Source organism: Lissotriton vulgaris, chromosome 1_1 (assembly GCF_964263255.1).
Source record: "Lissotriton vulgaris chromosome 1_1, aLisVul1.2, whole genome shotgun sequence".
Classification (NCBI taxonomy): domain Eukaryota; kingdom Metazoa; phylum Chordata; class Amphibia; order Caudata; family Salamandridae; genus Lissotriton; species Lissotriton vulgaris.
In genome coordinates this window covers 1,835,911,079-1,836,055,257 of record NC_141685.1, presented here as the reverse complement: position 1 = coordinate 1,836,055,257, position 144,179 = coordinate 1,835,911,079, and positions in this window count along the sequence as shown.

Sequence of the window (144,179 nt, the reverse complement as noted above, 5' to 3'; positions counted from 1 at the left end):
TATATTTTCAGCTCCTCGCCATGTGTCCGGTAGAGCAGTGCCTCTAGCTATAGCGTTAGCCAGCAGTCCTATATACGGGACCCAGACTTCTTTATTGTGCAAGAAAAGATCTGCTGGAATTTTGTCTAGGCCCGGAGCTCTGCCTTTAGGTATTAGATTAAGGGCATGTTCCACATCCTTTCTTGTGAAAACAAGTGGGTTTATGGATTTGAAACAGCTAGTTAAGTCCAGAGCTGTTTTAGGTACATTATTTACTTTAGCAAACTGTGATTTAAAATACATGATCCAGCGCTCTGGGGGGACGTGGTTTTCCGGCTGAGGTTTTTGATTCCCATTGCCCCACCTCACCAGGTGCCAAAAGCTCGTCATGTCTCTGAGCTTGCTCGCTTCATACAGCTCATCCCAATATTTATGGTCCCAGGCTTGTTTTGCAACATGTTGTGTCCTTTTATAGTGCTTCCTAGCACCCTGTATGGCTTCCCTGTCAGTAGATCGCACAGCTAGCGCTAGAGATTTGTATGCTGACCGACAGGTTTTATCATACCATGACTCGGGTTTCCGTCTTCCTTTACCAGGAGGGTTCTTCTTTGGAATGCTAAAAAATTTACCAAGTTTAAAAAAAAGGGTCGAGTGGATATGGACTACCCTGATGTCGCGATCTTCGTATGATAACTGAACCTGCATTTCCACAATTGCTTCTTTAACCAGAGCTTCCATTTCGTTGATAGAGTGAGGATTGCCCAAACACTCTGCCCATCTTACCCGCCTTGTGTCATTTGTCATGACAATGTCGTCTACCATGTCATCTTTCGGTGGTACATGTCCCTCAAAGAGCAATATCTCAATACTAAGCGGATTGTGATCACTCTCTAAGCGTTGAATTACGGACATATCGCAAACAGAGGACCAAAATTCAAGGTTCACTAGTATATAGTCGATTCTGCTTGTACTCAAGCCGTTATTAAATGTTGGATTACCCTGCTTGTCTCCTCGCGTTCTCCCGTTTACTGCTATTAGCCCGCATTCGAGACTAAGGGTTTTTAACTGAAGGGCTACTTGAGTCCACCTTTTTATTGGGGGTATATTTAATGGGGGTATTTGCCAGCAAGTGTCTTCTTCTACAGTAACTCTAGGTCACTATGGTCCAGGGGCTCAAAGGAGCAGTTAAAATCACCGCAAATTATTAAATTTGCACCTCCCCTCCATGTTCTGACATAGTGTCCCAGTGCCTCGACCACCTCTGACGATTTACCCCCTGGTTTCCCTCTAGCGTATACATTAAAAATAATTAATTCACCAAAGAAAGGGGATTTAAGCTTGACCACCAGTATGTGCTCGGAATTTGTTATAAGTTGTGAAGTGGTGTATCTATCATCTTGCTTGATCCAAGTGGTCAGGCCCCCCATGGGTCTTCCCTTACTGAGATGGGTTGCCACTATCGCGTAATGAAGATACCCTGGTCTATATTGTGGTTCTACTGCCCAGGTTTCCTGCATGGTGACTATCAGGTAGTTATCAATAAAAGAGTCCCAATCCGTTGAAGCCATCTTATTCTTAAGGCCTGCCACGTTCCAGGATGCCAGAAACTGACCCCCCGTATATATCTGTGATGCATTATTGACCTTACTGCCCCTTAAGCGAGCTTCCCCGTGAAGGGCATTGTGCCCCGTCTGGTTCTGACCAATATCCGTCGTACCCTCTGTCACTATTTCTCTTTCCTTAAACAGGGTACTAGTGGGGTTAGCATTACCTAAGCAGAGATTGGATATAGCAGTCACTGTTTCCTTGCCACTATTAGTGCTGTTGGTTGGATCATACGTTATTTTTTTAACTAAAGTGCTAAAAAGAGTATCATTGACAATAGAATCATTAGGTGTGCTTTTCACTAACTCTCCAACTCCATTGAACACATTATATGAGTCGGGAATTCCAGATTCATGCCAAATATAATGAGATGAATTTTCTGCTGAACTGGATGCAGTAGTTGTTATTCCTACCCTTGGGGCTCTCTTCCCTTCATCCTCCTCCACTCCGTCTAAACTAGAGATACTTACACCACCACTATCTTCCTCTCTGTTCATTAATCTTCAATCGCATTCATTCAGACCACTGAATATGTCAAACCTGTTTGTTAACTCCAGTGGCGTGAATGGCATGAGGTGGTCCATTCTTCTATGTTCAAATGAGTTGAGTCTGGGGGGTATGGTGTTCCACCCAGATGTAACAGGAGCTGGTACTGATTGGTACATTTGGGCATTCTCCATATTTGGAAAATAGTTATTGGAGAAAGCATAACTATGTAGTGATTGTGATGGAAATACTACAGATCTAGGATAGAAATATGTTAATGGGCGCGGCGTGATACAGTTATTAGCATTGCCCTGTGGCCAGTTTAGTATGTATTGTACTGCGTTTTTATCCCTAAAATTAACTACGACCACATCTCCCCCAATATCCTTTGGTCTTCCACCTAACCACTGGAGGCGGCGGACATGGACTATTTCGCCATTGATATTACTGGCTATTGGTCGATATGAGGTCAACCAATGCATTATCTTGTTCTTTAATTGAAAAAAACCTTCCCGCTTATTTTCAGACAACTCTGGTACCCCAGTGAGAACCACCACATATGGTACAGCTTCCGGCGGGAGTTCTGTGGGTGGGCTCCTGCCTTGAACCCCCCTTGTATAACTGGCTTCTTCCTCCTCCGATCTTGGTAGCCCTTTTGAGAGATTTCCCGTTTCCCTTGCGAAAATGTTAGCAGGAATATCGGGAATACAATTGGATTTTGTAATGGGCTTTGTTATTGGTATTTTTGGCTGGTTTGTATTTGGGATATGGGGGTGTTTGGGTACAGGTGTTGACCTTATAGATAAGTGATTCGTTGCTGTTGGTACAGCCGGTTTCTTGTTGCTATGTGAAATGGTGGAAGAAGGTACTGCTGCAGTAACTGCTGGTAGGGGGTTATGAGCAGATGTTGAAGGTTGAGAAGGGATTGATATGGTTGTTAACCCTGCATTTTCTGATATCCTAGTGGGATTTCCATGTCTAGCCAGGTCCGCCTCTATTTTCCCAAGTCTAACCTCCATACCTTTAAGTCTTTCAACTATAGCCAGTGTATAGCTTCTCACGATGAGTTCTATACTATCCAATAGGTTACTAGTGTGGGCTGGTTGAGACCCATCAGCCATTAGGTCATGTTCAGTATTAGACTCATTGACTGGATGTAGTGATGCTGGTTGTAATATTAAGGGATCTGACGCTGTTCCTACATCTTCCATAACAGCTGAAGTTCCCGTAACATTGGTACTAGTAGGCTTAAACTTCTTCCCAAAATCAGAATGACTCAGCTTTGGCTTGGTTATATCCACCCTCTTGCGTCTCTTTTTGGTTGGCGGTGGACCATAGATTTTGTGTGACATGGACCTCATGATCTTACCTCTTACTATCTTGCCTGGCCTGGGTGTTGATAAAATCATCACCTTTGATGTACTAGGTGTACTAGTGGAATCATGAGGTGAGATTCCAGCACCAGCTTGAAAAAGGCCGGTAGGGGGTGCTAAGCATTCCCTGAGCAGAAGGGGCACACTGTCCGCAAGTGAAATGTCATCAATAATGTCAGGACAGAGCTCATTGTCTAAGTTAACAACAGGAATTGGCTCCGACAAGGTCCTGTTCTTAATACGTTGGATGGAACGGCGGCGATCAGCCCGCCGTTCTGCTAGAGATATTTCCTTAGAACCTTCTGAAACAGTTTTGGTAAAATAGTTGTCCAGGGTTCCATTCATCAACCCCCAGCTTTATCAGATGCAATAGTGACAGGACTTAGCACAGTGGTAGACATTGGGGTACAGTAAAAAAATGTGCCCGAACTAATGGATATGTAGAGCAACTTACTCAGACAAGGTCGCTCGGTCAGGGGGACCAGCCCAGTCCAGTCTCTTCAGGCCTCTGAGGGCCTAAGAGGGCCCACCCTTCGCCCGGCGTCCCGCGAGGCGGTGGTGACGACGTGTTTATGCGCCTCCTGGCGCTTGGAGGTAACGCGGACCCCAGTAGGGCTTGTGGGTAATGTGGTCCTGCCCCTCGCCGGTCTCCACTCGGCGGCTCCCGCTTCAGTTGAACAAAAAGCGGCGGAGCGGCGGGAGACTGGCGGGCGGGTCCGCGAGAAACAACGAGGCTCTGTGGTGGGTTATGAGGGTAACGGCAGCAACACGGGCAGTCAAAGGTTCCCGTTTACAATGATGGTGACGACGTATTTATGCGCCTCCTGGCGCTTGGAGGTAACGGGGACCCCAGTAGGGCTTGTGGGTAATGTGGTCCTGCCCCTCGCTGGTCTCCACTCGGCGGCTCCCGCTTCAGTTGAACAAAAAGCGGCAGAGCGGCGGGAGACTGGCGGGCGGGTCCGCGAGAAACAACGAGGCTCTGTTGTGGGTTATGATGGAAACGGCAGCAACACGGGCAGTCAAAGGTTCCCGCTTACAATGATGGTGACGACGTATTTATGCGCCCCCTGGCGCTTGGAGGTAACGCGGACCCCAGTAGGGCTTGTGGGTAATGTGGTCCAGCCCCTCGCCGGTCTCCACTCGGCGGCTCCCGCTTCAGTTTAACAAAAAGCGGCAGAGCGGCGGGAGACTGGCGGGTGGGCCCGCGAGAAACAACGAGGCTCTGTGGTGGGTTATGAGGGTAACGGCAGCAACACGGGCAGTCAAAGGTTCCCTGTCTGTATCTCTCACATCAGTCACCTCTCGCTTACGTCTTTTTACTCTCCCTTTCTCTCTCTCTGACACAAGCACCTTGCTTTTGTCTCTCGATCTCTGACAAGTCTCTTCTTCATGTCCTTATCCTCCTCTTCCAGTCATTTTTGTCCCCTTCATTTCCCTTCAAAGTCTTTCCCCTTTACCCTCTCTCTTTACCCAACTTTCTCCTGTCTTTCTAGCTACCTTCAAATGCTTAGGACCAGCAGGGGACACAGAGACACCTTTTAACTGATGACCTGAAGTAAATAACTTACAACTGACAAACATTACTTCCAGTATCAAGTAAAGGGAATCTACACCCTTGGCCTTGCCCTTCATCCTGTTTGTTGAGACATTGGACAGCCATATACCTGCTCCAGCCGTCATGATGCAGACTATCCCACTGAAAAAAAGAGCCACTTCACTGAGAAGGAACCTAAAATGATGGTAAACTAGTTAGTAGTGATAGTCCTAGTAGTTTGCCTCCATACACCCTCGTTGCAGTAGAGATGGCAGGAGGTCACTAATAGGGTGAATGCTTTGAAAGTGACTGTGAGATTCATCAAGAAGAATTGGCTGACTGAGAGCAGGAGGAGTGACTAAGTTTCTGCCAGGCAACTGACCCAGATCCAGCCTCTGTATCATGTTCCTATTTGAGCATCTGCTCTCCACCATGCATCTTGAGTGCAATATGGGCCGTCTGTTCCTGGGAATCCATTTGTCAGGCCAGGTAAAAGCAACACTCCTCGAAGTTTAAAGCAGCTTCGTACTTCCAACTCATGTCACCCTGTCTGCAAATAACAGACATCTTTCACTTGACACATATCCACATATTCCACATATGCCACAAATGCCAGTGATGCAATCTGACCCTGATACGGGTAGACATAAAACTGAAAATATTGATCTTGATGACTTGCACCTTTCCATTCTGCAGTATTCATGTCTGCTCAAGAGCAGCACCACCTCGCCCTCCTTTTCGAGGGCCATCAACATAAATCATTCTTGTCAACCATCCAGTTGACTGCTATGAATGTCACAACAACACACCCAAAAATGTGCAAATCACATCTCCCTAGCTAATAACTGCCCTAAATGTTTTTGGTCTGACTGTGCTAGGACAATATTTAAACACATAGGGAAAGTGTTAGTGTATTGGGCTTATATGTACATTGACATGTTGACTTGTCTCTGATATCAGATGGATGATAAAGCCAGGTAAGTCAACAACTGTTTAAATCTGTAAGGCCCTGAGCATCTCATCCTCTGCCCAAGTGTAATGACAGTGGAACTGTGAATAGTTGAGCCCATATTCAGCATGTGTTACCCACAACTGTAATGGGTAAAGTATCAGGATTTCTTCTATTTCCTTGTTGAACAGCATACACGCTTGCATTTTGCAACATGATTGGTAAATTTAGGTATGTCCCTAGTCACACACTCCTTACACCAATATAACCCATGCAGAATATCATAGAGTTATATGTCTTTTGCAACCTTAGATACCGCTGTCTCACATCATGTGAATCTGTGCCCATATGCCTAATTTCTGTGTAAAATGGAAATGTGCCTAAATCCACATACTGCTTGTGCTGTGATAGTTAAATACTTCCCTCAGCCGCAGGTTGGTGGGTAAGTAGTAGTTAAACGAGCAGAGATTAGGGAGGGGGAGGAGGGGGTGTGGAGTTAAATACTTCCCTCAGCCGCAGGTTGGTGGGTAAGTAGTAGTTAAACGAGCAGAGATTAGGGAGGGGGAGGAGGGGGTGTGATTGTAAATAGTAGTAGGAAGAGTGGGTGATCCAAAGCTTGTAGTAACCATAGAACAGCCCATGAAGCACCCCATAACAGGTAACTTCCTTCTAGGAGCTATTTGGTTCTCTGTCATCTGTCTAAGGACTCTCATATAGCCCTTTCTGCTCAATAAATTAATCAATCAATTAATCAGGGGTTTTAGAGCACACTAATCACCCGTGAGGGTTTCAAGGCATTAGGAGGGTGGGGTGTGTGCAGCTCTGTTGGTTATTCGAGGAGCAAGGTCTTGAGGTCTACTGCAGTGTCAGGCTTTGTTGGATACGAATGGGAAGTTCATTCCAGGTCTTGGCTGTGAGATAGGAGAAGGATCTGCCACCTGCTCCTGTAATGTGGATGCAAGGGATTGTGGCTAGGGCGAGGTTGGAAGACTGGAGGTTTCTCTTGGGGCCGTGTAACGAGATTAGTTTGTTGAGGTATTGGGGTCTAGTCTTATGGAGGGATTTGTAGGCGTGTGTGAGAAGTTTGAAGGTTATTCTTCTTTTGACGGGGAGTCAGTGGAGGGCCCAGTCTATTCCAACCTTCTGTAAGGTGTCACAATTTAATTTATGCCACCCGCTGCATGACTCCCACATTTGCTTATGTGACCCTTCCAGTTAGCCACCATTATGACCTTCTGAATCTCCTCCATCCCCTCCATCCTCTCAAAACATATCCCCAAATCTGAGGTCACTTCCTTTAAAATCAATTATCCTCCGCTTTTATCGAAATATTCCATGAAAAATATCAAACAGATGATTCTAAGGGACTTTACAGAAAACTCAGGTTTCTGACCAGTATCACTGTGCTTGGAAGGTATTCATTAAACCCATTTTCTATGTTTTACTCAAAACATGGACCGATGGCACAACGTTTTACAGAGAACTCTAAATATCTCACAAAAATGCCATCCCCTATAGGCAAAAGCTGAAGGTTTCTTCCTCTTCATATTTCGATGGCTATCTTTCTCTTTCCACCCTCAATAGCTGAAAGAATATGCTCTAATCTAATGATGCAGTTTTAGTTTCAGTAGATTGCCTTTTCCAATCTTTCAACCCTAACTCCAACTCCCTTCTACTGCCGTCTTCTGATCTCCCCACTCCTAGCCAACCCAAACACAATATGAGCTAACTGGCCACTTCCTCCCCATTGATCTCTCCTCTCTGCTCCCAATCCATCACAACATTCACTTCACCTTCTTTGGCTCTCCACTACATCAAAGATGTCCTCCTCCTTCTAACTACCCAAACAACTCCACTATTTTGCCCTACTCTCCCTCTAATACTCCCCTAAACTGCCATTCTATTATTCTACCTGCTACCTTCTTCCCTTGTAGTACTCCACCGAACCCATCCCACTTTTTCCAGTCCTATTCCCTTCTTGCCTCATCCTGGTATGCATACAGGCCTTGCTTCAATTAATCTCTCTATTCCACCCATAGCTCTATTCAAGTGACTTGTGGCATACGTTATACCCCTTCAATCTCCTATCCCCACCGACACTTCCTACTATCATCACACCCAACTCCACTCGCTTCCTCCTACATCCCTAATCCGTGCTCATTTAGTTACTGTTGCAAAGTTATTCTTTGCCCTGGGCATCCCCATTTTTTTGCTGACTGGTACTGGTGGAAACTTACTGTCCCTGGGCTCTGCTAATACTGGCCCAGGACCAGTGCTATGCTGAAAACACACTTATAATACAGTGAAAACACCTATATATACTAGGGTACACTATGGGATAGGGTACCCGATGATTGGCATTCCCTCCACTATAAGGCCCTAGTATATATTAGGGCAGAGGGGTCAAAACTAACTTTAAGTCCCTAGTATATAATTGAGCATGGCAGTTTAGAGGCCAGCCGCCCTTTCTGTACTTGCATGTGCACACTGCTGAGGCCTGAGGTCAGTTTAAAATCAGCCCTGGGTTGCAGGACAGTTTTAAAATGCAATTTGTGCTCAAAATCGACTTTGGTGTTTGAGACAGTTGCACATTATTAAACTGCTATATTTTGGCATATCCAGTACCCCCAGGATCTTCACTAGGGAGATTGGGTATCTATAAGGAGGACCCTCATTAAAAAGGTTTTATATATCCTGGATTTAGTGAAATTGCACATTTCACTTTACCCATTGTAGTAAAGTATCTCCAAAAATTGATATTTGTGCTAAGAGCTCTGTGGAGTGAGGATTTGCAGTATTTCGACATATTCAGAACCCTTAAAGTCTCCCGTAGTTGTTCCAGGGGTAGGGGTCCTGTAGCTATAACCTTATGAACGATGCTTTATAAAATCTGGTGTTGAAGAAATTGCCCAGATAATTTTCCCCTTTGCAGATCCACAGCCACATAGGTTAACATAGCAAGAAGTTATTAACTAAATATTCCCATCGGCGAATCATGAAAATATAATTCAAGACACACTAGAATGGTATTGAATAATTCAACTATATGCTATTGGTATAAGACTTTGTGGTCTATATGCCAGAATTCATCCTTCCAGTGTCCTGTCCCAATTGGTCAAAGTTACGTGGATTAGCCAGGTTCATTTGAAGAGCTGATAAGTAGCCCTGGCGTGAAGGAGCCATTCTGGGAGGAGAAGGTTTTGGAACATAGGAATGCCAGAGTCACGGGGTGAGGTCGTAAACAATAATCTTTAATAGAAGAAGGAGACAGACAGGAGAAACTAGTTTCATTTACAACCCTTCTCTTTGAACCCAGCCAGATAGCATGCTTAAGGAAGGAATGTGAAGATGCCAGGGGGAGGGAGAATATGGAGATGAGCTACCTTGGAAGTTGGTTTAGTCAGCTCTTACCTCTCTGCTGAGAATTCAGCCATATTGAATTTTGGTGACATAGGGCCCGATGTAGGTAAACGGGATTTTCCGATTTCAAAATACCGAGGCGGGCCGATTCGGTATTCTGAAATCGGAAAACGAGATGTAGGAAAAAAATACCGACTGAAGACCGATTCGGTCGGCATCGGTAATGAGATTCGGTACGTTCCGATTCAGCTCGGTCCGAATCGGAAATTACCGAATCGGCCAACAACGAATCGGATAATACCGAATCGGCTACCACCGATTCGGATATTTCCGATTCGGCGAATACCGAATCGGTAAAAGCCGATTCGGTAAAAACCGATTCGGCAATCATAGACCCATGGCGAAAAAGCCCATAGGAATGCATTGCATGACCCGATTCGGCTTTTACCGATTCGGATTTTACCGAATCGGATTTTACCGAATCGGATTTTACCGAATCGGATTTTACCGATTCGGATTTTACCGAATCGGTAAAACCAGACTCGGCAATAGGCGATTCAGCCAATGAGGTGGCTCCCCCTCCCCCACCCAAACAGGGAGTGGCAACCCTGGCAGGTGCAGCCAATTAAGAAGTTTCTAGAAGTTTCTGGAAAGCCTGCCTGAGCCCAACACACAGTTAGCAGCAGTGGGAGAAGGAGGTTGCAGACTGAGCAGGAGCAAGAGATTATGGCAGATCAGGCAGGAAGCCAGAAGTCCTCCCAAAAGAGGAAGCCCAAATTCACCACCACAGAACTACAGGTGCTGGTTGAGGAGGTGGTGAGGGTGCACCGCCAGCTCTTTGGCAAGCTGTCCCTCAACGTGCCAGACAGCACCAAGAGGCGATTGTGGGCAGACATCGCCCAGAAGGTAAATGCTGCTGGAGTCACCCCCAGGTCCATTGAGGAACTTAAGAAAAGGTTCTATGACCTCCGCAGCCTCACCAAGAGGAAGCTGGCCGACCTCCAAAGGCAGGCAGGACTCACCGGAGGAGGCAAGAACCCGGCGCCACCCCTCACCGAGCTGGAGGAAATTGTCTCCAGCACCATCGAGAGGGAGAGCATTGTAGGGATCGGGACCCTGGACAGCACTGCGATGGCCACAGCTACAGGTAAGAAGCATGCGCATCATGACACACCCTACCAGACACCTCCCCATTATACACAATGCATAGGCAAACACCAGCACTGTACTGTCACCAACATACAAGAGACGAGCATCATGGTACATGTAGTCAGCAGGAGTTAGCCAAATATGTCAGTGCAGAATCACAAGACAGGAAACAGTGTGACACGGTGTAAGGAGATGCAAGGACATGTGGAATGCCATAATTGTACTGACTGTAATACATCGGCACTCAGTTTACAAATGCTTCTTTGTACCTAGGGGCACCATCAGGCGGCACCACTGTGGCAGCAGAGGGAGCTTCGACTTCACATACTGCAGTGGCAGGGCCGAGCACCAGCCAGCCTGGCCAGGAGGAGGAGGAAGAGGATGAGGAAGGAGACACCCCAGGGCTTGGAATGGAGGGAGTCCTGGTGATTGATTTCCAGGCAGTGCACTCCCCAGTACTGCCCAGCTCACCCCCCTTGCAATTTTCCCCATACAACTCCCCAACAAGGCAGACCATTCCGCCGACAACATCTCCTGCCACAACCGTGGCCTTGCCACCCGTCCTACCTGTCCTGGGAGCAGGGGCTCCGGGACCGGCCAGCACCACACCACCACCAGTGGCACCCCAGCCCACTCAGCAGGCCGGAGGCAGCAGTGCCAGACGCCGTGCCACCACCACCACCACCACCACCACTGCTGCACCAGCACGGGAGGGCAGTGTGTTCCTGGGCCTGGAGGGCCAGATGGTCAAGATCCAGCGCCAACAGGCCAGATCCACCATGGCCTGCCAACGCCAGCTCCTGCAGCACAACCTGCAGATGGGGGAGTTGGTGAAGGGGTTCCAGGCTGTTGTGGACAGCAACAAGGAGGTGGCAGCAGGGTTGGGCAGGCTGACCACTGCCATCACCCACTCCTCTGCCAGGCAGGAGGAGCATGAGGTTGCGCGCAGGAGGGATGCCCGGGTGCTCAACCGGGCCATGGCCCGCCTTGCAGCGGCGACTGCACAGCTGTGCCAGCGTAGCGCAAATCAGGAGTCGGTGCAGAGTCAGCATACTGCTGAGCTGACCAGGGGGATGGCCAGGATCACCACGGCCATGGAGGCCATGTTAATTTCAAACGCCGCCTCCAATCCTGCCCTGGACCTGGGTGATGCTGGTGACAGCAGCAGCCGCAGCAGCCCGGCCAGCGCTGCATCAGAGCCAAGGAGGAGCACCAGGCGCTCCGCTGATGCTGCTGGCCATTCGGAGGGGGCCGAGGGACACCCCAGTGGGTCTGGAAAGCGGGCCAAAAAATAGGCTGGCAAGGGGGGATGATCATACCAGAACCCTGGACTTTATTTGTTTTGACAGACTCCATTTTTCTATGCACTTCAGTGATGTAACTGTGGTGCATCACTATTAAAAAGTTTATTTTCCAAGCAACATTTAGCTGTCTTTGCATCTGTACTCAGTCAGAAATAGTTCTCAGTGATCTCCTCACGTCTGTATCTGCCATCACATGGCGTACACACCCCAGCTGGCTGTGTCAGTGGCACAGCTTCGTCGTCGTCATAGTCCTCGTAGTCAGACAACTCCACCTCAGTGCCCTTCTTGACCGCAAGGTTGTGTAACATTGCACATACAGCTATGATCTTGCAGCAGGTGATGGGGGTATACTGCCTTGCACCTCCACTCTTGTGCAGGCATCTGAATCTACTTTTCCAGATGCCAAAGGTCCGTTCAACAACATTCCTTGTGCGTATGTGGGCCCGGTTATACCTCCTTTGGCTGGGTGTGGAGGGGTTGAGGTAGGGGGTGAGTATGAATGAGCGGAGGGCATATGCACTGTCGCCTGGAAGAGAAAGGGGTCACATTAGACACATGCATACATGTATTACACCTACCTACTATGTGTTATGGGGGTCTGATGATGTGGCTCACCTAGGAGGTATCCTTCTCCAAAATCGCCAGCCATCAGCCGTGCATATATGCCGCTCTGTTGGAATATATAGGAGTCATGGGTACTCCCTGGAAATTTTGCTACCAGGTCTGTGATGGTGCACTTGGCATTGCAGATCACCTGCACGTTGATGGTGTGTGTCGATTTCCGATTGCGGTATATGTATTCGGTGTCCGCTGGTGGGCAAATCGGAATATGCGTGCCATCTATGCAACCGATGACTTGGGGAAAGTGTGCCATCTGGTAGAAGTCCGCTTTGGTTTGTAGCAGTTCTGCGTGGGTTGCAGGGAATGAGATGTATTGGTCCATCCTGTCTATCATGGCGTCAAGGAATATGTGGAAGAACCTTGACAGGCTGCTCTGGCTCACCCCTCCTGCTGCTGCTACTCCACTTTGATAGCTGCCAGACGCTACCAGGTGTAGGCTGCATAGCACCTGGACGTGCGCAGGGATGGCGTGTGCCCTTGGGGTGTGGTGGTCCAAGTATGGCTTAAGGTCCCTGATGAGCTCAAGTATGGTGTCAGAGTCCAGCCTGTATCTCTGTAGGATCTCAGCCTCAGTGAGCATGAACAGGGTTATCCTCTGTCTGTAGACCTGTTCATTTCTTAGCCATTCCCTCAGTCCTTCCTGCTGTAGCCGTAGCCGCCTCGCAATGACATAGAAAGCTGCCATCCTGCAAGTTGCAATGCATTTTGGGACTGTTTATATGGGTTGGAGTTGGTTACCACCTGATTGCAATCCATGGTAAATACCGAGTGAATTCTACCGATTTTGAGCCGATTTCGGTGTTTCTGTGCCTCCCTACATCTCCCCAACTGTCGGAATCGGGGAATTTCCCGATCGGAGATTTATACGAATCGGCATGTTTTCCGAATCGGATCATGTCCGAATCGGTATTTTTTCCGAATCGGTACATGGACCGAATCGGTGATTTTCCGATTCGGTGTCGCTAACGAATCGGTAGTGGGACCGAATCGGTGATTTTCCGATTCGGTGTCACTAACGAATCGGTAGTGGGACCGAATCGGTGATTTTCCGATTCGGTGTCACTAACGATTCGGTAGTGGGACCGAATCGGTGATTTTCCGAATCGGTGTCACTAACGATTCGGTACATGGACCGATTCGGTCTTTGTAACCGAATCGGTGTTTTTCCGAATCGTTACATATCCGATTTTCGGTATGTACGTATCGGATTCTTTCCCATTCGGTACACATTCCGAATCGGTTTTCTATCCGATTCGTTCTGTTTTTGCTTCCCTACATCTCGATGGCTGTTTACCGATCGGTAAGGGCCAAAAATCGGTATTTTCGGCCGATACCGATCGGTAAAGCCCTACCTACATCGGGCCCATAGTGCTGTCTGGGAGACCATTGTGCAAAACTTTGGAGGAAATGGTCATGCTTTGGGCTGTCATCCTACACTTCATTGGACAGGAGTGCCCTCATCTGTGACCCCAGAGAACACTAAATAAGTATCTGAGAGGGGCAGTGCCTCTCGATCTGCAGCTTGTAACAAGAGGAAGTGGAAGGATCCATGCTGAGAAGTTTGATGTGCAACAACCAGGCCCTGCACTCTGACTGCACCTGCTGCACAATCTGAAACTACAGCCCTGGGGACCTAACTTGCTTCAAAATGACTGAAGAGTAAACTCCCTGCAAGCTACAGGATAACAGAGCTCACCTTGACCATCACCACCAAGAATCCCCAGCCTGGAGTACCACCAGTGGATTTGTAAGTGTTATGTGCAAGTGGATTGTGAGAATTGAAGTCAAAAACTTGTAAGGACCATCCCTGAACTTCCAGACCCTTGTAGTAAGTTTTGGGCAATTTGGGGCCCTCAAAAGAACTTCAGGAAGAGGTTCCAGGAGTTTGAAGATGTTTGGAGCAACTTTGGAAAAAATCTACATAAGTGGACTGACTTAATCTGGCCAGCCAAGCAGGAGACCCTCAACTGTGAGCCAGCCTGTCCCGGTAAAATTCTCCAGAGTTCCGACTATCAGAGTTTGAGCAGGACCTGGCCGAAACCCAATCTGGTGAGCCCTCACCAAATCTGGACTGGTTGGGAGCTTTGAGGGACCCCAAGAAGAAAAGCTCCAGAAAAGTTTCTAAGTCAGAATGTAAAAGCTTAGATTGAGATCTACTGTGAGGGTTAGCCGCCAGGGCTCCATCGTGGTCAGCCTTAAACTTTGACTTTGTCCTGGTCTAGTGCGACCCAGTGTCCCAACAGGTGCTATAGAGTACTATGTGATATTTAGTGCTAAATCTTAAAAAATGAATATTTCCGGCTCCCTACATTGGATTTCTTTTGCTTTGATGTCATTTTAAAGATACAAATATTTCCTATTTTAACAAATTGATTTTGGAGTTTTGTTGGAGTTTTATTTTGAGTGGTTTCTTAATTATTTACTGGAATGAGGTTTTTAAATTCTTTACATACTTTTGAAGTTAAGCCTGCCGGCTTGCAGCCAAGCTACCGTGTGTGGAGCATGGGAATATTTTCTAAGACCTATTTTGAGCCCTATATTGTGTTAATGGTATTATTGCCTGTGATAGATGCATATTTACCACCAATAATAATAAGCCACTTACCAACAGTTACTATTCTCCCACTAACTTCATTCCTCCCCTCCCTCTAGTAAAAATGCAGCAACTACCTCAGTTATAGTGCCACAACAACCCCTTTCCCTCCAGCTCAAATCCTAATGTCTACCCTCCTTCTTCCACCGTGGGATCTCTAACATGTTCTCCACCATTTCCAACCATTTTTACTCTCAGATCTCAACCTCATCATTAACAACTCAGATAAACATAGCTCCTGAATACCTCCCATGCTGATGACTCCCTCTAAATCATCTCCAACTATATTTCCCCTGCCCTCCTCTTGCCTCTTTGATGTTTCTATCTGGGGAAATGTACTTCTTGTCCCAAGCAGTTTCTTAATTTTTCTCCTCTCATACTGGATGATGATAATCTTACCCAACTTATCAAAACCTGTGAGAACATTAATGTAGCAAGAAAGCCACCCACGCATAAGTGGGCTCAAGATACTTCGTCCATCCCAACAGTCCAGAGACACAGACCTCCCAAATCATAACTTACTTATAGGAATATGGGTCTTACTGTCCTCCTGCATGTTCCCACCACCCCCTCAAACTGTCTTGTCTCACTCACTGTATTCTGCCATGCATGCTAAATTGCCTATCTGCAGGTAAACACTGCCTGAAGCCTTAAGACACAATGTGCACCACAACCTTGACAGCCGGGTCATCACAGAGTCTGGGCTGGATGATGCCTCAAGCATTGAACTGGACCTTTTCCTTCATACTATTTCACTCACTGCTTTGACCATTATATCAGAAAAGGTGATGGTGTGGCAGTAATTCATAGGTGCATGTTTACCTGCACATTACTTACACTGAAAATGTCCCTTCCTTCCAATAGCAATCCCTCCAAGTTGAAGCACGTAAGACCACCAATCTCAAAATGAACATCATATACCACCCTCCTAGTGAAAACATGTTCATCAAGGATTGCATTGAATGTATATCATCACAGCTGATACACTTGGAGCCCCATATCTTCCTTGGAGACTTCAATCTTCATTGGGGTAAAGATAATGAACCTATTATCTTCTTTTTCATAAGCCAACATCCACCTCCATTACTGTCTGAAACCAACACACTATAAATGCTCTATTGTTTATCTCACCACCTCTAAGGGCACACTTCTGACCACTGATGACCCCATTCCTTGGGATTGCCCTGACCACCTCCAAATTCATTTCAAGGAATCTATCACCCACCTAAAAACCTTTGGCCAGTCCAAGAGATATAAATCATAGTCCAGTGACACTAGAAACAAACCCACCAATAACTTAGTTAACAAGGCTTCCTATTCCTGATCCTGGGCAACACAGTAACTACACAACAAGAAAAATACAACAAATGTAAAAGTAATCTTATTAATGAATGTGCTACATCAAAATGCAAGGATTAACAACCTATGCCTACTTACCTTTGGTTTTCAAAGGCTCTGTTTACTGAAAGAAGTCATCTGAGGCATCTTGTGAAAATCTGGAGACAAGTGCCCATACCCTCAATTCTTACTATTGTTAGGGCCACTGGATGAATATGCTGCCTGTAAAATTGGGTGCAGGTAAATCCTGATCCGGGATCAATGGTCAGCAGTGTAAAGCATAATTCCACTTTGAATAAAAAACACCTATTAATCATTGCCTATGTACCTACACTTCCATGCTTGAGAAGTCATGTGCCAGTAAACCACACAAGCTATTTATCAATTTTGATATTTCAACCTGCCCCAAGTGGTCCCACACAATGCTTTATAGAATACCTTTGTTCAGCTTGGCCCTTTTTACAGGATAAATCCAAAACATGTTGCCTTCAACCCTCCTGTTTTCTGGATTTCTTCTGTGCTTGCATTCAGACTGTGCCACTTCTAACTAATGCTAAAGTGCTTATGCTCTCTCCTTTAAAACATGGTATATATATATTTAGCTTACACCCAAGAGGCATACTTCATTTACTTGAAAGTCCCTTGTATAGTTATACTACATGTACCCAGGGCCTGTAAACTAAATGCCACTTGTGGACCTCCAACACTTATTTTGCGAATCCACTGAAGTAGATCTTTAAAACTTGTCTGAGGCCTGCCAGTGCGGCCTGTGTGTGGTTTTAAACTGCAGATCCAACCTGGCAAAATAACCCTTCTGCCAGTACTAAACTTTCCTTTTGAATACAAATAAGTCACCCCTAATATAGCCCCTAAGCAGCCTACAGGGCAGGGTGTATTTTATTTAAAAGGTAAGATGTGTGTTTTAGGCTTTACATGTGATAGTAGTGATAACTCCCCTCACTACTGTGAGACCTATGTCTCCCATAGGATAATATTGGTTTACCTCATTGCATTTAATAATGGTAACATTGGATTGGAATCAGGGAGAGCATGTTTAATCTCAAACAAATATACATTTAAAATCCTCTTTAATGGTTCTGTGGGATTTCAAGCCACAATTCTGACACTGGTACTTTTGGAAAGTTAGTGTTTTCTTGTCCTAACCATTTGGTGCCTGCAGAATGTGTCCGGGGTCACATAACTGTGATCATTTGTCAGTTGGCATTTGTGTATTCCAGTGAAACACTGAGGGACTATGTATTAGCATAATGACCTATCCTGGCAGGGTAGGTGGGGTGGAGTTGTTCAATACCACACTTACACTTCAAAGTGCTGCCTCCTGTACAACAACAAAGAAACTTGACGCTGACCTTTTGCCATGCTAAGGATGGGACTGGTTGAAATATCAGACCCAGAGACCAACTTTTCAGTACACTCATGGGCCTTTGGAAGACTCCAGAAGGACTGTTTTGCTCACTGGAGAACTGACCTGCTGCCAGCAGCTTGCTTTCACCTCCAGAGGGCTATCCTGTCGCTATCAGAGGGTTGCCCTGCTACTAGAGGCCTGCATGGACCCTTAGAGGACTGCCCTACTGCTTAAGGCCTACCTTCCTGAAGAAAACCTAGACCATATTCTTGTTTTCCAGGAAGACCTGAGTGATTCCATATTTCAGCTGGCTGACCTCCTGTTCTGAGCTCCAGGGAGGCAACAAGCTCCATGGACCTCCATGCATCTACCCAGCTGACCTTCTGCAACTGGATCTGCAAATAGATATACACGAGCCCTGCTGGCTCATTCTATAGTGAGTCCCTGATCCCCAAGAGGTGCCTCCCCATGTCCTAGACCATTGTCTGGCATCAGAGAGTACTACTCTGCAATAAAAGTAGAAATCCTGATGTTTTGAGCTATTCAAAACTGACATTTGCTCTTGCGCTGAGATTCTGCCACCTGCAATTACTGCCATAGTGAAGTTCTAGTGAGCCCGACTCCTCTCACTACTGACACTGACAGCTGGCAACTCAAGATCTGCACTTCACTCTACACAAACAACAGCCTGCCGTGAGCACCAACATGAAGCTCTACCAATGACCATCTGTGACAGTTACCAGATGTTCGCGCTACAATGATGACTGTCCGCAACATCAGGCCTGCTCTGTACTACAGCACCGATGAACTGCAATGCTCTCCATGCTCCCCCCGACGTACTCCACAGGGAACAGGACTCTTCAAAGCTAGATTTTGAGGAGGTAAGTTTTTTTGCAGAACTAACCTAGTTCTTGTTCATGGCCTGCGCTCCATCTCAATTGTTCCCAACATGTGACTTTCCCCCGTCTATCACAACCATATACTTTAGTTATCTAAAACTTTATTATTGAATATCTCCAGATTTTTATCATTATTGTATTATTTATTTATTAAAATGCAATCCATTTTTCATATTTTAAATATGTTGTATTTTCTCGTGTTGTGTTTTCACTTTGTTACTGTTTGTATGTTGCATAAATACTTTACACATAGCGTTGCATAAATACTTTACACATAGCCTTTAATTGAAGCCTAACTGGTTTTGTTCCAAGATACCTGAGGTTTAAGCAGATGTTAATTTAGTGTTTATTGTGGTTTTACCCTGACAAGGATTATGATTGTTGCTTGATAAGGGTTGACACCCCCAAAAAATAATGTCATTTCTTACAAACTCCCTTAAATTTAGTGTGCAAGAAACACAGGCTCAGCCATTCTTGCCTCTATTCCCATTACTACTTACTAAGTGAGTGGGGCTAATAATATAAATGTTTGCTAACTTTCGATACGCATTTTTTTCTCCAAACTGCTATTGAGTTCCATTTCATTGATCTTATGGTCACTGACCACAAAGATGCATCCTCTACCAATACCAATCAACATGCATGTTTACATGACTCCGAAGGCTTAGGAGCTTGACACAGCTACCACCTCATGGCAATGTTGTTTTTTGCCAAGTGCATATCATGGCTGCAAAGTGGTACTCCGGATTAGCAAAATGAGGCTGACCAAACAGGTTTCAGGTGAGTTCATCAATAAGCAGTCATTCCCTGTAGTAGGTCTGGTCATTAGTTAATCTCAGAATGTGCTCAATGGTAAGTGCCACCAAGCCATATATATATAAGATTGGCATACCTTGCTTGACAATGGTAGATCATCCCAAATGTGAGCCAAACATTTTACGCACGTGACCCAAAGTCACATATATTAGGTGCTTCCCAGGATGAGCAAACTGCTTGAGATGCACGTCAATAACATCTTAGTAGACTATTTAGAATGTAATAATCTGCTACGTGTCTCTCAGACGGGGTTCCGCCCTCAGCACGGAACTGAAACTGCCCTTTTAGCAGTGACGGAAGAAGCTAGAGCTGTGCTGGACCAGGGAGGAAAAGCAGCCATCATACTACTCGACCTCAGTGCCGCGTTCGACACGGTTAACCATGCCACATTATTACATCGTTTGAAGGGCATGGGCGTGTCGGGCGCGGCCCTGGAATGGCTGGCCTCCTTCCTGGTCTTTGTGGGGGAGGTAGTCTCCCCCAAGCATCCACTCAGCTGTGGGGTTCCCCAGGGCTCCTCCCTAAACCCCACTCTTTTTAATGCCTACATGCGACCTCTAGAAAAGATAGTCCATCCCTTCGGTGTGCATATTGTCACCTACGCCGACGATACCCAACTGGTGGTCTCTCTGGACCACACTAAGGGGTCGTCCAACACCTTGGGCCCCAGTCTAGAGGCTGTTGCTAAGTGGATGCAATCTTCCTGTCCCACACTCAACGGGGAGAAGACGGAGATTATGCTACTGGGCAACCCCCCACTGACCACCCTGGCCTCCATCTGGCCCACATGTCTTGGTCTTCCTCCCCCCCCCCCAAACCTCAGATAAAGAGCCTTGGAATCTGGCTCGACAAAGCGCTAGACTTTTCGGTCCAAGCCACCAAAACAGCCTCTAGGTGTTTTGGGCTAATGAAAATGCCCCGCAAAGTGCTCCCTCTGCTTCCATTCCAGGCGAGGAGAGTCATGGTTCAGGCCCTGATACTCTCCTGCCTGGATTATGGAAATGCTTTATACATAGGAGCCTCGGTGGCAGTGACCAATAGGCTTCAAGTCACGCAAAACTGTGCCGCTCGATTACTGTTGAATATTTCCCGCTGGCAGTCTGCCAAGAAAGCCCTAAAAGAACATCACTGGCTCCCAGTGGCTGTCAGAGCACAGTTTAAGGCCATGTGCATTCTGCACAAATCTTTCCACCGAACAGGCCCTGCCATCCTCTTCCCCTTAGTTGTGCCCTACGTCCCGTCTAGAGCCCTTCGCTCTAGCACACTGCATCTAGCGACCACAACTAAAATTAACAAAGCCCGATGGGGCGGCCGCTCCTTTTCCCACACCGCTGCGAGGCTTTGGAATTCTCTCCCCCTAGCCCTCAGAGAGAATAATAACCGGATGTCATTCAGGAAAGCTCTGAAAACCCATCTGTTTGCAAAAGCGTGTTGACCCACCCTGTAGCTCGCCACAGTAATCAGTCAAAAGCGCTGCAAGGCCTCCGGGTAGTTACGCGCTATGCAAGTGTAATTTTTCATTTCATTTCAAATAATTAAATTGAATCAATTTACTGTGCATTTTAGGAAACCATATCAGAATGAGTTGCTACTCTGACACATTCTTCATTGTGTAGATCTCTTTATAAGTTTACCAACAATTTGCCTCTCAAATATGTCAGGAGTTGTCTCCATAAAGAATTAAGACCGCTCTCCTGCCCACTCCTAGGAGTAGCACCTTTTTTAGATTTCCATTTCTTCTGTACAGATTTTCAGGCCAGTCTAGTTTTGAAGTTTGGGTTAAAAAAAAACTATATTAGGACCTGACTTCAGATGTGCATTATAACCCTGACCAAATTGAAAGCGCTATCATTTCATATCTAGGCCAGAGTGGAGTTCTTGGAGTTGTGCTACATGAAGCGACCCACAAAAAACTATGCAACGCTCAACGGAGCTCTGCAAGCGGCGGAATATGATAAGTCATACTGCTTGCACAAGTTTTTTACTTCATGAGTGTGTTCCCCACTGTAAAATTGAGTAGCTGTTCTACTTTGTGCAACTGCTTCCTCAACGCAAGTGGCAGGTTAGTCAATGTGTGTAGTAGCGATCTGCCACGGCCACTCATATTGAGAAATCTCACTGGGAGGTGGTTTAGCATACGATTATCCTCGCTCGTCAACTTAACATTGGCAAGACACGTGAGAGGAAAAAAATCTGCTTCGTGCTGCTTTGCTGAGGTTTTCAGAACTCTGCGCTCCAAACGGAGTGGGCAGAACTCCACGGAGTCGCCGGTGGGGCAGAGTTTACCACCTACCCCAACTCATATCACTGGGTCAACCTTTTTAGCTACTTCAGTAAACTTAAGCAAATTCTAAGGAGTAACCCTGATCCATGTATCATTGCAGCCTCTGTCTCCACCCTTTGAAATACCTGGACACTGGTAGCAAATTAGGCATAGGCGATGAAAGTAGGGGTGTAGAGGTGCTGCAGCACCACTAAAAATAACCATGCTTGAGTTCAGAAAGTGAATAAGCAATAAATATGCCTTTCAATGTTTATCTTGTCACATTTACTCCGGGAATTCAAAGACAGAGGTCTAATGTCAGGCTATATCTTCTGGCAAATTGCAGATTAGTCTTTTAACATTCAGACTGATGTTTACTTTTCTTTCTCTGACTTCAAAGTTAGAGGATATTTTGTAAAATTACCTATCTGACAATCTTGCTGGGGTTTAGAAAGTCTGAAGGGAAAGGTTGTGGGATGTCATTTTCTCTAACACACAAAAAAATCTTCAAAATTTGTAAATGAAATGTACAAATATTTAATAATGTACCAGCAGTTAGGTAAGCACAAATTAAGCGCAATTTTGAAGTGGGATGGAAATAAATATTTAAATAGGATAAAACCAAATAAAGACACTTTACTTGGTGATGTGCAAATGATAAAAACTTGCAGAAACACATTATGATTTGTGTGCTGTATTGTGTTATCAGTAAAATGATATGTCTGTGCAAATGTTGTGGCCATTTCAAAATGTGCCATCTGTCAAAAAAAAAAAAAAAACTGAATCCCCAAAACTGGTCCTAGGATGCAAAAAAAAAAGAAAAAAGTGAAACCCTGTAACAAGTCCTAGGATGCTAAAAGAAACAAATGAAAATCCATAACCGGTGCTAGGACGCAAAAAACTTTAAAATGTGAAACCCTGAAACCGGTCCAAGGATGCAAAAAAGTGAAACCCCGGAAAAAGAAGAATAACCCCGAAACCGGTCTTAGGATGCAAAATTATCAAACTGTGTGTCGTTTGCTTCCTCACCCTGAGTGCTCCGGGTATGCCCAGACATTGGTCCCGGGCTTACTGTGCCACTGGATTCAAGCTATCCTGGCTGTTGAGGGGTGAAACCCCAAAGCCGGTTCTTGGATGCTTGCTTCCATTCCAGTGAGGACTTGGCTTGGCAGTTCAGGCTGGACTGTTCCCATGAGGCACAGGGGTCAAGACTGATTTGCATATGGCCAAGTCTAAACTGGGGTGACATAGTAAGCAAAAGAATTATGGATTTAACCCAGATCTCTTGACTGGTGGTAAATGTTTGTATTTTTTCTGCATTCCATCCATAAACTGTGTGTCTTTTGTCTGTAAATGACAGCACACTTCCACACCATGTTTTAAAAATACTTTTGCAATAGTGTACTCCAAAATTAATCACTGGCTACATAAAACATCCAGTGCATAATTTCCAAAAAATAAGTGCCAGGATCCTCGTCAGTTGGTCGCTTCCGCTTGCAACGTATAACTGCTGTCAGCGCTGCCAATTATAGAAACACAACTACTAACATTCCTACTCCTACAAGTGTGACAATTCTGACTACTCCAGGCCACCAACACTATAAGAATGGCTGTGTCTGAAGGTATTAGTAATCCTTATTGTATATCGAGTTAATAAATAACGGTTGTTTTACTTGTCTCTAAGTTAGACACATAGTGACACCATGTGGCAGACTGACTTAAGTGCCTGGGTTGACAATGTCTTTCCTGTTGAGCACCGGGAGCCACCAGCTGACCGAAAGTCTTAAAGTTAGGACTTTTCTCAGTTTTGGAGTAGAAAAGTTTGGACTCCTTACTTTACTACTCACAAACTGAGTATAATCCTAACTTTAAGACCTTCAGTATGCACAGAAGGCATTTAGGAGTCCTAAAGTTAGGAGTCTTAACCTTACTACTCCTAAACTGAGAAGAATCCTAACTTTAAGACTTTTGGTGTTCACAAAAGGCATTTTGGAGTCCTAAAATTAGGACTCCTAACTTCTGTGAATACCGAAATCAGTAAGTGCCTTCTGTGAATACCAAAATGGTAGTAAGTTTAGGATTTTGTCTTAAATTAGGGCATGTGTGTGTGCCACATGTGCACCCATGTACCCAGACACTATACAGGTGTACAGCAGGGTGTCCATGTGACACCCTGCCACACTTGTAGGTCTACCCCCTATTACCAATTTGGTATTTACCGAATCAGTAATTCTCATTCATTCCTATGGGCCTCCAGGCCCATAGAAATGAATGGGGAATACCGATTCGGTAAATACCGAATCGGTATTTACCGAATTTTACCGATTCAGTCAAATTTACCGAATCATTAGCTACATATCATTTACCGATTCTAAAATAACGAATCAGTAAAATTTGGTATTTTAGAATCGGTAAATGATATTTACCTACATCTGGCCCATAGTCTTTTCATTATTTATTTCTCATCATAAAGCACAGATTGTGCACATTTGTGATTTTCTTTTAAAGGTGTCAAAATCGGTTTTATGTGTCAACTAAGGGATTCAGTAGTTTATCTGCTTCATCAGCATATTTGCTAACATTTTGTCCTAACAAAATATTGTTTAAGCCTCTTTATTTACGTTTGGCAACAAATGTGCCCATTGTCTTGTCTCATATTTATTACATTTGATATACCATTAATATTGAATGATGCTAATGGGCCACCCTCCTACACTGTCTTTAAATTAGAGACCAATTTAGCAATTTCCTCCAGTCACGCCATCTGATCATCTTTTTTTATCACTACTTTCCAAGATCAGTGTTGTAAATAATGAGGATCTCATGGACGCAATCAGTTGCAGTAAAGAGTAAATATTGCTTCAGGAGAATGAGAGTTTGGCAGTAAGCCTGTCGTTATTTGAACTGCTAAATTCTATATCTTGCAATTTGGGTCCTTTTGCCAGTTTCCAGGGACTATCCCTCTGAACAGTAAAACAATGAGAGCATATTGGATAATCTATATTGCTCAACACTATTCAAGTTTGGTATCTGTTAAGAGAACACAGTTAAACTTAACTTTAACAGCATGTTCAGAGTTTATACCCCTTTCATACAAACTCTTTTTGGGGTTATTCTGCCTCCCCTCCACACTTGATGTACCTCTTGCCAGGCGTGACATGCTCCAAGCCTTGCCATTCTCCAGCACCATCACATTCTTCCTGACCTCAACAATTAGGTAAGGTCCCATCAACTTGGATTCACCCTTGGTAAACTACTTTAATGTTTCACATACACATATATCCTTACCTTCCAAACTCTCCGAATAGCAACATGTTTAGCATCATACCACTCTTTGTATTCTCTTTAATGATCTGCATTCTATCCATACTGCCATTTCCAACCTGGGGTTGAGTTTGGAACCAGCTATCAGCCTGTTCTAACAATCAAATAGGGACATTCTAGTGACTGTTTTGGGAGTGGTATGGTGCGCCTATAACTTTTCTCTCAAGATTTCCCAAAGCGATCCTCTGCCTGCCACAGTAGCTTTTTCTAAACACAATGGTCCCTAGACAGTCTTCTGATAATGTACAAATCAATATAGACTCAATCAGTGCTATATTCTCTGTTCAGCCGGACAGGTTTTAGTATATAATAAATGTATAACATAAAGTAAGGGAAGAAATCCAAGAAGGAGACAACCTGCGTCCTACTGACATAAACAAACAAACAACATTAAGCAAAGGGTTCAGGCAAAGAAAATGTATCTGTATACAAGTTTGATATAAATGAAACAGAATACCGTGGAGACACCATTACATATTTAACATAGCAGTTTAGTTGATGTACATGGTGTATATTTTGTCTATGGCGTTTCGATCCCTTAAATAAATAGTGGGATCATCTTAGGGACATTAAAATGACATGCCTGTATACATAAAGCTGTAATTACGTAAACCATAGAAAAAAGAGGGAGATAGCAAAAGAGACATGAGATTAAAAAGGGCAGCTGAAGGTCCATACAATCGTGCTCAAAGTTCTATCTCTTTATCGATATCGGTTGTGGTGTGCGCAATATATAAAAAAGTCAGGGTGAAGAAAAAATGGCTGTGTTGAAAGGTTTGGGACAAAAATACATTAGAGATAAATTAACAGGGACAGAGTAGAGCCAGAAGTCATGTGTCATGCTCTGGCGAAGATAGAGCAAAATGAGTAAAATTCTGGCCGTGCGACAGAAACGGAGAACCAAAGATGGGGTGTGCGAGCGGGATGCGCAGAGCATAGAAACGTTGGCATGGGAGGGGTCGTAATCCCAATTATATTCATGTAATGCTTAATGCTTACCCAGGTGTGGGGCTAGCAGCTGTCAAGGGGCTGGTAGGGCTCCTACCGAATTTTGGTAGCCAGTGGTAAGCTGCAAACAGGTAAATGCGCGATTAGCCATCCAAAGGGTTTAGGGGAATGGGAATCAGTAGCAATAGTAAGCGCCTGTAAATGGAAGGGTCACTAAATGAACCTATCACTAATAGCCAAAAACACCTGGGAGTGCGTAACAGATGGTCTTGCGCTTACCTAAGAGAGCCACTGCTAAGTGGGACACAATGACTGCCGGAACCGCTTTGGGATAAGTAGAAGCCTGCAGGGAATAGGCTCATATTAGAGGAAGGCAGGCTGTGTGTGATTCTGCCTAGCGTGCAATGTAGAGAGCGCAGCCTTACCTTGATAGAGAAATTATCAAGGATCAAGAAGTCGCGATCTCCGTAATTAGGAAGCCCTGGGGGGTCCAACCAAATGGGTGCTACATTAGTTCAAATTAACCATGCAGTGAAAAGCTGCCTCTGCGCTTGGGGGTGCTGGGGTTGGCATACTTACTGAGCTGACTTCGAATCGCTGTCCTGGTGGGGAACAACCCCGGTGAGTCCTGGGTGCTGTCTGTGGTTGTGCATGACTGTGTGGTAGGCGGCAGTTTTCTATTATGCTTAGACCGGTCATATGACCTAGGTGAAGCAGCGCTGGAAGCTGGGATAATGGGTCCAATATGGCGGCCATCTTGGAAAGTGAAATATATACAGTGAATAGAGTACTATTACCCGTGATGGAAAGGAAGACTGCAAGTATAAGGGTAAAAATATGGAGAAACGTTTTAGAAGGTAATGAAAACCAGAGGACTTGCATTACATGTAATTTTTTAATTCTCTTTCTATTTAAAAAAAAAAGCATTTCTTATTTCTCTGAGATTGCTGTTGCAGTGGAGAACAGGGGCCTGTTAGAGTAAAGACGTCCAATCTTCAAGACGATTCAGGCCAGCATGTATACTGCCTGTTTTCAGAATCCATTTAAGTTCCTCTTTGTTGAGCAGTTGATGGATGTTGGTGCCCCTAGGAGGTGGTTTCATCACATTGATGATTGTCCATTTCATATACTTTTCAGTGTATCCTGTTGCATTAAAGTGATTAACCGATGGTGCATTTGGGGTATCGCATCGTATTCTGCTGCCGTGCTGGCCGATTCTCATGCATACTTTCTGAGTTGCTTGGCCAATATATATATTGTTACATGGACAAAAAATAGCGTATATGATACTACAGGTGTTACAATTTGAGAAGAAGTTGCATTTGAAATTAATATTGTCATATACAAAATCTTTGCCCTCTATTGCAGTTTGGCGAACAATGCAGTCCCTACATTCTGCATGGCCAGTAAGTGGTGGTAGGCCCCAAAGGTCATTCAAGGTACCCTTAACATCTGTGGGTGGTAGGGCTGCATGCACTAAATGGTCTTTAATATTTTTTGCCTTTCGAAAAGCAAAACAAGAGGCATTCCAGATTAAGCACTCCTGCATTAAGTACTTTCCAATGTTTGATGACACTTTTAGGAATGGCATGAGATGCCGGTGAGAAAGTAGTTACGCGTACCATGAGGTTCTTCGTATTGTTGGTTTTGGTCTCTAGTAGCATGCCTCTCGGGCAGTACCATGCTCTCTTGAGTGAATTCCGATCTAGTCTACGAGGAAAACCTCGAGTGGTGAGCTTATTACTTAGGATCTGTGCTTCCTTAAAGTAATCCTATTTCAGGAAACATACCTCCTAATACGGAGGAACTTAGAGTGAATCCCTGAGGGCACGGGCGGTGGCTGTCGTATCTGAGCAGTGTGTTAAGCTCTGTAGGTTTCCTTAATAAACTTGTTATCAATTGTCTCTCATTATGCTAGATGTTAAAATTGGGGAAGTTAATGTTGGATTTGTTGTGTGATAGAGTAACGGTCAGGCCCCCACAGTTATTGTCCAGCCAAGGGAGGAATTGTTTTATGGCATCATTGTAATCTGGCCAAATCATGTCTACATCATCTATATACCACTTCCACAGGGCAATGCCGCTGTGGAAGGAGTTGGTGGGTGATAAAATGCGACCTGTCTCAAGATCATCCATGTACAGAATGGCAAGGTTTGGGGCGAATACTGCCCCCATAGATGTACCCCTGACTTGCCCATAGTAGTGGTCGTTAAAGAAAAAAAGTTTTTGGTGAGCCATATTTCTAAGAGTTGCAGTATAAAGGTGGTCAGGCCTGCATGAGGGCGTGGAAGTCTATTCAGTACTCATTCAATAACAAGCATGGATTCAATTTGGGTAATATTGGTGTAAAGTGAGTCCACATCCAATGTACAAAGTGTGTTGGATGCAGGGTCAAAAGGATATTCCTCAATTAAGTTTATCATGGCCATACTGTCAAGCATGTAACATTCAGGTTCTGGTACAAAGTCTTTAATAAAGTGATCAACATACTGGCTCAGCGGTTCCACAATTGAACCAAACCCTGAAACTATTGGGCGGCCTGGTGGTTTGTCTTAGTTTTTATGAATTTTGGATAGGGTATGTATCACAGGTGTTCATGCTGACTTGCTATTCAAGAATTGATGTTCTTTCTTGCTGAGGAACCCAGTTTCCAAGCCATCATTGGTAACCTAGAGAATGAGTTTCTGTATCTCTTCAGTCGGATTCGTAGGAACTCTACAATAATGGTCGGTGTTGCCCAGCTGTCTTAAGATTTCGTTTTTATACTCTTCGTTTTCTTGGAAGACAATTCCTCCTCCCTTGACTGCTGGTTTTATGACAAGAGAGGAGTTCATTTTAAGTACAGAAAGTGCCTTTTTTTCATCCAGTGATATGTTGTACGATAAAAAACACGAATTGCTTTCCGACTGTGTGACATCAATGAGGACCTATTTCTCAAAAGGTAAAATATTGCCAGAAACTATATTGGAAGAGGGCGAGAAGGTGAATGGAGGCCTAAACGGAGTGTTAGAGTTATTACTGGGTTTGGGATTGAGAAGGAAGTGACTGTGCAACCTTATTTTCCTTAAGAACCTAAGTAGTTCCATTTGTAAATCAAGAAAATTGGGCCGAGTAGTCGGCACAAAAGAAAGGCCTTTACTTAGTAAGGACTGTTCGGGTTCAGATAGTCGATGAGTGGTGAGGTTGAAAATCGGTAATATTGAATTAGAAGAAGATTCATCATTGTTAGCTGCCATTGATAATGTTGGCGGCATGTGCACCGTTCTCCCGGGGGATTGGGCCATTGCTGTTGCTGCTTTACTTTTCCTCTCTTTGGTGGTTCTGTTTGACCCCGCCTTAAAAAAGGATTCCTATTTGAGGTGATGGGGCTTTCTCCTTGGTCTGAACTGTCAGAGTAGCTTGAGCACAGTCTTTCACTAATCCATTCATCTCTTCTACCAGGCCATTTGCCTGCGTGAAAATACAGCACCTCGTGACAAAGCTCAATTGACAATTCGTCAAGGAAGTCCTTCATCCCGTCTGAAACAAACTGGACCCCATCATCCGTGATGATTATTTGCAGGATCCCTCAACTTTTTTAAAAACTCTATCACACTCATGATTGTTATCGAACTAGTACAGCAGGCAGTCACTCATGTGGATGTATATTTGGCCAATACAAACATATATCTTTCATTGGGGGCAGCAAATTTAAAAGCCCAACAATGTCCAACCCCATTTTGCTCCATGGCTCTTCTGGTACCTCCGCAGGAGACAGGGGTGCTGCTCTTACCACTCTGGATTTGTCACTCATGCACAAGTCCAAATATCTCTCACCAGACCTCTTTCTGTCTATCGAGACATCAGACTCCGCCACCAATAATTTTATCTCCACTTTGCCTAGTTAATTTCCGGCCCAGGTATCACCAAAAGGTCCCCTATGAGCAGTTAACCATCAATGATACTTACTTTATTCCTCACTCCCCAAAACATTTTTATCTCTTCCAACAATAGTTGGCATTCTGGCCATCCCTCAACCACATGTTTCTTCACCTCCACCCAAGGCACATCTTTCTCTCATTACACAGCTCAAGCCACTTCACTCCTGGCTGATTCCATCACCCACATCACAGGGATGTCTGTTTCAGATAAACTTGTTCCTCCAGTGGCAACCTGGAGAGACATACTGCCAAATCATTGTGAAGTTCTGGTGGACATTCCACCTTAAAACTGAAATGAAGTAGACTTTCCTTTCACCTATTGATTCTAGAGGTCACCCTTTTGGAACCTTTGCATGTAAATACTTTTACCAAAGGCTTGTGGTCAGATCTCTAGGTAAAAGATAAACCCCAGAGAAATACATTCAAATGATGGCCTGCCGACACATATGCAAGTGCCTCATGCACAATGACAGAGTATCTGACTTTTTCGTCGCCCTCTAAAATTTGGGCTAAGACTGCTCCCAATCCACTTAACCTGGCATCATTGATCAAAATATCAATATTTTTATCACATCAAAATGCCCCAACCTGGGTATGCTTCCAATCACCCTTTTTACCTTAGGAATGGCCTCCACGCATACAGCTGACCACTCAAACGTAACTCCTTTCTTCAACATTACCCTCAAGGGCATCACTATTATGGCAAACCCCTGAACATGTATAGAATAATACTTAGTCAAGTCAAGAAATGACTGAACACCATCTTAATAGTTGGAGCAGGAGCCTTCATAATTTACCCATTAAAATTAACCTTGGGTCTCATGCCTTCCCCTGAGATGGTATGTCCAAGATAAAATACAGTGGTCACTCTAAATTTGCATTTCTCACATTTCAACGTAAGAACACTGGCCCTCAAGCTCTCCAGAACTTGCCTCAAAATGACATTACGAGTTGTCCCACCGCTTCCATAAACAAGGATGTCATCCTGGAAGAACAGTATATACCTGACCCATTCAAGTTTCCCTTCATTAGTGTCTGAAAGCACACGGCTGCTGAAGCCAGTCCAAAAGTGTTGGGAATCTTTGTGCACGGTCAACTGGTGCTATGTCACAGGAAGATGTATCACATTAAACACATGGGCCACATTTAACATTGGCAATGTCTCCAATGTATTTTGGAGAAGCTGGCAGTCAACCCATATACATTGGTTAATGTCCCTGCGGTCCACACACAATCTCAATTTGGGCCCATTGTCTTTGGGTGGAAGAACCACCGGGGATAACCACTCGGATCATTTGATCTCTTTGATCATACCCAAACAACTTAAACTTGTCCAACTCCTCTTTCAAAAGACCCATCATAAGGTTTGGAACTGTTTATACCTTTTGAACTACTGGTTTGATATTACCTTTGAGGACAATATGGTGCTCATATCCTTACAGTAAAACAAGTTCTTTCCTGAATACATTGAGAACGTCCTTCACCACATCTTCATCCTCACTCATGTTCTTGATGAGCAGGACCTGGACTTGGGATTTAGGGTAATTCATAAATTCATAAATTCTTCTGATGGTGCCAACCTAGAAGGTTATCCCCACATTTGGCCACATAGACCTTCCCCACAGTTTCGCACCCTGTACCCCTTTTCCCTCTAGGAGAGATGTTAGGGGCAGACAGCTCTATTTTATTTTTGCCAACTAAGCTCTCCCAATTCTTCTCCCCTGTGAGAGTCAATGGGGAACAAGAATCTGCTAGAACCTTGACCTCTATTTCATCCACTATTATCTGACACTCGGGTACGCCTCCAATGTCCACCTCTTTATTCATTTGGTTTACTCCATTAATCTGGTTCTATGATACACACAGTATGGCATGTTGGTGCAACTACGGCTGATCATGTATAATCTGCACTTTGGTATTCTTGGATACCCTTGCTAGAAGTCCCTTTTTACCAGCAATCTCTACAGGTCATATTCCTGGCATAATAACTTGGGCTGGTGGATAAGTGATTGAGGTTACCACATTGATTACATTTCACTTTAGGAACATCTTCAATGTCTGTAGATAGATTCCCTTTACTCTTGGCATTAACCACGCTGCTCTTAGTGTTAGTAGTTCGTACTTTGTGTACTGATGGGTACATGCAGGTTTATCTCACATCTCTGTGAACCACCATGCTGTGTGTGCCACTCCCTCAATTATATCCATAGCATTCTTTAGGGTGGGAATTGTTGTTGCAGCTCATCCATTAATCCCTTATTATTGATTCAGTTAAGTCTCCAAGCTCACAGGTGTGCATTAAACCTTTGAGTGAACGTAGCTAACTCCTACCTTCTCTGATTAGTTAAGGACCCAAGAGAAAAATTCTGTCTTTCCATAACCATGTTTATTCTAAGTCCAAAATACTTTTCTAGCATCAACATAGACATGTCAAAAATGTCTCTGGGGCATTCCTAATTGGGATCTCATCCAAGTTCTCCTAGATCTTACGGCCCTCAATCCCAAGATTGTGTAGCAAAACGCCTTGGGAGGATTTTTCCCCTTCAATGACAACCAAGTAAGAGTAAAAAAGTTATTTCCATTTTTTGCACAGTAGAACTGTGTCACCAGCTTCTGAAATTAGCTACAGAAGCCTAAATCTCACTGCCATATTTCTAAAAAAATAGATACACAACAAACTATGCTCAAAATAATTAAATAATATAACAATCTAAAACAATTAGTTAAAATAATGAACTACCCTACCAAAATAGACTAACATAAGGAATTAAAATAATAATCTCCAAATCTTATGTATTTGTTGCAATAAATTGTGGCTGACTGTGCTTAAATTAGTTAGGCATGGTTTGCTTATCCTCAGTCCTGGCATACATCGGCTTGGAAAATCTATTCACACGTGTAGGGAAAAATGCAGTGGAAATCCCTGCTGAAAAATATGGGGCAGATTTATGAGGCCCTTGCGCCACGTTTACGCCGCTGTTGCGTCACGCAAGGTGGCGTAAACGTGGCGTATCCCTACGAACGATTTACAACGTGACGCATTTAGGCAGATGCGTCACGTTGTAAAGCCCTGCGCCGCTTGTGGGCGTTCCGGCGCAGGGTGGGCGTTCCGGGGCAGGTGCTCCTCGCAAAAGTGGCTGAGTGAAATCTATGAGATTTCACTCAGTCACTTTTAAGCCAATGCTGCGTCAAAAGCCTGCGCCTGCTTGAAGCAGGCGTAGGTCTTGACGCAGCATTGTTAAAATGGGGCACCCCCGAGCCTTGCTGGAGCTGCGTCGCTCTTGCGACGCAACTCCAGCAATGCGCCACATTTCCGGCACAGATGCGTCACGCATCTGTGCCGTTTTTGCACCATGGTGCGCCGCATTATAAATGCGGCGCACCATGGCTGGCGGAGCTGTGGCTCACTGTGGCGCACGTTAACTGGCGCATCCCTGGGGAAGCGCCAGTTAACATAAATCTGCCCCTATGTGTTCAAGAATGCCAAAACAGTGAAAACTAGAGCACATTTATTTCCTTGTAGGCACTTACTGGTGTGCCTTCACACATTAATAGTCCAGCCGCAACACTGGTTGACATTCTGATTTTTTCACATTTACTTGAAGAGTGTGTGTGTCACGGTGGCACGTGGATTTCACAGCCAATGCAGCTCGCACATGTGCAGCAGAATTCACACTCCCTTCAGAAACCGAGTGAAGAATCATACACTGAGCACCATGCCTGCCATCTCCCATCCACCACAAAGTAGTGCGCGCTGCAGAACAATGGGCTTCGGCACCGGGGGCTACTGCAATGGCATGATTTAATCCAAGGAAACGGGGTGGCATGGAGGTTCGCACTCTCGCTCACGCTTAAGGGCACAAAAATAGTCTCTCTCAATAAAATATGCAGCACTATGTTGGGGATTGTTGCCACATACAGTTCAATTAGCAGGGGATCCGTTTATGGGGCGGTTAAGGCAGCTCACTCATGGCCTAAAATGATTTGTAATTATTTTCCCAGTCAGTGCAGAAGTCAGGTCTGTCAAAATTCACATGCAAGGTGCATCGGTGGATCCTTCAACTCATCTTTAATGCATCCACCATGTAACTGCATAGCCAGATTTACATAATCTCTTCAGCAACTGATCTCCTCGCTGCCTAGGACACCTTAAATTCTACATGATGCACACAGGAATCTAATGAGTTATATCACAGTTAAAGAGACATGTACACTGCATATAAGTTATAGGCTACAACAGCATCATATATAAGTCATCTACATGGAAGTTCACTTCCACTGGATTGTTGGATGTGAGAAGGGCAGGGGCATCAAATAACATTTACCAATTGCGTCGCACTTCTATTCTAAGGTTGCTCTTCCACAAACTGTGGCACTCACTCTAACTCCCAAGCCCACCGGGTTTGATTATAAATTAAGGGGCAGATTTACAAGCCCCATGCTTCTCTTTTACGCCACTGTTGCATCACTTTTGTGACGCAGTGGTGGCGCAAAAGATGCGCCATGGTGCGAGATTTTTACAACGTGACGCATCTGGGAGATGCGTCACGTTGTAAAGCCCTGAGCCAAAAGGAGGGGTTCTGGTGCGGGGGGGGGGGGCGTTCCGGCGCAGAAATTCCTCCTAAAAGTGGCTTAGTGAAATCTACAAGATTTCACTCAGTCACTTTGGGGCCCATGCTGCGTCAAAACCCTGCGCCTGCTTGAAACAGGCGTAAGAATTGACGCAGCATTGTGGGAATAGGCCCCCCTAGAGCATTGCTCGAGCTTTGTCGCGCGTGCGACGCAACTCCAGCAATGCGCCACTTTTACGGCACAGATGCGTGACGCATCTGTGCCGTTTTTGCCCCATGGTGCGTCGCATTGTAAATGCGGCGCATCCATGGTGGTGGAGGCATGGAGCACAATAAGTGGCGCATCCCTGCTGATATGCAGGGATGCACCACTTATTGTAAATCTGCCCCTAAAAGTGCAAAAATCGACGTAAACAATTATGACACTGCAAGTCGGAAATGAGTAAGAAAGTAAAAGTAGTAACATCTTTAGCACATTACAAGTTATGCAGTGGGCACAAGTATCCAGTATTTCAATTTCAGAATAAATTTTGAAGGTGGTATTATGCCAAAGTTATTGGTTGACGGGATCTTAAATCACTCTTTTAGTAAATGCAGACGGACCTTTAGCCTAATGCAGTCATAGGACTTTTTCCAACAAAATCACTCACTTGTCACCCTCATTTACCTGGTACTAACTGTGCACTAAGGTACCACCCGGACAATAAACAACTAACCTCATGAGGTGAAACAAATCCCCATGCATGTATGCATTATGCAACAGAGTGGTAGGACTTCCTTTGATGAGCACGGCACACAGCAGTCACTAAAGTCATTCCAGTCCATGATTATGCACATATAAAGAACTGTCACTAGAAATGACAGTTGTGGACATCATTAAGAGTGACAGTAGCTGATGGTAGCATGTTTATGAATGTGATGTAATCCCTTCCTATTTGTTCTATTGAACGTTGCACCGGCTGCGACCTGCTTTCAGAAGACTGCGTTTTAGTGAGATATTTTCTCTAGTTTTGAATGCTGCTGGACACACTGAAAATGTGCAGGATTTACTTTGTAGTGTATGACTGTATTTGTGATAATACTGGACTTGAGTCTCGGAATAGTCACATGCAGTAATTTCTGGTTGTAATTTAGAGTCTGATGAATATCAATCTAGTCAATTAAATGTGCAGTTTACAAAGCAAAGGATGTCAGCCGGCTTATTTATAAAAGCCCTCAGTCACTTTTGCACCATGTAAAGTGGTGTATGTGTGACGCAGGTCTCTCATAAAGATTTATGAAGCCACACAATGCCACCCTGTATGGTTTTGAGTAGCCTCATAAATCATTAGTAAGGTGACGCAGCACACATCGATGCCAGGCGGTCCAATGGTGTTGCTGTGGTGTTTCCTATGCAACACTCACGGGGCCTCATTTATGACTTTTTGCCGTAGGGAAGCGCAGCAGGCCTTCCTGCTGCGCTTCCCTACGGCAAAAGAAAAGGGCAGAAATGCGCCGTATCTATAAGATACGGCGCACTCCTGTCCTTTTCCCCTGCGCCGGCACACAATGGGCTGCCTACGCCAGCGCAGGCACCCTTGCACAATGGTGCAAGGGTGCCTGCGTTGCGGGGAAATTATTTTTGTACAGGAAGGGAAACCTTTCTGTACAAAAATAATCACAAGAGGCTTTTCCTCTTTCTATGTGTGCTGTAGAATGCAGCACACATAGAAAAAGGAAATACGAGGAGAAAAAAAGACATTTCTCCCTGTTGCGCCTCCCCTACGTCTCCCCTGGGGAGGCGTAAGCTTTTGGCACTGCTTCAGAGTTACGATTTCTCGTAAATCTGGGGCAGTGTCAAAAGGCGATGGATGTTGCTGGGAACGCCCCCAGCAACACCCATTGCACGCCCCTTTAACGCAGAACACTGCGTTAAAGGGACTGATATTTATCAGGCAGCAGTACGCCACAAAAACTGGCGTACTGCTGCCTGATAAATACCACGCAGGCTTCTGCGCCACGGAACTTCATGAAAAATGAAGTTCCGATGGCGCAAGGGGCCTCATAAATGAGGCCCATGGAATCTGACACTGCCCCATATTTGCAAACCTGGGGGCATACGCCTCCTGAGGTGAGGTGCAACGTGGAGAAATATGTTAATTTTGCCTCATTTTTTCCGCTGTCTGTGAGTACTTAGCAAAGTGCTTCATAGGATAGTTTTTGTGCAAGAATGTTCCCCCTCCTGTGCAAAAACAACCATGCCTCAATAGAAGCACCCGTGCACCATGATGTAAGAGTGCCTATGTTGGTGCTAGGCTGATAAAACGCCAGTATGCCAGCGGCGGCAGAAAGGGCAGAAATGCACTGTATTGCTTAGATACGGTGTGTTCCTGCCTTTTCATTTTGGGCATAGGGCAAGAGTCCTTGCTGCGCTGGCCTACGCCAAAATCCCATAAATGATGCCATAAAGATATTACACAGAGCAACTTAAAAATATGCCCTGATTTAAATGCAAGTCTTGAGAATTCATACCGAATCTTGAAAAACAAAGGACTTCCTCAAACTGTGGCGTCCCACTAAGGCGTAAGCTTTTCATGGCAAATGAAACTCTGTAAATGCCATGCTCTCAGTGGAATGGCATTTGTGAAACTGACATAAATTAAGAGCACGCAATTATGTCTATGTATTCGCATTAATGAAATGACATGCCACATGAGCTCTGCAGTCATTTGCATATTAATTTCGGAGCATTTTTATGGCTGCAACAGATTTGGACTAGTCAAATTCTGAGAAATACAACAGATTGCTAAATTACTGAACAGTGAGCAGGGCGGTTTGATTTGTTTCCCTGTGCCTGTTTTGCCAAAGAAAATGATTGATGGGTGCTCTATTATTTACTGACAATTATTTTTCATCAACGAAGGCAGATGTGTCTATTTATTTTGTTCAACTTCTTCTTTCCATGCAAATTGTATTTACTACCCTCGCATAATGTTCCTAATAAATAACAGTGAAACAAAAGAGCTTGGTTATCAGGAGAGCAGGTGGTCGTATTTCCGGTTGCTGGAAATGTTTTATTTAGCGAAGTAAAGGATACTCAAAATGTACGTCGTAAAAAGTATTGTACATCACCGTAAATTTATGATTCGAAGAAACTTAACTTTTACATTTCTGTCACTTGTTTCAGAAACTATCTGAATTTTTGTCTTCTAAAAAGAAAATAAGTATATATATCTGATTAAATGGCACAGCTAGATTTCAATTAATGCTTATAAAATCTGCACTGATCTGTGCATTTACCAAGTTCAATAATATATTAGATATTTTAGTGTTTTTTTTAAAAACATCTGGAAAAACATTTGTATACTTTGCGTTGCTTTCCTTCCAACTACTGAGAAGGTCCTAGAAATAGAAATAGAAATAACAACTAAATGTCAGACGCATTAAACTTCTCTTGTGTTTGCTTACAAAAAGAAACCCATTACCGTGCCGGAGCCAGCAGGGTGGTAAAAGAATGTTCTCAACAATTGGCTCCCTCGAATGTCATAGAGGAGTTTTGTGTTTCGTACCGATCAAAACAGATCCCTGTGGATTTCCGGACTTTACATGTCGGATAAGCAATGGGGTAAAAATGGAGGCATGTCTGTCACACATCATAACAAGCATTTACAATGCAATGGTCTCGGCATCATTAAAGGAAGAGCTATTGGCATTGCTCATGACATTTCTTTTTTTTTCTTTAAATCATAAACAAATGACATTGTCATTTACATTGCCAATACACAGTGCTCTGCACTCAACAGCACACAGCGCTCTGCACTCAACAGCACACAGCGCTCTGCACTCAACAGCACACAGCGCTCTGCACTCAACAGCACACACCGCTCTGCACCTGCACTTACTGCTCTGCACACTCACTCTGCATTCTGCGCTCACTCCTCTGCACACTCACTCTGCATTCTGCGCTCACTCCTCTGCGCTCGCAACTCTGCATTTTGCGCTCACTCCTCTGCGCTCGCAACTCTGCATTCTGCGCTCACTCCTCTGCGCTCGCAACTCTGCATTCTGCGCTCACAACTCTGCGCTCGCAACTCTGCATTCTGCGCTCACAACTCTGCGCTCGCAACTCTGCATTCTGCGCTCACAACTCTGCGCTCGCAACTCTGCATTCTGCGCTCACAACTCTGCGCTCACAACTCTGCGCTCACAACTCTGCGCTCACAACTCTGCGCTCACAACTCTGCGCTCACAACTCTGCGCTCACTCCTCTGCGCTCACTCCTCTGCGCTCGCAACTCTGCATTCTGCGCTCACTCCTCTGCGCTCGCAACTCTGCATTCTGCGCTCACAACTCTGCGCTCGCAACTCTGCATTCTGCGCTCACAACTCTGCGCTCGCAACTCTGCATTCTGAGCTCACAACTCTGCGCTCGCAACTCTGCATTCTGAGCTCACAACTCTGCGCTCGCAACTCTGCATTCTGCGCTCACAACTCTGCGCTCACAACTCTGCGCTCACAACTCTGCGCTCACAACTCTGCGCTCACAACTCTGCATTCTGCACTCACTACTCTGCACTCTGCACTCACAACTTTGCACTCACTACTCTGCACTCTGCACTCACTACTCTGCACTCACTACTCTGCACTCTGCACTCACTACTCTGCACTCACTACTCTGCACTCACTACTCTGCACTCACTACTCTGCACTCACTACTCTGCACTCACTACTCTGCACTCTGCACTCACTACTCTGCACTCTGCACTCACTACTCTGCACTCTGCACTCACTACTCTGCACTCACTACTCTGCACTCACTACTCTGCACTCACTACTCTGCACTCACTACTCTGCACTCACTACTCTGCACTCACTACTTTGCACTCTGCACTCACTACTTTGCACTCTGCACTCACTACTTTGCACTCTGCACTCACTACTTTGCACTCTGCACTCACTACTTTGCACTCTGCACTCACTACTTTGCACTCTGCACTCACTACTCTGCACTCACTACTCTGCACTCACTACTCTGCACTCACTACTCTGCACTCACTACTCTGCACTCTGCATTCACTACTCTGCACTCTGCACTCACTACTCTGCACTCTGCACTCACTACTCTGCACTCTGCACTCACTACTCTGCACTCTGCACTCACTACTCTGCACTCACTTCTCTGCACTCTGCACTCACTACTCTGCACTCTGCACTCACTACTCTGCACTCTGCACTCACTACTCTGCACTCTGCACTCCCTACTCTGCACTCTGCACTCACTACTCTGCACTCACTACTCTGCACTCACTACTCTGCACTCACTACTCTGCACTCTGCATTAACTACTCTGCACTCACTACTCTGCACTCTGCACTCACTACTCTGCACTCACTACTCTGCACTCTGCATTAACTACTCTGCACTCTGCTCTCACTACTCTGCACTCTGCACTCACTACTCTGCACTCTGCACTCACTACTCTGCACTCTGCACTCACTACTCTGCACTTTGCATTAACTACTCTGCACTCACTACTCTGCACTCTGCACTCACTACTCTGCACTCTGCACTCACTACTCTGCACTCACTACTCTGCACTCTGCATTAACTACTCTGCACTCGCTACTCTGCACTCTGCACTCACTACTCTGCACTCACTACTCTGCACTCACTACTCTGCACTCGCTACTCTGCACTCGCTACTCTGCACTCGCTATTCTGCACTCGCTACTCTGCACTCACTACTCTGCACTCACTACTCTGCACTCACTACTCTGCACTCACTACTCTGCACTCACTACTCTGCACTCGCTACTCTGCACTCTGCACTCGCTACTCTGCACTCTGCACTCTAGCAGTTTTAGGCGGGTATCATATTTTGTCTTTTTAATAATTTACCTAGCCATCAATATTATGGTAGAAGATCTTCTTTAGAGGTTAACCTAACCAAGTATGCATGCAAAAAGAACAAAACTGCAATTGACTCTCTAATATCATCAAATTTTACCAATAATATTCAAAATAGTCTCACAGCCTGCCCTACCAAAGTTCCTCACACCTGTCTTGGATGCCATCATCACCTTGATACCTCAGCACCTTCACTTCCCCCACACTGTGCAGAAACAGCTGGAGACCAAGCAAGGCTTCTACACCATAGCTGGCTTCCCACATGTGTTCGGAGCAATTGAATACACACATGTCCTACTTGTGCCCCCTGTTGACCCTGCACACAATTACTGCAACAGAAAGTACATGCATTCCATCAATGTGCAGGTAATAGTGGAGCACCGGGGACTATTCACCAATGTCATTTCCAACTTCCCAGGCTGTGTGCATGGTTCCTACATCTTCCGACAGTCCATCATCAACCAGCGCTTTCAGGATGGCACCTATGGAAATGCACTGCTCGTTGGTAAGTACCAATGGAACACATCAACTCCACAATCATACAACTCACAACTGTGGGAATGCACATGTAACAAAATAATATACAACATGCTAACCAACTTGCCCACCTACCAGACAACACAAGTAACTGTGGTAACAGGGGCCAGACATGTAGACAAGCCATCCACCAAGGCATAGCCCCTCAGCCACATAATTGCAGAATGTAAGGAGAGGTGGGAACCAAGAATGTGCGCAGGAGGCAATGGACCCATGAATAAGAATCTACACAATGCCAAGTCTGGTGGTGATGTGCTGGACAGTCTTGAGTATACAGAGCAAAGACATGTCCATGTAGACATATACTGCTGTTATTTATAGTGTTGCGGACAGTGGACGCAACCATGTTGCCTCAGGCAGTGTGGAAGACCTTGGACATGTAGCTATGTCGCCCCCATAAGGGTAAGCATAGTGGGCTGGGCTGGCACACGCCAGTCCAGCGTAGGATTGTGAATAAATAGCCCAATGCTCTGGGCGTGGCTCACTTCCGGGATGGCCATTAAAGTAACTACTGCAAGTGTGTTTGTGTCTGCTGTATCCTGACCATAGGCCTACACACACATGGCTGACCACCATCAATGTATTTATTTATTTAAAAAGTGCAACATTTATCGCCTACGGATATCACAGCGCTAATGTAGCGGAAGATTGGTGGTTAGGGCTGGGTTGTTAAAGTGAGTGACATCAGTCCTTGGGGAATAAGTGGGGTTTAAGTTTCTTCCTGAATGACATATAGTCGTCAATCAGCTGTAGTTCTAATGGAAGCTTGTTCCAGTGCAAAACTGTGAGGTATGATAAGGTGTATCCACCTGCCCTGATCTTTCTGATCCTTTTAGTCTCAACTAGTGCCTGAAGACGTGACCTCAGCCATCTTGGTGGAGTGTAGAATTTGATTTTATTCCAAAGGATCCTAGGGCCAGTGTGAAGGAGTGCCTTGTGTGCATGTCCTAAAAGCTTAAATCTTGCTCTTTGATGCATGGGTAGGCAGTGAAATGTCCTCAAGCAGTTGGTTGCAGAGCTGTATCTGCCTTTATTGCACACCAGTTTAGCTGCTTCATTTAGAATCACTTGCAGATGTTTGAACAGCTAGTCTGGCACTCAGTGCTTTCCCATAATCCAGCCGACTGACCAGACAGGCCTGTGTGACTGTTCTCATACTCACTAGTGGGATCTAGGTAAAAAGCGTTTTTAAAAGCATCAGTGTCGCGAAGCTTTTTTCACACAGGGTCTGCACATAATCCTGCAATGGCAAAATTAACACTGACGACGAGGTGCCTACGTAAAACGCCACCCGGCACACATCTCGTCATCGCCTGCAGGGGCATGTCTGCCAGGATGGCGCCCCTCACTCTGTAACACAGCCACTGCCGTCACCGGTGGGGCCTGTGAGATCCTGTGTGCCTGCTGTACCCCAGCCCGCTGGAACCCAGACCTGTCCGGCGCCAACCAATGGTTATCTGGCCCTGCGCACCCAGACCTCACTGCTCACCGTCCACCAACGGCATGTTTCCAAGAGGGCCCACCACATGCCGGTGCAATCTTCAAGCCCGAGGACCACAAGCTTGGCAGCCTCCTCGGCCGATTGTTGGCTTCCACACAACACGCCCAGAGCGCACCCAGCGGTACCGCACCACAGATTTCTGTGTGTACTGGCTGCCCCCCTCAGCCTACACTGCAGTCCAGCAGGTTTCACAAATCAAATCCAGTCTGGACCTCCAGGCCTACTGCATCATCGCAGGCAGCATACCCACTCAGCTCTTCGTGTGGGCCTACCTCAGTGCACCTCAAGTCACCGTCCAGCCTCCAGGCCACTGCATCATCGCAGGTTTCACACCTGCTCAGCTCTTCCAGTAGGCCTACTTCAGTTCACCGCACTTCATCGCCGCATGGTGGTAGGCCAATGCCGGATGCAGTGCCTCTACCTTTGTGCACAGCAAGTCATTTTCCCATGGGGTTACCTCACAAGTCGCCTCCAGCAGCCAACAGCATGTCCTCATTAAGGCCACTGGAGCCCTCACAGTCATGGGGCCACCCCGTCCCAGTCAGGCTGCTGGAAAGCCTAGGTGGAAGGTCTGGAGACGTACTCCAAAGCACAAAACATCTCAGCGCCGTGGAAGCAGCCCATGCATAGCCGTGTGAAGAAATGGCCCGGGTTCTGGGCGTAGTTCAGGGCATGGTTTAGTTCTGGGTTCAGGGCATGGTTCAGTTCCGGGCTGGCCACAAATGTAACTATGGCGTGTGTCTCTATTGTAGTGTTGGTGCCACCGTCCCTTAATCAACAATATTGCAATATAGCATGCACCCTAAGGGCGGGCTTCCCCTCAGGGTCTTGGCTCATACATGCCAACTGTTGTGTGTGTATCTTCATTGCCACAGCATAAGCCAAAGGCGTAGCCTCAATCGCAGCGTGAGTTCAACCAGCCCTGAACTCGACATCTGTGTCCTCCTTATCCTACCATAGGCCTACACATACGTGGCCACCCACATTCAAAGGACAATATTACAGTGCAGTTTTCAGGCTTGCGGACTTGCGCAGACAGGCATGACAATGATGTGCTGTAGGAGTTCAAGTAATGCAACCGCGCAGCGCACACAAGTAAATAGGCTCGGGGGAGAGAGGAGCAGCAGTGAGTCTATGTAATTTACATTTATCCCACACATTTACCAGAAGCAAATTATGGCAAACATGAATCTCAAAGTCGCACAAATCATATGCCACAAAATTGATAAGCCTTCCAACACAGCATACAGAACCACCAATTTACAATAATCTCACTTACCTCTCACAAGTGATCAAGGATATGCACTCTGCACATGGATGATGACACCCCTCCGAACCCTGAACACCCCAGCCCAGAGGCAGTACAATGTGGACCACAAACGCACCCGGTGGCATTGTTGAGCTCACATTTGGTGTGTTACAGTCGCGGTTCATGTGCCTGGACATCAAAGGTGGAAGACTCCTGTACAGCCCATAAATAGTGAACATTGCATGTTGTGTATTGCACACCAATGCCCCATGGATCCAAGTGCCAGATGCATCAGACGATGATGAGGAAGATGAGGCTGGTGTACCACACCTCTGCAGCTGCAGCAGGAATAACCCAAAGGAACACAATCATTAACAATTTCTTCGCATGAGCATGTCACATTGTGAGTGTCCCTAGCAATCATTGAACAGTACAAACTGACCAGATGAACAGCATGTGCAAATAAATTCATTGCAACACACATTCCCGGTGCGCATGTCAGTCCTCTGCATTATCACATCACTCTGACAAGTGTAAGTGCAACATTAAATGTTAACAGTCTCACGAATAGCAAAAATAAGGTAGGTATGTCACCTCTGAACAGAGAGACTGTGTAGGATGTCACAAATGCAAAATCCCATTTCAGGGTGTGAAATGTAGTACATAATCCCACTCATTAGCGTATCATATTTGTACAAAAACATGACATGAAGGCTGTCCTTGAAGTCCAAAAAAAAGACTACAGTGTGTCATTTGGGGTCAAATATCAATCAATCAATCAACCATCTGTATAGCATGCTACTCACCTGTGAGGGTCTCAAGGCGCTGGGGGGGTGGGGGATGTTGCAGCTACTGATCAAACAGCCAGGTCTTGAGGAGTCTCTTGAAGGACAGCAGCTCCTGAGTCTGATGCAGGTGGATGGGGAGGGTGGTCCATGTCTTGGGGGCGAGGTGGAAGAATGATCTGCCACCAGTGTTCGAACGGCGTTCGAATGTGGCAAGGGCGAGGTCAACGGATCGCAGCTGATGGTTCGAGGTGCAGAAGGTGAGCCATTTGTTGAGGTATGCTGGTCCGGCATCATGTTGTGCTTTGTGAGCATGGGTGAGGAGCTTGAAGGTGATCCTCTTGTGTACCAGGAGCCAGTGCAGGTTTCATAGGTGGGTGGTGATGTGGCGTGACAAGGGTTTTCGAGAATAAGGAATGCAGAAGCGTTTTGTATACATTGGAGTCTTTTCTGGAGTTTGCCCGTGGTTCCAGCATAGAGGGTGTTGTCATAGTGCAGCCTGCTGCTGATGAGGGCTTGGGTGACTATTCTTCTGGTTTCGGTGGGGATCCATCTGAAGATCTTGTGGAGCATGTGGAGGGTGTTGAAGCTGGAGGAGGTGACAGCATTGACTTGTTGGATCTTGGAAACGTTGAGTACAGGATGAAACCCAGGTTGCGTGCGTGGTTGGTAGGTGTCTAGGGCAGCTCCATATGTGGTCGGCCACCAGGAGTTGTCCCATGCGGAGGGGGTGGGGCCGAGGATGAGTGCCTCTCTCTTTTCAGAATTCAGTTTCAGAGGGCTGGACTTCATCCAGTCCGCGACGGCCTTCATTCTCTCTTGTAGGTTGGATTGGGCAATGGCTGGGTCCTTGGTGAGGGAGAGGATCAGCTGGGTGTCACCGGTATGCAAGATGATATTGAGGTGGTGTGCACGGACGATGTTGGCGAGAGGTGCCATGTAGATGTTGAAAAGGGTCGGGCTGAGGGATGATCCTTGGGGTATGCCGCAGGTGATTGCGGTGGCTTCAGATCGGACTGGGGAGAGTCGGACTCTCTTGGTTCTGCCGGTGGGGAAGGAGGAGATCCAGTTCAGGGTTTTGTCATGGATCCCTGCATTGTGTAGATGTGTGCTCAGGGTTTGATGGCAGACGGTGTTGAAGACGGCCAGATGGTCCAGGAGGATGAGGGCCGTCGTTTTGCAGTTGTCCAGCAGGGTCCTGATGTTGTCTGTGGCAGCGATGAGGGCGTTTTTGGTGCTGTGATTGCTGCAAAATCTGGATTGGGAGGAGTCCAGAATGTTTTTCTCCTCCAGGAAGTCAGTCAGTTGTCTTCTCAAAGACTTTTGCTGGGAACGGGAGAGGGGAGATGGGTCGAATGTACTTGAGGTCCTTTGGGTCTGCCTTAGGCTTCTTAAGTAGGGCGTTGATCTTGGTGTGTTTCCAGCTCTCCGGGAAGGCGGCGGTCTTGACGGATCTGTTGATGATCTTTCGGAGTTGGAGTGCGATGATGGAACTTGCTTTGTTGAAGATGTGGTGGGGGCAGGGGTCGGAAGATGAGCCGGAGTGGATGGAGTTCATGATTTTGATGGTGACTTTGTCGTTGACGTTGTTCCCGGAGAGCAGGAGGTTAGTGTGTTTGGTAGGCGGGGAGTCGGTGGTGTCGGTGTCTGTCATTGGTGTTGAGGGTGTCATGGATGTCTGCGATCTTGCGGTCGAAGAAGGTGGCCAGGGAGTTGCAGAGTTGTTCTGATGGCGGGATGTCATTGGAGCTGGATCTGGGGGTGGCGAGTAGAAGAGTGCAATGTTGTTGATGCGTTCTTTGAAGGAGGTTCTTTTGGCGGATCGGATGAGTTGGTGGTGCTTGCGTCTGGCGTTCACAAGGGCGGTGTTGTTGTCTGGTGTCAGGCTATGGCACCACTGCTTTTTGAGTTTTCGTCAGGTCTGCTTGGAGATCTGGAGGTCGGCGTTGAACCTAATGGCTCTCGTGTCAGTGCGCCTGTTCGAGGGTTTCTTTATCGGAGCGAGGGTGTTGGCGCAGTCATCAATCCACTTTCTGAAGTTGTGAACTGCTGCGTTGATGTCTGGGTGCTCGGGTGGAGGTTCACGGGTGAGGGTGGGGAGGAGCTGGTCTTTGTTCCAGCTTCGGTATGGGAATCGTTGCGGTTGGTTTTGCACGGTGTGTTTCTCGAAGGAGAAATAGATACAGTGGTGGTCGGTCCAGTAGAGTTCGGTGGTGTGGCTGAAGGTGACGTGGTTGCTGGCGGAGAAGATAGGGTAGAGCGGGTGTCCTGCGGAGTGGGTTGGTGTTGAGATGAGCTGTTTGAGTCCAAGGTTGGCGAGGTTGTCGATCAGGGTTGTGGAGTTGCTGTTGTTGGCGTTCTCAAGGTGAAAATTCAAATCACACAGGAGGAGGTAGTCTGTGAAGGCGAGGGCGTGCGTGCTGATGAGATCGGCAATGGAGTCGCTGAACTGTGGTCTGAGTCCCGGGGGTCTGTAGACAAGGGTTCATCTGAGAGCGGTGTTGTGATCGGCGTGGATCTGGAAGTGTAGGTGTTAGGCCATGCTGAGGGAGTGTCCGGTGTTGGTTGAAATGTTGATGGTGTTCCTGTGGACGATGGCGATTCCTCCTCCTGGTTTGTTTGTACAGTCCCTGTGGGTGATATTGTAGCCATCCGGGATGGCTATGGCTATGTCGGGCACTGATGCGGCATTCATCCAGGTGTCTGTGAGGAAGGCGACGTCCTGGGAGGATGAATTGAGAAGGTCCTAAAGTTCGACTGCGTGCTTGTAGACTGAGCAGGTGTTGAGAAGTATGCAACTAAGGTGGGTGTGGCCTGATTTGGTGGGAAGGGCAGGTCTTGCAGGTGTGTGCTGGCTTTTGTAGATGCAGTTGGGGCAGGTGAAGGGTCCGTAGGTGAGTTTCGGGGTGGCCTGGAAGCAGATGGAGGATCTGCCGGCGTGGAGCGCATGGAGGGTGTTGGCTTTGTAGCATCATCTGGTGCTGTGGTGCTAGCGGGGGCCAAGGGGTCTGGCACTGGGTGCATTCCAGGCATGGACGGCAGAGACGGGCTTCCCTTAGGTGCATCTTCGGTGCCTCAGGTGTCAGTTGGGGGTTGGGGTCAGATATGAACCACCCTGATGCAGAGATGCACCCTGTGACTCAAGTCCCACAACATGAGCAACATGGACATAAAGGGGATGATGTCAGTGGCTGTTTGTGCATGTGGATGTGTCAGAGTGTGGCCTGCTCTTTTACGGATGTGGTCCACACTCTTGCACTTGGTGTTGTGGCAAGCACCATGTTATGATAATTGAACTGCAGCTATGCTAATCATAATGCAGTGTCACTTGCATTGTCAGTGTGGCTCATGAACCCTCAGCTTTGCTGGGTTTAGCACATGTGCATGGGTTTGTTGTGAGACAGAGGGCCCCCTCTGGGCACACTAGCTGTTTTTATGTGTGCTGCAGCATACCAAGGAGATCAGGGACATGATTCAGAGTTATTGTGGGTGTGCACTGTGCTATACTTAATTGTGCATGTGTGCCCATCTCCCCTGGTGACCCCGGTCCGTGGTCGTTACTCATCCTATTGCTGTTGGGTCAGGTCATGTTGAGCAGTGTCCGGTCCCCCAACTCCTGCCCCCGCCTCCCCACTGAGGACTGTGGACACCATTTCCTCCATCTCATCCAGCTCCTGCTGTGGCACTGGACTCACCCTTCCAGTCTGCATTGCTGCTGTCTGGTTGTTAGTGAGTTCCAACTTGATTTTGCGCTTCATATTATTCCAGCACTTCTTGGCACTTCACTCCAACTGCATTCAACTTGGCCAAGACGGACTACCATTTTGCTTTTTAGTTGCCAATGATACAATGTAGGTGATGAATGGTTGGTGGTGTCCTATCACCTCCACAATCAGGATCTTGTTTCCCTGCGGACTGAATTACGGGTTCCTCTTCTTCTTATCCTTGGCCTTCTCCTTCCCCGAGGTCCTTGGCTGGTCCTCCAAGGAGTTTGTGTGGTTCTGGTTGGCCTCTGTAGTTGCTTCCTCCATGGTGCCTCTCACTAGTTTGGTTTAAAAATAAAAAATAAATTCTTTGCAGCTTTTATGGTAATTTTTCACGTTTGGGTTTCCTTTTTTTATCGGCGTCCTGGTCATTTTAACACAGACTTTTGATGCGTTATCTGAAGACTATCGCCTGTTGCTGGAGTGTTGAGAATATGCCGTTAACACGGAGCTAGTTTTCCGCAATAGATGGTGTTATGTCAAATTCCGTTACCCTAGGTTGACAATGATTATTGCCCGTTCTTGAGAATATCCCCCACTGTTTGTCAAACACATTTCAATCATCTGCAATAGTATTTTTGAGTGTGTTGTAATTCTTTAAAGTTTCTCTGTCTTAAAAATAGGCACAAGCATGTAGTCCTATTTCATGTTCAACGGACATATAAAGTGACACCAAATCTATGGATGCCATTAGGTACTTGTTGTTCCAATTGGTTTCTGCTAACATGCATAAGAAATCTCCAGTGTCTCTAATGTTGGAACTCAGACTTTGTATCAAGTTGTTTAAAGCTTTCCGTTCGCTAAGGGATACATTTTCATGTTTGGAAGGTCTAGATTTAGTCATTTTTCCTAACTCCAGAACAACAGCATCTGTGAAAAGATCGATCTTGTCTCTAGGTGACAATGATGGACAGTATTTTGATTTGCTTTTGAACTTGCTGAATGAATGTTGGTCCGTCTGTATTGCTAATTCTTGCAGTACCTCACTCTCTGTGATTTCTTCCCCATTGTGTATGTCAATCCTAGGGGCCCATTAGGATAGCGGGCAATGGAGGTGGGGCGGAAAAAAAGCTTTTTCCACCTGCTAGCAGCGGTACTCACGTCCGCCCCATTAGGATAGCAAAACATAGGTAATTTCTAGTCCGCCGCGGAGCACCGCGCACCGCCATCAAAGTGCGCCCGCAACTGCGGCGGTGTGAGCCAATCGAGACTCACCGCCGTGCGGAATAACGTCCGCCCGCTAAACAAATTTGGGTGGCCCAAACAAGCAGACGCACCGCAGTGGAGACACCGCCCAACCTGGGCAGGCGGAAACTCGCAGCTGAGCAAGATAGCCGAGAGCCGGTCCTGAAGGCCATGGACCCACCCCCAATATGCATCCGGTGATGTACTCCCTACAACACTACCGTCAGATGGGCCGCCGCGGACGCCGCCGCAGGTATGCAACTACACAAATACAACACACAACATGCAGGCTAGAACAGGGTACAATTACCACACAGATACCCTGCTGGGGTTCACAACGCATCCACAAGGGCACCCACACATGACCCACCTAACAACAAGGCACCCCTCAGTATCCGGGACTCACATCGACCACCAACCAGCAGCACCGTCCCGGTCCCGGTCACGTCACCGCCGCGGTCAACACATGCGCACAATGCAGAAGGCAGGGCCACTCCAAGGCATGGGCAGGGCACAAAGACCACACCACCCCAAACCAGTGTGAAGGAGTGCCTTGTGTGCATGTCCTAAAAGCTTAAATCTTGCTCTTTGATGCATGGGTAGGCAGTGAAATGTCCTCAAGCAGTTGGTTGCAGAGCTGTATCTGCCTTTATTGCACACCAGTTTAGCTGCTTCATTTAGAATCACTGGCAGATGTTTGAACAGCTAGTCTGGCACTCAGTGCTTTCCCATAATCCAGCCGACTGACCAGACAGGCCTGTGTGACTGTTCTCATACTCACTAGTGGGATCTAGGTAAAAAGCGTTTTTAAAAGCATCAGTGTCGCGAAGCTTTTTTCACACAGGGTCTGCACATAATCCTGCAATGGCAAAATTAACACTGACGACGAGGTGCCTACGTAAAACGCCACCCGGCACACATCTCGTCATCGCCTGCAGGGGCATGTCTGCCAGGATGGCGCCCCTCACTCTGTAACACAGCCACTGCCGTCACCGGTGGGGCCTGTGAGATCCTGTGTGCCTGCTGTACCCCAGCCCGCTGGAACCCAGACCTGTCCGGCGCCAACCAATGGTTATCTGGCCCTGCGCACCCAGACCTCACTGCTCACCGTCCACCAACGGCATGTTTCCAAGAGGGCCCACCACATGCCGGTGCAATCTTCAAGCCCGAGGACCACAAGCTTGGCAGCCTCCTCGGCCGATTGTTGGCTTCCACACAACACGCCCAGAGCGCACCCAGCGGTACCGCACCACAGATTTCTGTGTGTACTGGCTGCCCCCCTCAGCCTACACTGCAGTCCAGCAGGTTTCACAAATCAAATCCAGTCTGGACCTCCAGGCCTACTGCATCATCGCAGGCAGCATACCCACTCAGCTCTTCGTGTGGGCCTACCTCAGTGCACCTCAAGTCACCGTCCAGCCTCCAGGCCACTGCATCATCGCAGGTTTCACACCTGCTCAGCTCTTCCAGTAGGCCTACTTCAGTTCACCGCACTTCATCGCCGCATGGTGGTAGGCCAATGCCGGATGCAGTGCCTCTACCTTTGTGCACAGCAAGTCATTTTCCCATGGGGTTACCTCACAAGTCGCCTCCAGCAGCCAACAGCATGTCCTCATTAAGGCCACTGGAGCCCTCACAGTCATGGGGCCACCCCGTCCCAGTCAGGCTGCTGGAAAGCCTAGGTGGAAGGTCTGGAGACGTACTCCAAAGCACAAAACATCTCAGCGCCGTGGAAGCAGCCCATGCATAGCCGTGTGAAGAAATGGCCCGGGTTCTGGGCGTAGTTCAGGGCATGGTTTAGTTCTGGGTTCAGGGCATGGTTCAGTTCCGGGCTGGCCACAAATGTAACTATGGCGTGTGTCTCTATTGTAGTGTTGGTGCCACCGTCCCTTAATCAACAATATTGCAATATAGCATGCACCCTAAGGGCGGGCTTCCCCTCAGGGTCTTGGCTCATACATGCCAACTGTTGTGTGTGTATCTTCATTGCCACAGCATAAGCCAAAGGCGTAGCCTCAATCGCAGCGTGAGTTCAACCAGCCCTGAACTCGACATCTGTGTCCTCCTTATCCTACCATAGGCCTACACATACGTGGCCACCCACATTCAAAGGACAATATTACAGTGCAGTTTTCAGGCTTGCGGACTTGCGCAGACAGGCATGACAATGATGTGCTGTAGGAGTTCAAGTAATGCAACCGCGCAGCGCACACAAGTAAATAGGCTCGGGGGAGAGAGGAGCAGCAGTGAGTCTATGTAATTTACATTTATCCCACACATTTACCAGAAGCAAATTATGGCAAACATGAATCTCAAAGTCGCACAAATCATATGCCACAAAATTGATAAGCCTTCCAACACAGCATACAGAACCACCAATTTACAATAATCTCACTTACCTCTCACAAGTGATCAAGGATATGCACTCTGCACATGGATGATGACACCCCTCCGAACCCTGAACACCCCAGCCCAGAGGCAGTACAATGTGGACCACAAACGCACCCGGTGGCATTGTTGAGCTCACATTTGGTGTGTTACAGTCGCGGTTCATGTGCCTGGACATCAAAGGTGGAAGACTCCTGTACAGCCCATAAATAGTGAACATTGCATGTTGTGTATTGCACACCAATGCCCCATGGATCCAAGTGCCAGATGCATCAGACGATGATGAGGAAGATGAGGCTGGTGTACCACACCTCTGCAGCTGCAGCAGGAATAACCCAAAGGAACACAATCATTAACAATTTCTTCGCATGAGCATGTCACATTGTGAGTGTCCCTAGCAATCATTGAACAGTACAAACTGACCAGATGAACAGCATGTGCAAATAAATTCATTGCAACACACATTCCCGGTGCGCATGTCAGTCCTCTGCATTATCACATCACTCTGACAAGTGTAAGTGCAACATTAAATGTTAACAGTCTCACGAATAGCAAAAATAAGGTAGGTATGTCACCTCTGAACAGAGAGACTGTGTAGGATGTCACAAATGCAAAATCCCATTTCAGGGTGTGAAATGTAGTACATAATCCCACTCATTAGCGTATCATATTTGTACAAAAACATGACATGAAGGCTGTCCTTGAAGTCCAAAAAAAAGACTACAGTGTGTCATTTGGGGTCAAATATCAATCAATCAATCAACCATCTGTATAGCATGCTACTCACCTGTGAGGGTCTCAAGGCGCTGGGGGGGTGGGGGATGTTGCAGCTACTGATCAAACAGCCAGGTCTTGAGGAGTCTCTTGAAGGACAGCAGCTCCTGAGTCTGATGCAGGTGGATGGGGAGGGTGGTCCATGTCTTGGGGGCGAGGTGGAAGAATGATCTGCCACCAGTGTTCGAACGGCGTTCGAATGTGGCAAGGGCGAGGTCAACGGATCGCAGCTGATGGTTCGAGGTGCAGAAGGTGAGCCATTTGTTGAGGTATGCTGGTCCGGCATCATGTTGTGCTTTGTGAGCATGGGTGAGGAGCTTGAAGGTGATCCTCTTGTGTACCAGGAGCCAGTGCAGGTTTCATAGGTGGGTGGTGATGTGGCGTGACAAGGGTTTTCGAGAATAAGGAATGCAGAAGCGTTTTGTATACATTGGAGTCTTTTCTGGAGTTTGCCCGTGGTTCCAGCATAGAGGGTGTTGTCATAGTGCAGCCTGCTGCTGATGAGGGCTTGGGTGACTATTCTTCTGGTTTCGGTGGGGATCCATCTGAAGATCTTGTGGAGCATGTGGAGGGTGTTGAAGCTGGAGGAGGTGACAGCATTGACTTGTTGGATCTTGGAAACGTTGAGTACAGGATGAAACCCAGGTTGCGTGCGTGGTTGGTAGGTGTCTAGGGCAGCTCCATATGTGGTCGGCCACCAGGAGTTGTCCCATGCGGAGGGGGTGGGGCCGAGGATGAGTGCCTCTCTCTTTTCAGAATTCAGTTTCAGAGGGCTGGACTTCATCCAGTCCGCGACGGCCTTCATTCTCTCTTGTAGGTTGGATTGGGCAATGGCTGGGTCCTTGGTGAGGGAGAGGATCAGCTGGGTGTCACCGGTATGCAAGATGATATTGAGGTGGTGTGCACGGACGATGTTGGCGAGAGGTGCCATGTAGATGTTGAAAAGGGTCGGGCTGAGGGATGATCCTTGGGGTATGCCGCAGGTGATTGCGGTGGCTTCAGATCGGACTGGGGAGAGTCGGACTCTCTTGGTTCTGCCGGTGGGGAAGGAGGAGATCCAGTTCAGGGTTTTGTCATGGATCCCTGCATTGTGTAGATGTGTGCTCAGGGTTTGATGGCAGACGGTGTTGAAGACGGCCAGATGGTCCAGGAGGATGAGGGCCGTCGTTTTGCAGTTGTCCAGCAGGGTCCTGATGTTGTCTGTGGCAGCGATGAGGGCGTTTTTGGTGCTGTGATTGCTGCAAAATCTGGATTGGGAGGAGTCCAGAATGTTTTTCTCCTCCAGGAAGTCAGTCAGTTGTCTTCTCAAAGACTTTTGCTGGGAACGGGAGAGGGGAGATGGGTCGAATGTACTTGAGGTCCTTTGGGTCTGCCTTAGGCTTCTTAAGTAGGGCGTTGATCTTGGTGTGTTTCCAGCTCTCCGGGAAGGCGGCGGTCTTGACGGATCTGTTGATGATCTTTCGGAGTTGGAGTGCGATGATGGAACTTGCTTTGTTGAAGATGTGGTGGGGGCAGGGGTCGGAAGATGAGCCGGAGTGGATGGAGTTCATGATTTTCATGGTGACTTTGTCGTTGACGTTGTTCCCGGAGAGCAGGAGGTTAGTGTGTTTGGTAGGCGGGGAGTCGGTGGTGTCGGTGTCTGTCATTGGTGTTGAGGGTGTCATGGATGTCTGCGATCTTGCGGTCGAAGAAGGTGGCCAGGGAGTTGCAGAGTTGTTCTGATGGCGGGATGTCATTGGAGCTGGATCTGGGGGTGGCGAGTAGAAGAGTGCAATGTTGTTGATGCGTTCTTTGAAGGAGGTTCTTTTGGCGGATCGGATGAGTTGGTGGTGCTTGCGTCTGGCGTTCACAAGGGCGGTGTTGTTGTCTGGTGTCAGGCTATGGCACCACTGCTTTTTGAGTTTTCGTCAGGTCTGCTTGGAGATCTGGAGGTCGGCGTTGAACCTAATGGCTCTCGTGTCAGTGCGCCTGTTCGAGGGTTTCTTTATCGGAGCGAGGGTGTTGGCGCAGTCATCAATCCACTTTCTGAAGTTGTGAACTGCTGCGTTGATGTCTGGGTGCTCGGGTGGAGGTTCACGGGTGAGGGTGGGGAGGAGCTGGTCTTTGTTCCAGCTTCGGTATGGGAATCGTTGCGGTTGGTTTTGCACGGTGTGTTTCTCGAAGGAGAAATAGATACAGTGGTGGTCGGTCCAGTAGAGTTCGGTGGTGTGGCTGAAGGTGACGTGGTTGCTGGCGGAGAAGATAGGGTAGAGCGGGTGTCCTGCGGAGTGGGTTGGTGTTGAGATGAGCTGTTTGAGTCCAAGGTTGGCGAGGTTGTCGATCAGGGTTGTGGAGTTGCTGTTGTTGGCGTTCTCAAGGTGAAAATTCAAATCACACAGGAGGAGGTAGTCTGTGAAGGCGAGGGCGTGCGTGCTGATGAGATCGGCAATGGAGTCGCTGAACTGTGGTCTGAGTCCCGGGGGTCTGTAGACAAGGGTTCATCTGAGAGCGGTGTTGTGATCGGCGTGGATCTGGAAGTGTAGGTGTTAGGCCATGCTGAGGGAGTGTCCGGTGTTGGTTGAAATGTTGATGGTGTTCCTGTGGACGATGGCGATTCCTCCTCCTGGTTTGTTTGTACAGTCCCTGTGGGTGATATTGTAGCCATCCGGGATGGCTATGGCTATGTCGGGCACTGATGCGGCATTCATCCAGGTGTCTGTGAGGAAGGCGACGTCCTGGGAGGATGAATTGAGAAGGTCCTAAAGTTCGACTGCGTGCTTGTAGACTGAGCAGGTGTTGAGAAGTATGCAACTAAGGTGGGTGTGGCCTGATTTGGTGGGAAGGGCAGGTCTTGCAGGTGTGTGCTGGCTTTTGTAGATGCAGTTGGGGCAGGTGAAGGGTCCGTAGGTGAGTTTCGGGGTGGCCTGGAAGCAGATGGAGGATCTGCCGGCGTGGAGCGCATGGAGGGTGTTGGCTTTGTAGCATCATCTGGTGCTGTGGTGCTAGCGGGGGCCAAGGGGTCTGGCACTGGGTGCATTCCAGGCATGGACGGCAGAGACGGGCTTCCCTTAGGTGCATCTTCGGTGCCTCAGGTGTCAGTTGGGGGTTGGGGTCAGATATGAACCACCCTGATGCAGAGATGCACCCTGTGACTCAAGTCCCACAACATGAGCAACATGGACATAAAGGGGATGATGTCAGTGGCTGTTTGTGCATGTGGATGTGTCAGAGTGTGGCCTGCTCTTTTACGGATGTGGTCCACACTCTTGCACTTGGTGTTGTGGCAAGCACCATGTTATGATAATTGAACTGCAGCTATGCTAATCATAATGCAGTGTCACTTGCATTGTCAGTGTGGCTCATGAACCCTCAGCTTTGCTGGGTTTAGCACATGTGCATGGGTTTGTTGTGAGACAGAGGGCCCCCTCTGGGCACACTAGCTGTTTTTATGTGTGCTGCAGCATACCAAGGAGATCAGGGACATGATTCAGAGTTATTGTGGGTGTGCACTGTGCTATACTTAATTGTGCATGTGTGCCCATCTCCCCTGGTGACCCCGGTCCGTGGTCGTTACTCATCCTATTGCTGTTGGGTCAGGTCATGTTGAGCAGTGTCCGGTCCCCCAACTCCTGCCCCCGCCTCCCCACTGAGGACTGTGGACACCATTTCCTCCATCTCATCCAGCTCCTGCTGTGGCACTGGACTCACCCTTCCAGTCTGCATTGCTGCTGTCTGGTTGTTAGTGAGTTCCAACTTGATTTTGCGCTTCATATTATTCCAGCACTTCTTGGCACTTCACTCCAACTGCATTCAACTTGGCCAAGACGGACTACCATTTTGCTTTTTAGTTGCCAATGATACAATGTAGGTGATGAATGGTTGGTGGTGTCCTATCACCTCCACAATCAGGATCTTGTTTCCCTGCGGACTGAATTACGGGTTCCTCTTCTTCTTATCCTTGGCCTTCTCCTTCCCCGAGGTCCTTGGCTGGTCCTCCAAGGAGTTTGTGTGGTTCTGGTTGGCCTCTGTAGTTGCTTCCTCCATGGTGCCTCTCACTAGTTTGGTTTAAAAATAAAAAATAAATTCTTTGCAGCTTTTATGGTAATTTTTCACGTTTGGGTTTCCTTTTTTTATCGGCGTCCTGGTCATTTTAACACAGACTTTTGATGCGTTATCTGAAGACTATCGCCTGTTGCTGGAGTGTTGAGAATATGCCGTTAACACGGAGCTAGTTTTCCGCAATAGATGGTGTTATGTCAAATTCCGTTACCCTAGGTTGACAATGATTATTGCCCGTTCTTGAGAATATCCCCCACTGTTTGTCAAACACATTTCAATCATCTGCAATAGTATTTTTGAGTGTGTTGTAATTCTTTAAAGTTTCTCTGTCTTAAAAATAGGCACAAGCATGTAGTCCTATTTCATGTTCAACGGACATATAAAGTGACACCAAATCTATGGATGCCATTAGGTACTTGTTGTTCCAATTGGTTTCTGCTAACATGCATAAGAAATCTCCAGTGTCTCTAATGTTGGAACTCAGACTTTGTATCAAGTTGTTTAAAGCTTTCCGTTCGCTAAGGGATACATTTTCATGTTTGGAAGGTCTAGATTTAGTCATTTTTCCTAACTCCAGAACAACAGCATCTGTGAAAAGATCGATCTTGTCTCTAGGTGACAATGATGGACAGTATTTTGATTTGCTTTTGAACTTGCTGAATGAATGTTGGTCCGTCTGTATTGCTAATTCTTGCAGTACCTCACTCTCTGTGATTTCTTCCCCATTGTGTATGTCAATCCTAGGGGCCCATTAGGATAGCGGGCAATGGAGGTGGGGCGGAAAAAAAGCTTTTTCCACCTGCTAGCAGCGGTACTCACGTCCGCCCCATTAGGATAGCAAAACATAGGTAATTTCTAGTCCGCCGCGGAGCACCGCGCACCGCCATCAAAGTGCGCCCGCAACTGCGGCGGTGTGAGCCAATCGAGACTCACCGCCGTGCGGAATAACGTCCGCCCGCTAAACAAATTTGGGTGGCCCAAACAAGCAGACGCACCGCAGTGGAGACACCGCCCAACCTGGGCAGGCGGAAACTCGCAGCTGAGCAAGATAGCCGAGAGCCGGTCCTGAAGGCCATGGACCCACCCCCAATATGCATCCGGTGATGTACTCCCTACAACACTACCGTCAGATGGGCCGCCGCGGACGCCGCCGCAGGTATGCAACTACACAAATACAACACACAACATGCAGGCTAGAACAGGGTACAATTACCACACAGATACCCTGCTGGGGTTCACAACGCATCCACAAGGGCACCCACACATGACCCACCTAACAACAAGGCACCCCTCAGTATCCGGGACTCACATCGACCACCAACCAGCAGCACCGTCCCGGTCCCGGTCACGTCACCGCCGCGGTCAACACATGCGCACAATGCAGAAGGCAGGGCCACTCCAAGGCATGGGCAGGGCACAAAGACCACACCACCCCAAACCATACATCAACACACCCCATCAAGTCACAGGCCAGGTGCCCATCCTGTTCCCCCCATGTAAACCAACAATCAACAAGCAACAAGCACTGCAGCAAGCAAACACAATACACACCCTGCACCACACAACACACAACGAGGGATACAGTCACTGCAGGAGTGGCTGACAAGGAACACACAACACCAGTGCCATGTCACACACACTGAAGGCTCACAATCCTTGACAGCACATACACACAATTACAAACACACTCCCTGGGTGTAGCCACAAACACAACACACACACAGGGATGCCTCCACAGATGCCTGCACAAGAACAACACACAAACACTACAGGAACACATACTGAACCCCAACAGAAACTGACATACCCTGTCAGGCAAACTGTGGAAAGGCAATGGGAGCACAGACACAACAGGAGTTCACAACATCATCATTTTGGTACAAAACACACACACCATAACACATATCTTACAAGAAGTGCATCAGGACAAACCCACACTGCCACATCAGACCAACCACAGATGCACATGAAACACTAATCAACAAACACCACAGGACATCAGGGTATGCAAATCAGGCAATGCCAAGGCCACATACAAACAGCACTGCATGCACAACAAGCAGTGTGTACATAACAAGCACAACAGCCCCACACAGACATGTTTGACACAACCTCATCACACACACCACAAACCTGCACAGCACAAATACAACAGCACACCCAGGAAGTGAAGCAATACCACAGCCAACACACACACATCCAACACAACAACTACACATGCACCACTCTGGAATACAAGAGCCAAGCCATTTCCACCAGAGCACTGGGCAGCACACACAGCTGACGTGCACATGGCCACTACAGAATTACTAATAGCACAAGGACAGCACACATACACCATTGTGGCAATGCCCAGAGTGGAACAACACTCATGGGCCAAAAACTGCACCACAAAGCACAAGCTCACAAATAAAGTGATGGGGAGGCACACACACATGGAGACCAAGGGCACAGCTGACATCAAAGTGAAATACCCTGCATGTCAGTAGCAGACATGTAAGGGGTGTAAGACCCACAATGGCCAGGCACAAGTGACACACATAGGGGATGGCTTTACACCACACATACCATGCCATACAGGAGGAGAAAAGCAACCATGTGCCTGCAATGCATGACAAACACAAACACAATGCCAGTGTGAAGCAGCAGGGCCACACAGTCTACACAAACACACCCAAGACACATTGAGGATCAAACAAACACAACACTGATGTGCAACACACACCCTTTGCACACTTCTAACTTACCAACACAACAAGGAGGAGTCGCACACACCAGTATGGAGACACCAACACACAGCACAGTGCACAACAAACAGCTCACTCAAGTGCATACAATCTTATACACAGGGCAAGACAAAACAAACAATAGGCACACAACTCCTGGGTGACACATGTGTGTCTCTTACAATCCAGGGGCACACACTCATCCACTACAAACTTACTCCCTTCACACTACACACCTCTGCTACACCCAAGACCACGCATCTCATGTAGGCCATGGTACCAGGACTAAGGGCCAACACAAGATAACCATACACATATACGGCTGGGCACACATAAAGGAATTCACACACATACATCATTACATATCCCAGCCTGCTTCCAGACCTTTGCACAGCATTACACCCTGTACTGGCAGTGTCCCCCAACCTGACATGTGAACAGTGTAGCCAACAATAGCAAATCACCAAGAAGAAAACTTCATGGCAGGTAAAATAGCCATCACAGATTACACTATTATCAGGTTAAGAATGGACAGAAGACCCTGTCACCCCTGTCTAAAAATCTGATGTGTGCAAAGAGCTTTGCAATGTTGAAGTGATATATAGAGCACAGGACACAGCGAATCAAATGCAAACACCAAAAGAACTTTAATCAGCAAGGACACTGGCAAAACACACAACAGAAGTAACTATATTTATTCACATATTGCACAGATGTAGCAGTAGAACAATAGTAGCCAACAGCAAGGCGCAAAATCATGATCACATGCAAGATACTATGCACAGGTTAAATACTAACAGGAAGGCCAGTGTCCATAGCACAGGGGAGTGCCCAACACAGCAGAGCAACAGGGTCAGTGTCCATGGCACAGTTGAGACAGCAAGTACATGATAGGCTGCACAGGGGAGAGTACAGCACAGCAGAGCAACAGGGCCAGTGTCCACAATACAGGGGAGAGCCCAACTGAGGTTCTTCGGTTTCTGACTTCGTCTGTATTTAGCCGCCATTTTGTGTCTCGTCGCCATTTTGTGTTGCCCTCACTCAGGCAGCACGGCGAATGGAGTGTTTTTGCTTTTCTCAGCTGCTACGTGTCTCTTCGGTTAAATAGTAACCCCCTGCCCTTGTTTACGAAACCGATGTCAGGGTCTGGCCGAGTTCGCTAATCCATTTCTGGGTTGATTGATCCCTGTTTCGACTGACTATTTGGCTTCTCCTATTCTTTCCTTACATTATCTTATCCGACTGTCCTTCGCTATTCTCTCCTTGTATTCTCTTGTTACACAACTATCTTTTGAGGCACACAAATACATCCTGCCACCTGCAAATTGGATTGTCTGTACTAGCACTGATTAATTTGTGGGGAGGGGTGACAACAACGTCTGAAAGAGGGGCATATTTGAGACACCTGATAGCTTGTTTTCCAACTTTTCCTATTGGTTTTCTTTTTATGTACAGGGAGTAAATGTTGTAAATATGTGTGCTATAAAAGATTGTGCGCCACGGACTAAAGTGGCAGTCTCCTCAGAATATACACTGTACGTACTTCTGGGACAACTGTGCTTGGCTGCAGCTAATAAACCTGGTTTTCTACGCCCAACAGAGTGTCTAGTGTCTCTGTTCAACAAGGCAGGTGAACTCGGGGATTTAAGGCTGTGCCCTGCGCCGCCAGGCCCATAAGGCCTGGTTCTTCACAACACAGCAGAGCAACAGGGCCAGTGTCCATAGCACAGGGGAGAGCCCAACACAGCAGAGCAACAGGGCCAGTGTCCATGGCACAAGGGAGAGCCCAACAGCAGAGCAACAGGGCCAGTGTCTATGGCACAGGGGAGAGCCCAACACAACAGAGCAACAGGGCCAGTGCCCATGGCACATGGGAGATCCCAACACAGCAGAGCAACAGGGCCAGTGTCCATAGTACAGGGGAGAGCCCAACACAGCAGAGCAACAGGGACAGTGGCCTTAGCACAGGGGAGACAGCAAGTACATGATAGGCTGCACAGGGGAGAGAACATCACAGCAGAGAAACAGGGCCAATGTCCATAGCACAGGGGAGAGCCCAAAACACCAGAGCAACAGGGCCAGTGTCCATGGCACAGGGGAGAGCCCAACACAGCAAAGCAACAGGGCCAGTGTCCATGGCACAGGTGAGACAGCAAGTACATGATAGGCTGCACAGGGGAGAATACAGCACAGCAGAGCAACAGGGTCGGTGTCCATAGCACAGGGAAGGGCCCAACACAGCAGAGCAACAGGGACAGTGTTCATGGCACAGGTGAGACAGCAAGTACATGTTAGGCTGCACAGGGGAGAGTAAAGCACAGCAGAGCAATAGGGCCAGCGTCCATAGCACAGGGGAGAGACCAACACAGCAGAGCAACAGGGCCAGTGTCCATAGCACAGGGGAGAGCCCAACACAGCAGAGCAACAGGGCCAGCAACACACCCAGGTTGTAAACAATGGTCAGGACTAGCACACCTGTATGAGGCACAGGCATATGAGGGGGATGCCAACTCACTCCTGGCTGTCATGCGGACTTGAACCTGGCTGTGTGTCGGGGACAGCAGGTCCAATTGACTGGGGTGACAGAGCCCCAAGTGATATGGGGCTAACAGTGGCTTGGCAAGCTGGAGGGCTGTGTGGACCAGGTTGCATAGTGGCACGTGGAGGTGGAGTCATGCAGACCTCTCACACAGTATGGTTGGGAGAGGTTTGAGGGGTGCCCTTCCACTTTTGGGAATATGAAATGGCTTCCCTGTCTTAGGGTTGATGGGAAGTGGTGATGGCACAACAGGCACACACAACAACTGTCCCACATCAGGTGCAGACACTAGCACTACCTCTGGTGATGTGCTGGATCCTGCAGAACGCTTGGTCTGGCTACGCCTTTGGACCACCTTCCCCTCTTTGCCAGGTGTACCCCTTAAAGTGTCCTCCTTTGCCCTTTTCCCAGGTGTACCCCATACAGTGCCCTCCTTTACCTTTTTGCCAGGGGGGTCTCTACAGTGCCCTCATTTCCATTTTTTCCAGGGGTGGTCTCTACAGTGCCCTCCTTTCCTATTTTTTCAGGGGTGGTCTCTACAGTGCCCTCCTTTGCCTTTTTGCCAGGGGGTGTCTCTACATTGCCCTCCTCCACCTGTTTCAATGGTCTTGGAATTTGGGTTGATGTGGTGGGTGGATGTATCCCTGTGCTCTTCCTAGGTGTACCCCTGATATGCCACACCTCCTCACTGGGTTCAGACAGTGCATGGGCAGGTCTGTGTGTTTTTTCAGTGACAGGAGTGTCTTTTGCTGGTGATGCCTCTGCGGCATCTGAGCCTAATGTCTGCCTCATTGCTCTTCTGGTCTTGCTCTTCCCTGACTGGCTCTTGTCTGGGCATTCTACGGTGGCCCTACTCTTCAGTGGGGATGGTGTCTGTGGGCGGGAGTGCTTGGGTTGTGTCTGTTGTGTGCTCCTTGTGCTGTATCGTTTTGGTGACGCATGCGAACCATGGTCACTGTCATCTGATGTGGCCACTGACTGGCGCGTGGACAAAGGCATCTGAGCGCGAATGGGAGCATTTGCATGTTGAAGGGCATACGTCACTGTGGATGACAATGCCTCGACTGTACTGTGTAGCCCACCCACGTCAGAGTGTAGGCCCTTCATCTATGCAACCACCTGGCATAATTTCTTGTCATGGTCACTGAAGGCATTGAGCAGGGCGCTCTGACCCACACAAAGCTGGTGCAGGAGCTCTACACACTCTGCACTGAGGGCAGCAGGGGGGACAGATGCAGGGGCAGCGGTGCCAGGTGTGAATGTGACTCATCCCCTCTTGGTGACACGGATATGGGCAGCACCAGAGGAAGTGGATGGGAGGCTGTGCACTGGCCTCTGAGTGGTAGATGATGATGCAGTCTCCCCATCCCCTGTGCCTGCCAACATGGGTGCATCCCCACTGGCATCAGATGATGTGGTACTATGTGTCTCAGCCACGGATTCCTCCTGCATACTTCAGTCCCCCTCAGATGTGCTGGTGGGCTCTGTGTCACTGGCCTCCACTGCAGCTGTTGTGCTACTCTTGCCAGTACTGGTTTCTGGCTCATGTTCCTCCGTGGTCTCTTGCGAATCTGCATGAGAGAGAGTTACATGGTTGTGTAAGTGTCATCATCTGGTCACACAAATTCAAATCACTGCAGTACTATGAGAGGCCCAAATCTACATGGTAACCACCACACCCTGCAATCACTGTGCAGCAACACACAACATAGACCACAACAGTGCCTGTAACGCAGAATATCTGCCGTGAGTGAGTCATGTTGATGCCACACAGCACTACGCCATGCCCGTAGATGGAGTGCACCACAGACACAACTTGCCTGCCCACACCTAGGGACTTGATGTGGGTACAACACTTATTGCCACTGACAAACCTTCAGGGAGCAGGAGGGGACAACACACACACCTATTATGACATTACAGTCCACAATGCCAAGTAGGCCATAGCAAGCACCATGTGGTAATCTGGGGAACATTGTTTTCAGATGTGTGGGCCTCAATAATGATGGTGCATGCAAAGTAGGCATTAATGAAGTCACACTCAGAAAGTGGACACTGCCGTTCACCCCATAATAGATTCCCCACACTATCCCAATGATGAATGACCATGTGGAGGCTAACAGATCTGGCAATGTGAAAGTACAGCGGGGAGGATCAGCTTAGTAAGGCCAGGGTGTCCCAATGCCTCATACAAGCACACATCACAGCAGCCACTCACATTACACAGCACAGCACAGCAGCACACGCACATCACATGGTTCACCGCTGCCACAGGCCCGGTGCACATGCATCCATCCCTTTTCCACCTAGGTTCCGACCCAAGGCATTTAATACCAATCCGGTAAACTCGTTCGAGACAGAAAGGGGTGTCCTTCTGAATGCCCGCTCACTTATCAAAAATAATGTTATATTTAGAGAATTTGTTTCTCTTAGAAAGCCCTCTATGGTCTTCATTACCGAAACTTGGGCCAAGGAATCCTCTGGTCCGGATCTCATCGAAGCAATACCTGAAGGTTACTGCCTGTCTCGCCACGATAGATCTGGTCGGGTGGGTGGAGGACTCGCTATTCTATACAGGGACCATCTTCACTGTCACACGGTCGCCATTACGGACCCTAAAGACAGCTTTCAGGCCCTCTGCTTTGCCATAAAAAGTGGCCACAGAAACCTCCTAAACGGTATCCTGGTATACCGCCCCCCAGGCCCTCGTACCAATTTCGGACAACAGCTGTTCCAAGTCCTTGAACCCTTGTTCGGCCGAAAGGTTTCACAATATTAGGAGACTTTAATTTTCATTTAGAAAGGTCTGACAATAAAGATACCATTTCTCTGCTGGATACTATGTCAGCCTGCGGCTTTAACCAGTTGGTCAAAGGGACCACTCACCGAGCTGGCCATACGCTCAACGGCATTTTTACCAACGACGAGAGGATATCGATTGAGGAATCCATCCACCTGTCATGGTCTGATCATATGGCCGTCCCATTCCTACTTAGGTATCCCAGTACACCTTTGCCCCCAAACACACCTAGCAAACAGGAACTCCGTAGGAACTACAAAGCCATTTCAAATAGCTCCCTCTCCAGGTGGGCATCTAAATGGTGCCCCTCTCAGGAAGAAAGTGCCCCCATAGCCGCAACGCAGTTTGACAGAACCATGACGGAAGCTCTAGATGAAATAGCCCCCCGAAAACTCTGCCGACGTACTAGAAAAAGGCCCTCAGCTCCTTGGTTCTCGGAACACCTGAGACTCCTGAGACAGGAGGTCAGGAGACAGGAGCGCCTCTGGCATACAGGATGGAACCTAAAAGATAAGGAAGCTCATAAGATCTTGCTTAGAAAATACAAGGCCAAAATTATTAAAGCCAAACAAGAACACTTCACGACTCTGACCACCTCATTGTCCTCCCCTAAAGAGCTCTTTAGGGTTGTAGATTCCCTCATAACCCTTCAATCCCCTGATCCTGTAGTGGCGTCCCAAGAGCTCTGCAATAACATCGCCTCTTTCTTTCAGACTAAAATATCTGATATATACTCAGCCCTGGAGCTACAAAAATCGGTCATGAGTGGGCCCCCCACTTTAGGGCCTACGGACCCCGCCCCGACAGTATCAACCCTCCCGAGAACCTTAGACTCCTTTCCCCCTCTCTCCGTGGACACGCTTGATTGTCTACTCAACAAGACCAAATCTGGCTCTCCTCTGGATGTATGTCCCCTAAGGATCCTTAAACAGTGCAGGGAAACCCTCCTGCCTCCTCTGGTAGACATCATGAACAGAGTCATGAGAGAAGGGGTTTTTCCCATTCAGTGGAAAAGAGCGGTTGTAAAACCTCTCCTAAAAAAGCCCTCCCTGGATCCGTCAGTCTTAAAAAGTTTCCGGCCAATTTCCCTACTCCCTGCCCCAGGAAAGATGCTAGAGGCGCACCTCAACTCGCACCTTGCCGCTTTCATTGAAAGCTCGGAATGCCTCGACTTCTCCCAACACGGCTTCAGGAGGGATCACAACACTGAGTCAGCCCTCACCATTGTGTTGGATAACATACGCACACGGGTTGATGAGGGCCAGACCACCCTCCTGATCCTCCTAGATCTGACTGCGACTTTCGATACCCTCTCTCCCTCAGTACTAACAACTCGGCTGAGGGAGATTGGGTTGCGTGGAGCAGCCCTGGATCTTCTCACGTCTTTTCTCACCCATCGAGTACAAAGAGTGAAGCTGGGGGAGTACCTATCTCCATCCCTCCCTGTGCAATGTGGGGTCCCTCAGGGGTCTGCTCTAAGTCCAACCTTATTTACCATCTATGTGACCCCACTTGCCAGGCTTATTAGATCTTATGGGATGGAGATAGTTTCCTATGCAGACGACACCCAGATCCTTGTCTCTCTCTCCCACGCTAGCGTCCCGACTGCCTCCAATTTTAGATCCTGCATGGAGGCTGTCGGTAAATGGATGATCACAAACTCGCTTAAACTAAATGGAGAGAAGACAGAGGTGATGGTGTTCGGAGGGAAAGAGGAAATAGGGTCTTCCAGCTGGTGGCCAGACTCACTAGGAGCCTGCCCCACCCCTACCTCCTCCGCTAAAAATCTGGGGGTCATGATAGACCCTGCCCTTGACATGAGCAAGCAGGTCAGTCGAACCATCTCTACCTGCTGGGGCATTATCCATATCCTGAGAAGGATTAGGAACTACCTCTCCCCTCAGGCTAGGAAACAGCTAGCCGTTGCCCTCATCGGCTCAAGAATAGACTACTGCAATGCACTGTATGCAGGCTTGAAAAAGAGCCTACTGCAGCACTTGCAGGTAGTCCAAACTGCCGCTGCCAGGTTCGTCCTGGACCTTCCCAAGCGCTCCTCAGCCACAGCGGCTAGAAAGCTGCTACACTGGCTCCCTGTCGAGACACGGATCCACTTTAAGATCGTATGCCTGACATACAAGGCTTTGGCCAGAAATAGCCCCTCTGGTCTAGGATCTATCCTGTCCCGCTATTCTCCCACTAGGAATCTACGGTCCTCCGGCAGACTCCTGCTATCGACCCCCTGTTTCAGGAGAGCGAAATGGGGTGGCAGGGCCTTCTCCACCCTGGCCCCTAAGTGGTGGAATGCTCTTCCCCTGGAAATAAGATCACTGCCCACCTTTCAGGCTTTCAAAAGGGCTATGAAAACTCACCTTTTTGCGCAAGCGTACCTGTAGCGATGTAGCGAATTCCTTTTTGAGTTGTTTTGTTAGGCGCCTTGATGCCTTTGGGTTATTGTTTGCGCGTTATAAATTTTATTCATTCATTCCACTCCCAGCAAAAGGCACCCTCCAGATACTCACCACCCCAGCCTTGCTGGCAATGCTCCTTCAGATGTGGTCCAAGTCTGGATGAGTAACTGCCTGGATGCGGCCCATCAGTGGAGTCATGCTGCGCCGTGCCAAACGCGCTGTGCGTGGTAGCATCCCCAAGGTCATCTCTGCCACATGCTTTGCCAGCCGGCTGATGTCGTCCCACCTCTTGTGACAGTGGGTGCGTGGTCTGTTCGATACCCCCAGGCTCGCACCTTTGCTGCAATGGCCCTCCACATGGCCTTACGCTGGTGTATCCTGAGCTGCAGGTATGAGAGAAAAGAAGGGTAAATGACCAGTTACACAGTGTCAGTTACCAACATCTAACAGTACAGTAGCAAGACACAGTCTCAGGGCCAATTGTAACCTCCCTTCCTTTAAAACTGGGGCACCCCTCACAAGGGCACTCAGCATGGCCCAAACAGATGTGCTTGCATGCACACATTGGGGCGTTGAGGGTCCATGACAATCTCACAAATGCAGGATGCATCAACACAATATGCATCAACAGAAGTGTGTAAGTGTGCAATTATACAAGACACAGATGGGCCATATCTACTATTCACTGTGAAGGAACTGGAGCAAGGAGCATGTAAGTCTGCTGATGCTGATGTAACGATTTACGCTGGTATCCACTTCTTAACTAACCCATCAACTAAGTGACTCCATCACTCTTTTTCCTTCAGCTTGTCAGCTTCAAGCGGCGTTCCGCGTTTCGTAAGTACATGGCTCCTGCCATATACCATACCCCTTCACTCACACTGTTTAGTATCCTAAACACAATCAACCCACTATTAACGCACTTTCCTTCACATCATGTTTGTTTTAGTCACGTTTTTTCAGCTTATGCTTTTCTAATCACGGGCACGTTACACATTTTCCTAATCCCATCACTCCATTTGTTTATCCTCATATATCTCACAGTTTGTCATAGCTTCTTCGTTTTCAGAACTCCTTGATAAAGGGCTGGATTAGCCCGAAATGCATTGGAGTCTTAATTGTATGGAATCTAACATGATTTAAACTTGAAATCATCTACTCTGACAATCTCATTGACCATGACTGTCAACTCACCCTCTTTGAATTTGGACATCTTCTGTGAGGTCATGGTGTGTGGTGGTTGAAGTGTTTCTGGGTGCAGGTGTTTGGGTGGGGGGTGTGGTGTTGGTGTGTGAGGTGTGTTTTGTGCTGGGGATTGTTGGTGCTGGTGTGATGGTGGTAGTGATGGTGGTGGTGGTTGTGTGTGTCTGCTGTGCTCCTTTGCCTCTCCTGTCAGTTGTGGTGTATGGCCTTCTCTTCTGCAGTATTGCAAAGGATTGTGGTCAGTGAAGGGGCTGGTTTTATACTCTGCTATGTGGGTGTGTTCAAGTGGAATTTGGATGTCAGGTGTGTTGTGGGAGATGTCCTGTGCTTTTATTTTTAGTTTTGCATTTATTTATTTCATGTGTATGTTTTTTATGTATTTGGGGGGCATGGCTAGATTGATTTGTGCAATGTTTGGCATCACTGCAGTGTTTTTGCATCGTCCGCCATTTTTTCATGTACCTTCCGCTGCGGTGGCTATGCTGCAGCTCTTCCGCTATCTCTTCCATTCACTCCTGTGTGCGACCGCGGCGGTCAGACTCAGCGGTTCCGACCGCAGGACCCTCGGGGATATCCTAATTTTCTGTGCGGTGTCTCTGTTTTCCTTGCAGCGGGTTGTTGCTTTTCCGCTGCTTTTTCGACCACCGCAGTCGTTTTTTTGCTGTCACCGCCCGCGGCGGGCAATTTTGGTAGTCCCGCTACCGCTGCGGTCAGTCTTTTGTGGCGGTTGATCCTAATTTGTCCTCCGGTTTATCCGCGGTCCTGGATGGCAGTTGTTTCCCGCCTCCATGGCGGTCGGGGTGTTTTTCTGCCCGATATCCCAATGACCCCCCTAGTGTCTACATAGTTGAAATGACTCTCAGGACAAAAAGAAAGGCCTTTGTTAAGTAGCGATCTCTCATCTTCCTTTAATACCTGATTAGAGAGGTTTATTATTATTAATATATTTAATTTCCAATGTTGTCGCATTTGATCTTTTTACTTTTTACTGATTAGAAAGTGCACGTTGCACAAACATTGTCATGAGCTAAAGGTGTCTGTGCTGTGGCCTACCTACAAGGAATTAATAAATAATTTATATGTTACACTTAATTTTATTTTAAAATAGATAAAGGACAAAGTTAGTGCAAAATGATAGGATGATATGGAATTGTGAACATTGACGTTTATAAGAAATGTTAGCTCAAAAACCTATGCTGTGGGAGGTTGCAAATATGACTTAGGTAGCCATTTGATATGAGTGCTTAATATGAAACATGTGGTCTGACAAGATGAGTGGCTACCTTGCATTTATTAGCATTGATATTAAATAGTGTGCATATTAACAAAAATCTTACCTTCTATGTTGTGGGGTATTGTCTTGTACTACATCTAGCAGTGCCAGGTAGAGACCCATGTCATGCAGTAGCAGGAGCATGTTATTTAGGATGGTTTAGTAGTTGTTTAGGCTAGGTATTAAATGTAAATGTAAATGTAATTTATATTTATATAGCGCATTATCACCAACGGTCTCTAAGCGCTTGCTTTGGGAACCCGTCCTGTTTTTTCCCTGTGAGATAACCCGTACTTGGCACCCCCAAGGTGAAAGCCAGGCATCCCGCCGCGGGGGGCCATAGTGGAGATTAAGCAAGCTATTGCCCAGAGTTGCAGAGTGTGAACCCGTGATTCAAGCAGGCACCGAAGCGAGAATTATCAAGTCCGTGGACATTTTTGGGCTCAAGACCCTGCCGCGTCAGGATTTGAAACCTGGTCCCGGGTCTGACCTCTGCTTCATGGTCTGCCTCCTCTAACCATTGAGGGACACTTCTCCACTTCTCCTAACTATTTACACATCATTTCTGCCCATACATGTGTGAAGTTTCAACTATCTTGATTACATCAATGTAAAACTAACTCTAAATATGTAGGGTGGAGTTATGGCTTTTATTCATCCGTCCATTCTGTTTGGAATAGCACTCCGGCGACGGAGGAAGAAAATAGCAAAGGAGACAGCGGAAATTTGACAGAGTTTCGTCTGTCAACTCGCCATACTCTAAAACGGGCGGGCGCTGCTCCATGGTGGTGGGGCATATATTCACAGAACGTTTTAGGCAGGCCACTCACATCTGCCAAAATCTAAATCAGGCCAACATCTACATTCTGTGCACTAATTGGGAATGGCTTGTTACTCGTGATTTCAAAATTGAAATAGAACATTTAAATCTTCATTATGTATTACATTTAAATTTTTTGCACGTATATACGTCCAAAGGTTAACATCACTTTTAAAATGATATTCACTTTTATCCTTGTGCATGTTTGGCTTAAAATATAAGCATGTTAAAATCATGCACTTTTTCCATGTTAGGACTGGAGATTAAAAAGTAATAAATTATTTAGCCCAGCACTGACATTTAAGTCTTCATAAAAATTTCATATGTTCTTCGACTCATCTGTAAAGGGCATATTACCAAGAAAAGGGGTTAAAATTATCGCCGCTTTAGTGGCAGGAAAGAATGGGTTTGATAATATGTCCTTATGAATTCCCTTGGAAGCCCATGTTCCCATGTTCTGGTCTGAACATGGGCTTCTATAGGTATTCTCCAGGGCATATTAGCAAGTCCATTATCGCCACTTTAGCAGCAGTTTCCTGATGCTAAAGAGGCGATAATGTTTACTCCGTCCTTGATAATATACCCCTACGTTACTACATTTAGATATATTTTGAAGCGTAGAAACTGGAGGCCCCATTTATGAGGTTTTGATGTAGGGCAATTCAGCAAGGAATGTGTTTATTTTTCCTAGTTGCGCCTCCCTACACCTCCCCTGGGGAGGTGTAGATTTCTGAGGCATTTACAGGTTTACAATTTCTACTGAATGTGGAAATTTGGCAGAAGCCATGGGTATTCCCACAGCAGCACCCATGGCACGCCCCTTTGAAGCAAAGTGTGGCGTGTAAAGGGGCCATATTTACAAGGACACTTAGAGCCACGCAGTGTGATTTTTCATGTCCAGGTAAATATGGGGCAGCAGGATGCGCAACCAGGACATCACAAAAAGTTACACACCTGTAGTTTTGCATTTACTAATAAAACAATTAGTTAACAATTTTAGCATGCATAATACTGCAGACTAAAACAACTAGCCATGTTGAAGATGCTACACGTGACATGGGCAAGCAGTACATCTCCTTTAAAAATAAAAACAGAAAGTATATTTACATAAAAAACCCTGCTTGTTTCGATTATGCTACACTAATGTAGAAACATCAAATGAAGAAACCTAAACTTACCTACATAAATCGAGTTCAATAACTTCTATGAGAATTGTTTCAGTATATCATTAATAATATGGTCTTTTAATATGCGTGACGCTACTAATCAATTTAATGCAAGAAATAGCATACAGTAGAATGCCTCTGCTTTGGCCTGCATGTATGCCATTTCTAGTTAGAATTATACAAGCCAGAAGGCTAATTATCTCAGAAGGTTTTCTACACATGTTCATTGTTGCCACTACCAAACAGCCTGCAGAACATGTTGAGCAATCAATTATACACTGACACAATTAATTAGTATTTCTTTTAAACAAAGTAGGACTAAAATTAACCGACAAGAATTCTTTATAGTTAAAACACTACAGTTCATGAGCATATTAAGCAGAAATTTGCAGCCTTTTGGCTTTATTATTAACTGGATTGAGCTCACAAAAATTGTCCAACCAGCAGGGTAAAACATTTATGCATAATTGTGAAAAAATGAATTTCCCTCTAACCAGTGCACGTATTTCAAGACAATTGAATTTACATGAAGTGCTGTCCCCTGACAGTCACACCAGTTTGACCATAAATCACTTTGCAAAGTACCTCTGCTATAATTTTGAGAGCCATGCAAGCTGAACTGCAGCTGTTTTCATAGAGCATTTTGTTACACCTGTGGGATGCAAATGACATCTGCCTTTTCCCCTCCTTTACAGATTCAATCAACCAGGAATCAACGTGGTCATTAGGAAATCTGTTGGGGCATATTAAAATATTATTCACCAATGAACTGAACAAAGATGATAGTGTTTTTATTTTTTTATAATGCACGTCTATCCACATGATGCACATTTGGCCGTGGCCTTAAGCAAATGTATTAAATGTTTTTGGAATTAGGTATTTGTTTCATATACATGTAAACATTGCGAAATGTAGTATTATAGTCGAAGTTGTTGCTAAAAAGACCCGCCAGAAATGGCATTTGTTTAGCAATCCTGAAGCAACGCACAGATTAATGGTTACAAATGCCAAGCGGAAATTGCTTTTAGATTTCTACCACTGTGTAAAGCTGTCACTATAATAGGTTGGAAAATATTGGTAAGTACTTTAATGGAGATTGTGTTGCATTCCTGCTTCAAAGAGGGGAAATGCAGAAAAATCCACTGGGTGAAATATGGAATGGAGTGGTGTGGTGTGGCTCACTGGTTAGAGGCGGCAGACCCGGAAGCAGAGGTCGGCCCGGGACCAGGGTTTGATTCCCGACGCGGCAGGGTCTTGGGCCATGGTCAGCGGACTCGATAATTCTCGCCTCGGTGCCTACTCCAACCATGGGTCCAACTCAGCAACTCTGGGCAATAGCTTGCTTAATCTCTACTAACGGCCCCATCAGCGCCAGGGATGCTTGTCTTCACCTTGGAGATGCCCAGGAGGGACCATCTCACAGGGAAAGCCAGGATGGGTTCCCCAGCGGTATACAGCGCCGGGAAGCCCCTTTGCTGGGGCAGCTGTGCGCTTTACAAGTATACGACATTCACAAGTATACGACATTCAATGAGAGGGACATGATTGATCTTGTCTTTAAATGTACACCACATTACATGGAGACATTGAAAGTTGGCAAAGCCTACACCTTCCTGCTTGGATATCCCTACACTTTTCTTCCTACTGTAGCCAGAATTCCCATGGATTGACAATGGATTCCAATTACAGATTCAGTTACAGAGCAGAACAGACTAGAGCAATGGAAGATTCTTGACTAAGTTAATGGTGTGAAAAGCTAGGATTTCCTCAAAGGCATTGCAGAAGCCAGGAAGATTAGAATTTCTATAGGAGAAAAAGCAGATCAAGGCGACCTGAGGAGTAACAATAGATTGGTTGATTGTGATGAGAGACGTGCACACAACAGGATGAGAGAAGAACTATGAGCCAGATATACAACAGGAGTTTGCGATTACATACCCTGCGATTCACAAAATCACTAAGTTTGTATCCACAAAATCCTATTTCTTTTGTAGCAAACCCACTTCATGTGTCAAAAACTTTTTCCAACTTGTAAATTGGGCTTGGTAAACCTTACCTAATCACCGGTTGTAAGGGGAGGAACTATGTATCAATTGTTTGCAACCACAATTCCAGTTGTAAACCATTGAATACTGACCAATGCCTCAAAGGAGGTGATAACTCATTCACAAGGAGGAAGAGGTCCCAAAGGACATGCGATTCATATTAGAAGCCTTTGGAGAAGTAGTCAGTAGTACAGGGGGCCACCAATTACTCCTGCTAGTGTGTTTCCAAAAAGGAAAACTTTTTTTAGAAAACACCACCTGAAGAAGAAGTTCCTGCCTGAAAAAGACTGCTGATTTCTGGCGGAAGATGTGGACTCGTCAGATACCAAGGACTCAGAACTCCTTATAATATTCATGGACAGAAAATGCTCTACAAGTCTTTGGCCATGGACACCCTGCTTGCCTGTTTAAGGCAAACCACAAAGCAGAAGTAGTCCTGTCAATAGGTTTCCAGCACACCACAGAAAGGTGGTTCAAGCAGTTGGACAAAAGTAGGAATTCATAGTTTTTTCCATCTCTAGAAGAGAGGGACAACATGCAAGACCTGTCCAGAAATGTTGCAACCCATGTGTTGGGCTTGGACCTTCCTGCAAGGTCCTCCCCAAACTTTTTGCCTTTATACTGCTGAGTCTGAATCCGTTTTTATTGCCTTAAGGAGTCTGCACACCTTTCCACAGCTAACCAGTGCTAAAATTCGTGTCTTCCTCATGAATATGGTAAAATTGGCTTACACCGTATTGGCACATTTAATTTAATTGTAAGTCCCTAGTAAAATTGCACAACATGTATCCGGGGCCTGTAAATTAACTGCTTATAGTAGCCCTTCAAACATGTCTCGGGCCTGCCAATGCAGCCTGTGTGTGCAGTTTATACTGCCACTTTGACCGGGCAATATAAGCCTTTTGCCAAGCCTAAACCTTCATTTTTAATATGAATGCAACTCCTAGGGTAAGCCCTAGACACCTCATAGGGCATTGTATTATATATGAGAGGCATGTGTTCTTCTGTTTTACTTTCTATGTTGTATTTTTCAGTTGGGCTTCAGAGAGACTACATTGCCCCAACGCCTGTTCTGCTTCATTCTCTTACGTCAACAGGGCCAGTCGAAACCATGGAGAACTAGCAAATCCTGAGATAGCACAAGTCCGAGTGAGCAAGGACCAGTCAGTCTCTTCAAGGCATCTCAGAACAAGAACAGCACCTGTTCGGGAAGATGAGCATCAGAAGTGGGACAGAACTTCATTGCAGATCCAAGATTCCACCAAGAATGTCACTTCAGTCAGTGATGCAAGAGTCTTCACCCTGTTTAGCCTGTGCATTTGGTGGCAGTTCAAACAGCAGCAACACGTGCAACAAACAGTCCGTTTGAAACTTTGATGGGCTAAAAACGTGCTTAGGTGTTTTTTGTTCAAATAACAAATAATTAGTGTGGAGTGAGGAAACTTCACTTTGATCAGGGATGGAACAATTCTCTAGACTGTCCAAACAACAGTATTATGGAGTGAGAAATTTCCACTATTAGCATACAGGAATAAAGAATAATACTTGTTGTTAGATTACCTGTCTTTTGTCGCTAAACAAGTAGGAAAAGGGAGAGCAAAAGACATTTCCTGTGACCTTTCAGTGACTAACCGTCAAGGGGAGAATCTATGCCATCAAAGGCTCATAGAACAAGTTCAGCTAAACTCATTTCCTTTTCAGATAAGGTAGTATTGATCACAAGTATTGATACTAGTGAAGAACTTATATGGTAATTGCAGTGAATTATACAGTGACTCTTGTGCTGTCCCTTTCCTTTCCTTCCCTCGCTTGATCCTTCCAACTGCCTGTGCTTTAAACGGCAAGCAGCAGTTGGGGAGATTGGTAGGTGTGCCCTCTCGAGCAGCTCCTTCATCCTCAGGCATTTGTTTGGCTGCCAAAATAACAAGTCCACAAATGATTTCTCCACTCAATCAAGGTGTGTTAGTATGGTCACTGTAGAAGATATCCTTAAGGCTCTGTCCATGGTACAGCAGGACGTGGCAAATTCTAGAGCTGCTTTAAAAGATATTGTGTATCATTTACAAAAAAAAGTTTGGCCCATTTTGTGGGCAGTCAAACTTGGTCTCAAAGAGGTGCCATCACTCCTGTAATGTTTTTACCAGTGTTGGTAGAGATACCAACCCCTATTCTGCTAACAGCTTCAGAAAGGTACATGTGTTAATAAGGTTCAGGTGTTCCTTACTCAAATCATTCTTCATTTCACGTGTCGGCCTAGAGCCTTTCCTTCAGCTTCAGCTTCTGGATCTCATTTATGGGGAGATGGGACCCAGTGGGTTGTACCTTTAGTTAGGTGCGATGACCCCATTCCATACAATCGGGATGATTTTAGAACAGAATTCTAAAAGATTTTTGATTGACAAGCTATGTCATCATCTGTCAATCGAGCACAGATCTCATTCATTTGACTCTAAGGTTGGATCATTGCCTAAACAAAAGAAGGGGTGACAGAAGGTAAGGAGAGATACCAAGTCTTAGGTATGACAAAGGTTGAACAGTAGTGGCTTCATAAAACCCTATCGAGCGAATAGAAATGGGTACAGTTTATGCGTCCCTGTCCAAGGAAGAAAGAAAACAGAGAAGAAAAAATGGTCTTTGTCTATATTGTGGGCAGAAAGGCCATTTTGGTAAAGACCGCTTAATGGCCCAGGGTTGCTATTGTTGAAAAAGAAAAGAGAAATCTGGTTCAGGAAAATAAGGGGGCTCAAAGACTATTGAAGGGATACTTTTGAGTAATTTTTCAGTCCTTTCATTAAGCGCTTATGATGTAAAATTGATAGAACATGCTAAGTTGCCACTTTACATATGCATAAAAAGTGAAGGGATTTCACCTGAGGCCCTAATTAATTCAGGAGCTATGACGAATTTTGTTGGTAACATCTTAGTACCTCACTTACAACTTCCCTAAGTGCAAGAATCCACTCCTGGATCTGTATTTGCTGTAGATGGCAGTCAAGTGTCTACTGGACCTGTAACACACTGCACAGTTGTAAACAAGATGAACATTCAGGAGGATCATCATGAAACCTTACAATTTAATGTAATCAATGCTCCACAATATTGTATCATCTTGGCATTCCATGGCTAAATAAACATAATCCCACAAATGATTGTTCAACTAGGATCATCAGCTTTGAGTCTGATTTTTGCACAAATGTTTTGCACCCACAGAATCAGCAGCCATAGCCATAACAAGGTGCCAGAAAAAAATTGCAACTGTGGCAGAAAAAGAAACAGTCAGCACACAGAATTTAAAGAAGTTTTCTCAAAATATCAAACAGAGAAATTACCACCTCATCGGCAATCTGAATGCCAGCCAGACTTGATTCCTGAGGCTGTATTACCTTCCGGAAGGATCAACGTCTTAAATGAAAGAGAGAATGTACATTTATGACAATATTTGGGTAATTACTTGGTTAATGAGTTCATTCAACCATCTAAATCTTGAGGGGGCATCAACTCTCATTTTAATTTCTGAGGCCAATGGGGAACTAATATCTTTCATTGATTACTGCACATTAAATAATGTGACTAAAATATGGTTATCCTTTGCCATTAATACTGGTGCTTCTGGATCAAGTAAAAAGCTGTCATTTATTCTAGGTTGGATTGAAAAGGGGCTTACCAGCTGGTTCATTTTCCAAAAGGCAACTAGTGATAAACCGACTTTTGCACATACTATGGATTATGAATATTCAAATATAGAGTTATTGCTTTTGGATTACGTAATGCTCTAGTTGTGTTTCAATTCTTCCTAAATAACATCTTACATGTATTCTTAGATTTGTTCATCATAGTTTACATAGACAACAATTTAATCTCTTCCCCTTCTGTGAAGGAACATTACAAACAAGTATTTACTATGTTACAAACAGTTCAAAAACATCATTTGTCCTGTAAGATCACAAAATGTCAGTTTCATTTGCCCAAGCTAGATTTTCTGGGAGTAATAATGTCCCCTACGGGCCATGAAAAGGCTGAATGTAAAATACAGGATGTTAAGAGTGTGCCAATTCCTTTGAATGTTCGAAATGTTCAATGCTTCTTGATATTCACAACTTTCTACCATATGTTCATAGATAATTTTTCAATGGTAGGGACTCCAATGACCAAATTGCTGTGAAAAACACATTCATGAATGAAGCCTTCATTCCCCTAAAACTGCATTCACAACAGCACTCATTTTAGCACATACTGAACCCAGCCAAGGTGTTGATTATTGAGGCAGAGGCCTCTAATCGTGCCATTGGGGCAGTCTTGTCCCAAAGAAATTCTTAAACAGGGCAATTACATTCTAATGCTTACATGTCAAGAACATTGAATGAGGCGAAGAGCCACTACCCTATCGCGGAAAAGGAATTGCTTGCCATTTGAGATGCTTTTCTTGAATGGAGGCATTTTTACTAGCAGCAAAACATCCCATCACTGTGTACTCTGATTCCAAAAATTTACAATTCATGAGGTCTGCAAGGTCACTGATTCCAAGACGATTGCAATGGATGATATTTTTCACCAAATTCAATTTCATATTAACTTACAGGCCTGGTTAAGAAAACAGAAAAGCAGATGCTTTAAATTGACAAGGCAGTGAACAACGTTTGCCTGCTGAACAACCAAAAGCAATCATAGATCTAATTAAAATCATATCTTTGACTCAAGTTCACAATTTCCTTCAATACCTATGAGCAGTTATGCAAATACCTGTTTGTAAAAAGTGACTTTTGGAACATATGTGTTGTAGGGTAAAAAATAGAATACCAACTAAGGAGTCTTAAATTGTAATTCTCACAAAAGATTTAAGAGACAGAATCTTGGATTTGTGTCATTCAGCCCCTTGTGATGAATAGAACTGTTTCAAGAAAATTTTGGAATGTGTTTCTAGGCAATTTTGACCGGCAACTGTATAACCAGATGTTGAACACTTTGCTCAATCATACAACAGTTGTCCTGAGGCTAAAACAGACCATAGTAAACATCAGGGTCTTCTTAACCCTTTTGCCAACACCCAATTTACATTGGAAGACAATTTCTTTGGATTCAATTATTGGGCTTCCAAAAAACAAGGGTTATTTCATCATTTTAATAGTGGTTGACGGTTTAACCAAGATGGGACTTTTCATTGCTTTTCAACTGGTACCAATTGCAGGACAATTAGCATATTTACGGTTGACTCATGTGGTTCTTTCACATGGGTTGCAAAAAGTAATCATGCCTGATTGTGGGCCACAGTTCATTGCACATTTTTAGAACGAATGGTGTTCCTCCTTACAAATGTCAACTGCACCGCCTACTAGCTTCCTCCCGCAAATTGACGGCCAGACTGAACGTCTAAATCAAACCCTTAAACAATATCTACAATGCTATGCTGACTACACCACTGAAGTTTTGGTAGATTGTTTAAGGTTGGTGCAACTAGCGAGTAACAGTGCTCAACATGCTTCTACTCAATTCACCTCTTTTATACAACTATGGGACAGACAAAGCTGAATGTGCATGTCTGTATCTTGAGAGGAGTGAGGAGTGTTTCAGAAACAGTTTGCTGACTTAGGAAGAGTCCGGCAGCCACTGCTCACCGCACCCGCTTCACAGGTGCCGCTTCGCCGTTTTTTGACTGGGGAGAGAGCACCTACTTGGACGCTGATTGCTGTCCAAGACCTGGGGCGTTTTTATAGGGAAGGAGACCACCCATTGGACGCCAGCAGGGACTAGATGTACCAGGAGTCCCGGCTTGACTAAGAACACCTGGTCACGCATTCTGCAGCCAGCCCCGCCCACTGGATATTACATACTCTTTAAAAACTCACCTGTTACAATCACTCCCTGTGTCCTGTATCTTGAGAGGAGTGAGAAGTGTTTCAGCAACAGTTTGCCGACTTTGGAAGAGTCCAGCTGCCACTGCTCGCCGCACCCGCTTCGTGGGTGCCGCTTCACCGTTTTTTGACTGGGGAGAGAGCACCTGCTTGGACGCTGATTGCTGGCCAAGACCTGGGGCGGTTTTACAGGGAAGGAGACCACCCACTGGACGCCAGCAGGGACTCGAAGTACCAGGAGTCCCTGCTTGACTAAGAACACCTGGTCATGCGTTCTGCAGCCAGCCCCACCCACAGGATACTACACATACTATATAACCAGTGTAGTTACCCGCTGCGCGGGAGCACGCAGGAGCGTCACAGGAGAAGCCCCGGACAAGGGCAGGCTGTCTACAGCAGTCCAAGGCAGGAAGAGGCTGGGCTGGGCCACCTCCCGAACATTTCCATCCTTGTAAGATCTTATAATATTGTCATCTTCCTTCTGTCTTGCCGTTGTTTGTTGCTGTCATATCTATAACTATAGCGTAGAGTTTACACAAATAGTTGTAATGGCGGAATGTGGAGGTAAAGGAAGGAGGTCTACTATGGGAGGATCTGTAAGTGGAATGCTCAACAATTTTATTATTAGGGCTGCTTCCCTACTCGAACACGAAATAGCACTCACTGAGCAGCGTCTATCCCTTGAGCCATTATACTTAAGACGATCCGCTTTAAGACCATTAATGTCTGCTATCTCCCCCAATCAGTCAGATCAGTTAGATGACCAAATAAACAGAAATACATCTATGAATGAGGATGATGATATCAACTATGGGGATGATAAATTGCAGATAGTGCTTTGTTAAGCAAGCTGGTTGCACCCGCCCTATTAAATCCATTAATTATAGAGGAAGAACCGAATATGGTTAAATTACGTTCCTCTACAAGGTCTAGCGCTAAAAGTAGCTTACGACCGCAAATACAAAAACTTAATACAGGTCAAGCTACCTCAGCTAGAAGGAAGCAGGGGGTGGAGTCTGAAAAAGCCGAAAAGGGGAGATGTCCTAAAATTATGAAAACCTCTAAAATTCCAAATATAATTGAAGAGGATGCTACTTCTCGAGGTAATGACCCTTCAGTGGAACCATTGCCATCAACTCCCTTATCATCCAGTTCAACTCCTAGGGTGGTTGTTTTGTCTCCATCAACGCAAGACCCTTATGATTGCCTTATGGCCCGAATTGAATTGAGTAAGTCGTTAATTCTACCACTTGTGGAGAGGTCTAGGATGATAAGTAAAAGAGTTGAGAAAATTGAGCAGTCTGTCCTAGAGAATTCAGGCATGTTAAAAACTGTGGTCAACTCTATTGAAGCTAATAAAGGGGGGAAGTGATCGTAGGGACAACCCGACGTTAGGAGTTATTCCATCAACTACACAGGTTCATTCTAACGAATTATCAAGGGCAATTGGGAGCAGTGTGAAAACAGTTATAGCACCTGCAAGTAAGGGTGAGGTTCCAGAGAGAATTTCTGGAGGGGTGGTTGAGGAGAGGGTGATTAGCGATCAAGATTTAACAAGGAAGAAGGTCGCTTTACCTGAAAAAAACAAAGAAGGTCCATTTACAGTTATGAATAGACCAGCCCTGACTCGTATTGATTTGCCACCGGAATCCTTTCCATATGTTGTGGCACTTATTGGTGTACCTGAGCTAAGGGATGATAAAAGAGAAACATACCCTGAACTAAAAAAAAAGGTTAGCTTTTGGCTAAATAAGAACAGACCCTTTCCTAGTAATATTGATGGGGTAATCCTGCATCTACGCAGGGTAAGTTGGGTGATCCATAGAGCCAAGGATATAGCAGGGGATACAATTATTGTCAATTTCAGAGATAGTCGGGTCGTGAGTTGCATTTGTGACTAATTTCATCAAAATGATAGCAGTATTCATACTCGCGACTTGAGATATTTTTATCCTCCTGCCCGCAGGACACCATTAAATATCAATTATAATACTGTGTGCAGACAACGAGAAATGACCAGGAGTTTAACTACAAACTATTATTCCTTCCCCATTAGCAATCGCTTTGAGGACCTGAATGATCTGGAAGGAGTTGATTGACTTGGAGATATGAGACTAAGTGGGTTACATATTCTTGATCTAGGGACAGGAAATATAGTGGCCGCCCATAAGAATATGGATTTGGAGAAGTCACCTGGGAGATGTATGGGGCTGCCATTGAGAAGCCAGCATGCTATACCCCTCTTAAATAGGGCAGGAGAGGTTGCAGGGTTGGGCAGTGAAAGTGATTATGAGGTTATTACCAGTAAAGAAATTGGGAAAAATAACTCTATGGGTGGATATCCTTGTGGAGTAATACAAGTGAGCGTAGACCATTTCACTTTGGAATTTGAAAAATCCAGCGAGATAATAGAGGGAGTTGAGTTAATTATTAACAAGCAGTATTTTAGTGAGGAAAATAGGCAAGCTGACGATGATATTGGTAAAAGCTCTACCACTGGTTTAGTGACTATGGCTATAGAACAGAGTATTATAATAAGGTCTTTGAATATAGCAGGTATAAAAAAAAACTTATGTGATCCAGCTTGGCAGGCTTATATAGATAATTGTGAAATTATACTATTCCAAGAGACCTGGGCTATGGAAGATCTTCACAAGATCGGTTATAGATCATATAATATACCCGCAATTGCTGTAAATAAAGGGAGTTGCAAACAAAACAGGTGATGGACCGAATGTGGATCAATGTCACACATTCAACCCAGTCAAATGATCTGGGCCCAGACTGATGAGAGGTGTTACCTCGAAACCGGTCCGGTCCTCGGATGCTTGATTCCGTTCTGGGAAGGACATGGCTTTTGTAGTTCGGACTGGACTGTTCCCATGGGGCACAGGGTCAGAGCTAATTTGCATATCGCCATTGTCTAACCCAGGTTGGTGTGGAGTGCAAAAAAACGATGGATTTGGGCCCAGATCTTTGGACTGGGGTGAATGTGTGACATTGATCCACATTCTGTCCATCACTTGTTTTGTTTGCAATTGCCGCCATAAGTGCGTTGGGGATGCTCAGACGTGGGTCCCAGGCACTCCACACCACTGGAGTCAAGCTAGCCGGGCTGATGAGAGGTGTTACCTCGAAACCGGTCCGGTCCTCGGATGCTTGATTCCGTTCTGGGAAGGACATGGCTTTTGTAGTTCCGACTGGACTGTTCCCATGGGGCACAGGGTCAGAGCTGATTTGCATATCGCCATTGTCTAACCCAGGGTGGTGTGGAGTGCAAAAAAACGATGGATTTGGGCCCAGATCTTTGGACTGGGGTGAATGTGTGACATTGATCCACATTCTGTCCATCACTTGTTTTGTTTGCAATTGCCGCCATAAGTGCGCTGGGGATGCTCAGACGTGGGTCCCAGGCACTCCACACCACTGGAGTCAAGCGAGCCGGGCTGATGAGAGGTGTTACCTCGAAACCGGTCCGGTCCTCGGATGCTTGATTCCGTTCTGGGAAGGACATGGCTTTTGTAGTTCGGACTGGACTATTCCCATGGGGCACAGGGTCAGAGCTGGTTTGCATATCGCCATTGTCTAACCCAGGGTGGTGTGGAGTGCAAAAAAACGATGGATTTGGGCCCAGATCTTTGGACTGGGGTGAATGTGTGACATTGATCCACATTCTGTCCATCACTTGTTTTGTTTGCAATTGCCGCCATAAGTGCGCTGGGTATGCTCAGACGTGGGTCCCAGGCACTCCACACCACTGGAGTCAAGCTAGCCGGGCTGATGAGAGGTGTTACCTCGAAACCGGTCCGGTCCTCGGATGCTTGATTCCGTTCTGGTAAGGACATGGCTTTTGTAGTTCCGTCTGGACTGTTCCCATGGGGCACAGGGTCAGAGCTGATTTGCATATCGCCATTGTCTAACCCAGGGTGGTGTGGAGTGCAAAAAAGCGATGGATTTGGGCCCAGATCTTTGGACTGGGGTGAATGTGTGACATTGATCCACATTCTGTCCATCACTTGTTTTGTTTGTAAATAAAGGGAGACCATCGCGGGGCCTGATAATATGGAGCAAAATTACGCTGGGAATCAATTTTGAGCAGATTGACTCCTGTAGCCCAGATATTTTAGGACTAAAGTTCACAGGCCCAGATAAAAGGAAAATCTTTAATGTTTACAGTAGACCTCAGGCAGCCAATAAATAGTCAACAGATGTTGAACGATTAGATAAGATCATTTCCACGCTTGATCCAAAAACCTGGATAATTATTGGGGGAGATTTCAATCGTAAATTCGAGCCGATAATCGGCTTGGAAAATTTGTTTGAATCAGAGGATAATGCCTACAATATACCAGGAATTGAGACTAGTTACTCTGTTCCATGCACAACGGCGGCGGCGCAGTTGTTGTGTTTGACTGCAGGATATGGCTTACGTGCCTGTAATGGACGTTTGCCATCTGACAGCCCAAGGAAGCCAACTTTTAAACGTGGCACCTGCAATAGTCACTTAGACTATTTAATAGTCTCTATATCATTATCGTCAATGGTAAGTGACCTTGTTGTTGATAATTGTGTCGAAAGTGACCACCTTTCTCTTAGCTTGACCCTTAGTGCATCGTTATTCAACTTGGAGTGTAGAACTAGAGATGTTCCAGTCAGTTCCACCATTGACGCTCTGATATCTAATAACCGCAGAACTCTTAAATGGCCAATATTCCTGGGGAAAGATATCATAGTCAAAAAAATCTATGATCTCTATGTGGATCTGATGTCTCCGTATGTTGATACTGAAGCACAAGAGATCCCTATAATGCAGTTCCATGTAGATATGGACCTGGGTCTTGGTGATATACTGACTGAAACTCTTAAGCCTCTTACAAATCGTCAGAAAATTGTAGCTAAGGGTAATAGATGGTATAATAAGGAATGCCGCAATGCAAAAAAGGAACTCATAATAGCGATTAAAAGGAATAATGCAGTAGCCTTAAGGGAAAAAAGGAAGCAGCGTAAGGCTACAAATAGTGCGGCAAAGAGAAATTGGGACGAGAAATATGGTCTGATCTTCTGGATGCATGCAATAGGAAAGATCAGGCTATGTTTTGGGGGCTGATTGCTAGAGGTTCTAGTTGTGGCACCACAAGTAGGGATAGCTTTTGGAAGCTAGCACGTGGGTCTCACATTTCTCTGATTTATATTCACTTAGTATTAACGAACCAACTCCTTCCAATGATGAACTAGGAATTAATTTAACCTCAACACCGCTATGCTTTAATATGGTTGATACTATTAATTCTAATATGGCATTAAACCCAGGCAAGGCACCAGGACCGGACAGACTCCCTGGGGACTTATGGAAACATGAGAATATGATCTGGGCCCCATATATTAATTGTCTTTGCAATAAAATTGCAAATGGCGCACCTATTCCAGAATCCTGGCGGGGCGCTGAGATTGTTACGATTTTTAAAAAGGGGGACCGTACGAATCCGGCCCATTACAGACCCATTACTCTTATGGACGTTCTTCAAAAAGTATTTGCGAATCAAGTTTTAAGTAGGCTAAGGACGTGGATGGGGGAAACTAGTACTCTCACTAAGTACCAAGCGGGTTTTAGAGAGAAGATTAGTACAATTGACCAGGTGTTTAGATTTTTATGTATCATCTGGAAATACATTAGAATTAAAAGGGCGTATCTTTACGTGGCATTTGTTGACCTTAGGGCGAACTATGCCAGGGTAAGATGGGGTCCTAATGCCGAATTTGACAGAGTGTATTAATATTAGTAGAGGTGTCAGGCAAGCATGTGTCCTGGCCCCAACATTGTTTTCTCTATATGTAAACGGCATACCAGAGACCCTCTTGGGCTGCGAGCATGACTCTCCCAAGTTGGGTGGAGACTATGTGCCCGCTCTGCTATTCGCAGATGATACTATTTTAATTTTTTAGACACCGCAAGGGTTACACAATTTGCTGGACACCTTTGAGAGTTACTGTATGAATAAGGGTCTTGAGATTAATTTGTCTAAAACAAAGTACATGGCAATTAATCCACATAGGAGTTTTAGAAAAACACTGTTGGTCAATGAAGAAAATATAGTGTATGTTTCTAGTTTTAATTATCTAGGCATTACCTTAGACACCAATCTTAATTGGAAACCACAAATAAACAGGAGCAAGACAATTTTAACTCAGAATTTGGTTCCTGTAGTAAGACAATACAAGAGTAGTTATACTAAAGCAATTTCACCGGTTTTAGAATTATATAAATATAAAGCACAGGCATCTTCATTATATGGAGCAGAATTATGGGGACATTGTGGTAACCAAGCATTCGCAATACATGAGAATAACTTTCTTAGGAATATTCTTGAACTCCCTCAACGTACACCCCTCTTTCCTTTGATGCTGGATCTGGATATGCACCGTACTGATGACCACGCGGCGTTACGTCCATTATAGTATTGGATTCGCTTGAAGTCGACAAGTGAATTAGTGGATTATAGAGAGGCTTTAAAGGAAATTATGAAAATAAAAAATTTAACCAAATTGGTATGGCTGAATCACATTGAGGATTGGTTTGGCCAATTTAGGACTAAGCCATTACTGGTCGGATCTGGAGTCTCTTACACTAAACTGCAAAAAAAAACTAAAGGAGAGATACTCGGACTTCATTCGAAACTCTAAGTTACATAGTTCTGATTTGGGGTCGTTTTCTCTTAAGTGTCTTAATGCAATGGATGAGATTTTACCAGTTCTAGCAAAATTGCAGTATTTAAAATTTTGTTATGGTATTTTACATCTAATACCTCGAGATGGCTGTGTAAGAAGGGCACCATAGTAAAGGATGATCTAATTAAATGCGAATTGTGCTGTACAAGAGGATGAAGCGCATATATTATTTTTTTGTTCTGCCTGTACACACTTATGGAAAAAATGGATGAAACCCGTTTTTCGCCTCTTTGGGTTTGTGTGCTTCTGGGAAGCAGAAAGAATTTTAAGAGCAGAAACAACTCAATCGGTTGTCTTTAGTGTTAGTAAGTACCTGTTTTTTGTTGCCATTGTAAGAAAGCGATTGGGCTTCAAGTCTTAATGTTTTTAGTGATGGCATTGATTATGATACCGATTAGCATGTTTTATGAATTTTTCCTTGCAATGACTAGATAGTATTATCTTATGTATTATTTTTAGGCTAAAATATGTATTTATTTTTTTTAATCGCAAATGTTTTTGAGGGTAAATTTGAGAAAATGGGCCTGGATATGTGTACTGCTCATCCTAATTTTTTTTCTTGTTTCTTTTATGTAATTCTGTATATCTTTTATGATTCCCAAATCGAAATAAAGATCTTGAAATGAAAATGAAATGAAATGAAAAAATGAATGAGCATACACTAACTCATTGCTCATGGTCAGATGGTGGGATTGTGATGTGAACATTAGTTTGCATGGCAATAGCTGTGAACGTGTGATCTGAGTGGATCAAAAATCTTGCACCCACCCAATAGTGAAAAATAAGTTGAGTGTGTGCCATTTACTATGCCTGTGCCAGGGAACGCAGTATTCTTAGACCAGGAGGCACACACAAAGTCCTGCCCTCAGAGTAGATGTACTGCTACTATGCTACTAATGTTGACAGGAGTAAGACACAGATCATGGGTGAATGGCAGCATCATGTTAATTGAACATCACAAGTTTAATGGACTACTTAAGCATGTTTCACTGCAGTGATGACTAATGTCTCACTCACCTACTCCAAAGGTCGTTTCCGTGTGACATACTCACTCCAGACCAACATCATGTTTTCAGAAATGTTGCATGTATGATAACACCATGTGCTGTACACGTGTGCCTGTTCAAGACATACACAGCTGAATGTCAGCAATGAATGTGTGTCTTGCACTTCATGAGGAAGGCTTCTCTCTTGCATATGTAGATGACAGTCTACATAGTGTCCTGTGAGTGTCAACAGAGGGGTATATAAGGGACATGGCCACACAGTGCAGCTCAGATATTCTCCCTACCTTACAGCTCTGGATGCAATCACATTGCAAGATTTGTCAGGTATATAACATAACATTTTCAAATTTTGATTCTTGCCCTATGCCAATGCTGCTTTGGCTACCTACGCCTAAAGCAGGCACCCTTGCACCCTGGTGCGAGGGTGCTTGCATTGTTGCTAGGCTGCTGAAAACAGGGTGAAAGTGCTGGAATTGACCGTATACAATGAATACAATGGCATCCTGCCCTTTAACTCTGCTGTAGGGCAGCACTGAAAGGTGAATTGCTGTAATACCCTATGCCTACTGCCCATGAATTGTGCTCTATGACCACTGAAAATTCACACATCAGAAAAGTTGACACCTGTCAGGTAAGAAAAGAGGAGTAAGAAAGTGAGATGAAGGTGTGTTTTCCTGCATTGTACTATTCCCTATAGTCTATCCCAGACATTATGACACTTACATGGATCACAACCCATGCATCAACACATTCATGCATCACATTGCCCATATTCACAGGTTGTAAGCCACACATTTTCACCAATGGGTTGAAAAAGCATTGTGGCAAATGTAATGTGAATTAATCATGCATTGGCAAATTGTGTACCGATGAATCAGAAGAATCCGCGCATTTGTAAAAATGGGTGAGATACACCCATGAAGCAACATATTGTGTGTGACAGGTTGCCAACTAGGAGGTTACTTTCGCTTTAATTACTCTCTGTTAGTCTGTGCTTAGTTTCGGAGGTTATTTGTGAGTGAATGAGAGTAAAGTGTTTCTTTTGATCCTTTCAGTCCAACTTTTGTCTTTGTCCTATACATATATTGTCAAGTGTCATTGTTTTGTAATGTTATTTGTGATAGTACTGTTAAGTGTAGGTCTTTTTTGTTTTTATCTGTTGGGCTAGTTAGAGCCTGTATATTTTAATTATATTTGGGGAGGATTTGGAAGATGTCTCTGAGGGGGGAACACTTTTTCTGAGCCAGAGTTGGAAGGGTTCATTCCCACTTCCTTCTAAAGATGCTTGTAGATAGTGGAAAGGTGAGTCAGCACTGTCTAGGCAAGATGGAGAAATGAGAGTGGGTGCTCTTATACTATGAGAAAACATTCAAGGTAGCCTGATCATCCCATCAGATGAAGCACCGATGGGTAGACTATTTTTCACAGGAGGCTGATGTGGTCAACTTCCTGGTACTTGGGATTGGTAGACCTGTCAGTATATATGTATGTTCCATCTGCATTTTGTAATGTACCTTTATCCATAATGCAAAACTTAAACATGGATTGTACTTCATTCGTGGTTTTTAACAATATTGCGATGTGCAACATGTATATCAGTATAAATATATCTGAGGAGATGATGCAAAATAAGGGATCCTCATCAATGGTGATTTGGTGTAGGACTACACAGAAAGTAGTCTTGCTTCACTGCCGGATGCCAAAGTGTAAGGGAGAAATGCAACATTTTTATCCAATACAGTGTATTCCTATGCCTTCACCCTGCACTGGCAACTTTTCACCGAACTAGTGCCAATGCTCGAACCCTTGCACCATGGTTCATGGGTGCTTGTGTTAGAGGGCAGGAGTGTGTGTGTTCTGTAAGGAGCAATTACCTGCACAAAAACAATTCTATTAACCTTTTTTCCTCTTTCTATGTGTGATGCAGATTGCAGCACACATAGAAAAGGATAAAACAAGTTGAAATCAAGTTGTATCTCCTTGCTTTGCCTGCCCTGGGGAGCCATAAGGTTTTGGAACATCCCCAGAATTACATGTTTTTTAAATCTAGGGAAGCGTCAAAATAAATGGGTGTTGCCTGTGAACAACCACTACAAGGCCCATGGAATACCTCCCTAGCACAGAGTAAGACAAAGCAGCAATTTACACTGCCTTCCGTTACTCCATATCTATGAGATCATTACAAGCCACCAAAGTGGCTTTGCATGACATCATATATATGATTTAGTGATTAACGCTACTGGAGCATCACAACAGTGATTGCACTGCGGTGCAAAGGGCTCTTTATTATGCCCCTTAATTACTCCTGGGGTCAATCATGTCACCCATGTGTCATGGTACACTGACCTCTGCCATTATGATGCCCAGTATTACTCAATTAATCACATCTTTGATGCATGCTTTAGGCATGTCATGATGGGTACATCTGAAGTTTAGCATCCAGCCTGCTCAGGCCTGCAAACGGAATTGCGTATGCGTGTTACATCTGTTGCGTATTTCTGAAATATTTGGATATCCTAGTTTGATTATTAAAAATTTAAACATGTGAAAGCAATATTAACAATGCTATGTCCTCTTTCATGTCTCCTAGGTGAACATCTTTTGTTTTCATGGGGAGAGGTGGCATGCTTCCAGGCTCCCAATGCTACCAGTAAGTGTAATTGGTAAATGTATGTACCATTATGATGCCTGCCTGTGATCTATGTGGAAAAGGTCTGTTGTGATGTGTGGTGGGAGATAACACTCACCCACCATCAATGAGCTGTCAGTCTGTAATTCGGTACTGAACCTGCCTGCAGTTTGTTTAGGACTTCTCACGGACTATGAATATTGAGACTGTAAGGAGTATGTATGCAGGTCCATGGGAAGTAAGCATCTTTAAATATGTTCTTAGAACAGCACATCTAAAGTCATGTTGCTTTGGGCACAGTGAGCATCATCAGGCACACACTCTGCATGTGTTCCACAAAGACACATTACCTAGTACAACAAATGGCACAAACCATAAGAGTCAATGTATGTCGTAGCACTGTGAACTCTATGTTGCTAAGCAAGTCTTGGCTGAGATTAGTTTTAAATGTCCCATTTTCTGCAGGAAGCTGGGCCAGATGATGTGCATTATAACTATACAGGCATTGTTACCAAGCATGGACAGGGTGGGTGTCTTGGCATCAGATTCACACACAAAGTGATCCTACATCATATGTTCAATCGAAATGCTGTGCCATGAGTTCAGGCATGCTGCATGAGATCCTGGGGATCTCCAGATGAGTAATTCCAGTTTCACTGACCAAATGGGTGGGCAAACTTATCTGATGTATTATGAATAATATCACATGATCTGCTTCATTCCACCCAATCGGGCTTTTGTCCTAATCTTAGCACTGAGACGGAGTTGCTGGAGGTGTCTGAAGCCATCAAGGAGACGCTGGATTCGGGTGGCAGAGCCATGCTGATCATGCTCGACTTATCGGCGGCCTTCGACACCGTCCCCCATGAGGATTTGCTCATCAGACTTCATGAGATCGGTCTGAGGGGGACGGTGCTCAGCTGGTTTACATCTTTTCTGGCCGGCCGCCGACAAACGGTCTGGGCCTCCTCTAGCTCTGCTGAGATGCCGCCATTGGGAGTCGGAGTCCCGCAGGGCTCTGTATTGAGCCCGACTCTTGTTAACATCTTTATGACCCCTCTGGCGGCTCTGGCTGAGTCCTTCGGGGCCCAGATCGTATCCTACGTAGATGACACCCAGCTGCTCTTTACCTGTCGGAGAGGAGAGGATTTTGATGGAGAGAGTATCCGTGAGTGCCTTGGGGCTGTTTTTAAATGGCTCCAACTGAACAGCCTCAAGTGCAACTCAGATAAATCGGAGGTGCTCTTCTTCGGTTGTCAATCCGATCCTGACTGACAGGTATGGTGGCCTGCTGACATGTCTCCTCCGGGGCGGTTGTCTCAGTCAGCTAAGAATTTGGGGATCAAAATTGACAATCGCCTGACTTTAAGATCTCAGATCCTTGCCCTTACTGGCACCTACTTTGGTCTTCTCCGCATGCTTCGGAAGTTTTTCCCTTTGCTTTCTGAGGACCACAGGAGGACTACGGTACAGGCCCTGATCGGTTCAAGACAGGACTACTCCAATTTCCTATATCTTGGCCTGCCGGAATATCTCCTGCAACGGATGCAGGTGGTCCGCGGACGGCCAACTAGTGGGCCATGCCTTTCTTACTCATTTCCGGGCTCGGGTTTCCATTCATGTTAGACAAAGTGAAGGATCCACTTACACGTAGCAAATAAATGGAATTATTTGGTACAAGATGTTATAAAGTTAATGTTTTGATTCTGGGACCTAAATATAACGATTCTGATTAGACTAAGTACTGCAAGAGACAGGTTTTATTTATGTTACGTACATAGCGAACCGCCAATCACGGTGCTATGCTTTTCACTCACTTCCGGTCTTTGACGTTTACATCCACCTCGCAGGAGCGAAGGGTCAGCGTTCTAGCTGAGGCAACTAGGAATATAACACGGGATCCAAGCGAGGGGTTGTACTTCAGCATGCACACACGGACGCCACAGATGGCGGAGATACTGGTTCTGCCTGAACATTGACACAAAACTAGGTAAGCTGAGTTTATTCGGCTCTCTCTTTGGTAAATTCATGACTCCTTAGAAGCTATGTGTTATATGATTAGGTACTGTTAGATAAAGAGACGGGTACTTGAATACGGAGTCCTTAGTGGACTATGTTATGGCGACTAACAAGGGTAACTGTCAGACAGAGGGACGGATATTGGTTTAGGTTTTCGATAGTGGGCAAATACATGGTGACTAATAAAAATAGACCAGGTCTCCTCGCACTATGTAGGGACAGTGATCAACATGTCTTGTATAATGATTCTTGTTACACTGGGAACGATTGGACATACAGTAATGGAAATTATACTTTTCCTCCCCAGTGTTCTTTTGTCTACTGGTACTTACCAGTATATTCGTCGCTGATTATTGTCAGCGTTTTTCTACATATTTCGCAGCAGCCGGGACGGAAGTACAACCGGCAGAGAGGTGAGACGCTCTCCATACCCTGCATACTGTTTTTATTGATTCTTGCAATAGTGATTTAAGTGAGCATTAGAGGTCGTTCTGTGTACTGACAGCGCTGTGTGGTTTTATTCTGTATCCTTTTAGCACAGTTATAATTGCAGTGCATAACGTTGCAAAGTTGGCCCGATTGGGTAAGTTTTGTGTGCATGGTAATACCGTTACTGGGATTAACTTTCGTCATTTTTTGGTCTCTCGATTTCTTTTCTTCTATCCTACTAGAGAGGGTCACTTATAAACATGGGTGTCCCCTTAAACCCGTCACCACCTTTAATCAAAGGTCACGAGCCAGGAACAAATGTAGAACCGTATGAGTTTATTGTTCACTTTTGAACTTGTTAATGAAGCAGTGTTATTGTTATTTTTATAAAGGACATACATTTAAATGCACATAATACAGTGTACATTTTTTTAATGTAATGACAGACCAATATGGATGCACCAAAACACTTGTCCAACTGAGACAGGAAGTACATGATGGCCTTTGTGTTACTCACCTGGCACCCTGCAACACTGTACAGACACCGGTGTGGAGTTTTCTGACTCTATTCTTTGGTTCTTTCTCTTCCGTTTGAGGTTGTGTTCTCGCACTTCAAGTCACCTTGTCGCACGTTGCTCAAATTGGATATATGTATATGTATGTGGTGCAATTACATGTTTGTAACGTGCTACCATTGTACATTTTATAGAGCCCTGATGAAGTCTTGGGCAGATTGCCCTGACGAAACACGTGTTGGCTGGGCGTTGTGATTAAAGAAAACGTGAAGAAAAACATCAATCAAGACTACATGTGCAATGATTCACTGTTTGCTTTGGTTCCATGTGTAAAGAATAACGATATTTAGGTTATACTAAGACAACGTGTGCACAGATCCCCTTTTGTATCATGTATATCAGTGGCACCTGGGTTGCCATCACTAGGTAAACACATTTGAATATGGTATTTGCAGCATATGTTTTATGTGACAGACCTACATTTTTAAAAGCTATGTCTTTGGATCATGACTGACAACAATGGCATGCCTACATGTGTAATCTGTTCATGTGCTTTGTATTCATAGGATGGACATTTAGATCTTTGATATGTTAGCATACCATGAGGTATGCCTGCTGTAATCCATCCTCAGTGGTACTTGAGCCTCCCTCATAGGAAGGGAGCAAGGGTCCATGTATCATATCAAATGCATTTTCCAGCCAGATGAGTACTCTGACAAGCAGACACACACACACACACACACACAACTGAGATGCTATGTTCATTTCATGATGGATGGCTCCAAATGCAGCATTGGGATCATGTGTGTCAATGAGCATGTTTATGTATGACTCCTCAATATTTTCCATACAAGTCTGAAGCTGGAGATAATGGTTACATATCCCTACTATTGCCTCTGATTAAGTGTAATATACCCTTTCGCTGCTAGGCTTCTTCCCCCGTCGTGCTAAGCCTTTTTTTATGCGATTTTGATTAGTTGGCACTTGGGCCTATGTTAAATTTTGGCCACATAAGGTATCTACACGAAATCTGTATCCTTTGTGTACTTTTCTTCCAAAATCATAGCGATTTTAAAGGTACCCAGGGTTTACAGATTCCCCTGGCGGGGACCCAGATATTAAACAAAATACAGTTTATTTTGGAAAATGGGGAAAAAGTGCTGCAGAAGAAATTGTCTGCTGTTTCCCTGTAAATGGCATCAACAAAGGTTTTGTGGTGCTGAAGTCATCATCTTCCCAGCTTTCAGGAACAGGCAGAGTTGTGTCAGAAAACCAACATATTCTACATAGTTTTGGCATTTTAGTGGTTCATTTCCTATTTTTGCTACTTTTTGTGCTTTCAACCTCCTTCCAATTAGTGGTAGAAATGGGTATCAAACCAATAATGGATCCACAAAAGCTATGCATTTCTAAAAATTAAACAAAATTCTGAATTGAACATGTGGCCATTTGTGTAGATACTTCAAGTTTTTTTTAGTAACTAACAGTTGAAAATTAGAAACATTGAAAATGAGTTGAATCAAACAGCCATTTGTGCCAACGTTTTCACCTTCTTCTAAGTATGACTCATTTTTTAAAGTAATATACCATTACATTTGGTGGACCCTTTGGTTGTGGCGATATATAGGACTTGTAGGCTCACCAAGAACCCGAAGAACCCCGAGCCAATAACTAAGCTGCGTCTTGCAATGGCTTTTCATTGAAACTGTGCCTATAGCAATTCATTTTGTAAAATATAAAGAGTGAAAAATAGGTATCAAGGATGTCTATGTATTTCCAGAGCGGGAACAAAATATAGAGTTTAGAAGAAGTACTTATATGCATATCTCCAACATTGTGGGTACCCATACCAGGATGTTAACTGTAGGACATTTTTTTAATTGACTTCTTTTTCACACATTGTCTTACATTTGGAAGGCGAAAATGCATAGAAAGTCAATAGATAATAACAGTTGCTGTACACTTCTTTGTTCCCGTAAATCTCCCGATAAAAATGATACCTCACTTGTGTGGGTAGGCCTAGTGCCTGCTACAGGAAATGTCCCAAAACACAACAGACATATCACATTTTTCTAGTGAAAACTGACCCTTTTTCACAATGTCCCTAGCTGTGCATTTTGGACCCTAGCTCAGCTGCTACCCTGGCAGACCTGTATATTTTGAAAAACTAGACACCCGGAGAAATCACGGATGGGGTGACTTGTGTGGCACTCATTAGGTTCTGTTACTCAGAATCCCTTGCAAATCTCAATCTTTGTAAAAAAAAAAAACATTTTCCTCACATTTCTGTGATGGAAAGTTCTGGAATCTGTGTGGATCCACAAAATACCACCCACTCCACATTCCACAAAGTCACCCAATAAAAATAGCACCTAACTTGTGTGGCTAGGCCTAGTGCCTGTGACAGGAAATGGACCAAACTGCGATATGGACACACCACATTTTTACAGTGAAAACTGACCTTTTGTTTGCAAAGTGCCTAGCTGTGGATTTTTAACCCTAGCTCCGCTGGCACCACTGGAAATCTAGCAATCCAATATTTTTTTAAAAAAAATAGACACCCAGGGTAAACCAGGATGTGGTCACTTGTGTGGCTTTCACTAGGTTATGTTACCCCGAATCCCTTGCAAACCTCACATTTTGTAAAAAATAACATATTTCTGTGATGGAATTTCTGGAATCTGCATGGATTCGCAATATTCCACCCAACCCCCACTTCCCAAAGTCTCGCGATAAAAATGGCACCTCAGTTGTATGGGAAGGCATAGTGTTTGTGGCAGGAAATGGCCAAAACACAGCGTGCACACTTGACATTTTTACTTTGAAAACTCCCCCTTTTTTGGCAAAGTGCCCAGCTGTAGATTTTGAACCCTAGATCTGCCGGCACACAGGGAAACCTAGCAATCCTACAAATTTTTTTAAACTACACATGCAGGGGGAATCCAAGATGGGTGACTTTTGTGGCTCTCACCAGGTTCTGTTAACAGAAACCCTTGCAAACCTCAAACTGTAAAATAAAAAAAACATATTTTCCTCACATTTCTGTGATGGAAAGTTCTGAAATCTGCGTTGATAGTCAAAATTCCGCCCACCCCGCATTCCCCGAAGTCTCCTGATAAAAATGGTAACTCACTTGTCTGATTAGGCATGGTGCCCGTGACAGGAAATGGGCCAAAATGCAATGTAGTTACAACACATTTTTGCTGTGAAAATTGACACTTTTTTAAAAAGTGTCTACCTGTGGATTTTCACCCTAGCTCTGCAAGCACCTAGGGAAACCTAGCAAACCTATACATTTTTTAAAACTAAACTCCCAGTGGAATCTAGGATGGGGTGACGTATGTGGCTCTCACAAGCTTCTGTAACCCAAAATCCCTTGCAAACCTCATACTGTATCAAAAATCAAATTTTCCTCACATTTAGGTGAAGGAAAGTTCTGGAATATACGTGGATCCACAGAATTCCACACAGCACGCATTCCCCCAAAGTCTTCCAATAAAAATGGCACCTCACTTGTGTGGGTAGACCTAGTGCCCATGACAGGCAACGGGCCAAAATAAATGTGGATGCACCACAGTTTTCCAGTAAAAACTGACCCTTTTTAGGAAAGTTCCAAGCTATTGATTTTGAAAACCTAGCTCTGCCTGCACCTAGGAACACCTAGCAAACCTATACATTTTTTTAAACTAGACTCCGATTGGAATTCAGGATGGTGTAACTTGTGTGGCTCTCATCAGGTTCTGTTACCCAAAATCCATTGCAAACCTCTAACCATGTCAAAAACACATTTTCCTCACATTTCTATGATGTAAAGTTCTGGGATCTGTGTGGATTCACAGAATTCCACACAGCCTACATTCCCCAGAGTCTCTCAATAAAAATGGTACCTCACTTGAGTGGGTAGGTCTAGTGCCCATGACAGGAAACGGGCCAAAATGAATGTGGATGCAACACATTTTTACAGTGAAAATTGACCCTTTTTTTCAAAGGGCCATGCCGTTGAGGTTGAACCCTAGCTCTGCCGGCACCTAGGGAAACCTAGCAAATGTATACATTTTTTTAAACAAGACACGAAGGAAAATCCAGTTTGGAGTGAAATGTGTGACTCTCCCCAGGTTCTGTTACCCAGAAACCCTTGCAAATCTCAAACTTTGTAAAGCAAAAACAAAATTTTCCTCACATTACTGTCATGGAACATTGTGGAAGATGTGTGGATCCACAAGCTTCCACCCTTCTTGCATTTCCCAAGTTTTACTGATAAATATGGTGCCTCACTTGTGTAGGTGGGCCTAGTGCCCATGACAGGAAACGGTCCAATAAATGCAACATGGACACACCTAATTTTTACAGTGAAAACAAACACATTTTTTGCAAAATACCTAGCAGTCGATTTTGAACCCTAGATCTGCCAACACCTAGGTAACCCTAGCAAACCTATACATTTATGAAAACTAGACACCATGCGGAATCTAGGATGGGAGACTTGTGTGGCTTTCACCAGGTTATCTTACCCAGAATCCCTTGCAAACCTCTAAGTTTGTCAAAAAACTAATTTTCCTCACATTTCTGTGATAGAAAGTTCTGGAATCTACGTATATCCACAAACTTCCAACCAACTTGCATTCCCCAAAGTCTCCTGATAAAAATTGACCCTTCTTTTGCAAAGTGCAGTGCTGTTGATTTTGAACCTGAGCTCTGCCGGCACCTAGGGAAACCTAGCAAACCTATACATTTTTGAGAAACAGTCACCAAGGGTATTCTAGGATGAGCTGACTTGTGTGGCTCTCACCAGGTTCTGTTACCCAGACTTCCCTTGCAAACCTCAAACCTTGTAAACACCCACATTCTCCTCACATTTCAGTGATGGAAAGTTCTGGAATTTGTGTGGATCCACAATCTTCCGTCAATCCCGCATTCTCCAGAGACTCATTCATGTGGGTGGGCCAATTGCCCGCAGCAGGGAAGGGCCCAAAATGACCTATCACAAAACGACTTGGTTTTGCGAGAGGAGCACCTAGGTTTTTTGCCAAGGACTCAGCGGCCATCGAGGGAAACCTACCAAACCCACACATTTCTGAAAACTAGACACCTTGGGGAGTTCAGAGAGGTATGGATCCCAAAACATTTTCTTACACAAAATCCCCTTCATATCTCAAATATTCTTATGTGTGTATACATTACAATTAATATCATGTGAGGGTAAACTCACACTCAATGCCTGTGAGCACTCTCAAAGGCAAAGGGACACATTGGACCCAATTCACAAAAGTAAACCGAGACGAAAGTTTAATTTTATGACTTTTGGCATTCACAAAGGGCATTAAGTACTCGTAAATGCCTTTTGTGAATACCAAAAGTTGCACTTTATGACTTCTAAGATTCACAAAGGGAATTTACAAGTATTAAATTCCCTTTATAAATACCGAAAGTTAGACTTTCATCTCATTTTACTTTCATGAATCAGGCCCATGGTCCCTACATATCCCAGTTTGCCTACCTACATCCTTTATCATTTGATACATGACTCCAAATCCTTAGTAGTTGCAGTTAATGCTTATTGACATCCAAGGTTGAGCACTGAGCTTCTACATCCTTGAGTTGCATAGGTATGATGCTATGTAGAAGGAAACTGGCATTTAGTATCTGCATATTTTCAACGCAAGCATTATGATAGTACTTATAGGATATCTTCAGCGTAAGGTTTGAGGATGACATATACGCATGATGACGTCATGATAACTGAGCAAGATATCTGTGAATGTGTGAAAATGTGTTATTGGCTCACATGCCTCACAAGACCCTATTTGTGCAGGGATGGAGTTGTATGAATAGTTGTTTTTAACACTGTGTGCCACTCAAGATACTGATGCTTATTATCACACCGTGACTTTCAATAGTTCAGTTGAATTTACTACATAATGCCATGGCAGTGAATTTACATGAAGCTTGGCCATGTCCAACCAGAGCATGAGATAGGAACAGTTGCTCAATTTGCTTGTGATGCTAGGAAGTGACTTTTGGATATACACATCCACCAGGGTCTAGTTAGTCGTACCTGCAACATACATAAAACACAGTTGTTCATGGTAATGCATTTATTTACAAGTGTGTATATAGGCTATTTCAAAGTAGCAATTCATGTAGCAACAATCCCAAAATTGCCTGAGAGATAAATTATGTCCAAAGTCAATAGGGGATACATGTCATGTGACATGTCAAAGAGGGGAGTATTCCAGTAAAGAGGGGGTTCAAATTGCCATAAGGGAACGTAGGCCTCATTGACAATCCACAAATGGATCAGATTAACAGTTGGGAATGCAAAAATGGGACAGTGCCAGGTGACAAGGGCGATGGCATAATAATTAACACAGGTTCAATGTGAAACTAGCCGAGAGGCATAGACAAATGTTACTGGGTGGATCACCACCAGAAAGTGGTGAAGTCCACATCTTCCTCCGCTGATGTGTGTTGTGTCTCCCCGGAGGGTGATGGTGTTTCTGCAGGAGGCATCCGAGGCACATGCATATCAGAAGTATAGATATGGCTCTCCTGTACCAGGCAGGACATGTCTGTACCACCAAGGAGGGCGGCACAGCACTGGCAAAGTTTTGATGGCTTGTAAGCAGGGCAACAATGCTGCAGTGTAAGGCACCCATAGTAGCAATCTAGGCATCCTGCTTCCACTCTATGAATTGGAGGATGGTGCGGATGGCCCTAAGCTGGGTGGCAATCTCACCTGCGTCACATTGCCCGGATTGCTTTTGTAGCCTCTGTCTCATGACACCAGTAGTGTTAGCCAAGGACTGTTTCATTCTATGGGATGAAGGGTAGGTGCGTTTGATTGTCTCAGAGGTGTCCTTATTGGGATTGAGGCTCCTATGGGCTCCCTCTAGGGTGCCCACAATGGTCTCCATTCCCGCTCACACCTCATCTACCAGCTGTTGCTGGATTTCTACCGCTAGCAGTTGGAAAGCAACTTTGGGGTCCTCAGAGCCCAGGCTTGGGCTTTTGTTGGCAGATGGGGCATGTTCGGTGGTACGCAGTTCCTCCGGAGACCCAACTAAGCTGTCATCCCTTGCTGTGATGAGATAAGGTGTTCCATAGGATTCCACGAGTTGCTCTAATGTGTCATCTTTCATGGGGAGAAGAATGTCATCACCAAAAGATTGGTCATCCAGGACTGGCTGCTGGTCAGGAAGTGTTGTTTATCCCTCTGTAATGAAATTAGAATATTTTAATGGGGATCTATGCTAGATGTTGACATGAGTAACTTTGGCTGACATACAGATTGTTATTCCCATTCACATTAATTTCAACATTGATGTGTGGGATATATTTTATTTGTAGGAATTGTGGTCAAGATTCACTGTAGTTGCCTCTCAGAAGGCATTATCCCTACATTGTTCACATGACCACTGTGTAACAAGAGTGAATCCTTTGTGTCATGTCACACATTGCAAAACAGTTACAAAGCTTGCTGACCTGCCCTGCGGGGGAGGGTAAGTTGAGGTAAGGTCCACATCTGCCTTGGTTATAGCCTTTCTTTTTCATGATCGCTATTCTGAATGGAGTTTTACTTACTGGCACAACTATTGTGCACATTGCACCAGGTCACCAGGGTGTCTGCATTTCCTCAGGTCACTACTCAGCCCACAGCCCCTGGTAAAGTGATGTGGCTTTGGTCATGTATTATTTTTTATAATGCAGTCTGCCTTTCACACAGGACACCACACCAGCTTTCTTTGTTGTGCTGTCTTGCATGCACATCGTACATTCATATGGCCAAGGGGTCATATTTGACACACATCCACACAGCTCGACACAGCTAGCAACATTGTCACACTGCAGGTCTGTGTAAGTGCATGTACTTTCCATGGTTTTCCTAATTGTGTATTATCATGTAATTTCAACACACACACAGTTGTCTCTGTAGTTCGGCGCCATAGGTACTGTATACCAACTCCGAGAGGATAGGCCCAGTAAATCTAGGAAGGTTGCTACCACTGACGCTCACCCCATTTTGCCAATGCTATATTTCGGGCCAGATGTACAACGCCCAAAATAGTGCCAATAAATTGAGAGTCTTTTGCGACTCGCAATTTGCAGGGCGCTATTTTAGAAGTACAACAGTGTGTAACACACTGTTAGCAATTCCCAATGGGGTCGCAAATTGAGAGGCTCATGAATATCAAAGAGCCTCTCACAATTTGCGACCCCATTGGGAATGGCAGGCCCTCCCAGGTATGGTGGCCTGCTGGACTCAGCAGACCACCATGTCTGGGACTTCCTTTAAATAAAGGAAAACACTTTTGTTAATTTTTTTAAGGGCAGGCAGTGGTCCCTGGAACCACTGCCTGCCCTTCACTAATATTTCTCCCAGCGTTTGCAAAGGGGAAGGGTTCCTCTTGAAGTGGGTGGTAATTTGCAAGAGTTTTGTGACCGCAATTGCAGTGGCAAAACATTTGTACATGGGTTTCAGCTGGTATTCTTCAAATAGACTGTTACGCTCGGCCAATGACTACCTGATGCCCACACCACCAGATTTAAAAGTACGAACTGGGGGGGAGGAGCTTCAGGTACTGTACCATCAAGGAATGGAACTCCCTTCCACTTTCTAATAGGAGGATTTCCTCCCTGCATGAGATAAGGAAACTACTCAAGACATGGCTTTTCATAAACTAGCTTTTTCTGACGCAACATGTGAACAGTAAGCGCCTAGATTGCCACGGGTATTGGTGCACTATAAAAATTGTTATAACATAATATATTGGGAAGGGAACGCCTCTTTCTAATAGCGACTCGCAATTCCTAAATAGCGAGTCGCAAATAAATTGCGACTCACGATTTTGGTATGGTACATACCCCTATTAGTTTTTGCATGTGCAAACGGATTCGCTAAACTGTTGTACATCTGGCCCTTAGTTATTTGCAGAGTGTGAGAAAATGGCATGGCATTTGCTGTCCACTATTCTAGTGGGCACCTTGCACCAGTCCAAACGACCCTTATTGATGATAGGTTAAAGACAACCTTTATTGAAAGCTATTGAGCCTTCGGGCTTAGTCTTGGAGGAATGTAAAGCAGCTTGTTTTACCAGTCTATAATCTCGTGAATGACCAAATGAAAGGAGAACCACACCAGGTATATATATAAAATATATGTATTTATTGTAAACACACCCCACTAGTCTCTTTATGAAGCTAGAGTCAAAAGTACATACAGTAAACTTAATAGCACACAATAACTTAGCACAATATATACAGAGCCCTAGGGACGTACCAAACCATATATTAAGAAAGTGGCGACTTGACTCGGCACAAGGCCTAGAGCCTGTAGAAGTGCTGGGGCCAGTAGGAACCACCCCAGGTAGTGACACAGGGGACCCACAGGAGACGCGCGCAGTGTCTAAACACAGCCGCGGATCACCATTAACTTCTATGGGGAAAGTCGCGGTCAGAAATTTAAAGAAAAGGGACACTTAGAGGAGGACTTTGAGCAAACCCATTTAGACTTAAGGGATTCTAGGGCCCACATCCACAGGAGTACCAGAGAACTTGAGTTAACTCACCCAGGGAAGCAGAATGCATAGGTGTCTTTTGGTGTAGGGAATCGTCGGGAATCGTCATCTTTTCCAATGGGGATCTGCTTCAAAGTGCTGCTGCCATTGTAGAGGAAAGTGTCTGGGGTGATCCAAGCATGGATCGAAGATGAGAAGAACCTGAAAGCAGAGGGGACAGAGTCTGGGTCACTAGCCAGTGACCAGGGGCACGATAGTCGAATGCCCAACGATGTTGGGGGATTTTAGGTGAAAGAGGTGATGCCTGACTTTTCAGCCACGAGGACCAGGAGTCGACAACGATGACCAGGATCTGGAATCAAGCTGTGCCGAAACACGATGTTGAGTGCTGCAGTGTCCGAGCCTGGATTGGATTCAACAAGCCTTGGCAACAGCAACCAATGCAGGAATCAAAGAAATGCTTTGGTGTGGACCAGCAAGGTCCGAGGGACTCACCATGTGGTGGGCAGTCAGGGCACCTCTGGAGCAACCAGGAAGCCCAAGAAAAATCAGAGTTGCCTTGGTAGGGAACCAACAGTTGATGGACCAGGGATAGCAAAGGGGCCTCAAGCGGAAATGCAAGAAGCAGGCTCACGGAACCGTTGTGGAGTGTAGTCCCACAATGTTTGGTGCAGATGGTGCTCAGGGCTTGGGCTACAAGTAACCTAAAGCACAACTTGAAGGGATGTCGAGAAGTCAATACACTAGCAAATGTGCACAAGTTCTTCCACATCACTCATGAGAGCTGCCAGTCTCAGCTTGGTTGGGGACTCGGTTTGGCCTCTTAGAAGTCTGGAAATAGTCTTCCTGTGTTGCAAATACTTTGGAGTCCAGCAGGATCTTCAAAGATGCAGAGCGGTAAGATATTTCATTGGTGCCTGCCAAGTTAGGGAGTCCCTCCTTGACCCCAAGGGAGATTCTTCTGTCTTCTAGTCTTGAGTAGAGCATTGAACTTCCAGGATTCAGTTTCAGAGTTTCATTCAGGTGTAATTTAAAGTCCTGCTGCCAGGGATTCTTTACTTATACCTAAGAAAGGGGTTGGACATTCTCTGGGAACACACCTGTGGTAGGGTCTGGAAAGAGGGGTGGTTACACCCATTTCTTTTGTCCAGTTTGACACAAGAGCAGGGGCTGATAGTTCCTGCAACCGGTTTGAACTGGGCTATACGAAGGAGCACCAAATGTGCCCCCAGTGAAGACTTCAAATCACTCTCAGAATGAACCCACCCAGCCCCAATCACCTAAGGCCTGTGACAGGAAACCTATTGTCCAGGCCTCCCCAGATGGGGTTTAGGTCAGCAGCAGGAGGCCAGACTCGTGTCGGTGGCTGCAGCATCTTTTGTAATGTCAGGGCTCTTTAAACGTGTTACCGGGTGGACCGGTTTGTTCATGTCTCTCCCTCTAGAAGGGTGGAATTCTACCCCCGCCACCAGGACTGGCTGGGGTAGGATTCCAAAGTGTTTGACACCAAACACTACATGTTTCAGTGCAGCCATTGCAAAGTTAGCATTTACCACAAGGTTATAATCCACTTAAGAGTATGTGGTCTGGCTGCATCACAGTACAGCCTACAGAGAATAGGCTTTGAAAGCTACAGAGGGGCGCAGCTCATGCATGGGCACGCTCGCATACAAAACCAAGCACTCTGCCTTCAGGATTGATAAGGCCTGCCATAGGAGTGACTGATAGGTTTATATGTGCAGGGATTTATGGTAGATATAGGTAACCTATATCTTAGTAGGGGGTGCATACACTACCTTTCCCAGGCTGCAGTATCAGTCCTGTGGTGTCTTTTTGGAAGGCTTCCCAGGAGTGGTGTAATACATGCTTCAGCCCCTGGTAGGCTTCTGGGCTACCTATGCCCTTAGTATCTAGTGTACCATATACTAGGGACTCACAAGGGTACCCGGGTAAACCAAACTGGAGTGTAACTATTGTACATGGAATCAATTTAGAGAGAAAGCAGCCAGGCTGGGGTCCAGGATAGTGGGGCCCCAGCCAGACTAAAGTCGAAAAACAGTAAACACCAGCAAAAAGTGGGGGTAACCATAGTAAGCAGATCTTATTTTCCAACACAGAGTATCAGACATCAGTCAACTCAGCCCGCTCTCTTCTACCTGTACATGTTTCCTTTGCCATTCCTCTAATGGACTAAAGGACTCAATTTTCTGTCACACACTGGCTGCACACAGATCATACTTTGACCCTATCTGACACCAATACCTGCAATGTAAGTCACCATTTGTAAGCGACCAACATGGCTGCCTGTATCTGAGGGTTATGACTCAAGCTGTTGCCCACATGCTAATAGCAATGATATACTGTGACAAGTCCCTGCTCGGGTTTGCCTCACAACTAGGCCCATATACCTCACTCTCCAAACATCACTTAAACCTGCACATCGTCATGGAAACCTATCTAATCCAGTCACTTCATTATTCCCTTTTAGACATCCTCCTGCTTTGGCATATGTGACATAGTCAGACATTTCTCATTCCAACTCGCTCCTGTCACGTGCTACATCTTCATCAAGGTCACAAACACATGCAGGATATAGTACACCAATGCTATCTTCTATGGCATTCCTTCCCAGCTGTATCACACATGTGACACTATCAGACACAGCAGTGAATGAGTGTTGCTCAAGCTACCCTTCAAAAAACATATCACTTCTCGCCTCCTTGACATGCAATATCTCCACATTAAGGGACAGTGCCAGTTCAATGTGCTTAGCCATACCTACACTGCCCTACACTACCGGGGCCCGCCACGCTCACACATCATCTATTCTTCCCACAGACACTCATGGTCCTCTGGAGTGCTTCACTTGCATTCACCCTCACCCCCAGTTTAAATTTGTGCATGACAGGAGGTAGGGTGGTCTCTATAATGGCAGCAAACACCTGTGTGCTCTCACCACACACATCGGTACAGCTGCATGCAATGCAGTTTTATGCTAGTGATTATACACTTCTCTCCTTGCATTTTCCTATGCAGTGATACTACACATACACCAAAACTGAACCCCCTCACAGATAGTGAGTTAATCCTCTGGCAACTCCACTTCACTCCATTCCATTGCCTTACAGTCCACATGTTTCTGAATGGCCCCAAGAGAGACAGACTAGCCTCATGGTGCAAAGGGGGCTTCATTATCAAGGTGAGGTTGGATAGTTTTCCAGTATCTATGGATAATGTGGTGTTTTGGTCCAGATTATTTGTTTTGGATTGTGGGACTTTTAGTCCTGGTCACTCATGTTATAAATTCCACTACAGGTCGCAGTGTACAATGGTGAACCTGGACTGGTGATGTACGTCACACATGGACTGGACAAACTTGAAGGAGCTGGACTGGGCTGTGCCACATGTAATTGGGCAGTATAGCTTAAATTTATATGATGTATGACAGGACACGGAAGAAATTCCAACCCTTTCCCTTGCAGTCAGCGCAGTGCAGCAACATAGGTGCTGTGTGGCACAGCATGGAATTTTTGCCCATATTGTCCCTTGTTGTCACCTACCCCGTAGGACTTTTGGTCCTCAAAGCCCTGTCCTGTCCTGGCACTCTTGCCACCAAATCCGCTGGGATGACCGATGTACCCTGCTGCTCCATAACATCCAGATCCACCTGGTCCTCATGTCCTCCTCCTCCAGTCCGCATGTCTAACCTCAAGTTGTTGGCCAGTTTCTCCTTGGTCCTATGCTTATAATCACGCCAGCGCTTCTCGCTCCCTGGCACTGTCCTTTTAGCCTGCCCTATCCTGTTAATGTTGGGAGCTATGGACTGAAAAGGGGGCTCTTTCTTCCCTAATGGCAATTTTGAGGATACAAAGAATTGATGTTCATGCGTTGTCACTTCTGTTACTAAAATCTGATTCTGCTCCTCACTAAAACTACTCTTCCTCTTCTGAAGGAGTTCTGTCTGGAAATCCTGGAAGGTGTTTGGGTTGTTGCCCTGACAACTTGTGCCTACTGCCTGCATCATCTCTCTATTTGGAGGAATAGGTAATGTGTTTTTTTCTAATGCATCACTGTTTGAGAGATTTCTGATGCATGAGGAACTCCAGTGTGACGCTAAGCTGATTAGAGTTGTTTTACATGCTGCAATACACACTAGCTTCCCTTTGGCTGCAAATGCGTCAGTTTTCTTTACAGGCAGCCATGTTGGTCGCTTACAACAGCCATTCTACGGAAGCATCATATTTTAGATGCACCATGGGACCGTACACCATGGTGCGCTGTACCGTAACATGACATATCCATGGTGCTTGAGACTGTTGTACCGGTGGGCAATTTTTTTCTGACGCTTTGCTGCCTTACCCCAGCAATGCCACAGTTCTCCTAAACGATGGACCTGTTGTTTTGCACTACTGCAAAGCCTACTGGTGGAAATTGTGTTACTGGTTGAAGGGGTGAAACCCTACTTAAGTAGAAACCACAATCTCCTTCGGAGTGTGATACAATCAAACACCAAATGAACCTGTGCTTAACTCTCTGGTAGCTTGAGACAATAGCAGTCAGTCTTTGAAGCAATGTGTAAGGTATTTATGCATAATTTCAAACAATAATAAAATGAAAACACAACAGAAGAAAATTCCAACACCAATTTTTTGGAAAAAAAATAAAATGTAATAAATTATTTGAAACTAAAGCAACAAAAATCCAATCAGTAGGAGAAGCACGCACATGTTTGCTTTGGTGCAAGTGAGTCAAAAGTGTGCCAGGAAAGAGGTCAAGAGAAAGAGTGCTTTATCTAAATAGATATGGCACTTTTTTACGCTCTCACTTTCACTTTAGGTGGTGTAGTACTTTGCAGGAAAACTACCCTTAAGTGTGATATCTTGCTTTATACTATTTTTTTTACACATACTTTTATTGATTGTTGTCATAGAAATAGTTGAAACATCTAACATCATTAATCATTCGGTGTTACAGCGTACGATACATGTCACACACATATATAATACAATTTAAAACTTTAGTAGTATGTGTCTCATTTAGGACACCTCAATTTGTGTTGATGAAAGATACGTATAAACAGAACCACAGTGTTGAAAAAATATTCGCAAGGAATCGGTTCATTGTCACTTTCTCCCCCCAAATTCCCACCCTGGATACCCCATCCACAACTATACCCTCCCAAATAACAATAAACTGTGAACATAGCTGGCTATGACCATTCTATACTGCCAGGGCAAAACCCCTGTTGAATCAAACTTAATGATGGTGCAACAAATTCTCCAGGGGAAAGGGGAAGAGAAAAAACGGGGGGGTGGGAAATGATCAGTAAGGGGGAAGAGGGGGATGGAGAGGACTAAGTCAGAGTCATGAACTAACTTAGGAGGGGGAGAGGGAAGAAAAGGGGAAAAATAGGGGGGGAGAAGGGTGGAAGGGAAGGAACTGAAAATGGAGGAGAGGCAGAGGCACTCCCTGCCTGCATCAGCAATCTCGCTATTATACTATAAAATAAAATATGTAGGATTATTGGGTCCAGGTTTATCCACGTGCTTGTATATCATATGAAACCCAACTGGAGAAAAGCTATCCCTAAGACCATTTTTGAGTGACCACAGAGGAGGGGACTGTCTATTACACTGGCCACACTTGTGGGTGGGCACATAGGCTCTGCACAGGAATGTAGGATTCCCCCATTTAGATTTTGGGAATGAAGTGCACTGTGGAAATATTTGCATTGGGTTAGGGAAGAGCCAGGAGACACCCTCTCCCACAAGCTGGTACGAGACTTAAGTGTGGAACCTTACAGGACCATTCTCAGTACACTTTCTGGACCTGCAGAAGATCAGAAGCAGAATGAAACTGCTGTCTATGGATTTCTTATGGGCTTATCCTCTTGTCCTTTCCTCACTGCACCAAGAACACTAGCCATGGTTATTTAGGCTTGCACTGCAGTGCATAATAAGAGGGACGTTTTGTTGGGAGAGAATCATCCTGTCTTTCTGTTTGTGTGGCTAGTGAGAGTGGCATCGCTCGCCATTGTGAAGCCTGTAGTGGTCCCTAAATCTGCCACCTGACGGCGGCTGACGTTTCCTGCGATGGCCGCCCTGTAGGGCCATAGGTATGAGCCGGGGGGGGGGGGGGGGGGGGGGACTGACCCAAAAACTTGTGCTGCCTGGGACTGACCGCCCCCGCTCCTCCTTGCTTACTACTGGCTGCCAATATACTAGCAAGGTGGGTTGTCTTTGATTTTAAGCATGTTATTAGACTTTATACATAAGGCGTGATAATCACACATGCTTCTGACTAAACTATTTTCTTTCACTTTTCCTCCTTCTCTTAATGTACTCCTGGTAAGGTGGTAATTCTTATATCCAAAGTAATAACACTATACAAACTGAGAAATGTCTTCCATGAATCTCTGTGACAGATTAACGTTTTGACCATTTGATAAAGATTTTTTTTTTAAACCTTCATGACTTATGTTAGGGCTCCATCATGAAGCTCCGGATATCCAAGTTCTTCATTCCAGTTTCCATATAGCTTTTGTATTGACAATTACTGCATCTTCTGCTCCTCCCACAAATACTAGTCTTTACCAGTTTTTAAAAAATTGTGCACTCTCCTCATGACCAGATGACTTTCTTGCCCTTTTCAATTCACCGCCCCGGATTGGATGTCTTTCCTCCCAATCCTTATGTATGTTCAATCCCTTTCGTTTTCACTCTGCTTTTTGATTGGTTGGATGGATCCATTCAGTGCATATATTATCCGTTTACATACTTCTGTGACATTCTAGCTTTAACGCTCGTTCTGATTTCCTATGCCAAAGCAGCTTTGCGTTTCAAGAGTGGCAGAACTGGTAAAGTGCTTTCTCATTAGAGGTCCTTTATGTTTTTTACCTTACACTTAGTCATACTGTGAAGTGTTTCCTTTGAGAGTAACCGATGATTTTACATAAAGAACATATATTAGCTTAGAGTGAGAAATGTGTTACAAATTAAATCTAACTTTAAAATCTTGACAGGCAGATGTATGACTAGCATAGTTTCATCAATCCAAAAATAATTTAAAAGAAAATGAAAGAGTAGCTTCTACGTTATTTGATTCCTTTCTTTTGAGGGTTAAGTTTCCCGGAATTAAAGTTTCTTTATAACGTTAAATTACGGTAGCTGCAAGAATCACAGGGACAGGCACATGAATAGCAAATGACCCGTTACGACTGGTGGTACCGTGATAGATAGGAAATTAATGCACAAAGAAGGTACACTGAAAGCTTTACCCTTCCGTACGCTCCCCGCACAGAGAGTTCTTTCTTGAAAATGAATTATTACAGAAACACTTACAGCAGAGGAAATTGCTAACACAATCATTACCCTCCCCAGTAGAAACTAATTCGATTACATTCAGGAAACAAAGCCAACTGAATTAAACGACCGAAATATTAGTTTAAGAAGTCAAAAGAAATCAGCCATGTCACGTTGTGCAAGAAACGCTGATATTTGTCAGGAAGCCCAGACCCGGAAATGCTAGCAGGGCATGGTGTGAAAGTATCCTTAACATCAAACGTAATTATAACCTATGATGAACTTAGTAGAACCTGATTTTACCGCAGAGCGTACGACCTTTCTCTTCCACTACACATTCTCATGTCCCTCACAATCCTGCTGACAAGGTCTTTGCGGTTGTAACTGGATTAATCCGGTAGTAACACTCAGTGAATATTATTGACGCACTCCACGGATGGAATATTGGGTAATCTCAACAGAGGCAGCTTGTCAGGAGAACCGCTGTTCCTTGCGACCCAGTAACCCACAGAAAGTGAAAATAGGACACTGACAATTGGGTGCAAAGTGTTGTTAGGCAAACATGTAGCCGAATATAAAGAGATATGTGAGTTAGTTTAATCTAAAGATTAAATTCGACTCAAGGGAGACTGTAAGGAGATGTATCATTGATGTTCATTTTTAGGTCTCGCTATTCGATGCGCACGCATCGAGCTTGCGAGGATATAGGGCTTTAACCAGAGTTTAACCAAAAAGCCGATTTGATACAGTGCATGTGGCTTTCAGGCGTGGCCTAAAGCGCGTGCACAGCATCAAATCGTCTTTTTGTGTAAACATCTGTTACTTATCTCCGCCAGCAGCTCTTCCCGCTCCGCCCCTTGCTCTCCGCCCCCTGCCTCCCCAGCCGCCAGCACCTCCCCTCATCAGTTCCCCAGCAGCATCTGTTCCCCAGCCTGCCGAGATCAGCTCTTCCTGCTCCGCCCTCTCCCCACTCTCTCTCCCCTCACGATGCTACTCCCGCTCCGCTCCGCCCCCTCCCCACTCTCTCTCCCAGCACACCTTCCCCTCGCTCCACCCCTTGTTTAAAGCTTGTTCTAATGTGTGATTTATCCACGGTAACTGTGTTGTTTGTGTGTGCTGGAAATAGGGCTTTTTGTATGCGTGTTCCTTTCCTTTACCGAGGCGAGTTTCGTGTCCCTTTTCCAGCTCTGTAATTGAATTTCCGATGCCAAGCATTAATAATAAGGTCATGCTTGCCCTTTGGTGGGCTGGGCTGAAGTAAATGACAGCAGCGTAACCCTTTGTTCGCTGAACCTTGCCAGCACTGCTATTCTCCCCACGCTCTTGGAGCTCATGAACTCCTCCATAATCAGTGGGACAGTCCCCCCAACATGGAAGCATGCTATGGTGCGGGCCCTGTTGAAAAAGCCTTCTCTAGACCCGACTAACTCTAGTAATTATCGTCCGATCTCGCTACTCCCCTGGGCATCGAAAATTCTGGAGAAACATGTCAATACCACTCTGACAATGTTTTTTGAGGAAAACCATCTCCTCGACTCCTCCCAAACAGGTTTCCGTACCAAACATGGGACTGAGACGGCCTTACTGGCTGTGACTGAGGAGGCAAGACGGCTCCTGGATCGAGGAGGATCAGTGGCAGTGATCCTCCTCGATCTAAGTGCCGCATTTGATACGGTGCATCACAAAATCTTGCTAACCCGTCTTGCCAACTTAGGAGTGACCGGAGATGCCCTGACATGGTTCAATTCTTTTTTGTCCAACAGAACCTTTCAGGTCTTCGATGGCACATCACGCTCATCCATTCGTCCCTTGGGATGTGGAGTTCCCCAGGGCTCTTCCTTAAGCCCTACGCTCTTCAACGCTTACATGAGGCCACTGGCTGAGGTTGTCCGTCCGCATGGTGTAAAGATCATCTCCTATGCGGACGACACCCAGCTGGTGGTCTCCCTGGCAGAGAAGAGCGGCCTCCAGGCGCCACCAGACCTAGCGGCTTGTCTGGAGGATGTAAAGAAGTGGATGATGAGCTCCTGCCTAAAGTTGAATGACGATAAAACTGAGCTGATGATCCTGGGCACAGCCCCCCCCGTCTCCATAGAGGCGAGTTGGCCACCAAGCATGGGAGCGGCTCCACCCCCCAGAGACAACATCAAAAGCTTAGGGGTCTGGCTCGACAAGTCTCTGAGCTTTAACACACAGGCCACTAAGATCTCAGCTACCTGTTTTGGCCTCCTCAGAGTGATTAAGAAAGTCCTTCCCCTCCTCTGCTTCGAGGCCAAACAGATAATTATACAGGGCCTTATCCAATCCCGCTTGGATTTTAATAACGCCCTATACCTGGGAGCCCCGGACTACACCCTACAGAAACTTCAACGCACCCAAAACTGTGCTGCTAGAGCATTGCTGGGCATCCCCCGGAGGACCTCAGTGAGAACCAGCTTGAGGACCTTGCACTGGTTACCTATTAGGGACAGAGTAAGATTCAAATCGCTCTGCATTGCCCACCAGACTTTCTGGGAAACGGGCCCAGACATTAATCGACCCCTGATCTCTCCCTACAGGCCGAATAAATCCCTCCGCTCTTCTACAGCATTCCTGGCCGAGATCCCCAGAACTCGCAGAGTCAGAGCAGGAGGTCGCTCCTTCTCGTATAACGTTTCCAAACTCTGGAACTCACTCCCTTTGCAGCTAAGGAACAACCCCAACCTGACCACTTTCCGTAAACAGCTAAAAACCTTGCTGTTTAATGCATAGCAAAGTAACCTCAAGAGGGCCCCATCTGTTTTTCAGCGCCTGGACGCCTCAGGGCAACTGTAGCGCTTTATAAATCTCATTTTCATTTCATTTCATTTCATTTGTCATTCAGAAGTGTCAAGGCTTCACATGGCCGTCCCAAGTATGTGGCTGGGTCTCTTTAGCTGCCACATTGGTGCCTTGATGTCTGCAGCAGTAACCTGTGAGGTATTTGTGTTGTCACTCATTGAGACATCACATTACTTTCCGCTGAAACACAGCCCGTGCGGTTAGAGGTTTCCATCTGCGCCAACTGGCGCGCGCGGTGTATTATTTCACTTCACCACGCACTTTATGAATATCACCATAAGGGGAAGTAACAGGAGGCAACCCATCCGTCAACAGACTTCATCTGCTAGCAGCCACGAGTACTACACATTTAGGGAATGTTAGCTAGCGTGTTCTTTTTATGCAACTTAATGGATTCCACATTTTTCATGCTTGTATTTTCAGCACTGTTGTTTGCTGTTGTTTCAACTAATGTTCACACATTCACTTACATCTGTTTTTTCTTGAGAGAGAGGCTCTCCGTTTCTTTTACCCCTCTTTTAGCTGTTTGATTGACTTCTCACCTGTACATTAGCTTTGCAGTGGTGCACATGTGGTTTCCATTTCACTAGGACTAGTTGCAGAATATAAGGGATATATTGTTCTTGCAGTACATTTTGCACAGCTGCTGATTAGTGGGAATACACCACATCCACCACCACCACCACCACATCCACCTCCACATCCACCTCTACCACCACATCCACCATCACATCCGCCATCACATCCACCATCACATCCACCATCACATCCACCATCACATCCACCATCACCTCCACATCCACCATGACATCCACCACCACATTCACCACCACATCCACCACCACATCCACCATCACCTCCACATCCACCATGACATCCACCACCACATCCACCACCACTTCCACCACCACCGCATCCACCACCACTGCATCCGCCACCACCACATCCACCACATCCACCACCACCACATCCACCGCATCCACCACCACATCCACCATCACCTCCACATCCACCATGACATCCACCGCCACATCCACCACCACATTCACCACATCCACCACCACTACATCCACCACATGCACCACCACCGCATCCACCACACCCACCACCACCACATCCACCGCCACATCCACCACCACATCCACCACCACCACATCCACCACATGCACCACCACTGCATCCACCACCACATCCACCACACCCACCACCACCACATCCACCACCACATCCACTGCATCCACCACATCCACCACCACTTACACCATCACATCCACCACCACCACATCCACCACATGCACCACCACCGCATCCACCACCACATCCACCACCACATCCACCGCATCCACCACCACCACATCCACCACCACTGCATCCACCACCACCGCATCCACCACCACCGCATCCACCACCACATCCACCACCACATCCACCACCACATCCACCACCACATCCACCATGACATCCACCGCCACATCCACCACATCCACCACCACCACATCCACCACATCCACCACCACATCCACCATCACATCCACCACCACATCCACCACCACACCCACCACCACCACATCCACCACCGCATCCACCACATCCACCACCACATCCACCACTGCATCCACCACATCCACCACATCCACCACCACATCCACCACCACATCCACCACATCCAACACCACATCCACCACCACATCCAACACATCCACCACCACTTCCACCACCACCACCGCATCCACCACCACCACTGCATCCACCATCACCACCGCATCCACCATCACCACATCCACCGCATCCACCATCACATCCACCATCCATAACCACATCCACCATCACCTCCACATCCACCATGTTATCCACCACCACATTCACCACCACATCCACCACCACCACATCCACCACATGCACCACCACAGCATCCACCACCACATCCACCACCACATCCACCACCACATCCACCACACCCACCACCACCACATCCACCACCACCACATCCACCACCACATCCACCACATCCACCACCACATCCAACACATCTACCACCACATCCAACATATCTACCACCACTTCCACCACCACCGCATCCACCACCACCACCGCATTCACCACCACCACTGCATCCACCACCACCGCATCCACCACCACCACATCCACCACCACCATATCCACCGCATCCACCACCACCACCACCACATCCACCACATCCACCACCACATCCACCACCACCTCCACATCCGCCATGACATCCACCACCACATCCACCACAACCACATCCACCACATGCACCACCACCGCATACACCACCACATCCACATCCACCACATCCACCACCACATCCCCCACATCCACCACCACATCCAACACATCCACCACCACTTCCACCACCACCGCATGCACCACCACCACATCCACCACCACCACCACATCCACCATCACCACCGCATCCACCACCACCACCGCATCCACCCCCACCACCACATCCACCACCACCACCTCATCCACCACCTCATCCACCACCAAATCCACCACCGAATCCACCACCGCATCCACCACACCCACCATCACTTCCACCACATCCACCACATCCACCACTACATCCATCACCACTTTCACCACATCCACCACCACCACATCCACCACCACCTCCTCCACCACATCCACCACCACCACCACCACCACATCCACCCCCACATCCACCACCATCACCAACACCACATCCACCACCACCATATCCCCCAGATCCACCACCACCACATCTATATGTGTGTGTGTGTGTGTGGGGCTCTGTGTGTGTGTAGGTGCAAATGCAATGTTCTTGGATTTTCGTCACAATAAAATACACTGAACATAATCTTCACAAAAGTTATTTACAAACGTTCAAGCTATTGCCATTATAAATTACAATACATTTTATTTAAGTATTAATTATTTACAAAATTAAAAGCCATTGTTATTTGTAATATCAATACATTTAAGTCACGTAAATACAACACACATTGCATTACAAATGCTATAGGTGTCACATTTGCGATTAAAACTATTGACATTGTAACTGACAAAGCTATTAATTTTGCTATTTTCAAAACCAACACATAAATAAAAACTGTCATTTACAATACCAATGGCTCAAACTTTCCTAATGCGAGACCTATTGCATTTCCAATGCTTGTTAGGTTAGAAGCCGCGTCCTCCTTCATCTCCCTCCCACATCTTCGAGAATCTGCGACCTGCATAGATTAGAAAAGACTTTGAGCCGACCACAGTTGTCAAATGTCAGAGTCAGAGAGAGACCCGCCTCGTCTTGTGAAGTGGACTATAAAGAACACACCAGAGTCGGAAGTTCATGAGAGGACCAGGACACAGGATTTTTTCGAACACCAAGTATGCATCCAATAGTATATTTTGTCATGTTCCAATATTAATGCTCCTTTGTTACAGTCTCCCACCTGGGTTTGATTATTGCTATATCGCAACCCTGATTTCAAAGTGAGAAGTTCACAAGCTGGCATTCAAGAGAAGCAGGGATCGGTTATAAGTTGCAGATAAAGTGCTTCAGTCGTCACAGTGAGCTCTAGAAGTGGCTTGTCAAGGGGCGGCTCCTCCGCTAAGGCGTCAACCCACTGCTCTTAAAGCAGAAAAATAAAATGATAATAACGTAGTCATTTTATTTTTCATAGGTTCGTGGCTGGGTTAGGGTGGGTGGGGCTGGTGGCACAGGGGGAGGAGTGGTTTGCACATACCAAGTGTGCATAGCTGTTTGCCCAGCCCTCTTGGGCCAGTCAAACGGTCTTGTGCAATTTGCATGTTCCCCACCAGGCTGTGATGCACAGCCTGGCGAGGAACATGCCCAGGCTCCCATTCCCTGTCTAAGCACCGAACAATGGTGCTCAGACCAATCAAAGTCAAAGGTTTTTATTTGCATAATTAGTTAAAATTGTTACAGAATTTGCATGATAAAATAACAATACAAAATGTATTAAAATGCTAGAATTATTGACTCTCTGCATCTATTAAAATTGGGGTCAATACGTGTAAGTTCCCCAAGTTAGAGTATCTCTAATGGCCCACCAACTGGATGTTCCCCCTGTTCAGTTTGTCCTAAGCGTCTTCTTACTTCTGCCAGGAATATGACTCCGCGTCATGCCAGGGTTATGGAGGAGCCTCCGAGCCAGCTTGTGACTGCATGTCTGCAAGAGCGAATGTTTAGCGGGTTAAAGATGGGTTTCAATAAAAGAAGTCTCTGTCCTATCAGCGCCAGACATACACAAAAAAGGTGGGCAAGGGTTTCAGTTTTATACCCACAGAGGCAACATTGCTCCTTCTAGTCGGAGGGTTTCTAGGACGGCAGTAGGTCCTTCGAGACATGCATCCCCATCCGATAGTCTGTAAAAGCCTTTTTTAGATGACCACTGAAGTGGGATAATAGGTATGCAAGTGGATTTGGGGTTGTGAAGGAGTTCATAATGGTTCAGCCATGCCGGCGTTTTGCCAGTGTCTCTTTACCCTCCAAAAAGAATTTCCTTTTTACTGCTGCATTGGCTAGTTTGCTTAGGTTTGCTTTATCTGTCCCAGATTTCCAGACTGATTCCAGCTCCAGCTTTTCCAAACAGGATTTCAGAAACTTTCCCCAGGTGTTCGGGGTTTCGGTATCCGCGCTTTTTTTAATTTCCTCCCAGCTCAGCCAGTCCAATGTGTCTGGGTCTGCAGATCGAAGTTTACAGCAGAGTTTCACGAAGCCGCTCATGCTCCGGAACTTCTGGTTTTGCTGTCCAAATTCGAGCCTAACTTGTGAAGCTGAGGCGGATTTTGGCAGATTGAAGACCGCTTTATAAATTTCAATCTGTAGTTCGTTTAAAAGATCGGCCTCCTTGCCACGCCACGTAACTAGGCCATAAGATAGGGTGGGCATGATCTGCGCTGCCATTACTTTTAATAGATGGTTATAGTTAGGGCAATACATTTTTTCTTTTAACGAACGGTACGCAAAGATTAAAGATTGTGCTTTTGCTCGTAATGCTGTTTTGTGATCCTTGTTGTTAATACCTTTTGTTATTGTTATTCCCAGATACTTGTAATGCCCTTGTTCTGTCACTGTGGCTCCTTGGGCCATCCATTTGTACTTTAACTTATGCGGATCTACTAGACGGACCACTTTGGTTTTTTCTTTATTTAGGTCCAGGCTTTCCCATTCTAAGTACGATGTTAATTTATTTATAGCTCTTTGTAGGCCGATTGGTGTTTTACTCAGCAATACAATATCGTCAGCATATTGTAGGTAGTGTATTGGGTTGTTAGCCAAAGATGGTGGGTGGCTATCTGCCGATTCCAGCGCGCTTGTGAGGTCGTAGAGAAAAAGGTTGAAGAGGGTGGGGGCTAATACGCAGCCCTGTTTTAGGCCTTGGTGTGTCGGGATGCTCCTGGTTGTACTGCCTCCGTTTCCCAGTTTCACTTTTGCCCAGCTGTTCTGATGTAGGGCTATGATGGCTATTAAGAGTTGTTGTGGCAACCCCCAGCTCTTTAGTTTCCTCCACAAGCGCTCTCTATTCACTCGATCGAAAGCGGACTTAAGGTCTATAAAACAGGCGTACAAGCGGGATCTCTTTGCTACTGCTAGATCCATTAGGATGGACAGGCAAGTTAAGTTTGTTATTGTTCCCATTCCCTGCCTGAATCCTGTTTGAAATTTAGGCATTATCTTTGTTTCTGCTATCCAGGCTTGTAGTTCACGTAGAATGCAGGAAGCGTAGAGCTCGGCCTCTACGTCTATTAACGATATCAGTCTGAAGTTTGTGGGGTTACGATGGTTGCCATGCCTAAATATAGGCTGGATGATGCTGCCTTTCCAGGAGGGGGGTAACTCTGCTTGTTTGTATATTTGGTTGAACAGAGGCGTTAGGGTCTCTGACCACAGGTCCGGGTCGTGCTTAAAGATCTCATTTGGCAGCCCATTTGGGCCTGCTGCGCCTTCTGACTTTAGTCTTGATATTGTCGTCCTCAGTTCATTTTTGGTGGTTAGATCTTCTGGCTCTGTTGGCCCCTTCTGAACTTTTTCCCGCTCAGAGACTCTATTTTCCTTGTTCTCGGCTCCTTTTAGTTCCTCTGTGTTTTCCTGTGTTGCCCCATAACCCTTAACGGGGTCTAAATCTGTGTTGCAGTATAGGGTTTGCACATGTCTGGTCCAAGTTTCTGCTCCAACCCCGGCTTCCTGTTGGAGTTTTACTCCTTGATTTAGGTAGTTTATAATACCCCAAAAATTCCGGCTGTTAGGATGTTTACCCGCGATTAGCAGTTTGTTCCAGATGGTTTCTTTGTACGCGTACTTTGCGACCCTCAGTGCCTTCCTATAGATGCTCCTGGCTCCATTCATGTTAGATTTGTTTGTCGCTGACCCCAAATTTTTCTATCTTGCAAAAGCTTGGACTTCCTTGGCAACTTTTCTTTTTTTTGCTCTTAGGTCCATGTTGAACTTAGGCTCCTTCTTGATGTTAAAATTACTCTGGTTCCCTGGCCTTGCTGGGAACTTTTGCTGAAGGACCTGAATCGTTTGCTCCCAGTTGGATACTAGCTCCTCCTCTGTGTGAGTCCCAAGGTTGGCCATATGGGCTTTAACTGAGTCCGTGATTTTGACCAACCCATCACCACGCTATTTTAATTTTCTTAGGTTAAACTTTGATGCGTGGTGGAGAAGGGAGGTCGTAGTTGGCGCCGTACTTGGTACAATATTCAGTCTTATTATTTGGGGGAAATGGTCACTTTCTACTCGATGTTCTATACTAAATGATTCGATGCTGGGAATTAACTCATCACTTACTATGGAATAGTCAATTGTTGAAAGGACCTTGCCGCTGAAATATGTGACGGGTGCCGGCCTGTCCCCTTTTGTATTGCTATTCTGGATTGACAGTCCATATTCTTTTAGGCTAGATGCTAGTTTTTTTCCGCCACTATTTGCAGTCGTCTTCGCCTTCGCCTTGTTTTTGTTTTCGTTGTTGAAGTCCCCAGAGATAACCAGTGGGCATTGCGAGAGGGTTCTTTGCATTGCCTTGATCAGTGATAGCAAAGTCACGTATTTTTTTTTTTGTGACTTTCTGTCGGGATGGATATAAACATTAAATATAAAAAATTTCCATGGTTCAATCCCCGATGTCGGGGCTTGATCACTTGGGCCCAATTAAGACCCACGTCCAACTATTCTGATGCCCAATTATATTTGTGGGTTACGTATGTTGATAAACCACCCCGTTTATGCTTGTGCGTTGAAAGGCTTTCTGCACATATATGGTGTTCTTTGAAATTTGGGATTAAAATCGGTTGTAATTTCCATGTCTCCTGGATCAAGATTATGTCTTGTCGTAAGAAGAAAGCTAGCGTTTCGTGGTCATGGGCCATTTCTCGGAAACCATGCACGTTCCACAAGCAGAATGAAACATTTGATTTCTTTGTTAAATTCTGGGGGAGCTTCTTGTTCCACCTGGTCCCGGAGAGGTTTGGGTCTGGGTTAGGTAGCTTTATTACTCTGGACATTGGGTATCCAAGACCAATCCGTTCTGTCTGCGTGATGAAGACCGGTTGTTTGTGGTTTGCGACTTGCGCTTGATGGCTCTGGCGAGGGGGCCCGAGCACCGCGTAGACAAGAGGTATGTTGACCTCTGATCCCTTTTCCCTTGTTTTGGTCACATGTGTTAATTTGTAAAGCATTGGGGTTCCTTGGGTGCTTATCTCGCATAATGGAGATGTCCCATGATTCAAACTGAGGTATATCTTTTCTACGAGGTCCTTTGAGGCCCAAGTTGTAACTGTCTTCTCAATGGCCGCATTGTTTATGTTTTGTTGAAATTCAATTGAGTAAAGGTCCTGGGGAGAGATGTCTTGTAAAGCTGAGGTTTCATTGAATAATTTTAACAGATTGCCTCGATTAAGAATGTCCTGCGTCCCCCTGGTTGGATATTCGGGGATAAAAGTTAGTTTTATGTCAAACGGCTCTGGATGTTGACTTAGCTCCTTGTGTGTTGAGCCTGCTTTGCGAGATGACGGGTTGTGAAGTTGAATACTTTTGCAACATCATCAACGCTTCCTTCAACACCGCCACCTTCCCCGAGAGCTGGAAGCACGCCGAGCTCAGCGCCCTCCTGAAGAAACGAACAGCGGACCCCAACGACCTCAAGAACTTCCGCCCCATCTCGCTCCTCCCTTTTCCTGCCAAAGTCATCGAGAAGACCGTCAACAGACAGCTTGCCGCCTTCCTTCAGATGAACGGATCCCTCGACCACTTGCAGTCCGGTTTCCGAGCCAACCACAGCACAGAGACCGCCGTCATCGCAGCCACTGACGACATCAGATCCCCGCTCGACAACGGGGAGACAGCGGCCCTCATCCTTCTGGACCTCTCCGCAGCGTTCGACACTGTCTGCCACCGCACCCTAGTGCAGCGCCTCCGCAACATCGGAATCCAAGAGAAGGCACTGGAGTGGGTCATCTCGTTCCTCGCCGGAAGAACGCAGAGAGTCCGCCTCCCCCGTTCAGATCCGAGGCCACCCATGTCATCTGCGGCATACCACAGGGATCATCGCTCAGCCCTACCCTCTTCAACGTCTACATGAGCCTCCTCGCAGCCATCGCACGCCAACACAACCTCATCATCATCTCCTACGCCGACGACACCCAGCTGATCCTCTCCCTCACCAACGGCCCCGCCGCCGCCAGAACCAGCCTACACGAAGGGATGAAAGACGTCGCCGAGTGGATGAAGAACAGCCGCCTGAAACTGAACTCAGACAAGACGGAAGTCCTCATCCTGGGGTCATCGCCCTCCGCCTCGGATGACTCCTGGTGGCCCCCTGCCCTGGGCACCACTCCCAAGCCAACGGACCACACACGTAACCTGGGATTCATCCTGGACTCCTCCCTCTCGATGACCAGACAAGTCAACGCTGTCTCATCATCGTGCTTAAACACCCTGCGCATACTCCGAAAGATCTTCTGATGGATCCCCACCAAAACCAGGAAGACGGTCACCAGCCGACTGGACTACGGAAACACCCTCTACGCCGGAACCACAGCCAAACTTCAGAAAAGACTCCAACGCATCCAGATCGCCTCCGCACGACTCGTCCTGGACATCCCCCGACACAGCCACATCTCCAGCCACCTGAGAGACCTGCACTGGCTCCCCCTCAGCAAGAGGATCACGTTCAGACTCCTCACCCACGCACACAAGGCCCTCCATGACCTGGGCCTCAAGTACCTTAGCAACCGCCTGACCTTCTACACGCCCACCCACAAGCTATGATCGACCAGCCTCGCCCTTGCCACCGTTTCACGCATCCGCAGAGCCACTGCCGGAGGAAGATCCTTCTCCTAGCTGCCAGTCAAGATATGGAACTTCCTCCCCATCTACCTTCGACTAACCCAGGACCATCTCTCCTTCAGGAAGCAACTCGAGACCTGGCTTTTGGAGCAGTAACGGACCCCTCTCCCCCAGCGCCTTGAGACCCTTCCGGGTGAGTAGAGCGCTATATAAATGTCATGATTGATTGACTGATTGAAAGGAGTGGGTCGATTGTTGTGCTTGCTCTTTCTGTACTCCCTCAATTGTGTTTGCTTTTTTCTGTGTTAGGCCTGTGTTGGTTAACTTGATTGGTGCCGTACTTAACTCCCTTGGCATTAGCGAACATTTACGGTCCTTTACAAAAACTGTAATTTGCACGGGGGTTGGCACGGATTTTATTTCTGGTGCTGCTACTGGTCCCTGAATTTTGTGTGCGTTTCTTTCAAATGTTGTGGGTTTTTGTTGCTCAGTAGTGATTTTTGTACTGTGGTAGGAACCCTCTCTGTGAATGCCTTTTGTGCCCATACTGTTTTTTGCCAGGGCTAATGTTTTTTTTTCGTCCAGGCTCTTGTGCTTTTAGTTGCTGGTCCGATCTTATATCCATTTGACTGTTGTAACCTATAAATGGGGATGGACTCAAGTTGGCTCCTGTCCTGGGGCCTTCGACCCGTGATATGCTTGATGATTTTGAATTCTCAGACGGCTCTGCAAGAATCTCCTCACCCACTGACAACCCATTCAGTGATTTGGCTTTATTTTCTTTTTATTTTTTATTTTTATTTTATCCTCATTTGCCACCTCGCCACCCATAACTTCTATCTTAGTCCACGATTGGGCTTTTTATCTCATAAGCTGGTTTAGAGCAGTGGGGCGTAGACATCACTTATTTTTGAATCTGGCCTTTATCTAAACTGCCCTTCTTGGCCACCTGACTCAACAAGTGTGTCTTCCTCCAACTCTATTTTTCATCCTGGAGAACCATATACCAGCGAGATAGGCACGGGCTTAATCATCGGAAATCAAAACAAAATTGTTCAACCAAAACATAGAAGGAAGGGTATCCAGAATCCTCGATTTCTCTTAGAATGGTCTAAAATATCAAGCTTAGCCATACCCCTCATAGCTAAAATCCAATCCATTAAATTAGGACTAAGTGGTGAGACCCATAACTTGCATATCTCTCTGCGCGCTAGCAACATAGCATAAAAAATAAGTCTAACATTGTTATTCATATATTTGTTTTCTAAATCATATCTACCTGTAATAATTAATTCAGGGCTTACCTCAATGTGTTGATTCAGAGATTTAGAGAGAGAATTACTTACATCTATCCAGAATTGCATTATTTTTGGACAGGACACAAACATATGCAAATCATCCACATTTGGGGCTTTACATTTTGGACACCCAACAACTCCGCCAGCTTTAAATTTGGAAAGTCTATAAGGAGACCAATATGCCCTGTAGATAGTAAACAAAAGATTTCGCCTTAGGTTTGCAGGTTTAACGATACTATAAAGCATAGACATTGTTACTTGCCATTGGTTTTCTGTCGCGATCCTTGGCAAGCTATCCATCCACAGGGTCTCTGGCAAGACAAATGGTCCATCTTCCATTTCTAATATCGCCCAATACCAAAAGGCCACTTCCTTCTTAAAGATCCCTGTCTCCAGCTTCAACTCAAAGTCATTTTCAGTTCCAATCTCTGTTTCCAAGTCATTAGCCCAACTTTGGATCTGTAAATACTTATATTTTGAAAAAAACGGTCCCCACATTTGTTGGCAAAGGCCCCATGAAATAAGTTTGCCATCTTGGAACAAATCTTTCCACCTTTGCAAAGCAGGTTCCTTTTTCAAATGTAGTGCTAACGCATCTTTTGTCCAGGATGGAGCACCAGGAGACTACCATATTGGAGCCATATAACTAAAATAAGGCAATTTTAATAACTTTCTAATTTTATGCCATGTCTCAGCCAAGTCCAGCAAAATCTTAAGTCTCACCTTTTTAAAAAATTTAGGATCTGCAAACTTATATAAAAAACCAAAATCATGATATCCAGACCTTTTCAACAAAATTCCAAACGTTTCTCCAATCGTGGATTTGAGTAGGGTACCCAACAACATCCTACAGTTTTTTAAGCAGAAAGCCCATGCATAAATTTGAATATCTGGGGCCGCCAAACCTCCTTTATTAATTCTCCTCCTTAGTTTCTTCCATGAAATCCGAGAGCCCTTTGACGCCCAAATAAAAGATGTTATCACGCTCTGTAATTTAACCAGCCATTCCTTTTTGAAGCCAAGTGGGATAGTCTCGAACAGAAATGTAATTTTCGGTACTATCACCATTTTTACTAAGATTAGTTCGTCCATATATTGAAAGTGGTAGATTTATCCATCCTTTTAATGTAGCAACAACTTCTTTTTTAATCCTATCAAAGTTAGTTTTAGCTAATTCTTCAATCTTTTGTGTAATCCTGACCCCCAGATATCTCATTTCTGCTGTAGTTTTTACCCCCCCGTATTGAGATTCCAGGCCATTATTTCGGTCTTATCCTGATTTATCTGATAACCAGAGATCTTTCCAAATTCCTTCGTTATTTTAACTAAATTCTCCAAAGAAAGCAACAAATTAGAAGAATAAATAATAATATCATCTGCGTATAATCCAAGTTTCTTTGACCAATCCATCACCACAAAAGGGGGTATCTCTTCTGTGGCTCTAATTTTGCAGGCAAGAGGCTCTATGTACAAATTGAAAAGCAAGGGCGATAAAGGACACCCTTGTCTGGTGCCCCGCATTACTTTAATAGGATGTGTGAGAGTTCCATTAACCACAACACGCGATATTGGTGAACAGTACAAAGCAAAGAGAGATTGCGTGAATTTATCTCCTAGGTTAAGATATTGCAACAGTGTTTTTAAATATGTAAAGTTGACTCGGTCAAAAGCCTTGGCAGCGTCTAGAGCGATCACTGCCAAGGGGTACTCAAAACTAGAGGCCATATCTATCATACCTATCAACGAATATGTTAATTCTTTTAGATGCCTCCCCTTAATGAAACCCCTTTGGTCTTCGTGGATCAATTTATGGATAATTTTACTGAGTCTGTCAGCTAAAATTTTTGAAAAAAATTTAAAAATCACTATTTAAAAGTGAAATAGGTCTGTAGGCATCTAATCTCCTAGGCGATTTCCCTGGTTTAAGTATTAGGGTGATTGTTGCCTCATTCCATGAATTTGGTATTGTTACCTCCCCTCTAAAAATTTTATTGTACAGTTGACATAACGTGGGAGCAATTATATCTCCTAACACTTTGTATACCTCCACTGGCAGGCCATCCGGTCCAGGAGCTTTCCCTCTTTTACTCTCCTTGATCACTTTCATCACTTCATCTTGCGTAATTTCCTTATTTAACTCCCCCATATAATCATCTGAAAGTGGTTTCACCAAGGGTAGCCATCTATCTATCTCTACTTTACTTGGGCAGAGATTCTCTGTATAAACATTTACATAATGATCGTAAAATGCTTCTACGATTTGTTTACTCTCTGTTATGACTTCTCCTGAGTCCGCCTTCTTAATCTCTTTTATTTGATTACGTATAAAGTCTTTCTTGGCTTTCCAGGCTAGTAACTTGCCACATCCCTCTCCATATGAAAAATGTGCCAACTGACTAGCTTCCCATCTTTCTTTAACTCTTTGAGCGAGTACTGCCGTAAGTTCTATTTTTAGATCTAGAAGTTTATTTTTAGCTCCCTCCTCCGAGATATTTCCTCCCTGTGCAGTTTGACTGGTTTCCCATTCTCGAATTTCTTTCTCCAAATTAGTGATTAAACTGTGATACAACCTCCGCTTCTTAGCCCCCTGAGCTCCCAGTCTCCCTCTCATAAAAGCTTTGCATGTTTCCCAAACTGTGTCCTCCTTAGCTGATCCAACATTCACATCCAGGAAGACTTGTAACTCATCTTTTAAGGCTTCTAGATATTCTTCATCCGCTAAAATAGTACGATCTAATCTCCAGACAGAGCTCATTTCATCTGTTACTAATCCTAAATTTAAACTCACAGCTGAATGATCCGATAGATGTGCCCCTATATGTTCCACTTTCGTAACCCGTTCTTTCAACCTGATATCTCCCAAGAAAAAATCTATCCGTGAACTATGCTTGTATTTTTTATTGTGGAAGGTAAATCCTGTCTGTTGTGCAGCTTTCAGTCTCCATATATCACACAGACCTTGCTGCGCCATAATCATCCTTAACTTAGCTGTCATTTTACCATTTACTATTGCCCTATTATTTCCAGTTCTATCCAACTTACAGTCTAAAACTGTATTAAAGTCTCCAGCCATAATTATTTTGCCTGAAAATTCCATTAATTCCAACTCAATTTTATCTAATATTGTTGGATCATCCACATTCGGGCCATAATATCCAACTATTACAAAAGCTTCCACTGCCAATCTTAACTTGACAATCACCCATCTTCCTCTTCTGTCTACTAATTTTTTTTTGACTACAATATCAACCCCTTTCCTAATCAAAATTGCCACCCCTTTTGTTAATAAATCCTGAGATGTAAAAATGGCATTAGCAATCCACTTTTGAGTACTGAAAATCTCCTTACTTTCATTATCAGTTAAGTGAGTCTCTTGTAGAATAATCACGTGAGCAGGGGAGTCTTCTAAGTATTTCAATATTGATAATCTCCTCATTTTAACCCGAAGACCGTTCACATTCCATGTAAGGAACCTTAGCTCCTTATTATTAACCCCACTCATTATAGTTTGCCCATATTTCCCTTTTACTTATTTGACGGCGAGAGAGCTCCTGAGGAATATTTTTCTTATTTTCTCCCTTTACCCTCCCCCTCCCTTCCCCCCGTACCCCTGCTCCTACCCCTACCCTTCCCCCACAACCTACTTCCCCTATCCCCCACCCCTCTTCCCTCCCTGGAAAACCCAACCAAAACTCCCAGGGCCTAGGCCGGTGGATGTCGCAGTGGCGGTGCCTCTATTTATCTATATATAATCAGTAATCAGACCATTCTACTCTTAACCATCCTGAGAGTGATCCAGAAAGGCGTCTACCTCTTCCACTGTACGGAACGTATACATCTTATTTTGCCACATTACTTTCAGGAAAGCAGGGAATTTCAACTGGGCTGTAGCCCCTACTTCTCTTAGAGGTGTCAAACGTTTTCCTAATTCCCACTGTCTATTGGCTGTAGCAGGTGACAAATCTGACCTGATATCGACTGCAATTCCATCCACCAATATACCCTTTTTCTTAAGAGCTGCTGTCAGAATCTTTTCTTTTAGAGAATATGTCAAAAAGTTAATCAGAATTTTCCTTGGTTTGGAGCGGTTTGGATTCAACCGGAAGGGGTCACGATGCACTCTCTGAATGTCCCGTAGCAGCATTTCTTCTGTCTCTACTATCGGCAAGTCCTTCTTCAACAGTTGCACTACAAATCTTTTTATATCTGACCCCTCCTTCCCTTCAGGCACTTTTAAAATTTTTAAATTATTACGTCTTTGCATATTCTCCAACCTCTCTATTCTCTCATCATATTCTCTATCTCTGAAAATGATGTTCTAATTTCCTTGAGGTTATCCAGTATTCTTCCCTGCATAACTTTCATCTCTGTTTCAATATCTTCCGTACGAGTACTTAATTTGTCAATTGTATCCTCTAGTAACGTACATGTAGCACTTATACGTTCCTGGTTTCTTCTGGAGGCTTCAAACCCTAGATGAATATCTTTTTCCAGTTTCCTTAGCAATGCCAAAACTGACAAATCTGGCAAATCTACATTATCTTGCTGTGCCAAAAACTGCCCTATTTCGGGTCCTTCCAGGGGTATCAGCGTTTTTCCACTATTTAATGTGTCACTTGACGTTGTGAATATATCATCTCTCATATCTCTCTTATCATTTACTATGACCAACAGTTCATCTGGAACTACTAATGCTCCTTCTCCTGTTATATCTTGTAGTTGTGGTTGGGAACCCTCCTCAGTAGCAGCATCTGCAGCCATGCTAAGGTTTTCCCCTTTATCTGAATCCATCTCAACTGCGAGCACCTGGAAGGGATTTGGAGTTGAGAGAGTAGACCAATCCTGCTCTTCTTCTATAGACTCAGGCAGGGGCTGCACCAACTCACAAGTAAGGTTTTGGGCTTGAGATATTGGATATGGTTTCAAAACCAGAACTTTAGGAACCGGTTTAAAATATGAGTTTAGCGAAGGGGTTGTTGAGAGTTTATATCCAACCCCTTTTTGCCTCTTTTTTTTTTCTTTTTTTCTTGAAGGGGACTCTTTAGATTTAGTAGAGTTAACTTCTTTTTCAGCGCCCTTTTTAACGCTTTTTTGCAATTGCGATGTTTTGGGTTTTCCCAGAGCAAATTCTTTATTATCTAAGTTGTTGGAATTCTCAAGTTTGTTGCTCCTTAGTAAATATCTTGGCTGCCCCAACAACTGCCCCTTCTCTCCTGTCCCTCTGCTTACTTCTTTTAATTCAGCCTCCTTGTCCTCCTTGCCCTCGACCTCCACACGTCGGTGTCCCAATTTTTGCTAGTATTCAGCGCCTTTGCCGATACCTTGAGCAGCTCTCCTCCAGCTCCCGGCCGGAGAATCCAACGAAGTACGTGACTCCGCCTCCTCACTCTCTGCAGCCGGCAGGGCTAAGGTCTCCACCATACACTGCGAGATGCCAGCGAGAAGCCGACAAACGGCCTCCAAAATTGCCCGGTAACTCGTCTTGGAATCGGTTACAGGCGAAGCCCGCTTCCCGAGTAAGTAAACACCCTCCTAGAACCACGTATATGCCCCACAGCTGATTGCTAGCTCATCTCGGCACCGCCGCTGCTCCGGACATCCGCGACCCGCTAACTAGCCGGCCGCCATGTTTTCCCCCCACTGTGATTTGGCTTTATTTTCATGAGGGATGCTAGTTTTGAATATGGGAAAGATTTTGCCAGGATCTACGTTTAGTTGTTTTTTTATACTGAGCCTTTCCTTCCTTACCCTTTTCCTTTGCCTCTTTGTTGGTTTGTCATCAATGAAGGATTGTTGGGTAAGTTGTATTTCTTCAGTTTCTGAGACTGTTTTTCCTAGACCAACTTCCTTTGATGTTTGTTCTTAATCCATTATTTGGTTACTTCTTGTAGGGCCATTAGTATGCTTTCACTTTGCTGTTTGAGGCTTTTCCGGGGTCGGTTTAGTTTCTATCACCTGGCTGTGACTGCGTGATTGTTTTACCTCCACTAAAATGTCCATCAAGAGGGCCGGGAGGCTTGCTAGCTTTTCAATTATGCTTCCGCATCCTCATTTGCACTGTTGTTAACTCAAGTTGGTATTAGCCTCCAATTTCCCATGGGGTGTTAAGAGCGATGATAAGGAGTCCAGTTTTGCGTTTATTCCCGAAATGTGCCCAGCCACTAACGTAATGAGGTCGATCTGGACTTTCATTTTGTTAGATTGGTAGTTCAGCACCATTATTGCTTACTCTAGAATGCTTAACACGGATTGGGTCCATGACGTAGAGGGCTCATCTTTTTGGATTTTGCTTAGGTCCTTGGGCTCTGAGTCCAACGCGCTCCCCGATGAAATTGTGATTGGTACAGAATGGTTAAGTTGATTTATCTGCATAATGATACTGTCGTTTATGGATACTTTTTGTTGGTCTATTTTTGGTTCGGGGCAGCGAGACCAGCATAACCGGACTCAGATGTCGGTCATCAAAATCATATTCTGTTCATGGTGCTCTCCCTTGTGAGTCGATATACTTCGTAATTCTATCAGTAAGTTCCTCAAGTTGGGAATCATTTGATAGGAAGAGGGGCTTTAACCATGGGTCCCCTTCTTGTCCGGATGAGGTGGATAGGTTTTTATGACCTGTGTTTCCCTCCTTGGCGCCCTTGATTACCTTTGTGTGGTCACTGGCTTCGATGAGCTCCGTGATTGTCGCACTTTTGCTCTGACTCGACCGGGTGTCTTTTACGAGGGGGTTGTCTGTAATGTCTTTTACGGCTCTACCTCCCTTGGTTTCGTTTGTGGCTCCGGGAGTATTGGGACGATGCACCTGGGCGGTTACTAATGCCAGTATGCCTTGGAGAGCGGGACCCAAACACGATGGAGAGGGTAGACACTCTGGTTTGATGATCATCATGTTCTGCATGCTGTTTGCCCGTGGGGAGGGTAAATTCAGTGGCGCAATGGGGCTAGGCAACTTGCTAGCCTCAGCTGTTGGTGCTTAGATCGCCGCCATTGGGTCCTTTAAATAAAAAATTTTAGGAGTCCGGTTTTCCATCTGGAGTGTGATGTTGGCTCAGGGGCTGGTGCTGATACCAACCTCTCCCTGGGAATAGATTTGGTCCCTGTTTCCGATGGTGATTTAACTTCCACCGTTGACTTTCTTGATTTTTTTATTTTTTTTTTTACTTTCTGCGGGTTGGCGCATTTTCCCTAATCTTATTTCCCCAGTCGGGACTTTGTGCTCCTTTTAACCCTATGTGGGAATCTGATCCTTTGAGGAAGAGAAGGGTTTTTTTGGCTCTTGTCTCTTAGTTGGTTAATATAGGCCCTGCCGCTTGCTGGTGGCTGTTTATGGGCCTTTTCCCTCTGCCCCCCCTGCCACTGCCTCCTCGGTGGCTCTCAGCTTCTCCTGCCTTATTTGAGGTTGTCTTCGGTAGAGAGGGGCATAGGCTGGGGCAGGAATTTGACAAATTTAGACAAAATGTGGACGATGAGCAGATGAGCTCACTTACGCGTGTCTATTTGCAAGGTGTCCGCATCTCCTGCCGCTTTGGTGTGTGCTTTTACAAATTCAGGGAGTATTGTTTTTTCCCAGCGGCACCTACCACGTTTGGTTGCAGAGGGTTCTGCCCTGGCTGAGATGCACACGATGATGGATTAAACCCAGATCTTTTGACTGGGTGTGAGTGTTTGATTGATTCAGATGCTCCGTCCATCACCACCACCTTTTGTACCTGAGATGCACACCCCAAGGTTCACAAAGGGCGCTTGCCGCTCCTGCCCGCTTTAGCGCAACACGGCTTTCCTGGGCTCGATACAAGGGCTCTCTCGGGCTCTCTCAGGCGCTCAGAGCTCTGGACACTCTTGCAAAATGGCCCCCGTCTCCTGGCTCCAGGCTCTGGCGGGCATCGGGTGCCTCGGGAGCAGTGCGGTGCGACGCTACTGGGCTCGCGCCTCCTCCGCTCACAGCTGGCTCCCGGCTCTGTCTCCTCTGTGGCTGCGGCGTTGGCTGGTCCTGAGTCCCACTTGGCAGCTGCTCACCCTACTCGGCAGCGTGGCAGCACGGCGTGGCACAGCACCAGCACCGTGTCAGGCTCCCATTATGCCGTCGCTCCTGGTCCCACTCTGTAGCTGCTCGCTGGTCACTGGGGTACACCCTGCCCGGCGGCGGCCCGGCACGGCTGCAGGGCAGCATGAAAGCATCCGGCCCGGCTCAGCACAGTAGAGGCACGGTGGAAGCAGTGGGAGCACTCCTGCAGCGACACACCAGTGGCTCACGGCTCCCTGCTCCCAGCTCTCTTGTCTCGGCCCGTGCTGCACTCTTGCTCTCTACTCCCAGCTCCTCCGTGTGGGCTCCTCTGCTGGCTGCTTCCAAGCTGCTTCCGAGCAGTTGCCATAATTCCTGACTCCTGATTACCGGTTGCGGGAGGTTCTACGGCTCCGCAGCTCCGCGTCTCCACAGCGTTTTCGCCCAGCACAACTCTCTGACTTCTTGCCACTCATAAAAGCCGAACTGGATCACTGCTTCCTAGGACTCCAGAAAAGGGTAATCACAATGCTTCATTGCAGCTTTGTGATTGGCTTAGGGGAGGGAGCCTATGTGCTTCCTGCTCCCAGACAGACAACGAGGGATGACGGAGGAAGCGGCAAGATGGTAAGTGGCTTTTTTGCAGTATTTTTTATGCCCCGTCACCTCCTGCAACCCCTCCAGTATTGGTCTCTTCCAGCCGCTACTGTTTGTGATGGACTGCACTCTGGTACGTGCAGTACTTGTGAGTTCACCATGTACAGTACTTATGTCGGACATAATAGTAACATTGTACTGCACCGAGAGCCTTCTGTGTCCTAGGTGCATGGGATGGACTCTATATTAACCTTTTATCAATCTACTGAGTAATGCAAAATAAGCATTTATTTTGAAATTTGCATTTCTATCAACCTCATATTATTAGAGGCACGAAAAATAAGGCTGAGAAACATGCTTTTTCATTCATTCTAATGCATAACACTGAATTAAGTTCACGGACAGCAAGGCATTTGTTTTTTGCAATATCACTAAAACTTGTGGAAAACCATACAACAAAAGTCACATCACTTCTGTTATGTCTTCAGCAGCACTTACAAGACACCTGCTGTTGGCATTGACCATCGAGCGGCATTGTTCTCGACTTCATAACCAAGGTCTCCCTGCTATGCACATCAGGATGTGCATCTCTGCCAATTCATAGGCGGGTGGGGCCGCTGGGCTCGTTTGGGGTTCACCAGTTAGTCCACAGGTTTAGAAGCTATGCAACTCATTCCCTGTGAAGTGCTTCTGCAGCCCTTTCAATAGGAAAGTGGAAAAATATTTGGGGCAGGTGGTTGCCCAACTCAAGGAATAATGATACTAACTTGTCATAGTGAACCCCAAAGTCACTAAATTAACATGCCCCAACCTCCTGCTAGCTACAGCTCAGACAAGACAGGTTTAAAAGGCTATGGCAATGTGCAAAATATTTTTATGCTGGCCCAAAACAGTAAAATGTCATAACACCAAAAAAATACTCCAATATAACAAGCCTGAAGCTATATTTCAGTAAGGGGCATCAGAACCAGACATCTTTGTTGCTGGCTCCAGAGTTCTTGGAAATCCACCAATTTCTTAGTTTTTTACTGCAATTGTATTTGGGGAACATCACAGTATACAATATTATATATATATATATATATATATATATATACATATATATATATATATATATATATATATATATATATATATATATATATATATATATATATATGTATATATATATATTACCTACTGGCGGTCGCCAGTAGGTATATATAGTTAGGATTTTTTCCCTATGGGATTTCTGAAAATTCTATGTCTAATAACTTTGGCGTTTGTGGACGGAATCGGCTGAAATTTTCAGGAAAATGGCACATTTTGTTTCTGAGCAGCTCCTGGAAATTTGGGGGGGGGTCGTCAAGGGGGGGTTGAGAAAAAAGGGGGGTCCCAAAACGCGTTTTTAACATTGAGTTTTCCATAGGGCGGTTGGACTCACTTTTAGCTCGAACGGCTGAATGGATTTGCACGAAACTTGGCAAAATTGTAGGGACTGTTAGGCCGATGTGCCTTTGCTAGGTCTCAATATATGTGCTCCAGTGGATTTTGAGAAATTAACGTTTAAATCAAGATATATATCTGTAACAGCGCTCCGGGCAGCGATCTGGTTCGCGTACTTTTCGCGTAACGGAACTTTGCGCACGGAAAGCTGATTGGCTCTTCGGTGTCTGTCAACATTCTAAACAGTCCGGTGCGGCCGCCATCTTGTCTCTCGGTAGGATCGAGAGATAAGAGGAGGCCAAAACAAAGGGGGAAATTTCCATAAGGGGGCATAGTAGATCCTCCCTGACCCCCTAGGTTTTATGTGGAGGTTTTAAAAGGGCCCAGCAGGGTTCAAAAAAAAATTTTCTTTTTTTTTTTTTCGCGATGAGCGCCTAGTACGCGAACCGGAAAGCGTTCTAGGCAGCGTACTATAAGGATAATAGAATGATATACTTTTCAAAGACTAAATGTTAATTGTTTGTTGTTTTGTTTGTTGTTTTTGGTTTTTTTTTTGTTTTCTTTTTTTTTAATTTTTATTGTTTTTCATAATTTATTAAACTTTCTAACATTTCAGTGTCTGAAATGTCATTATTTTCTTGAAATATTGTTTGCAAGCTGTGAGGTTGTAAAATGTCCTCATTTGCAAGGAGGGCATCTACTGCTTGGACACATTGCAGCAGTTCATTATCCATGCTTTGATCCATAAATTCCATGTCAATTTGTTCAATCAATTCCTGGCTGCTCTCTTGCTGGTCCTTTTCAAATGAAACTTTGTTTTCGCCTTCCATTTTGCCTGAAATTTGGATTAAAACAATATATATTAGTAGAGATAGGGCACTGTTGGGATTAATTTTAGATAGTCATTTTTTATCAGTGAATTTATCTTTTGGCAGTGTATAGTATCAGAGTGGAAATAGGACTATAAAAAAGTGTATGTGATTTAAGCAAGACAAGTCTAACTCCATTCATAACTATAACAGAGAAGTCTATCTAAATACATTACTAGTACAGAGGGATAGTGTATATCTAGCAGAAAAAGTCTACTATATTAAGTTATAGTGTACAATATACTTCAGTTTTAAAAATAACAACTTACCTTTACAAACAAGTTGAAGAGTTTAGTGATAATTCAATTGTAATGTACAACAAGAAGTAGCAGTCAAAATGGCTGTGTTTCCTTCTCTTCCTTTATATATATTCAAGTATATAACCAATCAAATGTCAGGTAATAAAAGTAGAAAATGAAAGTAACATTTTCATTGGTTGTCAATTCCAACACTTCAGATGTGTTTTGTGAAGTAATTTACCTCACGGTACTTGGAGAGGTCTACAGGCTAAATGGCTAAATTAAATTTCAATCAAATTTGTGAGAATGAAAGGGATTGTTATGTAGTATGAGCTAATTTGTATTTGGTGAGAGTGTCTCCAGTCGTTTTTCTATAAATTACTTTCCCACCTTTTTTTTGGACCGCTTCCCGGAAAGCGGTCCGGTCCGCGAACTAGGAGCGTAACAGGAGTCCACCATTTTGTGTTTCGGTCGAATCAAGGTATAAAATGGAGGGTAAATAATTTTCTGAATGGGTAGAAGGGGGCATGGTACAAGTAGTTTGCCCCCCTACGTTTTCTGAGGGTGGCTGAGGAGGACTATATGTGCGAAGAAAAAACTTTTTTTAAAAAATTTTGCGCGGTTAGCTTCCAGTTCGCGTACCGGATAGCGCTCTTTGAGCGTAGTTTGTGGAAAATTACAGAAAAAAGTTAGAAAAAAAATAATAAAAGTGTGTGATCAGATGAAGGGTAGCTCTGAGAAGAGCTTTTGGGTTTATGGTACATTTAGGTACTTATAAGTAGGTACCAATGCACAGTCTTAAATTCAGAATGAAAATTCTGTTGCCCTCATCTGAGAAGTGAACTCCATCTCCTCTGTAGATATCTTGCATGTAGTAACGCAAGTTATTGTTGTACAGAGAGCCCATTCCATGGTCTCTCATGAAAGCTGAAACAGATTTGTTTACATGCTTCCTCGCTTTCTCAATTTGTGGAGAAAATTGGTTGGACCACCTCCATTTCTGTCTTTGGCATATATTGGAATATACCAAGGCAGTTTGAGGAAAAAGTGCCATTAATTGCTCCAAGGTGTCCTTTAAAAGCATTTCCAGACCTACCCCTGTCAAAGTGCCCAAATCATTACCTCCACAGTGCACTATTAACAGGTCAGGTTTTGGCAAATGCATAAAGGTTTTCACCAATGGTATCAATTGGTGACATTTTAATCCTCTTTGGCCCAACCACTTAATTTCCACATCCTGTAAATTGAGGTTGTGTAAATTTCTGTTCTCAGCATACCTTTGAGCCCAGTGGATGTAACTATGTCCAACAATCCAGACCTTAAACATGGTGGGAGAAGGTTGTTCTGCAGTCAGATGAAGTGTGGTAATGAAAGGGCAGTTGAAACAGTAGGAGTTTGTAAAGAAAAAAAACTGTGGATTTCCAATGCTAATGAATAATTAGCAGTGATTGGTGCATTTCCATTTCTGAAAACAGAAAGTTAGGGTGCATGGATGTGTTCTTTGAAAGATGTAATTTGAATGGTCAAGGAAGAAACATTTAATGAAAGATTGCACTGGATATGCAGGTGCACTGAGAGTTCAGAGTTCAATTGAAACATTGTTGTGTGAATTTGCAAACATGAGAGGTCTTCCAGGAGGTGGTTGCTATGGAAAAAAGGCAGAGAGGGCAGAGGGGGGAAGGGTTTTGATTTGAAAAAAGTGAGGGAAGAGTTATGATTGGCTAATATGAGAGATATGTGAAATGAATATCTGTTTTTCTGTGCTTTCAATAGCTGCAGCCTCTGGAGTGCATCGTTTTTCTTCTGCTGAAGACAATTTGGTGTATTTCTGAGACTGTTTTCAAAACTCAAAAAGTATTTGCTAAGGTGAGAAAAGATTTATTTATTTTAGAGAGAGAATAGTATGAATTAAGGAGAAAATGATGAAGAAAGCTGTGTTTTTAAACTGTGGCTTTGTCTGTAGTGATATAGAAATAGATTTTGTTACTTTGAGAAATTGTAATTGCATATTCGGTGTAGCATTCTGGCATGCAGTAACACAAGTTATTGTGGTACATGGAGCCCATTCCATGGTCTGTTATGTAAGCTGAAACAGATATGTTGTTTTTAAAAACGAATTTAGAAATCAATTACATTTCTGGATATGTACTGCTAGAGCTTCATAGGTTGTTTTGGGTCATATTTATAAGGCATTTGAGTGTCTATTATGCTATTTTACGTTCTTCATGGTGCAAATTTCTTGTAAATACGCTGCCACTTGTGCTTTGCAAATTTAGATTTTGATTATGGGAGTTACATAGCCATGTTAATAATGTCCAAACAATGGTGGTAGGGCATTCAAGAAAATGCTTTCCTGTGTCTCTAGGACATTTTCAGTCCTTTCCTCTTGAAAACAGGTATACAATTGATTTATATGCTGTGTTTAAAAACGAATTTTGAAATCAATTACATTTCTGGATATGTACTGTTAGAGCTTCATAGGTTGTTTGGGGTCATATTTAGAATGCATTTTAGTGTCTTTGATGTTATGTTTACCTTTTTAAATGGAAAGTGTTCTTCATGGGGCAAGTGTCTTGTAAATACGCTCCCACTTGCGCTTGGCAAATTTAGATTTTGATTATGGGAGTTACCTAGCCATGTTAATAGTGTCCCAAAAATGGTGCTAGGGCATTCCAGAAAACACTTCCATGTGTCTCAAGGACATTTTCAGTCATTTCTTCATGAATGCAGGTATACAATTAATTTATATGCTGTGTTTAAAAACGAATTTTGAAATCAATTACATTTCTGGATATGTACTGTTAGAGCTTCATAGGTTGTTTTGGGCCATATTTATAAGGCATTTGAGTGTCTTTGATGTTATGTTTTCCTTTTAAAATGGATAGGGTTCCTCATGGGGCCCTGAGCAGTTCATAGCCATGTTATTTAATGGGAAGTGGATAACATGGCTAAGAGCATTTGCTGGAAAATGCATGAATATCGCTGACTGTTCAGCGATATTCATGCATTGCGGCCGTTTTTTTTTGCATTTGCGAGCAGTTCTTAGCCATGTTATCCAATGGAAGGTGGATAACATGGCTAAGAGCATTTGCTGGAAAATGCTTGAATATCGCTGACTGTTCAGCGATATTCATGCATTGCAGCCGTTTTTTTTTGCATTTGCAAGCAGTTCTTAGCCATGTTATCCAATGGAAGGTGGATAACATGGCTAAGAGCATTTGCTGGAAAATGCATGAATATCGCTGACTTTTCAGCGATATTCTTGCATTGTGGTTTACCTTTTTAAATGGAAAGTGTTCTTCATGGGGCAAGTGTCTTGTAAATACGCTCCCACTTGCGCTGGGCAAATTTAGATTTTGATTATGGGAGTTACCTAGCCATGTTAATAGTGTCCCAAAAATGGTGCTAGGGCATTCCAGAAAACACTTTCATGTGTCTCAAGGACATTTTCAGTCATTTCTTCATGAATGCAGGTATACAATTGATTTATATGCTGTGTTTAAAAACGAATTTTGAAATCAATTACATTTCTGGATATGTACTGTTAGAGCTTCATAGGTTGTTTTGGGCCATATTTATAAGGCATTTGAGTGTCTTTGATGTTATGTTTTCCTTTTAAAATGGATAGGGTTCCTCATGGGGCCCTGAGCAGTTCATAGCCATGTTATTTAATGGGAAGTGGATAACATGGCTAAGAGCATTTGCTGGAAAATGCATGAATATCGCTGACTGTTCAGCGATATTCATGCATTGCGGCCGTTTTTTTTTGCATTTGCGAGCAGTTCTTAGCCATGTTATCCAATGGAAGGTGGATAACATGGCTAAGAGCATTTGCTGGAAAATGCATGAATATCGCTGACTGTTCAGCGATATTCATGCATTGCGGCCGTTTTTTTTTTGCATTTGCGAGCAGTTCTTAGCCATGTTATCCAATGGAAGGTGGATAACATGGCTAAGAACATTTGCTGGAAAATGCATGAATATCGCTGACTTTTCAGCGATATTCTTGCATTGTGGCCGTTTTTTTTTGCATTTGCGAGCAGTTCTTAGCCATGTTATCCAATGGAAGGTGGATAACATGGCTAAGAGCATTTGCTGGATAATGCATGAATATCGCTGACTTTTCAGCGATATTCATGCATTGCGGCCGTTTTTTATCGCATTTGTGATAAACCTTGCTAATAGCAATGTTTATCTGGGCCTAAACAAACCTTTAGATAAGCTACATCTTATCGTCATCCTGAATTAATCATTTAAAATATTAGGGAGAGATTTATGATTGTTCTATGCCTGTTTTGTACCATTGAGTGTCATTTTTGTGATGCAGTGCTGGTGCAAAAGATTTGCTATGTTAAATAATTAGTAGGGCATTAAGTTTTAGATGACTGTTATTCATCTACTGTTTGGTAATAGTGGTTAATAACATTTTTTAATACATTTTTCCACAGATTCAACTGCAGATTCTTTCATAGTTTGGAAAATGCCTACCAAAAATAGAATAAGAAAGGCGAGAAAACGTCAAAGACAGCAGGATGATGTTTTATTGCAGCAGTCCTCTTCCCCAAATACTTGTCAAAACACCAAGAAAGGTCCGGGTAAGAGCACGAAATCATTCTTAAGAAATATTTGTCATAAAAAAAGTATTTCTCCAAAAAATGTTTCAGTCCTCAAAAAGAAAAGCAATTTAAATGGAAAGGAGAGACCCATCAAAAATGTTACTGGTAGAGGAAGAGATAACTCTGTGCATGATAGTAGAAGGAAACAACAGTTTAGGGACATTCGACATCGAATGTTCCGTAATAGGATAATAGTTAATTTATTGAAAAATATTTTAAAAAAAGGCCAACAGAAAGCGGCATTTTATAAGAAGAAGAAAAATGTAGAGAAAATTATTGATCATGCTTTTGAAATTAAGCGAAAGTTGTTTATTTTGGTAATCAATAGAATTAGGAAACTAAGCAAGGTAATTTCTGATTTCAAAACTAAAAGTAGATGGAAGAGAGTAGTAAATCGTACTAACTTTTGTGAAGTTTTTTCCGGAGAATGGATGCATAGTTCTAGTTGTGAGGCATTTTTTAATGAGGAGAGTTATTTTCAGGATAATGATTTGGTGTTTGCAGTTGACACCAGTGGTCGAGCTTATGAAGTGAAGGATGGTTGTCCAGTTGAAAAAGAACAACTTGTGACAACAGAGACAGAAGAGGCGCTAAGTGATGAGGTTTTAGGAAGACGTCCTAAGGGTCCTGTGTACATTTGGAAGTGTAGTTCTATTTGCAGTGTGCGACAGGTTTCCATCAATTTGCTTTGTGATTTTATACGGACATTTAATAAGAAAAGTTTGAAGCAGAAAATGAAGTTGTTGCAAGATTTAGATCCTTGCAGAGTGAGACAAATGACAGGTTTGCGTGGTCATTCACTGGCTTGTCTTTCCAGGAGAGTATGCCAGAGTGTTTTTCATCATTTCAGGATGCTAGCAGTGCATCATAATAAAGTGAGAAAATTAGTGAGAATGTTGTATTATGCTAAGAGTCCAGCAATTATGCTTAAACAATTATGTGCTGCTCTTTTGCATGGTTCTGAAATAGATGTGAAGAATATTTGTGAAGAAATTGACTTTTGTTACTTTGGTAGTAGAGATGAGAATGTTCAAATTGACCCAGAAGTAGAGGGTTATGTTGAAGATAATATACAGGTTTCTAGTTCAGATAATTTTAAGAAAGGAAATTGCCACGTTTCAGATGAAATCAAGTGAGAGGCCTAATTTCACTTGTGTATGTTGTCGACGCACTTATTATAAGAATCAGACTAAGTTAGTGGATTTATATGCAAAAACTGAAAGGGAAAATAATAGTGAATGGAAGGATTTTGCCACATACTTGATGGTAGAAAATTGTTTTGATTTGGGAGTGGATCAACGTGTGTGTACTTATTGTTGTAATAAATTAAATCAAAACCAGATGCCTGCTAGGGCAGTTCATAATAATCTGGAATTGGTTGAGATACCTTCAGAATTGAAGGATTTAAATACTTATGAATCTATTTTGATTCAAAGTATCCATCCCTTTCAGGCTATTGTAAGAATGGAGCCCAAGACAGGGAAGTTGCCTCCAGCAGATTTACAGAGAGGATTAAAGGGAAGAGTTGTTTATTTGCCTCTAGATTTGAACAAAAACATTAACACAATTGGAGTTGAGAAAGTGGAAGAGGAACCTCTGGTTATCTTGGTTAATGGGGTTCCGACAAAGAATAAGAAAATATGGCAAGATTTAGTGGATGTTAGGAAAGTGAAAAATGCAACTTTGTATTTGAAGAAAAATAATAAGTACTATAAGAATGTATATGTTGCAGAAGAGGAAGTAAGTGATGAAGAGGATAGCGTTTTGTGTGCTGGCCAAATTGAGAAAGTAGAGGTGTCTAATAGTGAAGAAATATATGAACATTATAGTGTTCATCCTTTGCATTCCAAGGAAGTCATGGGGAATGCTATTGAGTTGTTTCAAATGAAACAAGCCAAAGGGAGTCCCATTAGTGTTTGGGAGGAAAGTTTGGAAGCTCGGTGTTTCCCACAGCTATTTCCCACAGGTCAAGGAGGAAGATATGATGAGCGACCTCGTCAAATTCCTGCGTCTGAATACCGGACTTTACGATTGTATGCAGAAGATGCTAGGTTTCGTCAATGCATTCCCTATTTGTTTCATCTCCTGTTTGAAAGCGATCTGTCTGGACTGTCATATGCAGTGAACCACATCTTAAAAAGTGGTATACAGATGCGAAACATCTCGGCAAGTGACTTTATGCATAAAGTCAATGTCCAAGACAGTATTTTGGATTCTCACTTAATTAATCTCATGGCGTGTCAGCGTGGTACTAATGAGTACTGGTACCGTCGTCATGGTGATTTAAAATGTATGTTGAGGAACTTAGGAACTCCGACATGGTTCCTCACTCTGAGCTGTGCCGAGTATGGCTGGGAAGACTTACTTGAATTTCTACGAGAGGCAAATGGAAATATTGAAAACATTGAATTCAAGACACCTGGAGAACTGTGTTCTTTGGATCCAGTGAATGTATGCAGGTACTTCAATCATAGATTTGAAGCTATGATGTCTTTCATCACAAATAAAAAGAATCCACCTCTTGGAGAGGTGTTGGATTTCTTCTGGAGAAAGGAGTACCAAGCAAGAGGTGCCCCTCATATACATATGTTGTTGTGGATCAAGGATGCACCTAAATTTGGAACAGATCCGGATGACTTAGTGATGAATTTCATAGAACAGTATTCTACGTGTGCTGTTCCAAACGCAACGGAGAAGAAAAGCCTAAGAGAACAAGTTCTACGTTTCCAAAGCCATCGTTGTGGAAAGTACTGTCGTCGTAAATTCAGAAACAAGGACAAGTTCTACACCAAATGTCGTTTCAACTTTCCACGACCGGTGATTTCTAAAGGAAGAGTGAATAGTTTGATGTCCTCGCTGCGACATAATGTGACGAGGAAATCACCCAAGAATACATACAATTTGAAAAGGAACGAAGAGTCCAAGTACATCAATGACTACAACCCAGTGATTTTGTCCATGTGGAATGCTAACATGGATATACAGTTTGTGGCTGACAACTGTATGGCTGTGGCTCGGTATGTGACATCTTACATCACCAAAAAAGAAAAGACAGAACTGAAGGATATGTGGGAGGACATTTCCCATGAAAAGAGCCTCAGCAAGAAGTTGTACAGTTTCAGTCTGAAGATGTTGTCGCATCGAGAAATCGGAGCTTACGAATGTTCTGACCGCTTGTCTTCAGCAAGTCTCTATGCCAAATCCAGGAGTATCGTTTGGGCAAGTCTTGGTCTTGCTGCAACGCGAAATCGAGTTCTAAAACCTGTCCGGGAAATTGAGTATTTGGCGGAAAAGGAGCCAAACAGTACCGACATTTTGAAGACCAACATGTTGGATACATATTATCCAAATCGAAGCAGTCACCTTGAGAATGTTTGTCTATATGAGGTTCTACAAAATTATATATTCAAGAGGAACATCAAAGAAGATATTGAGAAAGGAGTGTATGCTGTAATTGGAAGTGAGGGATGTCTGGTCAAGCAAAGAAAATGCCAATTAGTAAACCATCGAAAATTGAGTGGCGAATCTCCAGAAAAAAAGGAGTTTTTCTATTTAGCACTTTTGCAACTTTTCAAGCCTTGGCGTGCAGAAGAGGAACTGCTTGGAGATTTCCTCTGTTACGAAGACTCTTTCAATGCAGCCAAGGAGTCCATAGAATGTCCTGCTTTTCCTAAATATCAAGAAATGCTTACTTTGGAAATTGAGCAGGAAGCAACGATTGCAGCCGAGATTGCCAGAGACAGTTCTCAGGACAGTCAGAGTTCTGTTTCATTGAGTCAAGATCCACTTGGAGGACCTATTATCGAAAATGAAGCTGCCACTGCTATGAATGAAGTAGAAAGAGCCATGGCACATGCTCAGGAGGATTCAGTTAACTTAGAAGACTTGGAAAAACAACTCAACGTTGAGCAGAGGAAAATATATGATGAAGTTACCAAGGAAATTGAGCACGGATTAAGTCATGAGAAGAACGAGTGCTCATGTACATCGTTGAAGCCTGTCCGACTGTACGTGAGTGGAGAAGCGGGAACTGGAAAAAGTTTCCTCATTAAAGCAATTTCTTGTTATTTGCAGGAAAGGACTGAGTCATCGTTGTCTTGTGTTGTCACCGCTCCTACTGGACTGGCAGCACATAACATTAAAGGTATTACTTTGCATCGTCTATTGATGCTGCCGGTGGAGCATGACAACAAATTACAATACAACAAGTTATCTGGGGATGCTTGCTGTGAAGTTTCAAGAGTCTTGAGGAAAATGAAACTACTTATCATTGACGAAGTAAGCATGGTTTCCAATGTCATGCTTGCCTTTGTGCATTTGAGAATGCAAGAAGTACTTAAAACTGAATATGATGTGTTATTTGGTGGCAAACACATCATTGTTTTCGGAGATCTTCTGCAGCTGACACCAGTAAAAGGTCAACCTGTGTTCAAAATACTCACGCATGAAGATACCAGGAAGTGCCTAGGGAGCATTGGCAACGTCAATATATGGTTAAACTTCAATTATGCTGAACTGCATGAAAATATGCGTCAGGCAAAGGATGAAGATTACAAGAATATTCTACAAGATATTAGAATTGGAAAAGTGACCGAGCATGGGAAAGAAGCTTTAAATGCACGATTACTGACAAATTTATATACCAAACAAGAGATTGTGCCTGAGAATATTTTTCAGAAAATTACTGAGAAGAAATCCGGGATATGTTTGATGCCAACTCTTGCAGAATGTGCCATTTTCAACAACAAAATGTTGAATTTAGAAAAGCAAGAGATTGTGAAACTTGAAGCTATCGACAAATTAGAGCATATGGGATCAACAATTATTTTATCAGACAATTTGAAATCAAAATTGGATTCATTAGAGAAGACTATATCTAAAACAGCGGGTTTTGAAAAGACTTTGAATGTGTGTTTAAATTGCCGAATCATTTTGAGAAGGAATTTACATGTAGAAAGAGGTCTGGTAAATGGATCAATGGGTAATGTTGTTGATTTTGAGAAATACAGAAATAGAGATGGAATAGAATTTTTAAGAATTAAATTTGATGGCATTGAGGAAGTACAGCAAATTGGTCGTTGTTCTGCTAGGTTTTTGCTTGTTAAAGACTTATATGTTCGCCGTAAACAGTTTCCTGTTTGCTTGGCATATGCGGTGACAATCCATAAATCGCAAGGTTTAAGTGTAGACTGTGCATTGGTGAATATTGGCAGTTCTGTGTTCAAGGAGGGTATGGCATATGTGGCATTGTCACGAGTTAGAACTTTATCGGGATTGTACTTGATTGACTGTGAGGTCACAAACATTTGTGCGGATCTAGATTGTGTTAAGGAATACAATAGGTTAAGAAGAGAGTATGCGCCACATTTGCCTCAATATCCTTTGTTTGAGAAACGTGTGGTAGGCCGGAAACGTAGAAATATCAGTAATAGTAGGGAGGTTGTTGCAAAAAGACTAAAAGTCAATGAACCGAAAATTGTTACCAGAAAGAAAGAGGATTCTGTTGAAGATGTTGTCGGTTTTCAATTTGAAAAC